The following is a 144,179-nucleotide window of genomic DNA, read 5'->3' on the forward strand; positions in this document are numbered from 1 at the left end:
TTCAAATCGTCATGGTGGCCTACTCAAATCCATTCATGACTTCATCACTATCTCAAATGAGAGTGGTGTCTTACACACCAGCACTGTTGGCTAATTATGTTAATATGGCATTTGTAAATAAAAGGTAGACAACCATCACTTGTTTGTTGTGGTTGGTGTGTGTACATGTCAATGGGGACTTGTGCGTTAGTTTTTATTTTATTTAGCTTTTGGCCCTTTTGGCCGCCCATAATAACGACGATAAACGAACTAATTGTTAATAAAAGTAATTAGTAGGCAAGTTTGGAAGCCGGTCAAATTCCACAATCGTTCTTTGCAAAAACGACCTAAGTATCCGTTATTGGTCAAAAAAGAAATATTAATAACAACTGCATTTCCAATTCTATACGATGTTTATTTTTTATTTTTTTACTGAGAATGTTGCACCAAGTCTCTCTGCGCCCGCCGGTGAGAAAACATTTTTGTTTGAACTAGGGTTGAAATATTTCGTTGAAACAATAATTATGTATGAAGGTCCAAAACCTTACGTCGAGACGAAAAACTTCCAAATAGATTATTTAACTTCGTTAAATCGCATGACATAGCCAACCATACCGACTTTGAATTAGCAATAACCATAGCTTGAGATGATCGCAGGCCAATTTCAACCTTTATCCTAAACCACGAACTACTTAAGCATTATCAATGGGAATGGTTTCAAAAGGATTACATTAAGCATGTAACTTTTTTAAGTTTCTTGCTTCGTCACAACGCATATAAGTACTATTTGTCCCGACGGATACATCCAAAAACTTGCCTCTTTCAGAAATAAAGAGAGTTAATTCTGTTTTACTGTTATCATTCTCATTTTATGCTCGTTCAACCCTTTTCAGGGACCGAGACCCATGAAATTGAATTAATTGTTAAATTTCAAAACTAAGAATAATTCTGGTTGAAATAGAACCAAATAAGTTGTTATGCTCAAAATTGTTTTGATTAATTACCAATAGTGTCCAACATATGTTGTTGGCGTGAATACACATTTCTGTGTGATATTCATTCAAGCGTATCAGCAGTCGCGTACTTCATCATTGTGGCAGCTCCAACCTCTTCATCATACACTCCATAGGTACTCCATAGGTATTCAAGTTATTTGGTGTTCGATGGTGAGACCGCAGCAGACAACAACTCGTACCGCGAATATCAACGGCAATGTCTGAATGTTACAAGAAACATAGAGGATGTCAGGATTTTTAACAGCAAATGGAGACAAAAAATGGTGGGTGAGGTGGTTCAAACAGAGACCATGCACTTCGACATTAACAATGCCAGCACCAACAGCAGCGGTGTTTGTTCGTCAGAGGTAAACAAAATCATTTATTTTGTTTTACATAAGCTACGCAAAAGAAAAAAAAAAAAAAAAACATAAGCTACTTGGGTCATCTACCTTCAAGAAAATGAGTACGAAATTGTTCCTATACATGTGGGAAAACCCATCTAAATATTTGTTTGAGTAAACTATTGTTTCCTGTTGTTCATAGTTATATAGATGGTACTATCACAGCTTTCTTGAAAGAGGCTGAAAGAGGAAATGTTGCAACAAAACACATTGAGCCAATCAAATCAACAATGCTTGGCTTGAATTATATAAAGAATTTGCATTATCCTTAGTTATTAGCCGGATAACTTGCCATATCAACACATTATAGATACTTGGCACTGGGAACTTCATTGATAATGAGGTTTATGTTTTCTCAGACTTCAAGAAATGATTGACACACGAACTGTGCAATAGGCCTACACTCATAACAAGCTAAACGACATCGCTCAATGAACAGTTTTTCCGAGGACACCAACTATTGTACTCGACATCAAATTGCAACGGGCGTGTTTTTTTTTCTTTCTTTTTTTTCTCCAGCTTCTGTGTTTCCCAATCACCATCGGGTACTCACAGAGGCGGCCTTTATGCATACACAAACTAATTGTGAGGGTGCGCTTGCTTCTATTCAGAATATTGTTGTCTCATTCAAAACAAATGTGTGCAACAAAAATGTTCAATCTGAATGTAATAATGTCACTGTGTATTGTGACTGGGTTAGACGGCAATTATGTGCTGAAACCAGACACCAGCATTTGGATCTGGAACGTTCATGGAATTATTTGAACACTCCTGTACACCGTGGCCGAGCGGTTAAGAGCACCAAATTCTAGCTCTGATGTTTGATCAGCAGAGTGTGGGTTCGAATCCCGGTTGTGGCACTTGCTACATAAAATTGGGGAGGTAGAGCTTTGCTCTACCGGCCAGGCTTCGGACTGATGATACCCAAGCCTACATCCGTATGGACTGTAAAAGGGGTAACCCTGTTTCAGCCCTAGGAGTAGGTGGCTTTAGGTCTCTGGACAAAAATAATTGTAGCCCACACCTTGAATTGGCCTTCAGGCCTTGTGTGTATGGCGACTTGAATAAAAAAAGACTGTGAACTATCGATACACTGTATCGATAGTTCAGAGTCCTTTTTTTTAGATTGATATTTTCAGTCTGTTTTATGATAAGTCTGGAGGACGAATTTGAACGGATTAAACTGGACTGTTTCTCCTCATTAGCTTAACAGGAAATCAAGATGTCTATCACAAAAAGACGATCAACAAAAAATATTTGGTTTAGAACAGTTCCTCAATTTGTTTCTCTCCTTTGTTATTTTTTTTTCTTCATTTTATTGGACTGGTAGGGATTTTGAAGTTACTAAACTAACCAATTTTTCATGTGAACTATTGCCCTCTGAAATTAAAATCTGGGAGGGGGGGGAGGGGCACACAATAGTGTTTTGCGGTGTAACAACCGAATCAAGGGCAGTGGGTGTACGTGCTTCCAAAGCATAACAAAAATACAATGTAATATCTATTAGCAAATAAAGGGAAATTAAAGCACGAATCACCAATGTTAACTCAACAGTTTTGTTTTGTTAGTTTGACAAAAATTTACGTGAATTTGAAAAATTTGATCTTCACCTGTACGTTATTAAAAATGAACATTGATTGCTCCTTGTTGCTGTCTATGAAACGACCATTGCTGCTGCTGCTGCTGCTGCTGCTGCTGCTGCTGCTGCTGCTGCTGCTGTTGTTGTTGTTGTTGTTGTTGTTGTTGTTTTTTTACGTTGCCCTTGCTTTTCCGGTACTTTTGTTATACATGCCTACAGTGTTGGGAACTACTCATTGGCTTACACAATCTATTTCTCACATGAGCTTAGGGACTTCCACTTGTTTGTCAGGAAAGTGTGTGGAAGGTATGGTTCTTTTTCAATAATAATTGAGATTTTAGGTCGCTGCTCTGAGCTTTTAGGTTTTCTTTTAATAAAGGAGTATTGTGCAATACTGTGCAATGGAAGCCTGACATGGAAAACCTTGTATATCTGGAGTTTTATTAAGGATACAGAAATTAGTTTAATTCATAAACAATTCAATGTCATATGACATTCAAGTGAAACGAATTCAGTTTACGTTTCATAACTTCCCCTTACAGAAAATATAGTAAAATATTTCAAGTTGTGATTATTATACTTGATTAAGTGATTGGGGCAAAATGCCCCACTTTCGTAGTTTGCCAATTTAAATTTGCGTCTCCGAATCAAGGTTATAAACATCAATCTGTTTTAAATCTGAGCAAGACCATTGAAGGAAACACGCAAAATTAACGATTATACAATAATATTGTTTAAACAATATCTCTTGAAAAAGGCCTAAAATACACCAGGATTTCCTTTTCTAGAAGGAACTATTCAAGTTATTTAACGAAGAAAAAGTAAATTTGGCAGCCAGTCAACTTCTAGTCAATCTTAATTTGAACAAATAGTATTCGCCTTTGGTTCTTTAATGGATTTCGTAAGTTCCTCCTTTTGTTTCGTAGAATGGATCATTATTAAGCAAGGGGGAGCAGCCGAAGTCGACACACAGGCAACCATGGCGAGACAGCTTCATGTGAGCTTCAAGGAGCTTTTCATACTGTTTGGAGTTTTTGGAGGTATGTACTTGAGTCCTAATAGATATGATGCGATGAAACGAGCCCGCTTTAGGGTCCTGGTATAGGGTATATTATGGGCGAAGCCCTCGGCGGCTGTTGTATGGGGTTATATGGGGGTATATCCCCAGAACGTGTTTAGTTTTGGCAATTCTTGAATAACTTAAGGAAAATTCAACTATGTAGAACTATTTGCATAAATTAAACTTGGTAAAAATCTTGGAATTTGTTCTGTTCCCGAAAGCATTTGGATTTCGGCAAACTGTAAATTGTAAGTAAAGGGGGACAAAAAAAGTACTTTGTAAATTTAAGTAAAGGGATGGATTTATATATGTGCCTTGTTCCTCAAACTCAGCCGAAAAGAGGAATTGGTATTTTTTAAATTTCTTGTTCTTCAAGCCTAGCCCAAATGCATAGACTTTGCTTATGTGTATATATGCGAACGAGCTTTGTGCAAATGCACGATTCACGGTGTTGTTCTGCACCACTAAACTTACTAAACTTTAACCGGTTTGATACTTTAAAACGAAATGCTTCAGCTTCCTAACCGTATACCCCCCCCCCCCCCTGTTTAGTTGTTTGACGGTTTTCATTTTTGTCCCCCCCCCCCGCATTGGAACATGTCGCATTTCGCTTTACCGTCTGCAACTATCTACAAGCATGCAGGACATTGATATTGTTGGCCTACATAGTTACTTACGACCTTATTGCGGCATTCACATGTTTATATTTATTCCCACTAACGCATTTTATAAAGCCATTGGAGTCTTTCTGAACAGAACAACAATTAAAAGTTCACATATTTACAAATATCTTACATAGTTTACATAAGGTAACGGTGAAAGACTTCCCGTGAAATATTATTCCATGAAATGCTGTAATTTTCGAGAAAGCATTAAAACAATTATCAATTCTCGATATCGAGAATAACGGATTTATTTTAAACACATGTCATGACACGGCGAAACGTTCGGAAACGAGGGTGTGTTTTCCCGTTATTTTCTCCCGTTGTGATACACGAAGTGTGGGCCTTTGGAAAATACTGTGTACCGATGTTGTGCGATTGCTTTAATAAAAGCTGGCTTCCACAAATAAACATTTTTATTTCATTCATTTTTTTATTATACATCAAAAACCTCATTCAGCCTCCTCGAGTGTCAAAAACAAAAATATATAAGTTCGCCTAGAAGCTGGTTAAAAGTGAATTGACTGAGTTAACATTTTTTAATATTATTTTGCACTAAATATCAGAGTATTTTATCGTATTTTAAAATGTTCAGAAAGACACCACATTCGTAAAAATCTAATGAAATAAATTTAGAAAAGTGCAAGCTGTTCAAATTGGAAGGTCACTGGAAAATATAACCATCAAGGTTCATTAAGAAGTTGTCAGTTAAGGTGTGAGCGAGTTTGTACTAATATATCTCACCATTCCTTTGTTTGGTAGGTGAGTCTGTTTTTTCTTCTTCTAATCAAACAAATCGCTTATTAAATTATGTTCCTCAGTCGTGTTATCAGTGGTAGACTTTACCAGCGTGACAGCTACTGGCTCGCTGCAGGGAACTCAATACGTATTCATTGCAAGTTATTTGGTGACTGGTGATGAGCCCACAGCAACCAACAACGAAGAGCTTGGTTTTACACGATTCATACCGTCTGGTAGAGCTACCGACCTCACTGGGTGGACGAATTTTTCTGATTATTTACCATCGACATTGCCAGACAATGTTAAGAGGAAGATATATAAAGTTCCCAATGCCACTACAGAAAGCGTCGGTGCGTTCAAATGGACGTATGGCTTTAACGAAGTGAAAACGATACGGATGAGGTCCACAGGTTAGTGTTTCAAATGTGAATCGAGCATAATAATGACTAAGTTTTGCATTTTACCAGAAGGAAGAACGTTGCATGTGATATCGATTTTGGCTTTATTTTGTGGTTTTCTAAAAGAAAAACTCATTGAACATTATTTCCATCAAGTAAACCTGTGATCGCTGTCACGCTTTGCAAAAGGCCGAGTTTGAGGTGAAAAAAACTCGGAGCGCCATGCAAATAAAAAAAAACGGCATTGCCATGAAACAAGCACCAAAGGTAAACAACATTCATCTAGTCCTCGATGTGACTAAGTTTACGTCACAGTAAGGACTATTATATTAACACGGAACACAACTGAGTGTGCTTGTTCGGGTACAAATAATTTTGAGCGCACGACATTTAATTTCTTGCTCTTTAAAATGTATTATGTTGTGTCCTTTAAATAATTTTTTTCGGGTTTAACAAAGAACTGACTAGAGTGGGATTCGAACCAACGACCTCCGGATTAACGTTGGTTCGAATCCCACTCTAGTCAATTCTTTGTTCAACCCCAAAAATCATTTCAAAATTTACCCAGTCAGTTTCCCTTGTGGTTTATATTGATATATACAATTATTTTGTGTTTCGAGCACACGAACTTAGTTTAAGTGCACGAAATGAATTCCGAGTTTTGTTTAGTGCTAAAGTGACTGTGTCAGCACGAAATATTTGTGAGCGCACAAAATGAAAAACTAAAAATATACTTGTGTTATTTTTGGTCTTCATCGTGTCCTGTTTGTAAAGGGGCTCATTTGAAACAACCATTTTCCTATGAACAACAATTAAATATGAATAAATATGTGCTTGGCTGGTTTTAAACACTCTGTTTAATACCGGGTGCGGTCTGGATGCGATAACTACCTGAGCCGAAGACGAGGGTAATTATCAGTTCCAGACTGCAACCGGTTTTAAACAGAGTGTTTAATACTGGCCAAGCACAATTTTATTCCCATTCATAAATACCTTTTCGGTCAAAAACATCAAAACTGTTTGGTCCAAAAGTAAAACATAAAGCGCAAAAATTATAATATCGTTCAACGATTGATTTCAACAAAACACCCCTCCAGCTATGAAATGGTAAGGCCCTCTGGTAAACAACTCCTTATTATAAGATTGGCGTGCGCGTCGCGCGTATCGCGTGATGTGGCACAGGTGTCCCAGCCGTTTATAAGATGAATAAATAAACTGTCTTATAAGCACAGGTGCAAGCTCGCATGTCACACCCATGTTTAAACACTTTTTACTGGTATTGTATCATCTGTTTAAACACCTCCACGTGATGGCCTCTCGACCAATCAGAATGGATAAACTGTCTTAGGTATTTATGAATATACCTTCGCGGTACACGCGACGCCCAGAAACATGCTAAAGAAATTGTTTGTGTTGGTTTAACTGGCTTCGTGGATTAAAGGATTCGGGTACTTTTTTCAAAATGTCCACAGACATTAAACTTACAGGGATTGAAGATAATGATAGTGGAAAGCTTCCCTTCAAATATTACTAACTAAGGTTGTGTAGTTTTTGAGAAATGAGTAAAACAAGTCACAAAATAATTTTCGTCTCATGAGACCAAAATTATTTTAGCCTGTAAAATCCCCTTAACCAGTTATGATATTATACCAAAACCATAGCATAACTGGTTAATACATTTTTACATGCTAAAACTAAAACGAAAATTATTACTTTTACTCATTTCTCAAAAACTACAGCACCTCAGTAAGTAAAATTTCAAGGGAAGCTTTCTACTATCATAATCTTCAAACTGTGTAAGTTTAATGTAAATCTGTGGACATTGTGTTTTTTGTTAGGAAAAAGTACATATATATACCCTTTAAGTGACACGGCTGTACTAACAAAGTCACAAACATGGATACCTAACTGCCTGTTGGCGCGTTGTTTTCATGCAACTGCCAGAATCAAGTCTGTGCCTTTACTCGTTTTTGATTCCGCATATTGTTTGCTACAGCCGGGAAGCGTTCTGCTGAATATTATGACAAAGATTAAATTGGAGATGATTTCGCAACTTGTTTAATTTGCACAAGATACGTGCGCTTTAACCCACACCTGTGATGCATGCTATTGTTAAATCGCTCCATTATTTTGCACGAATGGCGCAATGGGTACAACCATAGAGAACTATTCACCCATTGTGCAAACGGGTGAAACTGACCACATTGCGCAAGTCGTGCAAAAATAAAAGAGTTATGGAATAAAGTAAATGACGTAAATGAGTAAATGACGCCATAAACCATATTTTGTTTCCAACACTTAAACACACAACCTTTATAATTTCGTTCGCTTCTGAATCGAAACAATCATCACATCGAATTACGGTATTGCAGGCTTTGTACATAATTATTTTCAAAACTTGATGATGTTGGATCCAAAAGTTTTCCAGAGAATTGGAGTGAATGTCGCCAATCATAATATATACGCTTTAATACAATTGCATGTGTCATTATCAGCTGCACCAACTAAAAGGACTTGTCACTACTGGGTAGAACACCTTCATATTTAAATCCAAATTTCCATTTTCAGCTTTAGTTCAATTTTGTTTAGTCAACATGAAGTTTGAACTTTCCACAACAAAAAAAAAACAAACATAAAAAGTACAAAATAAATGTTTTGTACTTTTCGCGAAAAAGTCTTTAAACTCAAAAGTTTGTGCTAAGTTTCTAAGATTGTGTCATCATCAAAAAAAAATGTTTGTTTAGCTTCCAAATTCAACTCCAGTTATGTGTTTTTGATGCCATCCTTTTTTTCTTTGCCAAAAATGTCTCGGCGGCACCCTGGCATCTGTATAATATGTAGCACTCAATTGAAGTAAACCCTCAAGTAACCCTCAAGTAAAGTAAAACATGTAGCCCTCAAGTACGCAAACTAAACCATCGACCTAAATATAACCAAATAAAATATGCCATTTTTCGTCTAAAACAAAATGGTTTACTAAAGCACTAAATAATCATTATAAGATTTAAATTAATATAAGCCACACAAACAAGTATGAGTCCAATCAATTATAGACACGATGTTTGTTTCTATTGTAGTAACTGGGTAATAGTTATACTTAAAATGTAATCTTTATTATGCCATTAACAACGTGCCGTTAATGACAATGTGAGCTTAATCATTCCGTCTGTTTTGCTAATTTTTCTGTTTATTTTGTGATTAATTTGACATCCACATCAGCATCACTTGTACCAGCCTTCGTAAGCCGTACTGTCAACATCGGCGATGATGTTGCTCTGACCGTTACCAGAAACACAGAGGTTGACGGGATTTCAAACAGCAAATGGAGGAAAGACAACAGTGGAGCGATGAACGCGAACATCCTGGACTTCAACATTAACAATGCTAGTACCAACGAAAGTGGTATTTATGAGTGCCATTATAAACATGAACGTGCCAAAGGAAACCAGGCGCTACTGAGATTGATTGTTAGAGGTAAGCAAACTGATTCATTTATTTATTTATTTGTAATGAAAAAGAATATGTTGCTTCACATCTCTCCCATTTTACAAAATCCCAACTGGATACCCGTTTATTTCATAATACAATATGAGATCATTCTTCTGACATTCAAGGTTCTCCATGGACTAGCCCCTACCTATATACAGAGCATGCTTCAGCCCTGTAGTGTCATCGGGCCGGGTCTGAAGTCACCGGGCAGCATGCTCTATGTTCCTCTGACCTGTTTATCAAGCTATGTATGGCCTTTAGTAACATTTCAACCCATCTCTGGAACTCTCTCTGCCTCAACATCTCAAGGATACACATGACATCTCACGATTCCAACAATCTCTTAAGACCCATGTCTTCAGATTAGCCTATAAACATGAGTGAAATTGTATTCTTGTTTTTGACCAGCGCCGTTGAATGTCATACAGATAAAGTGCGCTTTACAAATTATGTTTTTTTTTATCATATTATTATAACTGTCTATCTTGGAATACTTTCACTTAACTCTGCAATACAATACAGCAGACCAAAACACTGTGCATTAGGCAGGCCATGAAAATAATGGCTAATTAACACATTAATGCTGCATAAAATGGACTCTGGGCATCCCCAACACCTTTGAGATGGCCTAGAGATACTAAAACAATTCCCTCATACCACGCTTACATGCATAGTATCCATCATGTATTCTAAATAGGGCATAGTCCCCACACTAAAGGCATTGGTCAACGCAAGTCAATGGGGAAAATCTCCATCAAACCTTGGACCAGTGCCAGGGTAAACCAGATAAGCTAGGTTACTCAAACTCTCCATTATGTTTATCAATCGTATAATGGAGGAAGTCAAGAAAAAAATAGCTTTCTACTTTATTAATAAGAGGAGTAGATAACAAAAACTGTTGATTTTGTGCCATGAAAACCATGGTTAAACTAGAACCAGACTTCAATGAAAATATGTTAGCAACTACTTCTCTCTAAAACATCAGAGACACAATTAAATAGGTATATGCTCCATCTAACTGCATCCGAAGCCCATTGCGATCACCAGGCCTTGGTCAACATGCCGTTAGCTTGAACTGCGAAGGACGGAATCTTTCAGAAAGTAAATGCGAATGTTTTTATAACTGGGGATTCGTGTTAACGTTTAGTCAGCCGTCACCCAAACAAACCCAAGCTCAAAACACCAAAGGACGACACACCTGATTTTCTAAAGACATGTCGTACATTTCTACTAAAAGGTCCAAGCCAAACTATTTGTTTTACGTTTCGTTTGTTTTATTATTTTTAATAGATAGTGGCCTTGAACTCATCGTTTGTGATTTAATTTGCTAGTAAGCCTATACTTAGTTGCTGCTTATTTATTTATTTATTTTATTTATTTTATTTATTTAAATTCTTCGGACAAAACAATAAAACAAGCACAGGCCGTCCAGGGAAGGGCAAAAGTTCAAAAACTGTCATCAAAAAAGATGTGCTCTCCCAGACCTAGCTCATAAAAAATACACAATATATACTATACATTGAACATTCTAAAATTGCAGTAAAAGTTTAAACAAAAGATTGCTAGATGGCTTACTTTTGTTCGCACTCACTGATTGTTTATAGACACTTATATGGGCGCACGACATTGCAAATCCACACAGGTCGACTGCGAATAAATTTCCGCCTAGTGGAAACACGTTGGCGTAAGAATAGTTTTCGTCCCCCTCTGTTTTCATTTAGAATGGCAACAAGATCGTCTTAACTTCACTGTAGTTATAAGTTATAACTTGAGGCCGGCGACAAACTGTGGCAGAATATTCCCGGCGGTCTAAGAAGCTCAGGCAAATCATCGATTGCTGACTATTCCTGTGTCATCGTAAAGTTGATCGACCAGCTTGCGGCTTAAATATGCGGAATGGAGGGTTAAGTATTGAGAACAATATAAAGAACAAGTATTTGTGTATGCTGGTTTGTATGCTAACGTATGCAATGTTTTTTGTTTTTTGTTTTTTTGTTTTTTGAAAACAGGGTGCCCACAACATAAATATGGCCTAACGGCTTGTAGCAGCGAGTGTCCGAGATGTCTGAATGGTGGTGTTTGTGATGACGTTGGTGGTGACTGCATTTGTCCACCTGGGTTTGGTGGTAGACTTTGTGGAGAAGGTGAGCAGAAAAAAAGATGAACATTTTATAGCAGTTTACTTAAAAAAAAAAAAAAAAAGACTAATACACGCTAGTGAAAGAAAGTTCCGAAAGAAAAATCTTGCAACTTGAAAGGCTGAGCCATATCTATACTATGTTGGCATTTAGGCCTAGGTACCTATATATTAACCTTGGTAAATATACCGTTCATATGTTTCAGACCAAATAAGTCATATTATGGTATTATGCTAATCAACCTGGTTGGACATCACAAAACTGCCTGCTAAAGTTGTGATTTTTGGAAGAGTTGTTGGAGCCACGTGCCACCAATCTGGTTGTTTATTACCACCCCCCAAAAGACCGCGTGATTGCACTGTTCTTAAGAAGTATCATCCATATCAATATACCACAGTAATTAATTAGGTGTTCATCACGTTGCGTTCAACCGATCATCGTGATTTTTGTAATAAACAAAAACTCTACGTCTAGTTGTTGTTGGTATCATGATGCATTAGTAAATGGACCGAACCACTTTGGCAAAAAAGGGAGCCTTCGCTGTGACGCTGTTGGGTTGCCTCACAATGGTTCTACCTGCAAAGGAATGCTGTTCTGTTTACCGGATCCCTACGGATGCAGCTGTGCTGCTGGCTACCAGGGACTTGAGTGCAAGACAGGTACATTTTTAACCAAAACAATCGGAAAACAATATCAAAAATGTGCCGTTGATAAAATAACATATTCTTAAGCTAAACGCAAACAATATTTGAAACTGCTAAGAACAAAATAATATAGCTTCCCAAGAAAACAGAAATGCACAATGAGTACACCTATCCCTTCCCCCCACTGTCTATAGTACGACTATGTTCAGATCAAGATAGTTGCGTGCTTTAGGAGGATATCACTCAGGTGGCACTGAATAAAAACATTGAGTAAACAGTCGCTAGATCCAACAACGCGAAATTTATTACCATGGGTAAAGATCCCCCCTATAAATGTTTTTTTTTTTTTTTTTTTCATTCGGTGTACATTTTCTGGACAAAAAGCTTCAATGTACCAGGCGTCGATAAACAGACAGCCAGCATTCGGTTTGTTTTTTTAGCACTTTTCTTTGGTTCTTTCTTAACTGGTTCAGATTGTGATGATGGAACATACGGTGCCAACTGTGCCCAGATATGTCACTGTGCCGAAGGGGTGTCATGTAATGGAACAACGGGTGAATGTGATGGAGACTGTGCAGCAGGACACAAAGGGGTTAACTGTCAAGGTACGGATTGCAGCTGGAAATTTGTAATTTTGTGATGATGGAACATACGGTGAGAACTGTGCTCACACTTGTCACTGTGCGGACGGGGTGTCATGTGATGGAACAACGGGTCAATGTGATGGAGACTGTACAGAGGGATACAAAGGGGATAACTGCCAAGGTACGGAATAATGCCTTCAACTGAATCTTGAAATGTTAGGGAATTCAATTTTACAATGTTCTCTTTTCTGCTTTTCAGTGTGTATTGACGGCAAATTCGGTGCCAACTGTGACCAGACTTGTCACTGTGAGGACGGGGTGTCATGTGATGTAACAACAGGACAATGTGATGGAGACTGTGCAGAGGGATACAACGGAGACAACTGTCAAGGTACGGATAACAGCTGGAAACTTGTATTTTTGAATTTTGTTTTAATGTCCATCGTGTCTCTCTTCCTAATTTTCAGTAGGGCCTAAATATTTTCATTTTGAGGTTGAACGTTAAGATTTATAGTCAATGATTTTTATTAATGTACATATATATGTTATGTGTATAATGACACTCACATATGAAGATTTCAATTGAAAAAGTGGTGCCATTTTTTAGATAATGCCGATATTATGAAGCAAGTGTAAATGAGAAAACACAATCACAGAAGTTACGCATAAACGCTTCCCAGATTCAAATTGCAGGTCATAGCAACCGAGTCCTTTTAACACAACATCAATACTTTGATGTGAAATGATTCTCAAAATGAGTTATGCTATCCAACGCTGATGTTAAGCTTTTACCGAAAGTTACAATTGCCAGAGTGATTACCAATCGTATGCGTTCCTTTATAAGTTGTTATAATGGTATTTTTTATTCAACAGAGCAATGTCTTCCCTATGGAGATAAGCTATCGTGTAGTACGACTTGTACAATATTAGGTAAGTTGCATTCATCTGCTGAACCAGATATTTAGACTTCTTCCCAACTCGATCTTGTCTATCTGCGATTATTTTAAGACAGTCGTCTTTTGCTCGAAATTATCTCAGAAATGTAGGTATTCAGTTGTAATCTTTCAACCAAAAAAATTGTCTGATATTGTTTTTCTTCCCATTGTGTCTTCCAAATTTTAAACATTTTTTGTTTACATATTAATTTGCTCATGATGTCTTTTGTTAGAGCGAATTATTATGACCCTCCCTTTACTGTATTGCCTTTTGTATATCTTCTTAATGTAGCTCAGTCGTATCTCTCTGCATGAATGTATTAAGTGAGGCGTGGTCTCACAGGCTCATGGATTAGTTCATACTGGCGCATTTTCACTCATTCAGCAGTGACATGTGTGAAGTGAATTGTATACGCTCTTTACGATCTTATACACTCGGAATGTTCCATTTGATTTCAGATCCCAACATGATACCCCAACGTCTTAATGTGTCTCCTTATTCTGCTGATGATTTATTCACTCACACATTATCATGGGAACCGGTAATGTGTCCAGAACTACGCTTTAGTATAGTGAACTACGTGTACATGTATGACGTAATTGGTGGTCATGAGAGCGATGTGGAACCAGTTGAAGTCGAGGGTACGTCTGTCAACCTTAACTTGACACATTGCACAATATATCAAATCAAAGTTGCTGCACAAACGAGTAAAGGCATCGGAACTTACAGTGAAGAAACCTACACGACTAAATCAACGGGTAAATAATCTCTTAAATAAGTCAGTTCGGTATATGTTATAATTATTGTGTGTTTAGTTGTGAGTTTAAGTTTGCATTTAACCATAGTTTCATATTAATCATTGCTGACACAATGGCGTGCAATTAGCCCTCAAGGCTCTGAAAGTTGTTAATGGACAAGTAGTACTATATAGTAGGCCTACTGAGCTACCTTGTGATCTACAAGCCTGATTATGATACGGTACACGGCAAAACACGAGCAGGACGCTTAATGTGCAAATAATTATTGTTTGTGTAAGTTTCGGCATAATTTTCAAAAAAATTCAAAGTGAAATATAAGTGAGCTGCAGTAAACTTAATATTACTACAATTTGCAAATTCCAATTAAGCGCAAAATGTGGCTATAGTTTCATACATCTTCTACTCAGGTCGGTAATAATGTTTCAAAAACAAAGAAGATTAACGTCGTAGCATATAATTGTCATGGGTGTTATTATAGCCTTCTTTTCTTGTACTTGTTTGTTCTTGAAGTTCCCAATCCTGTAGCAAGTGTAACCGTGTCTCCAACAAGCCATAATCAACTTACAGTATCATGGGATACTCCTCTTACCGACAATCAGAGTCCTTGTCCTGCCACTGGATACCTGGTGACCTATGCCCTTATACAACTTGAGCAGTGTGAGGTGGCAAGTAGAGGTATTGAAACATTGACCACAACCAACACTACAATCACACTTGAGAGACTTGAAGCGTTCTCAACATACTGGGTGACTGTTACATCGAAAAACCAAGCTGGAAGTAGTACCCCCGTCCCCAGAACTATGATGACAAAAGAAACAAGTAAGTAAAAGTCACATTTTGCGCTTAACTGCTCAACAAAAAGAGCAAACTAACCATCTTCAAATCAACCGTAGAATCAGTTATATTGTATGGCTCGGATACATGGACAGTCACCCGGGAACTTGAAGAGAAACTGGATGGGTGCTATACCAAACTCATGCGGAAAAGCTTCAACGCTCACTGGAGTCAACACATGACAAATACAGAACTGTATGGTAAGAAACCAAAACTATCCACCAAAGTATAACACCATCGTCTGAGACTATAGCAGGGCATTCATACAGAAGCACAAAATAACCTGTGTCTCAGCTTATCACCTGGTCACCGAAACATGGAAGGAGAAACAAGGGAAGACAAATGGCTCAGCTGTACAGATGTAGTTGCTAGTGACATCGGAGTGCTTCCAGCTGATCTTACCAACCTAATGAGACATAGAGAGGGATGGGCGAGCCTCAACATGATTCCGACCTCGGTCGACTAGAGACAGAGTGACAGAGAGAGAGAGAGAGAGAGAGAGAGAGAGAGACGGGGGGGGGGGAGAAGGGTCGATGTTACTATGGAAAGTTGTGTTTTCCTTTCCTTCCATTGTGCAGAGTTTAGTTATCTATAAGGACTGTACCATTATTCTATAGAACTCCGCTTGTAGAGATTTTTTTTCTTATGATATTTTAAATTAAATCGTTTACTGTGGTTTCATAACAGAACCAGAGGCACCAACTGTAATTGTCGACTCGACATCGACATATTACATCGAGTTCGCATGGGAGCTTCCATGTGGAAGAACGGGTGGCAACATAACAGAGTACCGATACAAGTATAAAAAAGCAACAGACAATGAGTTCATGCAGACTATCACAACAACGGATAAACGTATAAGGATAACTTCCTTGACGCCGTGCACTTCATATGTATTTCAAGTGAGAGCTTTCAACAGCATTGGAAGAGGACCGTGGTCCAATGAGACTAGGCAAAATACAACACAAAACGGTAATACATGGTATATCCAACGTCATAACAGCATAACAACAATTAATAAAGCATTATTGCAATGCAAAACTATTTATTTTGTTACCAATAATGACGTTATTATAAAAAACCGTGTTTATTGTGCGAGCTCTTTACATTCAAAGATTGAGTAGCTGTTTGTTCAAAAAAGTGATGTCATCATTACCGCAAAGGGATGCTAGCATTTTTAAAAGTTATACCTTCTCATTTCCCTCATTCACACAATGCCACAAACAAAACTGTTCGAAAAATTATTTAGTGGAATTCATGTCGTTGAAAATTAACTTTTGTTGCTTAATTAGTAAAACAGGTATACAGGTGTTAACCAATATAAATCTTGTTAATAATAGATTGTTAAAAGTCAGTCTGGATCTTTGGTACTTTTGGTTATTAATTGTGTGTTGCATTGCATTTTATACAGAACCTTTGGGTGTCAAGAATTTAAGCGTTGAACCAGACAGCCAAGGTATACTAGTTGCGTCTTGGGAAGACAGAGGAGTTGGTAATAAAAAAAATCCGTGCCTTGCTTCTAGTTATTATGTGACCTATGAACTCATCAATCTGGATCAATGTGGGGAGGGTGATCAATCCGGTGGCTCATTGAACACTACAGACACAACAACCACTGTCGAGGGTCTTCATCCATACTCTACATACAAGATAAGTGTAACATCGAGAAATGAAGCTGGTGATGGACCCACGAAATCCGAATCAGCGATTACAATGGAAAAAAGTAAGTCAAATACTTAATGCTTGTTGATGTGTCCATGCTTAGTGTATCTATTCCGTCAGCTCGTCGTAAGAGAGACGCAATGACACCTTTGTTGTTGAAAGATCTGCACATTTTCCGACTCCTCCTTATTATAAATGTGTTAATGGTCTCTTCCGACCAGGTCTGGGGATTGCGCCCACATTCAATAGCAGTAGAGTGACATCTAATATCATCAGCATCACCTGGAACCCCATCCCATGCGGTAGCAGAGGAGTTCGCATCGATGGTTACAATGTAAACTTGTATCGACAAGGAGAAAGCCGAGTATTGGAGAATCGGAATAATGTGCAAAACACGTACACTGTACAGTTTGACGACTTATTCCCCTGTACTTCATACAGAATCATTGTGTCTGCTTTAAATACAGGCAAAACGACGTCATCTAACCGGCAGGAAAAAACAAAGCCAGTCGGTACGTATGGGACGGATACAAAAATGATCAATACATTTTATTTAAATAAAGACGTAGTCAGCGGATGTTATTTCCGTGTATTGCATCTATGCAAATAATGTTTTCCCCCTGCTAGGACCATTAAAGATGAATGAAATTTAATTAAATTGAATTTGTAATTTGTTTTAACAAAACCAGGCCCGTGATTTATTAGTTATTAATATTCAATAAAACTTGTTGTGTGGTGTTTTTGATAACTTGACGTGTAAATATATTGATTCCCCCTTTAACCGTTAATCGCAATCCACTCTTTTGTGCATGATCATTCCGTAGCTCCAGAAGCTGTTACTGGCTTGAACATCAGTCGAATACAACATGATCAACTGGAAGTGGCATGGGAAGCCCCTGATACCAACCGTGACAATCCTTGCCTCGCCACCGACTACCTGGTGACCTATGAACTCACCAATCTGGAGCAATGTCGGGAAGTCGACCAGGCCGACATTTCCTCACTGACCACTCCCGAAACTTCAATCATTATAGTAGGATTAAAAGCATACTCTAAATATAGAGTCAATGTTATATCGAGAAATGAAGCTGGAAACGGTGCACTGACAACTACATCAAAAATCACAAGTGAAAGGAGTAAGTATAAATTGTCAGAGTGGATACATTTTGTAATGCATGTGTTACAATTGTTTGATTTACTTGCAACATAAAAATGTAACTATTAATCTTTTACAGATAGTGGAATAAGTTCACTGCATACTCTTTAATTATTTTAGAGCATTGCAATGTACATTAAATGTTGGTGATTCCAGCCACACCATCCAGACCATGCAGAATATAGTGTATCGTCGTCATAATGTGACAGGCGCTTGATTTCAATGCAATTCTTGTGAGTTGGTTGAGCCTCATCCGACCTTTGTGAATTGATAACATTTTAATTTGAGGTCGCTCATTATTTAAGATTGGTTTGTTTTTCTGTACAAAGAAAAATCACAAAGAAATGAACGAAATAATAACAATAATGAACCATAAACGACTGTATTTTTATGTTTTACATTAGGCCCCCAAGCTGCGCCTACATGTAATAGAAGTGAAGTGACTGCCAGTAGCATCAGCATCACCTGGAACCCCATCCCATGTGGTAGCAGAGGAGGCAGCATTACTGGTTACAGAGCTGAGTTGTATCTAACTGGATACGTAACTGGACACGCCTCACATCAACAGAGTGTGGATGTAAGAGGAACGTCTGTACGGTTTGTCAACTTGTCTCCATGTACATCCTACACCATTATAGTAACTACCCGCGGATCAAGCGAAGGCACGTCGTTTGAGCGGGAAGAGACCACAGATATTTTCGGTATGTACATAATATAAACATAGAATTGTTTACCGAAATGAGTCTGAAACAAAAGGGAGTAGAAACATGTGAGAAAAGTATTTAAAAACGCATTCCAAACACAGCTTCACAAAAAGGCATTTGGGAGAATGCCCGAGAATTGTTGGCTGCATTCGAGACAGAGTCAAACAAATATTCACCACCTACAAATTAGGTTGCATGTTATTGTTCTTATAAAAGCACCAGAAAGAAGGACGACAAGTAGGCCTGGAGCTGCTTGATTTCAATAATATTGGAAATGGATTGAAATGGCTGGGTTAATTCGCTGCTTCATTTTGCTCTCAGGGATGCAATATTGTACAAACAAACTTAAAGAAACGAATAACAACATCATATCTGCCTTTATACACTAGCTCCAGGAAGAGTGACCGTCCTACGGGCAAACCCAACCTCAGACGCAACCCAGATCCATGTTACTTGGCAGATCCAAACTGCCAACAACTGTCCAGTCTCTTATTACACAGTAGAATATCAACTCACGAATAGGTATGTATTGTATTATCTCTAAAGACAAGCCAAATTCAATACTAAGGTAATTCGTAAGAATAACTATGCAATTGTTTGTTTCATCTCAGATCTTGATCTTACCCACCGATAGAGTAATACATTAGAAAACATCTTCTACAGAAATATAAAACCTTCCAAAAATAATATAACTTGAATGAAAGTACATTCTTTAAAATGTCACGTGATATCGGTTCTTCACTTAAAAAAAATGCAATGCTGTATCATATTGAAGCGATGGTCAGCCGACCATTGTTTGAATGTGTAAGTTAGTATAATAATAGTAATGTCCGTCCAATAGCTTAAACTCGTCACTGTTCTTTTCTCTTGGTAATCGCATATGCAAAAACTATAAAACAGGTGGAACGATATTTCGGAGTATAATGCCAGCCACTCAGTTTAATGTTTTTTTCGCACAAAATAACCAATGGTGTGATATCCTTTAAAACAATTTACCTTTAGTTGTTGTACGAGGAACAAATCCTTTAAAATAATTGTCGTCTTTAAAGGGACCAGTGTGACAGTGAAGTTTCCCAGAATCGTGAGCAGTGGCTCGATGGCTCCCAGTCACCAACAACCATAACTGGATTATACCCTCACTCTACGTATCGTGTATACGTCACGCCTTCTAACAGTGCTGGAGCGGGGGAAGAGGCATCAGTGACAGTCATCACCAACAATGCTGGTAGGTGTATTAAAACTAAACTGCGCCAATAAAGTATCTAAACACTTACAAATTGTCAGATATATCGGAACCTGAAATAGTATGCCAAAAAATAATTATTCATTTCGAGTCACCGTTAATTTCTGCACATTTTGACGCATCTTGTGTTGCGCTACGATGTTGTTTAGTGGATTTATGGACACTTGAGTGGCTTAAGGTCGAATTTCAAAAGTTGTAAAAGCCTCTATTCAAGCTAAATCGTTGTATTGTGACGAGTAAGATCAGCGTTTCTTTTGCCCACCTTTTATAAACGATTTTTTTTGTCGCTTGTTTGATAAATCGGTTGTGATGAACATCAGCAATAATTGTCAGTAACCAAGCAAAGGGGTCAAAGATGGGAGGCATACAACAAAATGGGTTAAGAGCCAGAATCCCTGATTATGATGAGATAGGGAAAGGTGGTTCAAGACAACAGGAAAGATGGCTCAAATGATCAAACAGGAAAGAGGACGGATCGTTGGTTTGATAGAAGCCGGTATGTCGATGGGAGCTGCAGCTCATGGTTACAACGTCACCAGCGACAGTCAGTAAATGATAAAATGACTACCAAGCTCAGGGAAATGGGGACGATCTGTCAAGGAGTGGCCGTCCGAGGGTGACTTCTGCAGCAGAAGAAAGTGAACAAGTCCATAAAGCCTTACACCACTCTCGAGGGATTGCGACGCTTCCTGATCAGGAAATGGCAGGGGATTGACCAGGTACAGATCAGAGGTCTCATTGGGAGTATGGGAAGACGACTCCTTGGCGTTCAGGACAGTGATGGAGGACACACTAAGAACTGAGGATAGAATATCAGCAGTTTTAGAGTTATAGACACGGTCAATAAATTTCATGGTCAAGTAAACGAAACGAGTTTGTGTCTTTTGTCTTGATTTTGTCTGTGTGTGGTGTTTGTGCGAGTTCCCTTCTGGAATTGGGGTGAATAGGGGCTTTTGCAACTTTTGAAATTCGACCTTAAGCCACTCAAGTGCCCATAAATCCACCCAACAACATCGTAGCGCAACTAAAGATGTGTCAAAATGTTCAGAAGTTAACGGTGAATAGAAATGAATAATTATTTTGTTGTATACTATTTCAGGTTCCGATAAATCTGACCATTTGTAAGTGTTTAGATACTTTATTGGCGCAGTTTAGTTTGTACGCCTTGATTAAAGTCAATGGAGCCGTAACCAAGAAAAAACTCGCTTTCCTTTTATTGAAGAATTGCAATTGTTATTAAAAACAAAACAGCAAAAGGGATGCAAATTTATGCATAGGGCACCTGACCCTGGAGTTGGCGCATTATAAATAATTAATTGTTGTTATTATTATCTTCATTGATCAAGGGAGGAAATTGGTAACGGTACAGTGTGTAAATAAATTAATAAATACGGTTATGAAAGAATGTTTCACGGGATAACAAATGAATTGAACATTTTAAATTATACTTGAATGTATGGTTTGTAAACTTGAATGTCGTTCTGACTGAAGGACAAAAACATTGATGCACTGCTGTATGTATACAATCACGACACTTAGTAATCAGACCATCGTTTGTTTATTTGCGTAAAAATTTGTTCCCGATTTTAGCACCTTCCGGTCCTCCAAGAGATGTGGAGTCTATTGATGTTACCAACCAAACCATAGCATTCTCATGGAAACAACCATCGTGTGGTCAGCGTAATGGCATCATAACCAAGTATCATTACAGACTCATTGACAGTGAAGAGGAAGTACTCGAGGAGGATACAACATCTAGTACAGGGGTAGAGTCCACTGGTCTAGTTCCCTTCATGTCATACACACTGTCAGTATCTGCCAGGAATCAATTCGCTTTAGGACCCGTTGCTCTTTATACGACTCGAACAACAGAAGGAAGTAAGTAGTAGGCCTACACAATCAAATCAATTAAATTCAAACACATTTATTTACATGCTTTACATTATTTACATAACAAATATCGATAACAACAGAATAAAGTAAACTAATATGAAGTAGGCCTAACAGGAGACAGGATAAATGTCAGAACTAGAGTATGGGGATGTTTTGATAAACATAAGCTTGTAAAAAAAACGGACAAAGAAAAAACAAACATACATACATGCACACAGAAGGACATACGCCGACGAACGTAAGACATGACAACTACTCTGACACAAGATAGTCATAGGAATTACAACACGTGCATATTAAATCAATTTGTTCTAAGAAGCCTGTTTGCAACAAAACTACCATTATTGATAATGAGATTATTTGGAGTGACCAACATTTTGAATTTTGTCAAGCAAAAGTGCACACAGCAACACAAATCACTCGATGTGTCTATCATAGCTCATGTATGAAGACACAGAAAGCGACCATAGTATTAAACTAAATCACTGAACAATTCAGCCAATTCGTTGAACTCGCTGCCCTTCCAAAAGGTACAAATGTTTCTCAAAACATTCCCAAATAAAAATAAATATAACCCCCCCCCAAAAAAAAAAAAAAAAAAAAAAAACACACACACACAAACATCACCACAAATAAACAGTGGTTTGCAAACACATGGTTAGAACCCAATAGTTAATGTTGTATAAAACTGCCTCCAAACAAATGAAGAGTACGTATTAGGCTACGCAATTAAACGTTTTTAAACTGATATTAATGGTACTTTTATTCACATCTTACAGTTCCTCCGCCCCCAAGCAAAGTAACTTTTCCAGTTACGAGAAGCGACAGGATCACCGTGGCGTGGAACGCTCCTAGTCCTCCCCATGGCATCATCATCAGCTACGAGATCCGCTATTGGAAGACAGGGTCAGGGAACCAGACATTGGGAGATACAATAACAATCACAAAGCAGCTTGCTAGTCAGTACCAGACGAAAACGATTATGGCCCTGGACAAGAGTATTAGTTACTCAATACAGGTATTTACATTACATCCAACGGTGTCATCGTATTCATTACTGAAGCTTTCCTGTGATGATTCTATGTCTTGCACTTAAGTTGCAAATATTTTTTTCTTTCTTCCTTTTCCATCCCCGTTTTCAGAATGAAAGGGTTGGTTCTTCAGGACTTCGTAATAACTTCAGACCATTTATTGAGAGGGGCTCTCGCAAAGCTGATTTTTTTTTTTTTTTTTGTGCATGATTTAAGTTGTCTCGATAAAGTTTCTCGCCGTGACATATTGAATGAGTGAATAATTTACCTCAAAAGATGACTTTTTAAACCAAAAAGATAACAGATAATCAGTGCAATTTAGTCCACAATTAAATGCATATCAAAAAAAAGGAATATAAATAAACGTGAAACAATTAAAGGCACTGGACAATATTGGTAATTACTCAAAATAATTGTTAGCATAGCAACGTACTTGGTAACGAGCAATGGAGAGCTTTTGATAGTAGCAAAATTATTGAGCGACTTTAGGTTGTGTTATTTTGTCTGGAATTATTCTCTCGCAACTTCGACTACCAATTGGTTTAAATGTTGGCAGTTTTGTTATTTTATGCATTTATTGAGATACACCAAGTGAGAATACCAAACGTAAAAAAAAATGTGTTGACTTTACACAACAACAATCATTTAATGACCACAATTAGGACTGGAAGGGCTGTAGCGATAGTGGTATTAACGGGGGGGGAGGAAGAGGGAAATGTATCGATATTTTAATCCACAAAATACAAGTAGTATTATCCTTCTTTGACATTTAAATATACATTGTAATTCTCTTTCAGATCCGAGCTGAGACAAGTGTTGGACACGGTCCATGGAGTTACATCTCAACAGTCACTACTGTGCCCAAAGGTTACACGCTAATGCCGTTTGTTTTGAATAAAGATATATAAAAACTCTTCAAGACTAAATCAATTCGTTATGTATACAAACAAGGCGTTACTGATGAAGTAAAACAATTTAATAAATACATCAACAATAAAAACAATAAATTTGAAAAAAACGTTCACCAATTAAAATAAAAATGCTAGCGGAAACTTTCCTCGCTGTATATTTTCGTATAATATGCCCAACACTAATTCATACCCGACACTAGTAGGCTGGCGTACGAAGCATGCATGTATATTTTGTAATCATTGTATTTTTTTTATAATTATTTATCCCATATCTCCTCTACAAAGTTCCTACCCCTCCAAGCAACGTGACTTTCCCGGTAATCAGAAGCGACCGCATCACCGTGTCGTGGCTTCGTCCATCTCAAGGCGATAGCATCAATTACGAGATCCGCTACTGGAGAACAGGATCTGGAAACTCATCATCGGCTGAGATAGTTAGAGTCAAAGATAATCAACAGACTGACCTTCAAACTAGAGAGATCACAAACCTGGAAGGAAATGTCAGTTATTCATTCCAGGTATGGTGCCAAGTAAACTACAAGCATTGCTGCGTCCGGGATGGTATACACATTTCTTGCTCCCAAAAAGGGTATTCAAACTGCTATGGTTAATAAACAGCCAATGTCATCAACAGACTGACCTTCAAACGAGAGATATCACCAACCTGTGAAAATGGTTTAACTTATTCATTCCAGGTATGGTGCCAAGTTAACCAAAGGCATTGTTTTACAATACTTTTGAAATGTTAGTGTTTACTGAACTGTTAATGGTTTGGTCCTTTTTAGATACGTGCTGAAACACATTTTGGACTTGGAGGATGGAGCAACGTCTCATTATCTGTAACATTGCCACACAGTAAGTTTATATACTTTTCTTGTGGATACTTAATATGTAATATCTACATCAAGGCAACGGGGTCATTATTTGATACCGTTTACCTAAAAGTATACCCTGATCAGGGTATACGTTTGGGTCATGAAGATGCATGTACTCATGTCATCGAACAAGAACACTCACAAACGACCATTAAATAACTGCATCTTCTTTCTCTTCTGTAGTGAACGCATTAACTCAGACGCCTATCACTAGACTGAGCAGTCTTCTGATTATCGTTATCTGTGTGGTCATTGCTGCTGTTGTGGTTGTAGTTGGTGTAATCGGTTACACCCGAAGACGTCGTAAACGAAGAATACTAAATCCTTTGCAGCTTCAGGGGTTAAATGCTGAACAGGAACTCGTGAGTAAAAAGTTGCATTTTGAGGTACGATTCAAAAGACACAACTAAATAGAGAAAACATCACTCTAGGCTACTACACGCTTGCCGAAACGTTTCACAAACCAACCTCTTCCAACACATAATCACCAGACATTTTGTTTTATGGCTCAAAATATAGTTGAAATACATTAAATGCATTAAATATACAGTGACCAGTTTTTATATTATTTTATTTGCTATACTGCTTCACAACAGGTTTCTTATGAGAATGCCGAACCACGAGAGGAGAAACCAACCAGCGCACCAATCCCAAAAGAAGTTTCACTGGTACAAGAGTCAGTTTATGAACCTGTGGGCCCCGCTTCATCTGCACGAAGGGATGCTCTCCCAGCACCATCACCATCACCTGCACCAGCACCAGAACCAGCACCAGAACCAGCACCAGAATCACAACCTACATACGAAGATGTTGGTTTGCCAACATGGGCTAATCCATGGAGTGTCGCGTGGGAGGATTTGATGGTAGGAAAAAAAGTACTTGGGAAGGGTCACTTTGGTGAAGTACATTATGGCGGAGTAATGTTTGAAGGAGATGTGTGCAGGGCCGCGATCAAAAAGCTCAAAGGTATGTCTTAGTTCACTTCCCATGGTGAAAATATTAAACGAGCATATAGAAGCAGATTTAGACGACCTTCAAACAAAGCAAAATAATTATTACAAACAATAATGTGATTGCATCTGCAACTAGGTTGTTTATATTGGCAATGCTTTGGCTTTTTGTTTATCTAATTTGAGAATTGCCATCCGTTTTTGTTCTCGTTCTGTGTTATTGGGTTTGCGTAGACATAGTGTCATCGAAACTAGGGACTAAAAAACAATAATACGATGTAACCGCAATTTGGGAAGATTTAATGACCAATGCTTCTAAAGTAGTTCCGATGCTTTGAAACGGTTAACTTATTTCAGAAAATGCACTTCCAGCTGATAGACAAAACTTCTTCGAAGAATTGAAAACTATGACTCTTCATGGAAGTCATCCCAATCTCGTCAAGATTCTAGGCGCTTGTCAACGTGAAGGTAAATAAATGTTTGTTCAAAATTGAAAGAAGGGAACGTTCTGTATATTGTCAAGAATACTTGTGTGGTGTTTGACAAGCGTTTTACAAAATAAAACCTCTTGAATCGCCGGATTTTGAGTTGTTTGGTTTTCAAATTTGTTAAGGTATATTGTATGTGGCTATGGAGTACTTATCCAACGGTGATCTCCGTTGCTACCTGAGGAAGGCTCGATCCATGGAGGATGATGGTCAAGCATCGCTGTCTCCTCAGAAGCTGCTCCAGTTTGCTCTGGATGTGGCTAAAGGAATGCAACACCTCGCTGCATCCGGGGCAAGTACATCATTTTCATGTTTTCAAAACAAAATTATTTAACCAGACTACTATGACTAACATACAGGCAGTGCCATCACAGCAATAACTAAGCACATTGATAAAGACTGGAAGGCCGCACAAAACAAGTCTTGATATTACTCTCCACATTAATTAGATTAAAGCCATCCTTTCTTCAGAACTTATACTGCTGTAGTATTCTTACTTTGAAGACAGCATTATGTTACAGCGGGGCTTAGTTATTTGTATGGCACACACTCTTAAGCTGCAAAGTAGGTAGCCCAACAACTTAAAGACTACGTCATTCACAAACAAAAATCTATAAAAGGTAATTAACATGTATTTTGGTTTTACATAAAGAACTCTTTGAACGTTAATGAACAATTCATACTCGCAAAGATTATTCGCATATTATATTGAAAGGACTGGTAAGGACTCTTTGATCACTTGCCTGAGTCTAGATTTTGGTTTAATGCTTGATATGTATTTTGGTTTTTTGTTTTTGTATAGTTGAAGTTGCATAAGGCTCTTATAGTATACACTTTTTAAATGGCTCATGATATTTTTAATATCATGAGCCTTAAAAGTGTGTGTGATTGGTGTACTCTCTTGAACATGCACATTAAGAACAACGGTCGGGGAGTAAGACTAGCGAGTTGATGTTCTCATCTTGGTAATCATTTTAAATTTCATTTTTTTTTTTTTTTTTTTACAGGTGATACATCGTGATTTGGCTGCAAGGAACATTCTCCTTGATGATAATCTGGTCGCCAAGGTTTCTGACTTCGGTTTGTCACGTGGAGAAGACGTTTACGTTCAGACATCAAAGGTATCGTACGCTTTAAAAGCTACACACAGGGACGCATACAACGGATGTAGCGTACGATCAATCTAAAGTGTTACCATTGTCTTTTCAAAACAAATTTCCATTCAGACGTGCTCTTGAAAACTGTTTGGCCATGTCTAAACACACTGGCTGTAAATGAATCTTGCCATGTTCAATTAGATAAATGTTTCAACCAGTCATTTCAAAACATAAACGATTTGCATTTTTGTGAGAGGTTTTTCTCATCCCGGTGTAAACTTTACTGTCTTTGTAGACTCGTGTCCCAACTCGCTGGCTCTCTCTGGAATCACTGATACGCCAGACGTACACCTCGAAGAGTGACGTGTAAGCAAAATTTGTGAAAACAACAGTATTTGCACATAAAAGTATTTTCATGCAAAATTATCGATTGCAGTAAAATATCAATGGACTGTTTTAGTAATTAATTTTTTTACTGAAAATTGTTCCTGAACCAAGTGACTAATTTGATTTAACGTTTGTTTCACACACTAGATGGTCCTTCGGAATCCTGCTATGGGAAATTGCAACCCTCGGTAAGATAATTGTTCCAAAATAGTTTTAGTATTGTCCAACTTAATGTCTAAATGACTGAATGCACTTTTTCATCATTTTGATTGGGTAATCGGTGTATGGGTAAAAAACAAAAATTAATATTCTTCATCCCCGTTGCAAATTTAACATCTAAACTGGTCACAAAAAGTAAGGAGCTAAACTGTTTCTCTTCAAAATGATACCACAATTGCAATGATTACATGTTGCTGGACTTGACCACGTTAATGAGAATGAGACAAAGTCACAAATCAAATGTGCCAAAATTAGCATTTTTGTGTTACCGTGTTTACAATCAAATTGTCACTGTAATTCAAACAAGCAAGACAACTTACTGATCTTAATCCACTTTATTGAGACAAGAAGTTTGGTATAGAGCAAGACAACTTACTGATCTTAATACACTTTGTTGATACAAGAAGTTCAGTAACGATGATCCGAAGGCGTTGATGACAGCCTGGCATCTTCTTCTCATGCTGCACAAAAGTCTTGTGATGCGCTGATGATGAGGGATGGCGTACCATTCTTCATTAAGGAACCTGGTTAGGTCAGCCACAGTTGATGTGTTGGTGGTTCTGGCGCGGACAGCGAGGCCAAGCTGGTCCCACAGATGTTCCATGGGATTCAGGTCTGGACTGTTAGCGGGCCAATCCATCCGGTGCACTCCAACATTGTTCAGGTAGTCAGCCACCAGTCGGGCTCGATGGGGGCGAGCGTTGTCATCTCGACAGATGGCATTTTGGTCTAAGAGTCTGCAAGTATGGGACTGTAATCGGCTGTAGAATATCGTCTAGCAAATACCCATCAAACAAGGTGTTTTTCAAGAGATGAGGGTTGATTGTGTCTGATGAGCTCACTGGTTCAAATCTTTGTGTAAACCATTAATGGTTCTGAAAAGCTTGATCGGTTTGATTTTTGAGCATTACCTATTGACCATTTAGCACAGACAACGGTAATTTTGGCACATTTGATTTGTGACTTTGCCTCATTGTTATTCGTGTAGCCAAGTTCAGCGACATGTAATCATTGCAAATGTGGTATCATTTTAAAGAAGAACAGTTCAGCTTTGCATTGATATATACCATATACAAAGAGAGTCTTAAATAATAACAAATATACTGGATTGAAAAAGGTTTCCTTACTTTTTGTGAGCAGTTTATTATAATTGTGATTGATGTATGTATACAGGCGGGACACCGTACCCTGGTATCAAGACTCCATTCCTGACATCAAGGCTGGAGAATGGATACCGTATGCCCAAACCAGACAACTCCGATGACAAAATGTAAGATAATGTTGTTATAAAATATATATGATAGAGGGCAGAGTTAAATCATATTCATACAAAATTTATGCAAATCATAAGATGAGACCAATTGTAACAACAACAAGTGCATTTGATATGCACCATGGAAGCTTGTTGTATGACATGGATACAAAATTATGCCATGCTTACTATTATGGAAAATTTTAATGTTTAGAGCAAGAACGTGTAGCAATACAATGCGCACTGAATTTTGTCATATTTTTGTTGAATATCATTGCTCTAGTCTGTCACATTACTCCCGAAACGGCCCAAAGAAAGTCATCCTTACAATGATCGGAAAAAAAGATGTTCTTGTAAGACAATAATTTGATACCATCGGTCTTATAGGAGTGATTCAGCTTGTGTTTAATATAAATAAGCATTCAAATGATGGCCAGGGATTTTAAATTATGATTGTCGGTTGATCTGCTTTACTAAAACAGTTACGATGTGATGGTGAAGTGCTGGCAGGAAGATCCGGATGATCGACCATCCTTCAAAAAACTTGTCTCTATCCTGGAAACAATGGCCGACAGCAAGGAGGATCAGGTGAGACTAAAATTAGATGTATAACTTATTGTGTTGTTAAATTCAAATTATTGATGCTTAGACTTAAACACGTCTCTGAAGAAAGCTTGCCGTTTTATGATTAACTTAATGGCCTAAATGAGTGAAGAAAATGGAAATTACATAAACAAAATTATAAGCCCTCATCACAATTTTTGACACTTAACTAGATGTTTAGTAGGCCTAAGTGTTCTGTAAGCTGTTTTGACAAGTAAACTGTAAACTGAACATGTTTCATCTAGAACCAACCCTATTAGACATTTTAGCTGATCAAGGTTTGTGTTTTTATTGTGCCATTTTAAGATCGAAAACAGGTCTTGATTAGTTTCTTTATAGACATTCCGAAGAAGCACTTTTTTTTACAGCAAATTTAATGTTTGAAATAAACTCTTGCCACAATTAATAATAAATGCAGAATAAAAAAAAATGGAATACTCGGTTCTGGTTTCAAGCAACGACCCCAACTTAGAGAAGATAACTTAACAAATAGACGCACTATCATGCCTGATGACGAGGTCTAAGCATTTCGATAATAATGTTTAATGCTGCGTCCAAGCTTGTCCCCAGACACCTGTTAGCGACGGCTTAGTTTCGTATATCCTTACTCATTCCTAAAGAGTATTGAAGTTTTGTTTATTTCTTAACAGATCTACATGCGTCTGTTACCGAGTTCGAAACAGTATTTGTATGAGAACATACACCCGGAGTTGGACGACAACTAACTGGGTGTTTTCAAATCGTATGGGAACCCATCTTGGTACAAGTCGAACCGATATTTTTGTTTTAACGCTGGCGTATAACACGCGAATTTGTGGAGGTACTGATGTGTCGTAACATACTTTTGCTCATACTATTCAATGTAACTGGTTAACCTTGTGTACTTAAAAAAAATACGTAGTTGTATAGGTAAAAGGAAAGGGATCAGACAATGTTTTGGCCATGTTATCCAAACGCCAATGTAATTTAGACAAAAGCACATGGATAATCCTTTTATTGTATCATTGTTATAGAAATAATAACCGTTTCATGGTTATCCGCTTGAATCCACTAGAAGCTTTTTATACAGAAAAAATTAACTGCTTATAAATCAACAAAAAATGTAAACTGTGAACTTAAAAGTGATTTTAAATGTACACATGTTAGGCCTTATGTATGTATGTTATAGCTGGTAGTTTCTTGATCGTTTTTCAGGTGGTAGTTTATCTCGGTAGTTTGATTGTCAGTTCGTGATTTCGCTATACTGTTTTAAATTGGTTTGTGGGTCTTCTTTGCTTTCATCGAATTATAAAATGCGAGTGAGACGTGGACATGAACGCTCGATTTAAAAACACGTGTTCGTGGTCGGGCGGAAAAAGACCGAGTCACTACTATTTATTTCCATTAATGAGTGCCCCCTCGTAATAATGAGCGTTATAATTCTAGCGAAAAATGCATAACCTTTGTCATGATTTCCAATTCGTGTCAAGTCCGGTTCGCGAATGGATTTTGCAGACGTACGCGTATTGATGTGTTGACATTGCGTTGCGTCTAAACAAGTGCCAAGGGTAATAATTGTGCCACCCGTATGTTTAATACACTTTATCTCAGCATCTCAACATGTCGATATCGTACTTTTAGTCATGGCCTCATGAACTCCTCTTTACCAATCAAAATGGTTGAATTGTTCTGTTAGGTCTTTTTGAATTTAATGTGACGTACGGTTTATTACAACAACCATTTTTTTAATAATAAGATTGGAAGTTTAAACATCTAACTCGAAAGTACTTACTAGATCCATTGTTTGTCGTACTAAATCTACTTTTAATTAGGAAACCCCACCAGATCGTTAGAGGCCCACATATCAACATGTACTATAACTTTAAATTGAACATCGGTATGTATCAATCATTTCATCACCAAGAAACCTAATATTAAAGTTATGGTAAACAATTTGCGTTGTCATGTATTCAATCAAGATTACATCGAATCCTGTATGTTTATGTTGAAGTTCGGGATCAAGTAATATCCTATAGGGAGAAAACTTAACGTGGGTAAATATATATTACTGAGCTATATAATGATTCCATATCGTTCATTTTCTTATCATATGTAGTTTGTCATCCTTCTTGTTAATGGTCAATCCTTTCATTGGTATGTTTGTGCATCGCTCGGAGTATTCTCTTATATAATATACTGAACTAGGATTAAAATATTGTGTAAATAATTCCACATTCAAGTATTGCTATTTTTGTCATAGTGACTTTATACATAGACATGAGAACAACCATTGCTGATACTATTGGTTGGTTTCATGTATTTAATTTATGGCTTTTATCAATACACACACTTAATTGAGTCGGGTTGGTGAATACGATGAAGTTCAAATTATGTCCTTGTCAATATTGTTGCATTCAAAAGTTCGTTAATAATAATAACACTTATAATGCGCCGATATCCACCACTGGTGATGCTCATGGCGCAAGGAAGAAAAACAAAATTAATGAAAGCAGCTGTGGAAAAGTGGGTTTTTAGGGCCTGTTTGAACTTATGAATAGAAGACATGTTACGGATATTAAGAGGCAGATTATTCCAAAGAAGAACAACAAGTCGTTCCTTTGCTACGTAACCCATAACGGGACATGTAGCTCAAACGTTGGCAACAAATACTGAAATAAAAAAAATAATGAGAAAACGAAACTATAATCAAAGTATCATGATTTCATAAAGACGAAACAGTATTTCGATATAACGCTTCGTGGTAAAAACATGCAAGGGAATAATGTTCACACCTTGTTTACCATTTCAATTTTATCTGATAACCTCACCCCTTAGGGGGGATACGTACCTGGTGGCTTGTTACTACAAGAAAAGTAAAATATTTAAGACCAAAGCATGAATCAGTGTAGACAATTCATTGGCATTGTAATAGCTAAACATAATTAATTCAAAACAAGTGTACTTTTGAGAATCTACAGCATCTTTAGCCAACGTGTATAACATAAAGTGCTTTAGGCCTGCTTAAACTGTTTGAAGCAAAATAAACAGCAAACAAAACAATAACAAGAAAACAACTTTGGGTATTTTTTAATTGTATTACTTCGGGTCATTATTACGTTCCAGTTGCTTGGTAGCTGTCCAAGCCGTGTATGCCTTGACAAAAGGCTACCTTGTAGGCAGAAAATGTTATTGTCCATATGAATATTGGTCCAATAATAATTTAAGCGATCCCATGACAAACATATTGCAGTATGATTCTGTTTACTTACGAATACACATAAGTTCCCGATGTTAAATACAAATGAGAAAAACCGAAGACCTGAGTATTAGTTCGAGGTTCAATTTGGATGATTTTGAAGATTCTGGTAATAAAGAAACATATGCTTGTTAATTTAAGCTGTGTTTATTTTGGGAAGCAGATCGAGTCCCCTATGAATACTTTGATATTGAAAATGTTCACCTAAGTTTTCTGTAAGGGGTGACCAGAAAATCGTTGACACTGCTGTGACAGGAAAATCTGTCATCCCGGGAATTCTTTCCCCGAAAAATGCGCATAAACTTCTTCCGATAGCGCCCTCTGTTGAACCATATTCAATCAATGCTAAATAAGTTTATATGGGGGACAACATATAGAGGGAAATACTTCTCTAGTACACCGGTGTCAGATGCAATTGTGTCCGCCACGCAATACTGTCCGATTAGGACATTTTTGCATATGCAATTGTGTCCGGGGCTATGAAAAAACCGTCCGGCGGCATGTACGTGACTGTACATGTATGTGCGCGCGTAAGCGAGTGTGCATGCACTGGACCTACGTAATGCAGCATGAACACGCACGTATTTTATGATTGCAGCGAATACCCAACAGCCGAACATTTCCCATGTCATTCAGGACATGAACTTAGCATGTAAAACCAATGGCGAACACGGTTCCGTCGACCAAAGACGTTTAATTGAATGTCAGACAACACCGTCGAGTTGTCCGCGGACGAGTTGTCCGAATGGACGAGTTGTCCGACGGGCGAATTGTCCGACGGACGAATTGTCCGACGGACGAGTTGTCTGGTCTCCGTTTAATTTCTTTCAAGGACAGCTTTGCACGGGGCGGACACTACTGCATATCCAAATGTGTCCCGGCAGACACAATTGCATTATGCAGCAGCGTCCGGACAGACACGATTGCATATGCAAAACCGTCCGGTGGACATTATTGCATATACAATAATGCATCCGGATAGTATTGCATATAATAGGACATAATCGCATGCCCTTTTCGCTTTTAATGAAGAGCGAAAAAACTGTGTTAATATTCACGATCACACAAAATCCAAAGTAGTTGATAACCGTTTCTAATAAAACGCCCAATTTCGATGTCACCTTTTTTGCCAAGTACCACCATAAAAGTTCGGTGGGCATGTGTGTGTTTTTTGCAAAGCCAAGATTCCCAAGCGATTGTGGGTATTATCTCTTTTGACGCGCCAACTTTATATTAGGTCTGACTCTACTCTAAAATTAACGGTCCAATTAAAGACCTTTCAAAACACAAGTTTTCAGTGAACACCAACAACTCTGTTACATCGAGCAAATTATACTCAACAACAAATCACTCCATTCAGAAATTACCCGAATGATCAACCAATCGTGTGTGTGCGTGTATGTGTTTTTCACTGCGTTTAGTCTTTGACTAAATTTGACTGCCGTTTGTGGTCAAACCCAATCGGGTGACCTGATGATGGGTTTCTTCACTACTGATTAAATACATTGGACACTATTTATAACTTTTCAAGACTGGTCTTCACAGTTGGTGTATCTCAACATTTAATGCATAAAAAAGCAAGTCTGTGAATAATTGAGCTCGATCGGTCGTCGAAGTTGCGAGATAATAATAAAAGCAAAACACACCTTTTTCGCACCATGGTCTAAGTCTGAGGTCTCGAAATCAAATTCGTGGAAAATTACTTCTTTCTCGAAAACTACGTCACATCAGAGGGAGCTGTTTCTCACAATGTTTTATACTTTCAACCTCTCCCTATTACTCGTCACCAAGAAAGGTTTTATGATTATAATTATTTTGAGTAATTACCGAAAGTGTTCACTGCCTTTAAACTATTGCATTCAGGATAATTAACTTAATGTACCCCCCCCCCCCCGGATAGCAGCCTTTAAGTTCTTACATCAAAATTTATCACTATATTACGTGATGGTAACTTTCCTTTAAGTTCTCATGACCGTGGTTCCTATCATTGTGCGTGAGGATGCAGGGTCTCTTCAACTCGTTGTTGTTTCAAGACAAATGTTGACAAAAATGGTTTTGCAGTCTGAATATTGTCCGTGTGTATTTTGAATGCGTTCACAGCGACAATAAATTATAAAGTCATATGGGCATCACTTGATATGAAATACTGTCTTGATCGGACAACAATTAGCTTGAGAATTGCATGATCACTTTGATTATTCGACCTTGGTTGTTCGTTGTGATTTTTTAGTGGTCTGGATGAAGATTTGGCATGAATTAAACTGGATAGTTCCTCCTATTAGCTAAACAGGAAACACAGATGTTTATTGCAAAATGATTTGGGGGAAAAATGTTTTACAACGGTTCAAAAAAAAAAAATATTGTATGCAATCATTTTGTGTGTTGTGTTCTTACGTTTCCTTGTACAGTATTGATAAGGGTTTTTTAAGTAAGGATAGTTTATCTGCAACCATAATCGGGTTGGATTCGTTATAAAATAAATCAATTACAAATTACATCACATAATCTTTCAACCCAATAGTTAATTTAATTTTTGTTAAGTAAAAAGCTAAATATAAAAAAAGGCTAGTAAAAAAAAAAAAAAAAAACACCAAACATCGTTATTGATCAGGATAAAACATAAATTGGTTAATTTGAAAGCTTACTCATTATGAAGACTATAAAAGAACTTTTTTTCTGTGATATATTGATATAAAGTTGTATTGCCCTCTGGCAGCTACACATCTTGCCTAACCATTCACGAAGACAATGGGGTAAACTGAAAACATTTCATATATTCTTGTTCTACATTCATTTGTGTTTTGTACCTCCTGACTCACACAATGGATCAATCCAAACCTTTACTGTTTTCCTTATTGAAGTATAGATTTGATCATACGGATAATGACTTTGTCAGAACAGTTTAGAACAGTTTTAACACGTGACACAACAAGTTAAAACAAATGGTCAACGATTTGTTCTTCTTCTTCCCAATAGTTTGCCAAAGGATTCGTATGAATTTAAGATTAATAATAATTATATTATGTTCACCACAATAATATTAATATTGAAAAGTAACAGCATTTCCTGTATTCATCCATAAAGACAGAATGTTATTTTTTTTTTCTCCGCTGCCGGCCCTGCGCTGCGTACTGACTTGTTTGTATTTAATACTCAGCCTTTCTACGTACAAATTATCTGATGGGCTTGGGTCGACGTCCCTTTTAGATAAGGAAGATGATGTCAGGTAAGTCACACAACTTTCGATCTACTAACATCATTGAGATTAGGTCATTCCCTCATTTCATGAATTGGTCAGTATTTGAGACATGGGTGGAGACATGCATTACCAAGTGCAAGTTCTGCGAATTTTTTTAAGGACAAAGCAATAAGTTCAAGTCCAGAAACACTGTCAAGTCATAGGCCTTGTCAAAAGACAAGATGTTTACACATTTGTGTGGTAAATTGTTTTCCCTTATTCCCGGTTCGTTTTACTGTCGATTTTAATTCTGGATATTTAGCAACAAATTGTAACAAAAGTGTACCCCGTTTCATATGCTAATTACACGTTTACATGCGTATCCATGTATAAATCTGGTTCAATGTTTTAGCTAGACTAATTAAGGAAACATGATATTCTAATGATGTGCAATTCAAAAGAAACATCTCCGGAATTGTTGTTTTGATAACATCTTTTAAAAACAGCAACAGACACCAGGATTTCCTGCCCTTTTCTCAAATGAGGAACTATCCTTGTTGTTTAACAACGATTAAGCAAATTTGGCAGCCAGTCAACTTACACAAACTTCTTGTGCAAAAAAAAATAATTATCCTTCATTGGTTAACAATAAATTGCATAAGTTCCTTATTCAAATGTATGAGTTATCGAAATGGTTTTCCTTCTCAGAGTGGATTACAAGGCAAGAGGGAGCAGTCAGTGTCGCATTACAGACAACCATGGCGGGACAACTCCGTGTGAAACTCAAGCTGCTTATCATAGTACTGGGATGTATTGAAGGTTAGTGATAGCCCTTTTCATAAAAGTGTCGGTTACAATGTAGTTTAATTATTAAGGAGCCCAGAACAAAGTAAAATTTCGTATTTTAATCGCAAAAGCTGAAAATCGTCGGCATGTGCACGACCCATTTTGCCGAAAAGTATCTCTAAGCTCTTCAAGAAATGACTTTTGTCACAAGGGATGAACCAATAATTATGAGTAGTGTTCATAGGTTTTGGAGGTACGTCGGCCGGTCGACCACTTCAGAGCCAATGAACAGCTCTCCTTGGGCAGCTCCACCCACAATTTACATACGCGACGAACGCTGCACAAGATTCCTTAATTGTAAGTCATTTAAAGAGTGGAATATTCGTGCATATGCCTCTGCGATGACAAAACACCTGCGTTCCACTCGCGCAAACGACTCGCAACTGTTCGCGCAAACGTTTTTTATCTTTTGAACGATTGGTGCGTATACGAAATGAAGATGGCGCGCACCAAACGTAGTTTTTTGTTTTACTGCAATAGTCCTCTTTTTGACATCATTACATCAACTAATTAACTTTGTTGTTCCAAATCTGCATTATCATCCACCGAAAATACAATGTAATTATGTTTGTGACAAAGAAATAATAATGTATGCTTGTCCACCATTTTAAAAACCACTCGCCAACACCTCAGAAGTATGTTCGCCTAAAGTTGCCAACGTTCGCCAACGGTGGCGGCGAACAACTCGTTCCACTTGAAATGGATCCTTCCCATGAATTATTCTAATCACATTCACGCATGCGTACATACCCTGTTGGTTGGCACACGCCATAGAGTTGTGCACTAAGCAGACGCGCAATCGCGTCTGCGTCACGCACCCATTTAGCCGTGTACTAGTCTGGTTCCCAGACCCAAAAATCTCCGACTAGGCTCTGTCGAATTTAGGGTCCGGTATCACCCAAAATCACGTGACCAAAGAGGAGGAATTCCTCCTCTTTCGAAGTTATCCGAAATGTTCCGAACGTGTTGTCGTCAACATTCGGACAGTATCGTTGATGTTCGGTACGGACTCGTAATGTCAGTCATGTCGGCCGTAGATCCAGGAGTTTTTATGCCAGTTATTGCAAATGCAGGCGTTGTGCCTAAATAAAGCGTTTGCAAAGCAATGCGACAAGTTTAAAATATATAAACCTGGGAAATCGCTCCGGGATCTGGTAAGTTTTTATCCTGTTTCTTCAAAAATATTTTTTTTCCAAAAGTGTTCTGACTTGAGTGTTCATTAGACATTTATTGAGGATTAAGTTTCATGATTTTTAAAAGTGGTAAAAATGGGGCAAAATCTGGTGACTAGCTGTCGACATTATACGTGTTGAACCAGATTGTCATTAATTGACGATCAAAATAATCTCGTAACCCTCCGGCCTGGCGGTCGTTGGGAGGAGGGTTACGTTATCGCTAGTAGTACGTGCAGACATGGTTTCCCTGGAGATGACCCCCGACCCTGACAAGTTGCGTCATGCTCTATGTTTAACCGTGGGTGATACCTGACCTAAGATTTTTAACAAGAGACGTCAAGGAATCTTTGGTCAGGGAACCAGACTAGCCGTGTACAAAACAGCGCGATGTTCCCTCATTTTGCCAACCAAAACGTTAGTGCGCACGCGCTATGTGCAATTTACATATTTCATGGGAAGGGTCTAAGCAACGTTTGCGCGAGTGGAACCACCCCTGGCAAGCTATTCAAAGGTGGATGAACTGACTTGTCCTCCATGCTCTTACATAAGGAGTGAAACAAAGAGTTCAAAACAAGCCAATGTGAGTGGAGACTGTCCTGCACTGGGCTAGGAAGCAAAATATAAAGACTTGCTATGGTCTCATCAGGGGTGCGTTTTTAACAGAGGGAACTCTTTGTGTTATCTTGGTATGTCACAAGCACACTGTCTATTCATTTGCCTTTGAATAGCGCGGCTAAGCTTACCAGGTGTTTCGTCATCACAGAGGCCGACACATGAATATTCACCATGTAAATGACTTGCAATAAAGGAACCTTGTGCAACGTTCGTCGTGTATGTAAATTGTGGGTGGAGCTACCCAGGGAGAGCTGTTCATTGGCTCTGACGTGGTCGACCGGGCGACGACCTCCAAAACCTATAAACACTAAAAGCACTTCGTGTAATCCACCATACACCGCCGTGTAAGTTCTATGTAAATTTTGGATTTTAGCCGAGTTTTGGTCTAATTACTAATTCTGTAAAGTTCCTTTAATTTAACATTGACCGAGGTTGAGATGATCGCGAGACAATTTCAACATTTCAGCAAATAGTTGTCATTTCAGAGCAAATTTATCCGAATGCTCATAGCGGAACGTTTTTTTTTTTTGTTTTTTTTACAGCATGCATCATTCAATAAACTCGAAATATAACACCTCATTATCATACTTGGAAGTGCGCAGATTGACGGTTTTAATAAGCAGACACTTCTTTGCATGATTGGTTTTCCGAAAAAAGTTTCATGGATTGTCAGTTTGACAAATTATTTTTGTGAAAACCGAAGGGTTGTTCTAAAATCCCTCGACCCCCACGACCCACGACCCCCTCGACCCCTCGACTTTTGTGCAATTGTTTTTCTAACAGGTTCACAATTAACTATGATTTTTTATTTTTTGCCTTTTTCGGTAATATATAGCAAATTTTCTTGAGGATGTTTTCAAAGAGTTTAAATTATGCTGTTGTTCTCTATAAAATATTTTTGGGAGAACAAACTCAGTATCAGGTGCACAAACTTAGCAAGAAAAGGGAGGGTTAGATTTGTTTATCCTTTGTTGCTCAAATCAAGCTGAAAAGTGGAAGGGGTAAATTTGTTTATCCTTTGCTGCTCAAAACCAACCAAAAAGTAGGAGGGGTAGATTTGTTTATCACTTGAAACTCAAACACGGCAAAATGTGCGATATATTGTAACAAATAAGTGGAATTTATCTATTTTTAAAACGTTAGCATAGCAACATTAGATTGATTCGTACAATCTACAGCAAAAATAAACAGGTTCACTATTAAACATTTTTTTTTTTAGTTTTGTACTGTTTTTGGTAATATATAGCAACTTTTCTTGAAGATGTTTTCAAAATGTTAAAACTATACTGTTTTTCTCCATAAAATACCTTTGGGAGAACAAAGTCAATATTGGGTGCACAAACTTAGCCAAAAAGAGGAGAGGATAGTTTTGTTTATCCTTTGGTGCTTAAGTCAAGCTGAAAAATGGAAGGGATAGATTTTTTTTGTCCTTTGCTGCTCAAAACCAACCGCAAAAGAGGAAGGGATAGATTGTTGTATCCCTATAAACTAAAACACGACAACGAGTGTGATATAATGCAACAAATACGTGTGATTTATCCATTTTGAAAAAAGTTAGCATAGCAAAATTAGATTGAGTCGTAAAATCTACAGCATATTTTTCACGATTTGGAGAAAAAATTGGTAAAACAAGTTTGTTGCTTTAAAATCCTGTTTCGAGAGCAATTTACAGACCATAATGACAATTTTAAGCTGTAAATTTGAAAAATAACCAAATCTAAACAAATACAGTTAAATATGAACCTGTTTTCTGTACACCGAAATTGCCACAGTTCACAACCTCAGCCAATCACGCACACAATTTTGTTTGCTGACGTCGACTACCATGCCTCGCACATCACAACACAGCATACGAGACAGACCACTGTGCGGCACCTTAATGTAGCCCGAGCCCTAAATGTAGCTTGACCTAAATGTAGGCCCAAACATGTACCTAATTGTAGCCCGGACCTAAGTGTAGCCCCAAACATGTACCTAAATGTAGCTCGGACCTAAATGTAGCCCCAAACATGTACCTAAATGTTACCCGGACCTAAATGTAGCCCCAAACATGTACCTAAATGTAGCATTTAGGGCTCGGGCTACATTTAGGTGCCGCACAGACCATACACACGTAGTATGCAAGACCATGCACACGTATGTATTATGCACGAAGCAAACTTCGCGTGATTGGCTGTTGAGATCGGGCCTGTGGCAATTTGTGATGTACAGATAAAAAAACGCGGCGTTTCCACGCGTATCTCTTGTCCGATCCGAGATTATTATCCCAACTGGGAACCAGCGTTTACCGCCCGAGTACGATTACGGCCAACTCATTACGTGATGATCAGGCGGACCCATTTCCGGCCGATCGCTCCCGTCATGTGGTGTACTATTCCTCCATGGTACTACTAGAAGCGGAGCGCAAGGTTGTAGACCCGACCGACCAAATGGCCCACACGTGTTTTGGGGTCGTGCACGTGACGTGCGGAAGCGGAGAGTAAATACTCCCAATTCTGTGTGGCTGATGCAGATAAATATAACCGCAGTCTCGGACTTAAAATCAAATCTAGTCGTGGAAGTTGCGTCGCAAATCACACACTGAATTCTAAATCGGGGACTTAATTCTCACTCGGCCGTACAGCGACATGTTGTGAATTCGAAATTTGGACATTCTTCGAACACGGGGCGGACGTCGAGGGGTCGTGGGTCGTGGGTCGTGGGTCGAGGGAATCGAGGGGAGTTTTAGAACAACCCAAATCCGAACTTTAACTTAACATGCATGTCATTTCCCCAGAAGTGTCCAGTAATAGTAATGAAATCTTCCTAATTCTAAGCAATTTGTGCATCTAAGTATTATTTTAAATGTTAGGTTGTTATCCTTAACTGTTGCTGTTATCGTTTATTCATAAATACCCCAGACAGTTTCTCTTCTCCTATTGGTGGAGAGCGCGTCACGTGGGGGTGTTTAAACCTTTGATAATGACCAGCTGGGGCTGTTTCTAACAAGCTGGCTTCCGCGTGTCGGGCGCGCAATATTATCACGCGGAATGCAATTCAAAGCTATAGTAACAACGCATATTTTTAGCGCGCGCGTACACACAACCGACGCGCATCGAACAGATTCTTCACAAAGTTTTTGAAAAAATTATTTCAAACTTTGAGTTTTCAATTGTTAAAGTGTCTATAACTGTATTTGTTAACGTTTTTTTAACAAAATGGCATTTATGAATGGAAATAAAAGAGTAGTGACTCGTTCTTAAACGTCCGTTTAAAACCTTGCAGGATCGTTGCCGTGCGATAAAGGCCTTCGCCTTCGGCTCGCGGCGAGGGCCTTCATCACACGGCCGCCGACCCTGCCGCCTTTAACCGGCAGTTGAAGAACTCGTCACTACCCCTTTATTCCCTTAGTTAAAGGAACACGTTGCCTTGGATCGGTCGAGTTGGTCTTTGAAAAGCGCTATGTAACCGTTTGTTATACAATCGGTATATGGTTAGAAAGATGTTGTAAAAGTAGAATACAATGATCTACACAAATATGCCTCGAAATTGCGTGGTTTTCGTTTTACCCTGTCGACAAACACGGTCGGCCATTTATGAGGGTCAAAAATTAGACTCCCATAAATGGCCGGCCGTGTTAGTTCGCGACGTAAAATGAAAACCGTGCAATTTTGAGTGATACTTGTGTGGATCATTATATTCTACATTTAAAACACCTTTCTATCCATATGCATTTCATAACAAACGGTTTAAAACGCTTTTCATAGACCAACTCGTCCGATCCAAGACAACGTGTTCCTTTAAATATTCAGGCGTATTAGCAGATGTAGACTAAATAGTTTGACAGCTTCAGCTTCTCATAAGACACTACAAGCTGTATCCACACTCCCTTTTGATATGCTCAGGCGTGATAGCAGTTGTAGACTTTACCAGTGTGACAGCTCAACACACTTCACACGTATTCATCGCCAGTTACTTGGTGCTTGATGGTAAATCGGCAGTCGACAACGATCAGGAGCTTGTTTTTTCTCGATCCTTAAAGACGGGTGTCGGTAGCGACGTGTCTGACTGGACGAATGATTCTCTTAAGTTATCAAAAGGTTTGCCAAGCACCATAAGGAGAGCAATGTTCAGCATTTCCCGTATCAAGAAACAAAGTGCCGGTGCCTTCAACTGGACGTATGCCCTGAACTCAGTGTCAACGATACAGATGAAAGCCGCAGGTGAGTGAGCTATATCAAACCGTTATCACCTATAAATTGTGAGCACATCAAGGTTAACTGGGTTTTGGCTGAAAACTCTTTCAGAGCCCTTAGTATAGACTTTAACACTAATTTTGCAAGTATGGTGAATCTGAACTACACCAAGGTCATTTCTGCTATTAAAAGTTTAATTGAGCAGTGGTCTAAACGTAACATTACGGTGCTGGGGAGAGTTACTGTAACAAAGTCGCTCCTTTTGTCTAAGCTTACTTTTCTTATTTTAACTCTCCCAACCCGCCTAGCAATGTTATCAAAGAATTAGATTGTATGTTCTATTACTTTATATGGAGAGGGATTGACCGTGTTTAATTGAGCAGTGGTCTAAACGTAACCTTACGGTGCTGGGGAGAGTTACTGTAACAAAGTCGCTCCTTTTGTCTAAGCTTACTTTTCTTATTTTAACTCTCCCAACCCGCCTGGCAATGTTATCAAAGAATTAGACTGTATGTTCTATTACTTTATATGGAGAGGGATTGACCGTGTGTCTAGGAACCAGATGATTCAAGGCTATAGTCATGGAGGAGTTAAAATGATTGACATGCATTCGTATATAAAAGCCTTTAAGGTCACCTGGATCCGCAGATTTCTAAATTCAGATAACTTGGGTTGGGTCACTCTTTTGAAGATTTCGAACATTCATGATCCTTTAGCACTCGAGGGAGGCCACCAGGCATTGCTGATCTATTTAAAAGGGACCGAAAATCAAAACCATTTTTTGGATTGATGTTCTTAATGCTTGGTGCAGCTTTGTTAAATGTCATGTACCTGCCAGTCAAATTGACGCTTTGAAAAATGTGTTATGGCATAATCAGAATATTATGATCGGTAACAAACACATTAACTATAAACACTGGGCCAAAAAGGGTGTTAACTTCGTGTGTGAAAATTTTTGACTCGCAAGGTGTGGCTCTTTCTCTTGTGGCATTCCAAAGGAAATTCAGGGTCAGAACAATTTTTATAAAGTACGGGGGTGTGGTCAATGCAATCAAACATTCCCTCCGTAATGTACTGAATGGAGAAACCTCAGAAACTGCTCGCCCTTTTTTACCATTTAATTTTGAGACTTTGTTGATGGGCATAAAGGGCTCCACCCGTCTGTACAGTGTTTTCACTTCCAGCAAGAAAAGTTGTGCACAAGTTTATTGTTAAATGGGAAGAAAAAATTGGTGTGAATTTTCCGATTCCTAAATGGCACGTTTTTTGTGGTTTACCCTTTAACTGCACATGTGACACCAAGTTTAATTTATACGTTGGTTCCAGTTTAGATTGGTGCATAGGGAATTATAATCTGTGTACTTTTTGTAAAATGGAAGAAGAGACACTAGTCCACTTCTTTTGTAATTGCTAGGTGTCTCTGTATTTTTGGCGTCAGATAAAACACTGGTTGACTAATTCACTGAACATTGATATTATTTTTGACAACACGACCAAGCTGTTTGGAGTCCTTAATAGAAAATGGTCTGCTCTTAATTTGATTCTCATTCTTTGCCGTTTTCATATTTATCGGATGAAGATGAATGACAGAAAGCCGTCGTTTGTTCAAAAAGGAAATAAATCACTAGTTTGTAATGGAAAAAAAATTAATGATCTTTGTTAGGAATAACAACTTAGATAAGTTCAATACCAAATGGGAGCCTTTTGTATTGCTATGTACCAACTAAATGCCTTGCATAATCATCAATCTTCGTGTTTTTGCAATTTGCCATTTATCTCTTAGTATCGTTCTATAAGTTGTTGGTTTTACCAGTAGTTTGTGTTGCTTTGTACATTGAAGAAACTTGAATAAATTTCCCCCTCCAGGGAAAAAAAAAAATGTAATAAAAACCACAAACGTAATAACAACCATACATGTAATATCAACCATAAATGTAATAAAAGTCAACCATAAATGTAATAACCCATCAACCATAAAGGTAATAAAAATCAACCATAAATGTAATAACCCAATCAACCATAAATGTAATTTAAAATCAACCATAAATGTAATAAAAGCCATTACAAAACAAAAATATTCAATAATCATTAAAATAGCCTCAATTTCCGCGGGTTCAAAAACAAAACAAAAACGAAAGCATTAAAATGAGAAGAAAAAAAAAACTGTTTGGAAAAGAAGAGTGAAATCAGCCTGCAGAGAAATGTTGTGAATAGAGAAGACAGTGTAGCCACGAAGACAGTTCGGATTGATATTGTCCCAGGACATGGGTGCATCAAACAACTTTGTTAGTGTATGTAAAGGCCTTAAGACAAACAGAAAAAGTAAAGCCGGTACATACTCACAATATTTCAGTAATCTGTAATAGTTAAGGCGCAATCATGGTAAAATGAAGAGCAATTTTATGGGACAGGCTATTCTGAAACTATTGGAGGCTTGTTTGTGTTTTAAACGAAAATTTGGACTGGAGAGAGGGAAGGGCGTTGGATGAGTGGTGGTGGGGGGGGGGGAATGTGGTGAGGAACAGCATACATCTTCCATGAAGTTTCCCGTATAAATGGTATGCCTAGAAACATTCTAAGTAAGATTTTGTACTTTCTCATAACGTGTGAGATGTCATATCTGTGATAGTAATTATTACGTAAAATGTAATGCCGGCATGTTATATGTATGAGGAGTGCAAGGCATTAGTTCTTACGCAACAATCTGTTGTATGACTTGGGAGGGGGGGGGGGGCAAAAACAGAGTAAATTATTGCCAAGCCACAGGTTTGCTCAAACAGTCTTCGGCCAATTATTGTTGTGTAAACTTGTGTGCGGGAAGTTGAAAGTATTTCCGGCGGCGGCCAAAAGGAGGCTGGGGAGCAAAAAAGTGTATGTAATCGATGGCCAACGGGCATAAGGTATTTAACCATGCCTGGACCACTTCTAATTATTTTAAAGATGGACTATAATGGTACTCCTACATTAAAATCACTATCAGAACTTGTTTATGTTGTGTTCAGCTATCAATTCATTGTTGTGGTCATGTTTTTCTCCAAATAATTTTGCTACAATTTGACCGAAAAAATTTGACCTCGATTCTTCGATTTTGAAATTTCCCGCCCTGTACTGGTTCCCGGCTATTAAACCAACACTGAAATCCAAGCGGATTTGTAAACCAGCGGACGTCATGAACGCGGTCAAAAAATGGTGATGTCATACCCATGAAGCAACGAGAGTAAACAAAGATTACGCCATGTTACTCCGTGTGTTGTGTATGCGTTTTCATCCACACTATAGGCGTGCGTGTGTGCTACGAAGCTTTTTGTTTCTAATGTATCAGCTATAAATACTGCCGATTATTTGGTTGTTTGTGGATGCACTAGAAGTTTCAAAGTTTGTGTAAGAAGCATGGATCGATTCCGAAATTTAAACCTCTAAGCACTGAGAGAATTCAGGGGGATCTTCTACAACCAGGCCCCAGCCAGTGCTGCTTGTGCATGCTACGACGTCGGCGGGGTCCCTCTGCCGTGGCCCTGGTCGCAAGTGGCCGTTGAACAGCAAAAGAATCAAGTGGCATTACAGAAAAGAGAGGGAGAAAAGCCTGGTAAGTACTTGTTAATAATTTTTACAAATCTACTACTGAGAAACTATCTCCATTATTAATTCAGGCCCAATACATGTACATGTAATTGTAATAAGAAAAATAGTAAACAATCTCTACCCTTTTCATGCAAGGAACAATCATCTTGTTGTCAAATGACACGATGTCATGCTCTGAATCTGACCCGACTACCATAAAATAGCTACATAGTGTATTGACTCTGTTGAGTGATGAATCCATGTAGCCACCCAAGAGCTTTAGGCATGTTTATGCCCTGGTTTACACTTTCTGGCATGTTCATGCTCAACCATGTGTGAACACTATATTAATCCATTTAAAAAGTTGATTGTTACAGTTAACAGTTTATTGGCCTCGCTGACATGTATTTATATTGGTCTATACTGGATTGCTGGACATGTATTTATATTGGTCTATACTGGATTGCTGGACATGTATTTATATTGGTCGATACTGGATTGCTGGTCATTGTTTTTGCCAAAGCTGCCTAAGAATTGTTCGCTTTTTTTTTTTAAGGCACAGCTCAAAAATATGTTCAAACTCCCATCCATATAATTGCCCATCCATGGTCATTCAGAATTTTTCCCTCCTAATTCAGGAATTACCAATTCCAGAGAAGTTTAGTCTGAAGTTTTCCTATAGCTGTGTTTATTGGCTTGGCACGGTTAATTATGGAGTGTTTACTATATTTGCATTTGTAAAATAAGGCCAGTTCTTTTTCAGCACTAGTTTTTTTATTTATTTATTTATTTTTTGTTTTTATATTTTTTTGTACAGAAATAACTCGCAGCTCTACACTACAATGAGAATGCAGGACGAAGACAATGCAGTACGGAGACATGCTAGCCAGAACTAGAAATGGAGACCTAAGATTCTCAATAGCACTTTAGGTAAGTAGTAGGCCTATGCATGCAAATTTTCAGAGGATCAGATGATTTCTTCATTTTTAGTTTTTCAGCTGCCCCTTTGAAAACTGTTCACGGTGGAGGGGGGGGGAGGGGATGGGGTGTTGAATCGCAAGAACAACCCCCCCCCCCCGATCTGTACCTGAACAGTTTTGTACTAGGTGTAGATCTGGGGGAGGGGGTGGTTGGAGGTCATGTTTTCTATCTGACATAAAGAAAACCTGCCCCCTTGGTTTTGTTGCATGTGGACTCCTTTTGTACTGGTTTTGCGTTAACTCCTGTAAGGTTCTTTTTAAAACTACGCCAACTCAAAGAGAGATTGTCAGTACATGGTGTTACGTCAAACCTTCCGAGATTGTATTTCTGCCTTGTAAATTTTCAAGAAATCCCACATAACGATTATTTGGTTTTGTTTTTTATTTTTCGTTAAACAGATGCGCATAGAATGCATGCACAATGCACTTGTTCATTGTCAGCAGGGTGACAAGACATGAAAACAACTCCATCCGCAGCTGATGTGTAACCCCCGTGTCAATGACATCAACCTTCACCAACCGGAAAAGGATGCAACAGCTTTTTTTTTTTTTTGGGGGGGGGGGGGGTTGGGGGTTCAAAGGTAGTGGGTTCAACTTTGTTTGAAGAAAGAATGACCTGTGCCCAATTTCATGGATCTGTTCACCACCAAAATGTGCGCTATGATCACGGTTCTCTGCTTACGTCCAAAGGCTAAATTTCTGCGCTTAATACTTTGTAAGCGTAGAATGCCTGGTATAAACCAAGTATGCACCCATGACCCGCAAAAGGCAAAATTTGCTGGTAACCTGTGAAACACGCTTGACATAAGCACAGAATTTCCTGCTTCCGCAAGTGTCGATTCTTTGTTTACAGTAAGCAGATCCATAAAATTGGGCCCTAGCTTGTACACATTGATGTGGGTTTTTATTTTATTTTTTATATTTATATATTTTTTTTTGGGGGGGGGTAACCAGGGTAGTACAATCAACTTTGTTTAAAAACAGAATGACATGGTCTGTACACAATGATTTTATTATATTCTTTTAATGTACAACTTAATTTACAATTTACAAAGAGAACCACAGCTAACTAGGTACATAACATGGCTTAGGTTTTCTTTTTTTTTTGGGGGGGAAGGGCGTTGACAGGGTTGTATAGTTAACTTTTTTTGATGATGGAATGTTCAGATGATTTCGCTATCACTAGGCAACCTTTTTTCAATTTTGATATTTTAAACTCAAAAATAAACTATTGTCGTTTGGAAATACATACAGTTTTAGTGTTGTCGTTATTATGGAGGTGTACATGGCTTCTGTTTTTTTGTTTTGTTTTTATATTTCTGCTAACCAAGTTGAATGTTGTTACCGTGTTAATCATAGTGTATTGTTGACAACAGGGGACAAGTTTATTGCACATAAGTGCTAAATTAATCAATTTGAACCACACACCTAATTTTATAAGTCATAGTAATTTACATTTTGTGTCTTTCAGAGGGGTGGGTGGTTCAAATTAAATTAATCAATTTGAACCACCCACCCATCTGAAAGGAACAAAATGAAATAATATACATGTACATTTATACGTAAATTATTATGGCTTATCAAATTATTTCTCACTCCCTCTGGATCATTATAACTTGGAAAATTGTTACGACTGAAGACAAATAAACCAAAGCAAAGCTGCCTAATCCGTTGGTGGATACGAAAATCCTTCCACTGTACTGTACACGAGGGTTTGGAAACGTCCTTCGTGTTGCTGCCATCAAACATGATGTCAGTGGCAGCGGTTGAACGGACAAGATAGTCCTAAGCTCACCACTTGCTGATAATCATCACTGCAGTGTTTTCTGTAAAACAAAACAAAGAATTCATACAAAATTATTAACAAAAGAATTCATACAAAATTATTAACAACAGATTTGTGGGTTGCATGGTGAAGTGTTAATATTGCATGTGTGTACCTGAATTGCTTTAAAACTATACCCATGCCAGAAGGCAATCATAATCCAAAATAGCAGTTACATACATGTACATGAGATATTTGTGTAGATGCACATGTGTCAACCACCACGCAGTTACTTTGTGGAGAAAAACAACAACACAGGTTATCTACAATATCAGTTTAAATTGATAATGTATGAATTTTGCCAACAAAGTATAAAACGCAAGACAAAAATTACCCCTCCCCTCACATTTCTACTGCCCAAGTCAGTGCATGTGTTGTTCACATACATGTATTATAACGTGAATGGAGGTAAACAATAAACCTTGTCCATCATGTTCGTTCATGTTTTAATTTAGTCAAGGAAAGCCTTCAACTATTTTTGGGAGCAGAAATAAACTGATCAAACGAAGCATCATTCAGTATAATTCATGAAACGTTTTGTGGCCTTACCAGTCTGTCTTTAGCCGTCGATCATCAGGGTTTGGCTCATCGTCTTCGGCCTGACGATCATCGTCTCCGGGCTGGTTAACTACATGTACTCATAACACGTCTTCGGCTTCTCTCTCGTCCGGTGAGCTCCCCTTATTGCTAGAGCCCTCACTTTCCTCTGAAGTGCCTCCCTGAAATGCCTTTTCCTCATCTATACTGTGGTTTTCCCAAGACCCGCTGCCATCGGACAGTTTCGCTGTTTTTTGTGTCAAAAAAATGCAGCCTATAGTGTCCGATGTTATTCCACATTCAATGTACATGTAAAATGCACGCACACGATCGACCTGACACACTGTGTACAGAGCTTCGGTACGTGGTGTGACGTCACACACTGTGTATGAATGGTTCGTGGGTCACCGGCTTTTGCCGAAACTGAGTTTTCTGGGTCGGAGTACGCCGCGCGAATTTGTGTTTTTTTTTGCATGAAGGTAAAGGTTTTATTGAATACTACTAAAATATCAGTCCTTATTTTACATTTCTTGTACAAAAATAGTAATATTGGCTATATCAATAATCTGTTATAGTCCACCTTTAAAATGATATTACAAGATCTCTGTGTCGGAAGTGCCTTTTATGGGAGGGTGTCAGAGCATATTTTCTGTGCGTTTATATACGCTTCGTCAGTCACCCTTTTGTTTTGTTTTGTATAAACTGTAAGTTTTTTTTAACTTAGTGCATCCAGTGTGATCCTATTCTCATTCTTCCGTGAGTGTTGGACTCAAGGTGAAAGTTGATGAACATTATTGTTTTTATGTTGGGCTATGTCTCACCCGTTTCACTTGAGTAACGGTGTTTATTACATTTATGGTTGATTGGGTTATTACATTTAGGGTTGACTTTTATTACATTTTATGGTTGATGGGTTTATTACATTTATGGTTGATTTTTATTACATTTATAGTTGTTATTACATTCATGGTTTTTATTAAAGGCACCTGGAAATAGGATTTTGTTTCTTTGAAACATAACAGTATATGTTTATCAACAATAAAACAATTTTTGGAGTAATTGTTTGTCACGATTTATATGTTAAAAACATTAATTAAGTGCTTGGGGGTTGACTCCGCCTACCCCTTTTGTGACGTAGGAAAAGGAAGACTTTGCCTCGATCAAACATAGACCCCCCCCCCCCCCTCCCCTCGATGCGTAGATAAACACACGTGCAAAAAAGTCGCATAGTTAAATAAAAATAGCAGCAATAGCTTTTGTAAAAACCACTAGGCGTTCAACATGTTCAAGTTTCAATGTAGTATGTGTGTAAAATCGTGTCTAAATTTGTTTTGATGTGCCATGTTCCCAGACGTAATGTACGGGGGCCTGACTAATAATAATAATAATAATAAGACTTGTAATGCGCACATATCCACCCTGCTGGGTGTTCAAGGCGCAGTAAAACCAAAAACAAAACAAAAACAAAACACAACACAAAGAAAAACAGACACAACAAAATTAGTCGTTGAAAACCTGTGACATAAGATAAGTTTTGAGAAGAGACTTGAATTTTGCGGTACAAACACAAGATCGGAGATTAAGTGGTAGAGAGTTCCAGATGCGTGGCGCGGCTGAAGAAAAAGACCTGTCACCCCATGAGTGTCGAGACTTGGGTTCAATGAGGAGAAGCATGGAACTTGATCGAAGATTCCTTGATGGAGTGTAAACTTGAAGCAGTTCAGAAATATAGTGGGGAGCCTTGCCATTTAGAGCTTTGTGGACAATGAGCATCAGCTTGAAGATGATTCGTTGAGAGATAGGGAGCCAGTGTAGTTGTTTCAGAATGGGGGTGATAGAACAGGATTTTCTAGACAGTGTCACAATGCGGGCAGCAGTATTTTGGAGCCGTTGAAGTCGGGAAATCTGGTTGTTTGGAAGACTGTATAGAAGAGCATTGCCGTTGTCAAGACGAGAAGTAACAAATGCGTGAATGACTTTTTCAGTGGCACTTTTGTCCAAGTACTTGCGAATCTTACCTATATTCCTGATGTGATATGATGATAAACGAACAATATTGTTGATGTGTGGCTGAAGTGTCATCGATGAATCAAAAATAACCCCCAAGTTTCGAGCTTTCAGCGAGGGAGCTATCCGAGCATCACCGATGGAGATGTATGGCACTGAAACCTTAGTTAACTGTTGACGTGACCCAAATAAAAGGAACTCTGTCTTATCATCATTTAACTTCAGGAAGTTTTGTTGTGTCCAACGTCGAATCTCTTGGATGCATTTCTCAAGTCTTGCAATAGATGCATTGGCGTTTTCTTGAGAAGATTTAAACGTGATGTATAGTTGAGTGTCGTCTGCGTACACATGGTAATTCAGATTAAATTTCAGGATGATGTCACGAATCGGTAAAGTGTACAGCGTAAACCACTGCGGGCCGAGTACCGACCCCTGTGGCACAGAGTAGTTCAAAACAACAGGGTCGGATATCGCAGTGCCAATACATACATGCTGAGTTCTATTGTGGAGATACGATTTGCACCATGCTAGGGCTGTGTCCTCTATGCCAAGGTGATTCTGGAGCCGAGAGAGAAGGATGTTATGATCAACAGTGTCAAAAGCAGCACTCAAGTCTAGCAGGACTAGTGCCGTAAGGTTACCATTGTCCATAGAAGAAAGAATATCGTTGCTCACGCGGACTAGTGCAGCCTCGGTCCCATGGAAAGGCTTGTATGCTGACTGGAACACGTCGGACAGGTTGAAAGTATGAATGTGATCAGAAATACGTGATGACACTACTCGTTCGATGACTTTTCCAAGATATTTTAAGTTTGCAACAGGTCTGTAGTTTTTGAATATCTCCTTGTCCAGGTTTGGTTTCTTGATGAGCGGCCTGATGTAGGAAACTTTGAGGCTATCGGGGAAACAACCGGAACTGAGAGATTCGTTTACAAGCTTAGTGATGTAGGGTACAAATATATCAATGTTTTGCTTTATCATGGATGTTGATACTGGATCCAGCTCACAGGATTTTGAAGGAGATTTCATAATAACCCTTTGAATTTCAGCAACAGTGGCAGGCTCAAACACAGATAGTCTACACTCTGGTTGAAGATGTGGCAATGTCTGCGGCACGTTGTAAGGGACTGATGAAAATGATGAGCGGATGTCTGAAATCTTGGTGACAAAGAATTTCTGGAACTCATTTGCTAAGTCCTGGTTATTGTAGGTGGATGGGAGGACAGGGGTTTTGGGTTTGAGCAACAACTTACCAATTATCTTGAAGAGCTTCTTTTGATCTCCTGAGGATTCTTGTACTTGAGATGAATAATGGATGATCTTTGCCTGGTTGATCAAATTCCTAACTACTTTTCATTGGTTGCGATATTCTTGTCGTTGTATTGCCAATTTGCCATTTTTCCGCCACTTCCGCTCCAGTTGACGACAGATCTTTCTCGCTGTACGAATATCATCATTGAACCAGGAGACTTCAGTTCGGACCTTGACTGATCTCGTTTTCCAAGGTGCGTATTTATCCAAGATGTCACTGACTGTACTCTCATATTGGTTGACATAGGAATCCAAGCAGTCATGATCAGCTTCTAGATTTGCTAAATGAGTGCCTATGTCGTGGAACACTTCGGGAGAATTCACATGTTTCCATTGTCGGCTCTTTATAGTGACGGTTGGGACTTTGGGCTTGCACAGACTCAAGTTACACATGACTGCATAATGGTCAGATAATCCAGGTAGAATAACAAAGTTTGAGACAATTGGTGGGGAGATTTCACGAGTTATGACAAGGTCCAGGCAATGACCGAGACGATGAGTCGGCTCCTTGATATGCTGGGTAAGACCAAAAGCTTGAAGTAGATGCTTAAACTGGTTTGCATTGGTGTTGTGGACGTCATCAACATGAATGTTAAAGTCGCCGGTGATGATGATTTCCGATGGATGAAGCAGATATTCCAAAATCAAATTCTCAAACTCCCTTAGAAAACTTGAGAAAGTCACATGTTGGCCGTTTGAATCCCTATCAGGTCTGTATACAATGACAAGTCGAACAGATTTAGAGTTTCCGGAAACTTCAGCATGAAGAGATTCAAAAGTTGTGTACTGGACGTCATTACTTTTCACAGAGACAGATAAAGTAGATCTGTACAGTATTGCAACTCCTCCACCAGTCTTGTGAGGTCTTGGGATGTGATGAAAGTAGTAGCCAGCAGGGGTACACTGACGACATGTTAAGTTGTCTGGTCTCAGCCATGTTTCTGAAACGGCAACAAGGTCCAGATCTTTTTGCAGAACAAAATCAGCAAAATCGTCATACTTGTTACAGATGGACTGTGTGTTTAGAACACAAAGGCTGAGTTGAGATTTGGCTGTAGTACAAATTGAATTACGTCACGAACAGCGCCCTCTCGGGTCGGGGCCTACTCGTAAATTTGTAAATACAATCAAAACGATTACTTTAAACCTTTAGTTAACTGTTTATTCACATTCCTCTCATAAAACACACACATTTTAGTGACAAAGGCTTTATTTAAAAAAAATACAACTTCCAGGTTACTTTAAAATTTATAGGTGATACAGCTTCATGCCACTTAGTGTATTTTTTTACCTCCACAGCAACTCTTTCACCCACATTCGTTACCCGTACCGTAAGCCTCCATGACGATGTCAGTCTGACAGTTACAAGAAAAACACAGGACGATCAGATTTCTAACATAAAATGGAGAAAAAATGGCGGCGAGGTGATAAAAACAGGCACTCTGCAGTTCGACATAACCAATGCCAGTTCAAATGACAACGGTATTTATGAGTGTCACTTTCTGCATCAACGTGCTAAAGGAAACCAAGCGCTAATGAGACTAGTCGTTAGAGGTAATCCGAACGATTTTCTTGTCTATTGGGCAATTCGTTGTAGGTTTTAGCTTCTCTGTTTAGTTTACTCACCCAATGAATGATTAAAGGTATTCAATTTATGGGGTCGTCCACCATCATAACTTAAAACAAAACTACAAGCCATACCACTGGGGATATGGCTCACCTTGGAAGTCCCATTTCAAATTAAGATGTTAAGATCACTGTTTTGCACTTTTACATGCACTGTCGATGTTTTTGCACAACTTTTGGTCAAGGCAAGAGTGGTGATGTGGCCAAAATTGCCAACCTGGTTTTAACAAACATCAATCATCCTCTTTATGGGTAGCTTTCGCCAGGGTTTTTTGTGTTAAGTTTATTTTCATACTATTGCACGAATAAAAAACACATACAAAAATAAACTTGACAATTGTCAATTTGTTTGAAAACACACCAAACCATAACGTAATGTTCTGTACAAGAATGCTTTCTCAAAGTTATTGATGACGGGCGAGCGTGCAATGGAAAACAATCGTATGGAAAATGTACGGTGAAAGGAAGAAAAATGCACGTACGAAAATTGTACTGTGTATGACCTAGCGTGCAATTGTACATGCTTTCTATCACGTACAGACATTCATCCAATCAAATGGCAATGATCTGTTTAGGTTTTATATACAATTGTCTAGATCTCACGTCGAGTTGCCGTGACTATATCTGAACCGGATCATCTCGATTAAACATTGCTTCACGTTCATACAAGAGTATTTGCAATCATTTTCCTCTCAAACAGACCAAAACCAAGCGCTATGCAATTGATGTGAACCGCTGTCAAACAAGTCCCATGAAATTCAAAGTGAAACTACTTTATTTTTCAAAGGGAAGCGGGTTTTTTTTTTTTGAGACATTAAATATGTTGAACATTGCTGAGTACAAAAAGTATTGTCAGATATGTTTTTTTTTCTGTGACAGGATGCCCGAAAAATAAATATAGTCCACCAGTCTGTAGCACAACGTGTCCGAGATGTCTTAATGGTGGTGTTTGTGATGACGTTGGTGGTGAATGCATTTGTCCACCTGGATTTGGTGGTCAACGTTGTGGAAGAAGTAAGTATTTAAAAAAAGGACGATATTGTACAGCGGATGATTTGAAACAAACCCAAAACACAACACAAAGTCAGTTTACTATCGAGTGTAATTGCAGAAGCATATCATAAACTAAAGATCTTGACACAACCGTAACGTAGCCAGCTATATGTTACTGATGAGCCAGTGAAGTATTTCTTTTTCAATGACAGTAAAGTTAACTTGATATTGGACATTTCCATTCAACTAGGACTGCACAGCGAATATCAATGTTGCTTTTTCGATATTGGATTTGACCCGATATTTCTTGAGTGACAATGATTCGACGTAATGAACACCGTGTGCTGCTCGTGTCAAACAAATATACAAGCATGTGCATATAAATGTAATACGACCAGTAATTATAATTGAAGTTGATTTCATGTGAACTATACTTAGTAAAAGGACCAAACACCTTTGGCCAAAAAGGGAGCCTTCGCTGCAATGCTGTTGGATTGCCATCAACTGATTCTACCTGCAGAGGAATGCTGTTCTGTTTACCAGATCCATACGGTTGTAGCTGTGCCGCTGGGTACCAGGGACTTGAGTGCAATACAGGTACACTTCCTTTTAACTCATACAGTCAGTAAGCATCTTCAAAGAATGTGCCGTGGCTAAACTAAAGGTGTTCTTGGGCTAAAAACACCAATGTTTTGAATTGCTAAGACTTTCCATGAAACAAAAATACACGCTGCTGAGTACACCCTTCTCTTTCCCGTGTTGCGCGTCTATTACCTGTTGAGGCAGGTGTAATAAGGATTTCACCTTTAAATGAGATAATGGTAAACAAATACTTACTTACACTTTATCATTGATATACAACAAGACCGACTTAATGTTGAGCATCCCCGATAGGCAACAAAAAGTTCGTCCTGTGTACACTACTTTTCATAAAATAGTTGATGTATCATGATAGCCAATGCAGCAGTGCAACAGACTCATTGACAAAAAAGTGATTAGATTTATAAAATAGTGCTCAGGCGTATCATAGCACTATTACTTATTTATTCCAAGACTTAGGGAGTCAAATGTTCAGTGTTTTAGCGCTTTCTCTCTGGTTCTTTCTTAACTGGTTCAGATTGTAATGATGGAACATACGGTGCCAACTGTGCCCAGATATGTCACTGTGCCGAAGGGGCGTCATGTGATGGAACAACGGGTCGGTGTAATGGAGATTGTGCAGCGGGATACAAAGGAGTTAACTGTCAAGGTAAGTACTACAGCTTTCAAGTTGTAATTTAAGAAGTACCGAATTTGATATGTTATGTTAATATCCACCACATCTCTCTTGCTGTTTTTGCAGTACAATGTACTGCTGGCAAATTCGGTAACAACTGTACAAAAACTTGTAACTGTGCCGACGGGATTGTGTGCAATGGAACAACAGGTGAATGTCATGGAGACTGTGCAACGGGATACATAGGAAATAGCTGTCAAGGTAAAGACATAAGGCCTTTTCACAATACAACAATTCTTCGATTCTCATTTCTGGCATACAAATCTGTTTGCATTAAACCACATTAATGTGAACAATAATTTTCACTATCGAAAGCTGTGGCTAGGTTTATGACAAAGTTTTGTATCGTCATTATTTGTTTAAGTGATTACCAAACACATACTTTCCTTCAAGCTGTTCTGCGTTCCTGTTTTTTTTTTTCAACAGAGCAATGTCTTCACTTTGACAATAAACGATCGTGCAATACAACATGCACAGCATTAGGTAGGTTGCTTTCATCTCATTTGCCAGTATAAGCAATGCTGCTTTCTCACTACAACTAAACTCTTCAACTTAGTGGTTCAATAAGACAATCGTATTTTGCTCAAAATTAACTAAAATAAATAGATATTCAAATTGCAAATTAAATTCTTATAAGTGAAAGTGGTAAGGTATGTTATTTCCCAAAACTAATATGGTAGGCGTTGTTCATGTGCCTTTCCGAGAATGTCCGTGTGAGTTTTTGTACCCATGCTTTAAAGGAACACGTTGCCTTGGATCGGACGAGTTGGTCTATAAAAAGCGTTTGAAAACGTTTGTTATGAAATGTGTATGATTAGAAAGATGTTTTAAAACTAGAATATAATGATCAACAAAATGGCACGGTTTTGATTATACGTCGCGAACTAAAACGGTCGGCCATTTATGCGAAGAAAAAAATGGCCGACCGTGCTAGTCGACGAGGTAAAAGGAAAACCACGCAATTTCGAGTGATACTTGTGTGGATCATTATCATTCTACTTTTAAAATCATAACAAACGGTTGAAAACGCCTTTTAAAGACCAACTCGACCAATCCAAGGCAACGCATTCCTTTAATTCTGTTCATTCTGTTTTATTAGCTACTATCTCGCTCCTTTTTGCTCATTGAGCAGTGACAATGCGTCGTTGGTCTCCATTTCAGATCCCGATATGGAACCGAAACGTTTCAGCGTGTCTTCTTATTCTGCTAATGATTCATTCACTCACACATTATCTTGGGAACCGGTAATTTGCCCAGCAAAAGGTTTCAGTATTGTGAACTACGTATATAAGGTCCTTGATGGACGTGGGAGTGAAGTGGAACCTGTTGAAATCGAGGGTATTTCTGTCAACCTCAACTTGAATCATTGCACAAGATATCAACTCGAAGTAGCTGCACAAACGAGTAAAGGCATCGGAAATTACAGTATGGTACCTTACTTAACAACTAAATCAAACGGTAAATTGTAATTAAAAGAAGCAAATTCTACATAATGTTAAAGTAATATGTTTGTGTTATTAATTTGGTTTCAGGTGCCAATTAACCATAGCTACTTATTGAAACACGCTGATACAATGGCTTGCGTTGTCCTCTTTTTCAATGTGCTAAAAGTCAGAAGTAATGTTCAGGAACAAGTAACTATAGATCACCTTGTGTTTTGCAAGCTTGGGAATAATTAAGGTACCTGACAACACACGAGGACGAGGCGTCAAACATTTTATATTCAAGTTCCGGCTAGAATTATACAAAATTTGTGTTGAGCAGTTAACAAAGTTCTACAATTTACATCAGTGACTCAAGTCCGTAATCAACTAATGAATAATGATAAACAAACAAGTTTTACTAGCATGGAAATGTCGGGATGGTAATTGTAGTTTTTTCTTTCTTGTATCTGTTTCTTCTTAAAGTTCCCAATCCTGTAACAAACGTAACCATCTTAGACATCACTGATACTCAACTGTCGCTATCGTGGCTTGCTTTTGTTACCGACAAGCCTTGTCCAGCCATTGACTACATGGTGACCTATGACCTCATACACATAGAGCAGTGTCAAATGGTCAATAGACGTATTGACACATTGTATACAACGTCCACTTCAATCACCATCGACAGACTTGAAGCATACTCAACATACATGGTGAATATTACATCCAGAAATCAAGTTGGAAGTGCATTCATCACTGGTACCATAACAACAAAACCATCAAGTTAGTATTAAGATTTGGTGTGATATATCCAGGAGAGTTATGTTTTGCTTCTTCAACTGTGCTGTTCTTATTAATCCCATGAAGACTGAAGTCTGTATACAACTCCATTGTGTAAAGGAATTGTTTCCTAATTACTGTATTTTTTTTTTTTACAGGACCAAAAGCACCAATTGTAATTGTAAACTCAACATCTACAGATTACATCGAGGTCGCCTGTGAGCTTCCTTGTGGAAGTAAAGGTGGAAGTAATATAACGGAGTACGAATACAGGTATCGAACAGAACATGAAAAAGACTTCATCCAGCCTATCGCAACAGCGAATAAACTTATCAGGATTACTTCCCTGACACCATGTACTTCATATATATTTCAAGTGAGAGCTTGGAATAGCATTGGAAAAGGTCCATGGTCAAATGAGACTTGGCAAGAAACAAACAAACAAGGTAATAATAATAATACAAATAAAAGCAAGGGTCATGCTGTAAATACTTGCCCCCAAAAACATGACTCGCATTTAACGAATAGTTGTCACGACGATACCATCTCTGCACCGTGAAAAGAGACAAAACTAATGCTTGTTATTAAACAAATAATTTTTTTAGGGATACTTGGGGAAATTAATGGACACTATTTGTGATTGTCAAAGACCAGTGCTCTCACTTGGTGTATCTCAATATATGCTTAAAATAACAAAGCTGTGAAAACTTGGGCTCAATTGGTTGTCGAAGTTGCGAGCCAATAATGAAAGAAAAAATCACCCTTGTCACACGAAGTTGTGTGCTTTCTGATGCTTGATTTGGAGACCTCAACTTCTAAATCTGAGGTCTCGAAATCAAATTCGTGGAAAATTACTCCTTTCTCTAAAACTACAATACTTCTAACCTCTCCCCATTGCTTGTTACCAAGTAAGTTTTTTGGATAATAATTATTTTGAGCAATTACCAATAGTGTCCACTGCTTTTAAAGAGAACTCAAATCATCAAAAATATAGCCTTCTTTTTCAGTCATATGCACATGTTCTGGGTTAAACCTTTTCGGGATGGTTTCAAAACCTTTGTCAAATCTGTCTTAATCTTTGGAAGTCATGCTTACTTACTATGTTTTTTTGTTTTTTTAATTATGCAATATTGTTGTGATTTATTTTTGTACAGCCCCTCGGACAATTAAGTTATTGGATATCAAACCAGACGGCCATGGTAATCTGAATGTGTCTTGGCAGGCAAGAAACACAAATCATTGCCTTGCCAATGGATACATGGTGACCTATGATCTTATTAACCTTGAGCAGTGTCTGATGGTCAATAGACGTATTGACACATTGAATACAACGTCCACTTCAATCACTATCGACAGACTTGAAGCATACTCAACATACATGGTGAATATTACATCCAGAAATCAAGTTGGATATAGTACAGCCGTCAGCGGTACCGCGACAACAGAACAATCAAGTTAGTATAAAAGTTTGCCTTTTCTTCCACTGTGTGAGCCTCGTAGACCTATGGAGACTGTACACATTTGTAAACAACTCCATTTGTGAAGGTGTTTTCTTAATAATTATATATTTTGTTTAATGTGGCTTTCCTAAACAGGACCAGAAGCACCAACTGTAACTGTCGCTTCAACATCTAAAGATTACATCGAGTTTGCCTGGGAGCTTCCCTGTGGAAAAACAGGTGGACATATAACAGAGTATGAGTACAGGTATCGAAAAGAAGATGATACCAACTTCATCGGCTCTAACACAGCAGTGAATGAACTTATAAGTTTGACTTCCCTGACGCCATGCACTGTATATATCATTCAAGTGAGAGCCTCGACCAGCATTGGAAAAGGACCATGGTCAAATAAGATTAGGCAAAGTACAGCAATAAAAAGTAATTCATTATTATATTCAACGTCATGGTAGCCATATTATTGAGGCATTCACGCAGTCCAAATTATTATTTATTTTTTTATGAAAATGATATTATAACAAACAACCTGTTGTTTCGTTTTGCGCGAGAGGGTCTACATTATTGCAATCAAGTTTGTGTATTAGTTGTTCAAAGTAGTGAAGTGGTGTCATAATTACCGCAATGTGATGCTAGTGTTTTGACAAGTTTTTACTTCTCAAGGTCTGCCATTCACCCAATGCCACCAACAAAATTGTAAGAATCATTACTTAGGGGAATTCAAATCGTAGAAATGTTTAATTTTTGTTTCGTAAGCAGGCCTAGTTGCTAATAATAATGTAATTTGTGTTCATAGATTTTTGAAAATCTTGATCTTTGGAAGTTATTGTGCCTTAGTTTTGATGATATGCATTTTATACAGAACCTTTGGGTGTCAAGAATGTTCAAATCGAAGCTGACAGCCAAGGTAGACTGGTTGTGTTTTGGGAAAACAGAGATGTCAATCACAACAATCCGTGCTTTGCTACTGGCTACTTTGTGACCTATGAACTCATCAATCTGGAGCAATGTCAGGAGGTGGACCATGTCGGTGTTTCATCACTGAACACTTCCGATACAACCATCACTGTCGATGGTCTTCATCCATACTCCACATACAGGATAAATGTCACATCGAGCATTGAAGCTGGTGATGGACCCACGCAATCCAAATCAGCGATTACAACAGAAAGAAGTAGGTGAAATTCATCAATGCTTTATAGATCTACCATTTATTATATCTATTCTGTCAGCCTCGGAGTGAGATAGGCATTAGGTCAATGTAATTTTTATTGAGAGATCTGCAGATTGTCTGACTCCCCCTTGAAATATGTTAACATTGTCTCCCGATTAGGTCTCGGCGTTGCGCCCACATTAAATAGCAGTAGAGTGACATCTAGTAGCATCTACATCACATGGAACCCCATCCCATGTGGCAGTAGAGGAGGTAGTATTATTGGTTACAACGTGATCTTGTCTCCACAGAGCCAAGCCAGTAAACCTGTTCAAGTGCCAAACACGCATGCACAGTTTGACAACTTATCCCCATGCACATCGTACACAATCAATGTCACTACTATTAGTACTGGCGGAACGACATCGTTTAACCAACAGGAAACAACTGAGTCAGTCGGTACGTATGGGTCAGATAACAAAATAGTAATCAATTTAATTTTCGATTTTTGGGGTTGAACCAAGGATTGACCGTTAACTGCCGTGTTGCCAGGGATCACACCCAAATTACGAGAAAAAAAAAATAGAAAACAAATTATGACAACTTTGTCAACTAATGTTTAATACAGATATATATCAATAAAACCGGGCCTCTGGTTAATAATGTTTTTATTCACTAAATCTTGTTGTGTGGTGTTTTTGATATCATGAACGTGTAAGTATATTGATTTCCCCTTAACCGTTGATCGCAATCTACTATTTCGTGCATGGCATTTCCATAGCTCCAGAAGCTGTTACTGACTTTACTATCAGTCGAAAACGCCATGATCAACTGCGAGTATCATGGACAGCACCTGGTACCAACTCTGGCAATCCTTGCCTCGCTTCTAGCTACCTGGTGACCTATGAACTCATCAACCTGGAGCAATGTCAGGAGGTTGACAATGCCGGTATTTCATCACTAAACACTTCCGATACTTCAGTCTTAATAGAAGGATTGAAAGCACACTCTAAATATAGGGTCAGTGTTATCGCGCGAAATGAAGCTGGGGACGGAACAGCGACAACTAAATCAAAAATCACAGGTGAAAGAAGTAAGTATTAATTGTCAAAATGCATGTGTTATAATTGTTTGATTTACGTCCAACACAAACGCGCAAAAGATGTAATTATTTATCTTTTGCAGATAGTGGAACAAATTAACTGCTGCATACTCTTTAATTATTTTAGAGCATTGCAATTTACATTAAATGTTGGTGCTTTCAGCCACACCATCTAGACCATGCAGATTATAGTGTATCATCGTCAAAATGTGACAGGCGCTTGATTTCAAAGCAATTCGTGTGAGTTGGTTGAGCATCACGACCCTTGTGAATTGATAACAACAACAAGGCGTTTACATCCCAAAGGTCATTTTGAACATTTCAATTATTTGAGCTCACTCATTATTTAAAGCCATTGGACCCTTTCGGTACAGGAAAAAAAAAAAAGTTCACAGATTTACAAATAATTTACAGGGTTTACAGAAGGTAATGGTGAAAGACTTCTCTTGAAATATTAGTCCATGAAATGCTTTACTTTTTGAGAAACCGGTAAAACAATATAAATTCTCGTTAACGAGAATTACGGATTTGTTATAAACACATGTCATGACAAGGCGAAACGCGCGAAAACAGGAGTGGGTTTTCCCGTTATTTTCTCCCGACTCCGATGTCCGATTGAGCCTAAATTTCCACAGGATTGTTATTTTATATATAAGTTGTGATACACGAAGTGTGGGACTTGGACAATACTGTTTACCGAAAGTGTATAATGGCTTTAAGATCGGTATGTTTTAAGTACAACCACATAAAAAAAGGGATTGCTATGAACCATAAACGACTGTATTATTTGATGATTTACATGAGGCCCCCAAGCTGCGCCTACGTTTAATGAACGTGAAGTGACTGCCAGTAGCATCAGCATCACCTGGAACCCCATCCCGTGTGGTAGCAGAGGAGGCAACATTGCTGGTTACAGAGCTGAGTTGCATCTAACTGGATACGTAACTGGACACGCCCAACATACACAGAGTGTGGATGTAAGGGGAACGTCTGTACGGTTTGTCAACTTGTCTCCATGTACATCCTACACCATCGCTGTAACTACACTCGGGACAAGCGAAGGCACATCATTTGAGCAGGAAGAGACCACATATACTGTCGGTATGTACATAACATGGAACTGTTTACCAACATTAGTCTGACGGTAAAAACGCATTACAAACACAGCTTCGCGGGGGAGAATGTCCGAGACACGTGCTTACCAAGAAGTAAAGTACCTTTGTGGGCTGCATGTCGAGTTTTGACTACAAAATAAGTTGCATATTATTGTTCTTATAAAAGCACCAAGAAGAAGGACGACAAGTAGGCCTAGAGCTGCTTGATTATTTCAATAATATTGGAAATTGCTTTAAATGGCTGGGTTAATTCGCTGCTTCATTTTGCTCTCAGGGATGCAATATTGGACAAACAAACTTAAAGAAACGAATAACAACATCACATCTGTCTTTATAAACTAGCTCCAGGACGAGTGACCATGCTACGGGCAAACCCAACCTCAGACGCAACTCAGATCCATGTTGTTTGGCAGAACCCCAACGCCAACAACTGTCCGGTCTCTAAATACACAGTAGAATATCAACTCACGAACAGGTACGTGTTTTATAATCACCAAATAGCAGGCAAATTCAATGCTTAACCCTGAGGAGCCCCATGTGACACCGGTGTCACATTTTAAAAAAAAACATTAAAAAATTGAAAAATTAACAAACCCTCATCAAAACACCCACCAAAGCCCAAAGTGAACTCTGTGTCACATAATAGCCCCCCTTTTTTACGGATATATAAATTTTTGACCAGGTCATGACCTCTTGAAGGTTGACGAAGAAGCCATACCTACTTGCACGATATACTTGACATTTTGACGTTTTTTTTCTCCAGAAATTATGTTACAATGCAATAATTAGTACATATAATAATGATCAGTATATAGGAGAGATTATGTAGAAAAAAGATTACGGGAAAATAACTTTTATTTCTATAGATATGGGTGATTTACTAATTATGTACACCGGTGTCACATTGGGCTACATTGGGCATGAAATACATGCCTAAAATAGCGTCTGTGTGGCAAATCAGTAACCAACCGTGCAATGAGTTTTGCGATTGGGTGCGTTCTAACTTGTACGCTCTCAAGTGTAACGCAGGACTTATTCCAAATTAGGCGATTTTGGACCTATAAATGTCAAACAGACCATATCACACCTTGAGTATTACGATATTGCGCTTTTCTAACTCTGCGTATTGCGCTAATGTACTTTTGCGTAAATCGCGTTTGTGTGATACCTTATAATTATTGTTATCTTCAAGTACGCGCTTATCCTCCAATCAGATTTGCAGAATGGAATGGTGATAAAGACCGTATTGAATATGACGTCACCGTACATATATCTGACCTACAACATGACGTCTGTGCGCGTTTGCGCGCAAGTTGCGTAGAAACAAAGCCAGGAATGTTGCATGCTGCGTGCTTCATTGATGTGTGCGTTTGGACGCGCATATGGTTTGCCGTACAAAATGGCGACTTTCGAATAGCGGAGAAGCGGTTATTCAATACGGTCTATGCACGCGCCCATATCACTACCTGCGTATTGTGTGTTCTATGTCACACGCCAAGTGTGCTTGAAGATAAATGCGTTATAACACACGCGCTCTCATGGAATATGAACAAAATCTAGCGCGTCTGCGTCCCATATCCAACGAGGCCAAAGGTAGAGTTCGATATGTGACGCAATTCCGCTATATTTTTTCGTATTTCCGTGAGCGCGCGTGTGATAACATAATGAGCAACATTGATTGTAAACTGTTTGTAAATAGTACCCTTGTAACATACAGCTAAGGTTTTTCAAAATGTGTGCACTCAATCACCCAATGTGACATATGTGTCACATTCCGTAACTATGGTCAAATGAGGTCAAATTGAAAAAAAAAACATTGACACCCTAACTACTTGATTTGTACCTTAAAATAATTTTTTTTTCATTGCCAGTTTTCCTTGGGTTCCCTAGGGTTAAGTATTTCGTATAATATAAACTGTTTAGTATAACTATGCAATTGTTTGTTTCATCTCAGATCTTGATCTTATCCACCGATAAAGTCATTAATTAGAAAACATCTACAGACATATAAAACCTTAAAAAAATACTATAACTTGAATGAGAGTACATTTTTTTCAAATATCATGTGATATCGGTTCTTCACTTAAAAAAGAAATGAAATGATGTATCATATTGAAGCGATGGTCAGCCGACCACTGTTTGAATGTGTAAGTTAGTATAATAAACAGGTTCAGAATTAACTACGATTTTTTATTTTTTGCCTTTTTCGGTAATAAATAGCAAATTTTCTTGAAGATGTTTTCAAAGTGTTGAAATTATGCTGTTTTTCCCCATAAAATATTTTTGGGAGAACAAATTCAGTATCGGGTGCACAAACTTAGCAAGAAAAAGGAGGTGTAGATTTGTTTATCCCTTGAAACTCAAATCAAGCTGAAAAGCGGAAGGTATAGATTTGTTTATCCTTTGTTGCTCAAATCAAGCTGAAAAGCGGAAGGTATAGATTTGTTTATCCTTTGCTGCTCAAAACCAACCAAGAAAAAGGAGGTGTAGATTTGTTTACCCCTTGAAACTCAAATACGTCAAAATGTGCGATATATTGTAACAAATAAGTGGAATTTATCTAGTTTTAAAACGTTAGCATAGCAACATTAGATTGATTCGTAAAATCTACAGCATGTTTTTCACGAGTTGGAGGATAAAATGGTAAAACAAAAACTTATTGCTTTAAAATCTTGTTTCGAGAGCAATTCTCAGACCATAATGAAAATTTTAAGGTATGAACTTGACAAATAACCAAAAATAAACAGGTTCACAATTCAATAAAAAAAAATTAGTTTTGTACTTTTGTTGGTAATATATAGCAACTTTTCTTGAAGATGTTTTCAAAGTGTTGAAATTATGCTGTTTTTTTCTCCATAAAATATATTTGGGAGAACAAAGTCAATATCGGGTGCACAAACTTAGCCAAAAAGAGGAGGGGATAGATGTGTTTATCCTTTGGTGCTCAAATCAAGCTGAAAAGTGGAAGGGATAAATTTGTTTATCCTTTGCTGCTCACAACCAACCGAAAAAGAGGAAGGGATAGATGGTTGTATCCCTTGAAACTAAAACACGACAATGAGTGTGATATAATGCAACAAATACGTGTGATTTATCCATTTTGAAAACGTTAGCATAGCAAAATTAGATTGAGTCGTAAATTTTACAGCATATTTTTCACGACTTGGAGGAAAAAATGGTAAAACAAAAATTTGTTGCTTTAAAATCCTGTTTCGAGAGCAATTTACAGATCATAATGACAATTTTAAGCTGTAAATTTGAAAAATAACCAAATCTAAAAAAAATACAGTTAAATATGAACCTGTTAATAATAGTAATGTCCGTCCAATAGCTTAAACTCGTCACTGTTCTTTTATCTCGGTAATCGCAGACGCAAACACTCTAAACAGGCGCAGGAACGATATTTCAGATTAATGCCAGCCACTCAGATTTATGTGTTTTTTCGCACAAAATAACCGATGGTGTGATATCCTTTATAACAATTTTCCTTTAGTTGTTGTACTAGGAATAAATCCTTTAAAATAATTGTCATATTTAAAGGGACCAGTGTGACAGTGAAGTTTCCCAGAATCGTGAGCAGTGGCTCGATGGCTCCCAGTCACCAACAACCATAGCTGGATTATACCCTCACTCTACATACATCGTGTACGTCACGCCTTCTAATAGTGCAGGAGCAGGGGGAAAAGAATCAGCGATGGTCATCACCAACGACACTGGTAGGTATATTAAAACTGGTTTGTACGCCTTGATTAAAGTCAAGATGTGGGTTAATGGAGCTTTTACCAATAAAACAAATCGCTTTCCTTTATTGAAGGATTGCAATTGTTAGTCAAAACAAAATAGCAAAATGGATGCAAAGGTATGCATAGGGCACGTGACCCTGGAGTTTGCGCATTATAAATATTTTGTTTTTTCTTATTATCATCTTCATTGATCAAGGGAGGAAATTGGTAATGGTATAGTGTGTAAATAAATTATAACAAATGAATTGAACATGTTCAATGTTTACTTGAATGTATTGTTGGTAAACTCAAATGTCGTTCTGACTGAAGGATGAAATCGTTGATGCACTGCTGTATGTATACAATCACGACACTTAGTAAACAGACCATCGTTTGTTTGTTTGTGTAAAAAATTGTTCCCAATTTTAGCACCTTCCGGTCCTCCAAGAGATGTGGAATCTACTGATATTACCAACCAAACCATAGCATTCTCATGGAAACAACCAGCGTGTGGTCAGCGTAACGGAATCATAACCCAGCATCATTGCAGACTCATTGACAGTGAAAAAGGAGTATTCGAGGAAGATACAACCTCTAGTACGGGGGTAGAGTTCACTGGTCTAGTTCCCTTCACGTCGTACACACTGTCAGTATCTGCAGAGAATCAGTTTGGTTCAGGACCAGTTGCTTCATATACGACTCAAACAGAAGAAGGAAGTAAGTAGTGTAATATCGTTTAATGTCTACACGCCTATAATGCACTACATCAAGACAATGATTGTTTTACTAGTTTCAGTCACCAACATGTATAATACAACTTTTATACATAGATTACTATGTTTTCTCTTATAAGAGTAGATGTAACAACAAATAACATCTCACCCGACTGCCCCTTCCCAAACATTCAAGCCACCTGGAAATACATATTTGTTTTCAAACATTAGAGTATGTTCCTGAACAACAAAATAATTGTTTTTAGTAATTGTTTTAACGACTTATTATATGTTGAAAACAAATAAATAAAGTTGTGTGGGGGTGACTCCGCCTACCCCTTTTGTGACGTCAATCGAGGCAGACTTTGCCTCGATCGAACATCGAACATCGAACACACGTACGTGCAAGTACATTCAAGTCTTAGTCGTGAGTTTGTACGTTTCGAAAAAAGTTTTTTTCTTGCATTTTTTCCGGCAATGTCGACCCGGTGTATTGCTGCTGGATGCAGCAAAACAACTAAAGCTGGGGTCAGTTTGTAAAGTGGTCCGGTCCGACGTCTTTTCCAGTGCTGTGCAGCAGATACTTCGAGCCGTCGTGCTTCAAGAATCCGGAATACACTACACATTTTGACATTAAGATAAAGGTTATTTTCTAAAACATAACGCCATCCCAATAATTTGTCCAGCTAGTTGGGTAGTCGAAGAAGGTACCTGAAAGACGTAACGAACCTAAAAGAGCATTTGCCTAACATGAAAAAAAACATGTATTGTTTCAATTTTGAGGGCATGTTTTTAGCTTGCGCGAAGCGTCACTATGTTGTGTTGTCACTGCGCCTCGATTTACGTCACAAACAGCGCGCTCTCGGGTCGGGCTTATTTTCAAATTTGTAAATAACATGGAAACTAATTTTGTAAAACCTTAGTTAATTGTTTATTCATATTCCACTCATCAAAACACATATTATAGTAACAAAAGCTTTATTTTGACAAAATACCACTTGCAGGTGACTTTCAGCTGAATGTGAACAACATGAGTTCCCCCAACATACCTGACCCCAAGAAACACACAAACACTATTTAGTTACAAAACGATGGTGGCTCTGTCTTAATAGTTGAACCATCCTGGTGTACTTCATGTTTGCTTGGATATTTCTCTCACATATTATTATAGTGTGTGTTTTGTTTTAGTATAGAAGTACTGGAAGTGTTGTTAACATATTATTTCAGTTCCTCCGCCCCCAAGCAAAGTAACTTTTCCAGTTACGAGGAGCGACAGGATCACCGTAGCGTGGAACGCTCCTAGTCCTCCTCATGGCATCATCATTAGCTACGAGATCCGCTATTGGAAGACAGGGTCAGGTAACCAGACATTGGGAGATACAATACGAATCACAAAGCAGCTTGCTAGTCGGTACCAGACGAAAACGATTATGGCCCTGGACAAGAGTACTAGTTACTCAATACAGGTATTTACATTACATCCAACGGTGTCATCGTAATCATTACCGAAGCTTTCCTGCGATGATTCTATTTTCTTGCACTTAAGTTGCAAGTATTATTTTCTTTCTTCATTTTCCATCCCCGTTTTCAGAATGAAAGGGTTGGTTCTTTAGGACTTCGTAATAACTTCAAACCATTTATTGAGAGGGGCTCTCGCAAAGCTGGTTATTTTTTGGGGGGCATGATTTAAGTTGTCTCGATAAAGTTTCTTGCCGTGACATATTGAACCCTGTATAGTGAATAATTTACCTCAGAAGATGACATTTTAACCCAATTTTTTTTGACATACCGCCCGATGCCAGTAGGCTTACATCTTCTTGATGAGCCCTTGGTTGTTATTATCAGGAGGAACAGATAATCAGTGCAATTTATTCCACAATTAAATGCATATCAAAAAAAAAGGAATATAAATAAACGTGAAACAATTAAAGGCACTGGACAATATTGGTAAATTACTCAAAATAATTGTTAGCATAGCAACGTACTTGGTAACGAGCAATGGAGAGCTTTTGATAGTAGCAAAATTATTGTGCGACTAGGGTTTTTTTTCTGGAATTATTCTCTCGCAACTTCGACGACCAATATTGGTTTAAATTTTGGCAGTTTTGTTATTGTATGCATTTATTGAGATACACCAAGTGATAATACAATTACCAAGCGTAAACAATAATGTGTTGACTCTACACAACAACAGTCATTTAGTGACCACAATTAGGCTAGGTCTGGAAGGGCTGTAACGATAGTGGTATTAACGGGGACAAAGGGGAGAGAAAAATGTATCGATATTTTAATCCACAAAATACAAGTAGTATTATCCTTCTTTGACATTTAAATATACATTGTAATTCTCTTTCAGATCCGAGCTGAGACAAGTGTTGGACACGGTCCATGGAGTGACATCTCAACAGTCACTACTGTGCCCAAAGGTTACACGCTAATGCCGTTTGTTTTGAATAAAGATCTATAATAAAACTCTTCAAGACTAAATCAATTCGTTATGTATACATACAAGGCGTTACTGATGAAGTAAAACAATTTAATAAATACATCAACAATAAAAACAATAAATTTGAAAAAACGTTCACCAACTAAAATAAAAATGCAGCGGAAACTTTCCTCACTGTATATTTTCGTATAATATGCCCAACACTAATTCATACCTGACACTAGTAGGCTGGCGTACGAAGCATGCATGTATATTTTTTAATCATTGTATTTTTTATTTTATTTTTTTATTTATTATTTATCCAATTTGTTCCTTTACAAAGTTCCTACACCTCCAAGCAACGTGACTTTCCCAGTAATCAGAAGCGACCGCATCACCGTGTCGTGGCTTCGTCCATCTCAAGGCGATAGCATCAATTACGAGATCCGCTACTGGAGAACAGGATCTGGAAACTCATCATCGGCTGAGATAGTTAGAGTCAAAGATAATCAACAGACTGACCTTCAAACAAGAGAGATCACGAACCTGGAAGGAAATGTCAGTTATTCATTCCAGGTATGGTGCCAAGTAAACCACAGGCAATGCTGCATCAGAGAAAGAATTAAAAAAAATGCTCCCAAAAGGGTGTTCAAACTGCTATGGTTAATAAACAGTCAATGTCATCAGCAGACTGACCTTCAAACGAGAGAGATAACCAACATGTGAAAATGGTTTAACCTATTCATTCCAGGTATGGTGCCAAGTTAACCAAAGGCATTGTTTTACAATACTTTTGAAATGTCAATGTCATTGAATTGTTTATGGTTTGGTCCTCTTTAGATACGTGCTGAAACACATTTTGGACTTGGAGGATGGAGCAACGTCTCATTATCTGTAACATTGCCACACAGTAAGTTTATATACTTTTCCCGTGGATACTTAATATGTAATATCTACATCAAGGCAACAGGGTCATTATTTGATACCGTTTACCCAAACGTATACCCTGATCAGTGTATACGTTTGGGTCATGAAGATGCATGTACACATGTCATCGCACAAGAACACTCACAAACGACCATTAAATAACTGCATCTTCTTTCTCTTCTGTAGTGAACGCATTAACTCAGAAGCCTATCACTAGACTGAGCAGTCTTCTGATTATCGTTATCTGTGTCGTCATTGCTGCTGTTGTGATTGTAGTTGGTGTAATCGGTTACACCCGAAGACGTCGTAAACGAAGAAGACTAAATCCTTTGCAGCTTCAGGGGTTAAATGCTGACCAGGAACTCGTGAGTAAAAAGTTGCATTTTCAGGTACGATTCAAAAGACACAACTAAATAGAGAAAACATCACGCTAGGCTACTACACGCCTGCCGAAACGTTTCCCAAACAAACTCCTTCCAACACATAATCACCAGACATTTTGTTTTCTGGCTCAGAATATAATTTAAATACATTAAATATTATACAGTAACCAGTTTCTATATATTTTTAATTTGCTATACTGCTTCACAACAGGTTTCTTATGAGAATGCCGAACCACGAGAGGAGAAACCCAGCAGTGCACTAATCCTAAAAGAAGTTTCACTGGTACAAGAGTCAGTTTATGAACCTGTGGGCCCCGGTCCATCTGCACGAAGAGATGCTCTCCCAGCACCACCACCATCACCATCACCATCACCATCACCATCACCAGCACCAGCACCAGAATCACAACCTACATACGAAGATGTTGGTTTGCCAACATGGGCTAATCCATGGAGTGTCTTGTGGGATGATTTGATGGTAGGAAATAAAGTACTTGGGAAGGGACACTTTGGTGAAGTCCATTATGGCGGTGTGACGGTTAACGGAGATCTGTCCAAGGCTGCTATCAAAAAGCTCAAAGGTATGTCCTTAGTTCAATTCCCATGGTGACTCTCTTAAACAAAGATTAGCAGGTTTTACGTGATTTTGAAAGCAGCTTAACATGAAATGAAAAAACAAAATATGTATCTGCAAGTACTCCCTTTCCTAGTGGCAATGTTATAGCATTTATACACTTAAATCTCGTTAGTGAATAGTTTTTTGTTCTCCTATTGTTTGTTTGGGCTTGCGTACACAATGGTTTTCAAGCTGGTGAGTGTTTGAAGTGACAGTACGCATCTATACTTTTACGAAAACCAATTTATTGGCGAGATATCATCACTAATGCTTTTTTCTTTGACATGGATTTGAAATTGTTTCAGAAAATGCACCTTCAGCCGACAGAGAAAATTTCTTAGAAGAACTGAAAACCATGACTCTTCACGGCAGTCATCCAAATCTCGTCAAGATTCTAGGAGCTTGTCAACATGAAGGTAAATGATGCATCGTTAATGATGTTCTACTCTACACTCATTTTGAAATTACACTCTAAAACAGTGTTAAGAGTTTAAACACAAACGTACCCACTTTTTAAACATGTTTAGCATTTTGACACCTGTTAACATGGTGTCTTTGATTCAAACACACACAAATGCTTAACATGGGTTAAACATGTGAAAAGGTGGGTAAGCTCTACAGAACTCATGCTTAAATGTGTGTTTAAAGGGATGCTGCAGTGAATTCAAATAAAACAGTTAATTTTGCTTGTAGTCATTTATTTCTTGTATTGAACATCAATCAAATGTGTTTTGTTTATTCCCGACATATCTGACTTGCGTAATTAGCGACTAAGTCATGCCCCCCTTTTGTTGATTGTTACCGCCCCCTACCATCGACGGCACGTCGGGAAATCAAACATATCGTCGGCAAAAAGAGTCTGGTCCCTAACCACACGCGCCTAGGTACCAGGCCACACAGTGCACACGTCTCTATATGCACACAGCCAGGGGGCCCGACGGCTCGGGTTACCGACATGACGTCACGTTTATGCAATTGAAGGCTCCCTTTTAGGGGCGGGGTGGGTTCCCCTAATCTCTTGAAAGCCATTTTAAAAATACCCTGCATTTTTACAGCGACTGTTTTAACTTCGTGAAGTTTGACAAACAATGGGAAAGTTCCTTACCTGCCTTTCATTAAGCGTTTAAATAAATAAAACATTTGGATTTTCATTTTGTTTTAAATATTATTGTTTCAAGGTATATTGTACGTAGCTATGGAGTACTTATCCAACGGTGACCTCCGTTGCTACCTGAGGAAGGCTCGATCCATGGAGGATGATGGTCAAGCATCGCTGTCTCCTCAGAAGCTGCTCCAGTTTGCTCTGGATGTGGCTAAAGGAATGCAACACCTCGCTGCTTCCGGGGCAAGTATAATATGTTCATCTTAAAAAAAGGGTATTCAAGTCGTGATATTACTTCTTCACAACAATCATCAGACTACTTCTGTAATAATTTAACTTTTACTTGGCAATATGTTACGATTAGACCATTGGGTTAATTATCTTATTTATCAGCTACTTATGGACAATGTCGTTAAAAAAAAAATAAAAATAAAGTAATACATGTATTCTCTGAATAAAGTAAATAATACTTATTTGAACTTTATTACACCTTTTACTCGCCAATCTTAATCTCATCTGAATTTCATCGGACCTTAAGGGGCTCAGTTGATTGAATGTTTTTCATGTAACAACGCTTTATGCTTTGATTTCGTTTTTTATTTTTATGTGTGCTCTTTGAATGTCTCGTAATATTGTTATTATTGGTTTACGCACTTGAAATAACGTACTGCACGTAAGACAAAATAGCTTTCATTTTCATTTTTCCTTATATTTCATTTTAATATACAGGTGATACATCGTGATTTGGCTGCAAGGAACATTCTCCTTGATGATAATCTGGTTGCCAAGGTTTCTGACTTCGGTTTGTCACGTGGAGAAGACGTTTACGTGCAGACATCCAAGGTACTAACATTTATAAGCTTTTAATTTATATACAAAGACTATACACTTTACAAACCAAGTGGCTATCGAACTGTTCAAAATGTTATCACATGTCTCCTCTCAAATGCAAAACGAAATTCTTCTAAGACGTGTTCTTAAAGTTGTCCGTCATTTTTGAACGAACTGGCTGTAAAGACATATTTCAATTGTTTTATTTCAGACCTCAAAAATTATGTATTATTAAATGCCAGAGGTTTCCATCTGTGTAAACTTTACTGTCTTTGTAGACTCGTGTCCCTACTCGCTGGCTCTCTCTGGAATCACTGACTCACCAGACGTACACCTCGAAGAGTGATGTGTAAGTGAACTTTGCAAACTCAAAGTACAAAATAAATTGTGCAAACTTATCGATTCCAGTACAAACATAAGTGCGATTGTTATAACTATTGGTTTTGGTAAATTTTACTGGAAACGTTTACTGAACCAAGTGACTAATTTAACCTATAAATGTTTGTTCTACGCACTAGGTGGTCCTTCGGAATCCTGCTCTGGGAAATTGCCACACTCGGTAAGATAACTGTTTCAAAACGATTTTGTTTTAGTAATGGCCCAATTGATGTTTTTTGTTTTACAACATTCTGATCAATGTGTAATTACAGGCGGGACACCGTACCCTGGTATCAAGACTCCATTCCTGACATCAAGGCTGGAGAATGGATACCGTATGCCTAAACCAGACAACTCCGATGGCAAAATGTAAGATAATTGTTAAAAAAGAATACATGATAGGGGGAAGAGCTAAATCATATGTACCAGTTTAAGCAAATCATAAGATGAGACTAAGTGTAACATCAACAATTTGTTAGTGTATTCGATCATGAAAACTTGTTTTAGGGCAAAGATAATCTATAAACAGGATTACAGAGAGCTCAATACGATTCGCTAAAAAATACGCCATGCTTACCATTATAAGCTTGGTGTTTAGAGCAAGAAATTGAAGAAATACCATGCGCACTGAAACTGGTAAGGTTTTTTTTTTTTTTTTTTTTTTTTTTTTAATACCATTGCTCTGTCACATTACATAATCATTACAATGATGGGAAAGAGATGTTCCTTTGGGACAATAACTTTATACCATCAGTCGTATAGAAGTGGTTCAGCATTTGTTCGGTATAAACAAGATTCGCATTGTGGCCAGGGGTTTTCTTTTAAGAGTTTTGGTTGATCTGCTTATTAAAACAGTTACGATGTGATGCTCCAGTGCTGGCAGGAGGATCCGGATGATCGACCATCCTTCAAGAAACTTGTCTCTGTCCTGAAAACAATGGCCGACAGCAAGGAGGATCAGGTAAGACTAAAACATTAGATGCAGGCCCTATAACTAACTGTGCACGAGTTCAAAATTGATGCTGAAACTAAAAACACGTCTCCGAAGAAAGCGTGCCGTGTTATGATTAACTTAATTGCCTACCTGACTGAAGACATTGGAAATTACATAAAAATTATAAACCCTCATCACAATTGTTGACACTTAACTGGATGTATAGTAGGCCTAAGTGTTTTGTAAGCTGTTTTGACAAGTAAACTATACAAGTTTTAACTAGTACCAACCCCATTATACATTTTAGCTGATCAAGGTTGGTGTTCTTATTGTTTCATTTTATGATCGAAAAACAGGTCTTGATTAGTCTTTATAGACATTCCGAAAACGCACTTTTTTAACAACAAATTTAATGTTTGAAAGAAACTCTTGCCGCCATTGACAATAAATGCAGAATTACAAAAAAAATAAACTCGGTGGTGGTTTCAAGCAACGACCCCAAGTTGGAGCAGATAGTTTAACAAAATAGACGAACTGTTGGCGACGGCTTAGTTTCGTATATCCTTACTATTCCTAAGAGTGTTGAAGTTTTGTTTATTTCTTAACAGATCTACATGCGTCTGTTACCGAGTTCGAAACAGTATTTGTATGAGAACATACTCCCGGAGTTTGACGACAACTAACTGGGTGTTTTCAAATCGTATGGGAACCCATCTTGGTACAAGTCGAACCGATATTTTTGTTTTAACGCTTGCGTATAACACTCGAATTTGTGGAGGTACTGATGTGTCGTAACATAGTTTTGCTCATACTATTCAATGTAACTTGTTAACCTCGTGTACTTAAAAAAAATACATAGCTGTGTAGGTAAAAGGAAAGAGTGGATCAGATAATGTTTTGGCCATGTTATTCAAACGCCAATGTAATTTACACAAAAGCATTTAATCACTGTTATTGTACCATTGTTCTAGAAATGTGACCGTTTCATGGTTATCCGCTTAAATCCACGAGAAGCTTTTATACAGAAAATTTTAACTGCTTATAAATCTACAAAAAAAAAAATAAAAAAAACAACTGTGAACTTAAAAATTATCTTAAATGTACACATGTTAGTCCTAATGTACGTATGTTATAGCTGGTAGTCTCTTGATCGTTTTTCAGGTGGTAGTTTATCTCGGTAGTTTGATTGTCAGTTCGTGATTTCGCTATACTGTTTTAAATTGGTTTATTGGTCTTCTTTGCTTTCATCGATTTATGAATGCTGTTAAGGACACAATCGAGTGAGACGTGGACATGAACGCTCGATTTAAAAACACGTGGTCGTGGTCGGGCGGAAAAAAGACCGAGTCACCATTCTAGCGAAAAATGCATAACCTTCGTCATGATTTCCCATTCGTGTCAAGTCAGGTTCGCGAACAGCACGCGACGCTCAATGGATTTGTAGACGTGCGCGTACTGATGTGTTTACATTGCGTTGTGTCTAAACAAGTGCCAAGCGATAATCAATGTTCCATCTGGATGTGTATTATACCTAATCTCAACATATCGATATCGCAGTTTCAAGCAAGGCCTCGTGAACTCCTCTTTACCAATCAACATGGTTAAACTGTCCTGCTAGGTCTTTTTGAATGTAATGTGACGCAAGGTTAATAAAACAAAAACGAAAAACACTATTTTAATAATACGATTGGAAGTTTAAACATCTAAACTCGAAAGTACTTACTAGATCCATTGTTTGTCGTACTTTATCTACTTTTAATTGGGAAACCCCACCAGATCGTTAGAGGCCCACACATCAACATGTACTATAACTTTAAATTGAACATCGGTATGTTTCAATCATGTTATCACCAAGAAACCTAATATTAAAGTTATGGTAAACACTTTTTGTTGTTGTGATGTATTTAATCAAGATTACATCTAATCCTGTATGTTTATGTTGAAGTTCGGGATCAAGGAATATCCTATAGGAAGAAACTTAACGTGGGTAAATTTATATTACTGAGCTATATAATGGTTCCATATCGTTCATTTTCTTATCATATGTAGTTTGTCATCCTTCTTGTTAATGGTCAATCCTTTCATTGGTATGTTTGGTATGTTCCTCGTGTTCCTATATTCTACATGGACATGTAATTAACTAGTTTTTTTTTTTTGTGCATCGCTCGGAGTATTCTCTTATATAAGATACTGAACTAGGATTGAAATATTGTGTAAATAATTCAACATTCAAGTATTGCTATTTTTGTCATAGTGACTTTATACATAGACATGAGAACAACCATTGCTGATACTATTGGTTGGTTTCATATATTTAATTCATGGCTTTTATCAATACACACACTTAATTGAGTCGGGTTGGTGAATACGATGAAGTTCAAATTATGTCCTTGTCAATATTGTTGCATTCAAAAGTTCGTTAATAATAATAACACTTATAATGCGCCGGTATCCACCACTGGTGATGCTCATGGCGCAAGAAAGAAACACATGAAATTAATGAAAAGCAGGATTTTGAGGGCCTCTTTCAACTTATGAATAGAAGACATGTTACGGATACTAAGAGGCAGATTATTCCAAAGTAGAGGACCAGCATGGTATTTGAACAAGTCGTTCCTTTGCTACGGAACCCATAACGGGACATGTAGCTCAAACGTTGGCAACAAATACTGAAATAAAAAAAATAATGAGAAAACGAAACTATAATCAAAGTATCATGATTTCATAAAGACGAAACAGTATTTCGAGATAACGCTTCGTGGTAAAAACATGCAAGGGAATAATGTTTACACCTTGTTTACCATTCCAATTTTATCTGATTACCTTACCCCTTAGGGGGGATACGTACCTGGTGGCTTGTTACTACAAGAAAAGTAAAATATTTAAGACCAAAGCATGAATCAGTGTAGACAATTCATTGGCATTGTAATAGTTTAACATCATTAATTCAAAACAAGTGTACTTTTGAGAAACTACAGCATCATAAGCCAACGTGTATTATATAAAGTGTTTTAGGCCTGCTTAAACTGTTAGAAGCAAAATAAACAACAAACAAAACCATAAAAAGAAAACAACTTTGGGTATTTTCAATTGTATTACTTCGGGTCATTATTACATTCCTGTTGCTTGGTAGCTGTCCAAGCCATGTATGCCTTGACAAAAGGCTACCTTGTAGGCAGAAAATGTTAATGTCCATATGAATATTGGTCCAATAATAATTTAAGCGATCCCATGACAAACATATTGCAGTATGATTATGTTTACTTACGAATACACATAAGTTCCCGATGTTAAATACAAATGAGAAAAACAGAGGACCTGAGTATTAGTTCGAGGTTCAATTTGGATGATTTGGAATATTCTGGTAATAAAGAAACATATGCTTGTTAATTTAAGCTGTGTTTATTTTGGGAAGCAGATCGAGTCCCCTATGAATACTTTGATATTGAAAATGTTGACCTAAGTTTTCTGTTGGGACACAAAGTCCCAAAGGGGTGACCAGAAAACCGTTGACACTGGTGTGACAGGAAAATCTGTCATCCCGGGAATTCTGTCCCCGAAAAGTGCGCATAAACGTCTTCCGATAGCGCCCTCTGTTGAACCATATTCAATCAATGCTAAATAAGTTTATATGGGGGACAACATTATAGAGGGAAATACTTCTCTAGTACACCGGTGTCAGATGCAATTGTGTCCGCCACGCAATACTGTCCGATTAGGACATTTTTGCATATGCAATTGTGTCCGGGGCTATGCAAAAACCGTCCGGTGGCATGTACATGACTGTACATGTATGTGCGCGCGTAAGCGAGTGTGCATGCACTGGACCTACGTGATGCAGCATGAACACGCACGTATTTTATGATTGCAGCGAATACCCAACAGCCGAACATTTCCCATGTCATTCATGACATGCACTTAGCATGTAAAACAAATGGCGAACACTGTTCCGTCGACCAAGAACGTTTAATTGAATGTCAGACAACACCGTCGAGTTGTCCGCGGACGAGTTGTCCGAAGGGACGAGTTGTCCGACGGACGAATTGTCCGACGGACGAGTTGTCTGGTCTCCGTTTAATTTATTTCAAGGACAGCTTTGCACGGGGCGGACACAACTGCATATGCAAATGTGTCCGGGCAGACACAATTGCATTATGCAGCAGCGTCCGGACGGACACGATTGCATATGCAAAACCGTCCGGTGGACATTATTGCATATACAATAATGCATCCGGATAGTATTGCATATAATAGGACATAATCGCATGCCCTTTTCGCTTTTAATGAAGAGCGAAAAAACTGTGTTAATATTCACGATCACACAAAATCCAAAGTAGTTGATAACCGTTTATACTAAAACGCCAATTTCGATGTCACTTTTTTTGCCAAGTACCGCCATAAAAATTCAGTGGGCATTTGTGTGTGTTTTTTGCAAAGCCAAGATTCCCAAGCGATTGTGGGTATTATTTTCTTTTCACGCGCCAACTTTACATTAGGCCTGACTATACTCTAAAATTAACGGTCCAATTAAAGACCTTTCAAAACACAATTTTTCAGTGAACACCAACAACTCTGTTACATCGAGCAAATTGTACTCAACAACAAATCACTCCATTCAGAAATTACCCGAATGATCAACCAATCGTGTGTGCGTGTATGTGTTTTTCACTGTGTTTAGTCTTTGACTAAATTTGACTGCCGTTTGTGGTCAAACCCAATCGGGTGACCTTATGATGGGTTTCTTCACTAGTGATTAAATACATTGGACGCTATTTATAACTTTTCAAGACTAGTCTTCACAGTTGGTGTATCTCAACATTTAATGCATAAAAAAGCAAGTCTGTGAATAATTGAGCTCGATCGGTCGTCGAAGTTGCGAGATAATAATAAAAGCAAAACACACCTTTTTCGCACCATGGTCTAAGTCTGAGGTCTCGAAATCAAATTCGTGGAAAATTACTTCTTTCTCGAAAACTACGTCACATCAGAGGGAGCTGTTTCTCACAATGTTTTATACTATCAACCTCTCCCTATTACTCGTCACCAAGAAAAGTTTTATGATTATAATTATTTTGAGTAATTACCGAAAGTGTTCACTGCCTTTAAACTATTGCATTCAGGATAATTAACTTAATGTACCCCCCCCCCCCCCCTCCCCGGATAGCAGCCTTTAAGTTCTTACATCAAAATATATCACTATATTACGTGATGGTAACTTTCCCTTAAGTTCTCATGACCGTGGTTCCTATCATTGTGCGTGAGGATGCAGGGTCTCTTCAACTCGTTGTTGTTTCAAGACAAATGTTGACAAAAAGGGTTTTGCAGTCTGAATATTGTCCGTGTGTATTTTGAATGCGTTCACAGCGACAATAAATTATAAAGTCATATGGGCATCACTTGATATGAAATACTGTCTTGATCGGACAACAATTAGCTTGAGAATTGCATGACCACTTTGATTATTCGACCTTGGTTGTTCGTTGTGATTTTTTAGTGGTCTGGATGAAGATTTGGCATGAATTAAACTGGATAGTTCCTCCTATTAGCTAAACAGGAAACACAGATGTTTATTGCAAAATGATTTGGGGGAAAAATGTTTTACAACGGTTCAAAAAAAAAAAATATTGTATGCAATAACTTTGTGTGTTGTGTTCTTACGTTTCCTTGTACAGTATTGATAAGGGTTTTGAAAGTAAGGATCATTTATCTGCAACCATAATCGGGTTGGATTCGTTATAAAACAAATCAATTACAAATTAAATCACATAATCTTTCAAACCAATAGTTAATTGAATTTTTGTTAAGTAAAAAGCTAAATATAAAAAAAGGCTAATAAAAAAAAAAAAAAAAAAACCACCAAACATCGTTATTGATCAGGATAAAACATAAATTGGTTAATTTGAAAGCTTACTCATTATGAAGACTATAAAAGAACTTTTTTTCTGTGATATATTGATATAAAGTTGTATTGCCCTCTGGCAGCTACACATCTTGCCTAACCATTCACGAAGACAATGGGGAAAACTGAAAACATTTCATATATTCTTGTTCTACATTCATTTGTGTTTTGTACCTCCTGACTCACACAATGGATCAATCCAAACCTTTACTGTTTTCCTTATTGAAGTATAGATTTGATCATACGGATAATGACTTTGTCAGAACAGTTTAGAACAGTTTTAACACGTGACACAACAAGTTAAAACAAATGGTCAACGATTTGTTCTTCTTCTTCCCAATAGTTTGCCAAAGGATTCGTATGAATTTAAGATTAATAATAATTATATTATGTTCACCACAATAATATTAATATTGAAAAGTAACAGCATTTCCTGTATTCATCCATGAAGACAGAATGTTATTTTTTTTTTCTCCGCTGCCGGCCCTGCGCTGCGTACTGACTTGTTTGTATTTAATACTCAGCCTTTCTAAGTACAAATTATCTGATGGGCTTGGGTCGACGTCCCTTTTAGATAAGGAAGATGATGTCAGGTAAGTCACACAACTTTCGATCTACTAACATCATTGAGATTAGGTCATTCCCTCATTTCATGAATTGGTCAGTATTTGAGACATGGGTGGAGACATGCATTACCAAGTGCAAGTTCTGCGATTTTTTTTAAGGACAAAGCAATAAGTTCAAGTCCAGAAACACTGTCAAGTCATAGGCCTTGTCAAAAGACAAGATGTTTACACATTTGTGTGGTAAATTGTTTTCCCTTATTCCCGGTTCGTTTTACTGTCGATTTTAATTCTGGATATTTAGCAACAAATTGTAACAAAAGTGTACCCCGTTTCATATGCTAATTACACGTTTACATGCGTATCCATGTATAAATCTGGTTCAATGTTTTAGCTAGACTAATTAAGGAAACATGATATTCTAATGATGTGCAATTCAAAAGAAACATCTCCGGAATTGTTGTTTTGATAACATCTTTTAAAAACAGCAACAGACACCAGGATTTCCTGCCCTTTTCTCAAATGAGGAACTATCCTTGTTGTTTAACAACGATTAAGCAAATTTGGCAGCCAGTCAACTTACACAAACTTCTTGTGCAAAAAACAATAATTATCCTTCATTGGTTAACAATAAATTGCATAAGTTCCTTATTCAAATGTATGAGTAATCGAAATGGTTTTCCTTCTCAGAGTGGATTACAATAGGCAAGAGGGAGCAGTCAGTGTCGCATTACAGACAACCATGGCGGGACAACTCCGTGTGAAACTCAAGCTGCTTATCATAGTACTGGGATGTATTGAAGGTTAGTGATAGCCCTTTTCATAAAAGTGTCGGTTACAATGTAGTTTAATTATTAAGGAGCCCAGAACAAAGTAAAATTTCGTATTTTAATCGCAAAAGCTGAAAATCGTCGGCATGTGCACGCCCATTTTGCCGAAAAGTATCTCTAAGCTCTTCAAGAAATGACTTTTGTCACAAGGGATGAACCAATACTTATGAGTAGTGTTCATAGGTTTTGGAGGTACGTCGGCCGGTCGACCACTTCAGAGCCAATGAACAGCTCTCCTTGGGCAGCTCCACCCACAATTTACATAAGCGACGAACGTTGCACAAGATTCCTTAATTGTAAGTCATTTAAAGAGTGGAATATTCGTGCATATGCCTCTGCGATGACAAAACACCTGCGTTCCACTCGCGCAAACGACTCGCAACTGTTCGCGCAAACGTTTTTTATCTTTTGAACGATTGGTGCGTATACGAAATGAAGATGGCGCGCACCAAACGTAGTTTTTTGTTTTACTGCAATAGTCCTCTTTTTGACATCATTACATCAACTAATTAACTTTGTTGTTCCAAATCTGCATTATCATCCACCGAAAATACAATGTAATTATGTTTGTGACAAAGAAATAATACTGTATGCTTGTCCACCATTTTAAAAACCACTCGCCAACACCTCAGAAGTATGTTCGCCTAAAGTTGCCAACGTTCGCCAACGGTGGCGGCGAACAACTCGTTCCACTTGAAATGGATCCTTCCCATGAATTATTCTAATCACATTCACGCATGCGTACATACCCTGTTGGTTGGCACACGCCATAGAGTTGTGCACTAAGCAGACGCGCAATCGCGTCTGCGTCACGCACCCATTTAGCCGTGTACTAGTCTGGTTCCCAGACCCAAAAATCTCCGACTAGGCTCTGTCGAATTTAGGGTCCGGTATCACCCAAAATCACGTGACCAAAGAGGAGGAATTCCTCCTCTTTCGAAGTTATCCGAAATGTTCCGAACGTGTTGTCGTCAACATTCGGACAGTATCGTTGATGTTCGGTACGGACTCGTAATGTCAGTCATGTCGGCCGTAGATCCAGGAGTTTTTATGCCAGTTATTGCAAATGCAGGCGTTGTGCCTAAATAAAGCGTTTGCAAAGCAATGCGACAAGTTTAAAATATATAAACCTGGGAAATCGCTCCGGGATCTGGTAAGTTTTTATCCTGTTTCTTCAAAAATATTTTTTTTCCAAAAGTGTTCTGACTTGAGTGTTCATTAGACATTTATTGAGGATTAAGTTTCATGATTTTTAAAAGTGGTAAAAATGGGGCAAAATCTGGTGACTAGCTGTCGACATTATACGTGTTGAACCAGATTGTCATTAATTGACGATCAAAATAATCTCGTAACCCTCCGGCCTGGCGGTCGTTGGGAGGAGGGTTACGTTATCGCTAGTAGTACGTGCAGACATGGTTTCCCTGGAGATGACCCCCGACCCTGACAAGTTGCGTCATGCTCTATGTTTAACCGTGGGTGATACCTGACCTAAGATTTTTAACAAGAGACGTCAAGGAATCTTTGGTCAGGGAACCAGACTAGCCGTGTACAAAACAGCGCGATGTTCCCTCATTTTGCCAACCAAAACGTTAGTGCGCACGCGCTATGTGCAATTTACATATTTCATGGGAAGGGTCTAAGCAACGTTTGCGCGAGTGGAACCACCCCTGGCAAGCTATTCAAAGGTGGATGAACTGACTTGTCCTCCATGCTCTTACATAAGGAGTGAAACAAAGAGTTCAAAACAAGCCAATGTGAGTGGAGACTGTCCTGCACTGGGCTAGGAAGCAAAATATAAAGACTTGCTATGGTCTCATCAGGGGTGCGTTTTTAACAGAGGGAACTCTTTGTGTTATCTTGGTATGTCACAAGCACACTGTCTATTCATTTGCCTTTGAATAGCGCGGCTAAGCTTACCAGGTGTTTCGTCATCACAGAGGCCGACACATGAATATTCACCATGTAAATGACTTGCAATAAAGGAACCTTGTGCAACGTTCGTCGTGTATGTAAATTGTGGGTGGAGCTACCCAGGGAGAGCTGTTCATTGGCTCTGACGTGGTCGACCGGGCGACGACCTCCAAAACCTATAAACACTAAAAGCACTTCGTGTAATCCACCATACACCGCCGTGTAAGTTCTATGTAAATTTTGGATTTTAGCCGAGTTTTGGTCTAATTACTAATTCTGTAAAGTTCCTTTAATTTAACATTGACCGAGGTTGAGATGATCGCGAGACAATTTCAACATTTCAGCAAATAGTTGTCATTTCAGAGCAAATTTATCCGAATGCTCATAGCGGAACGTTTTTTTTTTTTGTTTTTTTTACAGCATGCATCATTCAATAAACTCGAAATATAACACCTCATTATCATACTTGGAAGTGCGCAGATTGACGGTTTTAATAAGCAGACACTTCTTTGCATGATTGGTTTTCCGAAAAAAGTTTCATGGATTGTCAGTTTGACAAATTATTTTTGTGAAAACCGAAGGGTTGTTCTAAAATCCCTCGACCCCCACGACCCACGACCCCCTCGACCCCTCGACTTTTGTGCAATTGTTTTTCTAACAGGTTCACAATTAACTATGATTTTTTATTTTTTGCCTTTTTCGGTAATATATAGCAAATTTTCTTGAGGATGTTTTCAAAGAGTTTAAATTATGCTGTTGTTCTCTATAAAATATTTTTGGGAGAACAAACTCAGTATCAGGTGCACAAACTTAGCAAGAAAAGGGAGGGTTAGATTTGTTTATCCTTTGTTGCTCAAATCAAGCTGAAAAGTGGAAGGGGTAAATTTGTTTATCCTTTGCTGCTCAAAACCAACCAAAAAGTAGGAGGGGTAGATTTGTTTATCACTTGAAACTCAAACACGGCAAAATGTGCGATATATTGTAACAAATAAGTGGAATTTATCTATTTTTAAAACGTTAGCATAGCAACATTAGATTGATTCGTACAATCTACAGCAAAAATAAACAGGTTCACTATTAAACATTTTTTTTTTTAGTTTTGTACTGTTTTTGGTAATATATAGCAACTTTTCTTGAAGATGTTTTCAAAATGTTAAAACTATACTGTTTTTCTCCATAAAATACCTTTGGGAGAACAAAGTCAATATTGGGTGCACAAACTTAGCCAAAAAGAGGAGAGGATAGTTTTGTTTATCCTTTGGTGCTTAAATCAAGCTGAAAAATGGAAGGGATAGATTTTTTTTGTCCTTTGCTGCTCAAAACCAACCGCAAAAGAGGAAGGGATAGATTGTTGTATCCCTATAAACTAAAACACGACAACGAGTGTGATATAATGCAACAAATACGTGTGATTTATCCATTTTGAAAAAAGTTAGCATAGCAAAATTAGATTGAGTCGTAAAATCTACAGCATATTTTTCACGATTTGGAGAAAAAATTGGTAAAACAAGTTTGTTGCTTTAAAATCCTGTTTCGAGAGCAATTTACAGACCATAATGACAATTTTAAGCTGTAAATTTGAAAAATAACCAAATCTAAACAAATACAGTTAAATATGAACCTGTTTTCTGTACACCGAAATTGCCACAGTTCACAACCTCAGCCAATCACGCACACAATTTTGTTTGCTGACGTCGACTACCATGCCTCGCACATCACAACACAGCATACGAGACAGACCACTGTGCGGCACCTTAATGTAGCCCGAGCCCTAAATGTAGCTTGACCTAAATGTAGGCCCAAACATGTACCTAATTGTAGCCCGGACCTAAGTGTAGCCCCAAACATGTACCTAAATGTAGCTCGGACCTAAATGTAGCCCCAAACATGTACCTAAATGTTACCCGGACCTAAATGTAGCCCCAAACATGTACCTAAATGTAGCATTTAGGGCTCGGGCTACATTTAGGTGCCGCACAGACCATACACACGTAGTATGCAAGACCATGCACACGTATGTATTATGCACGAAGCAAACTTCGCGTGATTGGCTGTTGAGATCGGGCCTGTGGCAATTTGTGATGTACAGATAAAAAAACGCGGCGTTTCCACGCGTATCTCTTGTCCGATCCGAGATTATTATCCCAACTGGGAACCAGCGTTTACCGCCCGAGTACGATTACGGCCAACTCATTACGTGATGATCAGGCGGACCCATTTCCGGCCGATCGCTCCCGTCATGTGGTGTACTATTCCTCCATGGTACTACTAGAAGCGGAGCGCAAGGTTGTAGACCCGACCGACCAAATGGCCCACACGTGTTTTGGGGTCGTGCACGTGACGTGCGGAAGCGGAGAGTAAATACTCCCAATTCTGTGTGGCTGATGCAGATAAATATAACCGCAGTCTCGGACTTAAAATCAAATCTAGTCGTGGAAGTTGCGTCGCAAATCACACACTGAATTCTAAATCGGGGACTTAATTCTCACTCGGCCGTACAGCGACATGTTGTGAATTCGAAATTTGGACATTCTTCGAACACGGGGCGGACGTCGAGGGGTCGTGGGTCGTGGGTCGTGGGTCGAGGGAATCGAGGGGAGTTTTAGAACAACCCAAATCCCAACTTTAACTTAACATGCATGTCATTTCCCCAGAAGTGTCCAGTAATAGTAATGAAATCTTCCTAATTCTAAGCAGTTTGTGCATCTAAGTATTATTTTAAATGTTAGGTTGTTATCCTTAACTGTTGCTGTTATCGTTTATTCATAAATACCCCAGACAGTTTCTCTTCTCCTATTGGTGGAGAGCGCGTCACGTGGGGGTGTTTAAACCTTTGATAATGACCAGCTGGGGCTGTTTCTAACAAGCTGGCTTCCGCGTGTCGGGCGCGCAATATTATCACGCGGAATGCAATTCAAAGCTATAGTAACAACGCATATTTTTAGCGCGCGCGTACACACAACCCACGCGCATCGAACAGATTCTTCACAAAGTTTTTGAAAAAAATATTTCAAACTTTGAGTTTTCAATTGTTAAAGTGTCTATAACTGTATTTGTTAACGTTTTTTTAACAAAATGGCATTTATGAATGGAAATAAAAGAGTAGTGACTCGTTCTTAAACGTCCGTTTAAAACCTTGCAGGATCGTTGCCGTGCGATAAAGGCCTTCGCCTTCGGCTCGCGGCGAGGGCCTTCATCACACGGCCGCCGACCCTGCCGCCTTTAACCGGCAGTTGAAGAACTCGTCACTACCCCTTTATTCCCTTAGTTAAAGGAACACGTTGCCTTGGATCGGTCGAGTTGGTCTTTGAAAAGCGCTATGTAACCGTTTGTTATACAATCGGTATATGGTTAGAAAGATGTTGTAAAAGTAGAATACAATGATCTACACAAATATGCCTCGAAATTGCGTGGTTTTCGTTTTACCCTGTCGACAAACACGGTCGGCCATTTATGAGGGTCAAAAATTAGACTCCCATAAATGGCCGGCCGTGTTAGTTCGCGACGTAAAATGAAAACCGTGCAATTTTGAGTGATACTTGTGTGGATCATTATATTCTACATTTAAAACACCTTTCTATCCATATGCATTTCATAACAAACGGTTTAAAACGCTTTTCATAGACCAACTCGTCCGATCCAAGACAACGTGTTCCTTTAAATATTCAGGCGTATTAGCAGATGTAGACTAAATAGTTTGACAGCTTCAGCTTCTCATAAGACACTACAAGCTGTATCCACACTCCCTTTTGATATGCTCAGGCGTGATAGCAGTTGTAGACTTTACCAGTGTGACAGCTCAACACACTTCACACGTATTCATCGCCAGTTACTTGGTGCTTGATGGTAAATCGGCAGTCGACAACGATCAGGAGCTTGTTTTTTCTCGATCCTTAAAGACGGGTGTCGGTAGCGACGTGTCTGACTGGACGAATGATTCTCTTAAGTTATCAAAAGGTTTGCCAAGCACCATAAGGAGAGCAATGTTCAACATTTCCCGTATCAAGAAACAAAGTGCCGGTGCCTTCAATTGGACGTATGCCCTGAACTCAGTGTCAACGATACAGATGAAAGCCGCAGGTGAGTGAGCTATATCAAACCGTTATCACCTATAAATTGTGAGCACATCAAGGTTAACTGGGTTTTGGCTGAAAACTCTTTCAGAGCCCTTAGTATAGACTTTAACACTAATTTTGCAAGTATGGTGAATCTGAACTACACCAAGGTCATTTCTGCTATTAAAAGTTTAATTGAGCAGTGGTCTAAACGTAACCTTACGGTGCTGGGGAGAGTTACTGTAACAAAGTCGCTCCTTTTGTCTAAGCTTACTTTTCTTATTTTAACTCTCCCAACCCGCCTAGCAATGTTATCAAAGAATTAGATTGTATGTTCTATTACTTTATATGGAGAGGGATTGACCGTGTTTAATTGAGCAGTGGTCTAAACGTAACCTTACGGTGCTGGGGAGAGTTACTGTAACAAAGTCGCTCCTTTTGTCTAAGCTTACTTTTCTTATTTTAACTCTCCCAACCCGCCTAGCAATGTTATCAAAGAATTAGACTGTATGTTCTATTACTTTATATGGAGAGGGATTGACCGTGTGTCTAGGAACCAGATGATTCAAGGCTATAGTCATGGAGGAGTTAAAATGATTGACATGCATTCGTATATAAAAGCCTTTAAGGTCACCTGGATCCGCAGATTTCTAAATTCAGATAACTTGGGTTGGGTCACTCTTTTGAAGATTTCGAACATTCATGATCCTTTAGCACTCGAGGGAGGCCACCAGGCATTGCTGATCTATTTAAAAGGGACCGCAAATCAAAACCATTTTTTGGATTGATGTTCTTAATGCTTGGTGCAGCTTTGTTAAATGTCATGTACCTGCCAGTCAAATTGACGCTTTGAAAAATGTGTTATGGCATAATCAGAATATTATGATCGGTAACAAACACATTAACTATAAACACTGGACCAAAAAGGGTGTTAACTTCGTGTGTGAAAATTTTTGACTCGCAAGGTGTGGCTCTTTCTCTTGTGGCATTCCAAAGGAAATTCAGGGTCAGAACAATTTTTATAAAGTACGGGGGTGTGGTCAATGCAATCAAACATTCCCTCCGTAATGTACTGAATGGAGAAACCTCAGAAACTGCTCGCCCTTTTTTACCATTTAATTTTGAGACTTTGTTGATGGGCATAAAGGGCTCCACCCGTCTGTACAGTGTTTTCACTTCCAGCAAGAAAAGTTGTGCACAAGTTTATTGTTAAATGGGGAGAAAAAATTGGTGTGAATTTTCCGATTCCTAAATGGCACGTTTTTTGTGGTTTACCCTTTAACTGCACATGTGACACCAAGTTTAATTTATACGTTGGTTCCAGTTTAGATTGGTGCATAGGGAATTATGGGTGTAAATTCCTTGCTTTCTAAAATTGGTCGGAAGAATTCTAATCTGTGTACTTTTTGTAAAATGGAAGAAGAGACACTAGTCCACTTCTTTTGTAATTGCTAGGTGTCTCTGTATTTTTGGCGTCAGATAAAACACTGGTTGACTAATTCACTGAACATTGATATTATTTTTGACAACACGACCAAGCTGTTTGGAGTCCTTAATAGAAAATGGTCTGCTCTTAATTTGATTCTCATTCTTTGCCGTTTTCATATTTATCGGATGAAGATGAATGACAGAAAGCCGTCGTTTGTTCAAAAAGGAAATAAATCACTAGTTTGTAATGGAAAAAAATTAATGATCTTTGTTAGGAATAACAACTTAGATAAGTTCAATACCAAATGGGAGCCTTTTGTATTGCTATGTACCAACTAAATGCCTTGCATAATCATCAATCTTCGTGTTTTTGCAATTTGCCATTTATCTCTTAGTATCGTTCTATAAGTTGTTGGTTTTACCAGTAGTTTGTGTTGCTTTGTACATTGAAGAAACTTGAATAAATTTCCCCCTCCAGGGAAAGAAAAAAATGTAATAAAAACCACAAACGTAATAACAACCATACATGTAATATCAACCATAAATGTAATAAAAGTCAACCATAAATGTAATAACCCATCAACCATAAAGGTAATAAAAATCAACCATAAATGTAATAACCCAATCAACCATAAATGTAATTTAAAATCAACCATAAATGTAATAAAAGCCATTACAAAACAAAAATATTCAATAATCATTAAAATAGCCTCAATTTCCGCGGGTTCAAAAACAAAACAAAAACGAAAGCATTAAAATGAGAAGAAAAAAAAACTGTTTGGAAAAGAAGAGTGAAATCATACATGTAGCCTGCAGAGAAATGTTGTGAATAGAGAAGACAGTGTAGCCACGAAGACAGTTCGGATTGATATTGTCCCAGGACATGGGTGCATCAAACAACTTTGTTAGTGTATGTAAAGGCCTTAAGACAAACAGAAAAAGTAAAGCCGGTACATACTCACAATATTTCAGTAATCTGTAATAGTTAAGGCGCAATCATGGTAAAATGAAGAGCAATTTTATGGGACAGGCTATTCTGAAACTATTGGAGGCTTGTTTGTGTTTTAAACGAAAATTTGGACTGGAGAGAGGGAAGGGCGTTGGATGAGTGGTGGTGGGGGGGGGGGGAATGTGGTGAGGAACAGCATACATCTTCCATGAAGTTTCCCGTATAAATGGTATGCCTAGAAACATTCTAAGTAAGATTTTGTACTTTCTCATAACGTGTGAGATGTCATATCTGTGATAGTAATTATTACGTAAAATGTAATGCCGGCATGTTATATGTATGAGGAGTGCAAGGCATTAGTTCTTACGCAACAATCTGTTGTATGACTTGGGAGGGGGGGGGCAAAAACAGAGTAAATTATTGCCAAGCCACAGGTTTGCTCAAACAGTCTTCGGCCAATTATTGTTGTGTAAACTTGTGTGCGGGAAGTTGAAAGTATTTCCGGCGGCGGCCAAAAGGAGGCTGGGGAGCAAAAAAAGTGTATGTAATCGATGGCCAACGGGCATAAGGTATTTAACCATGCCTGGACCACTTCTAATTATTTTAAAGATGGACTATAATGGTACTCCTACATTAAAATCACTATCAGAACTTGTTTATGTTGTGTTCAGCTATCAATTCATTGTTGTGGTCATGTTTTTCTCCAAATAATTTTGCTACAATTTGACCGAAAAAATTTGACCTCGATTCTTCGATTTTGAAATTTCCCGCCCTGTACTGGTTCCCGGCTATTAAACCAACACTGAAATCCAAGCGGATTTGTAAACCAGCGGACGTCATGAACGCGGTCAAAAAATGGTGATGTCATACCCATGAAGCAACGAGAGTAAACAAAGATTACGCCATGTTACTCCGTGTGTTGTGTATGCGTTTTCATCCACACTATAGGCGTGCGTGTGTGCTACGAAGCTTTTTGTTTCTAATGTATCAGCTATAAATACTGCCGATTATTTGGTTGTTTGTGGATGCACTAGAAGTTTCAAAGTTTGTGTAAGAAGCATGGATCGATTCCGAAATTTAAACCTCTAAGCACTGAGAGAATTCAGGGGGATCTTCTACAACCAGGCCCCAGCCAGTGCTGCTTGTGCATGCTACGACGTCGGCGGGGTCCCTCTGCCGTGGCCCTGGTCGCAATGGCCGTTGAACGCAAAAGAATCAAGTGGCATTACAGAAAAGAGAGGGAGAAAAGCCTGGTAAGTACTTGTTAATAATTTTTACAAATCTACTACTGAGAAACTTTCTCCATTATTAATTCAGGCCCAATACATGTACATGTAATTGTAATAAGAAAAATAGTAAACAATCTCTACCCTTTTCATGCAAGGAACAATCATCTTGTTGTCAAATGACACGATGTCATGCTCTGAATCTGACCCGACTACCATAAAATAGCTACATAGTGTATTGACTCTGTTGAGTGATGAATCCATGTAGCCACCCAAGAGCTTTAGGCATGTTTATGCCCTGGTTTACACTTTCTGGCATGTTCATGCTCAACCATGTGTGAACACTATATTAATCCATTTAAAAAGTTGATTGTTACAGTTAACAGTTTATTGGCCTCGCTGACATGTATTTATATTGGTCTATACTGGATTGCTGGACATGTATTTATATTGGTCTATACTGGATTGCTGGACATGTATTTATATTGGTCGATACTGGATTGCTGGTCATTGTTTTTGCCAAAGCTGCCTAAGAATTGTTCGCTTTTTTTTTTTAAGGCACAGCTCAAAAATATGTTCAAACTCCCATCCATATAATTGCCCATCCATGGTCATTCAGAATTGTTCCCTCCTAATTCAGGAATTACCAATTCCAGAGAAGTTTAGTCTGAAGTTTTCCTATAGCTGTGTTTATTGGCTTGGCACGGTTAATTATGGAGTGTTTACTATATTTGCATTTGTAAAATAAGGCCAGTTCTTTTTCAGCACTAGTTTTTTTATTTATTTATTTATTTTTTGTTTTTATATTTTTTTGTACAGAAATAACTCGCAGCTCTACACTACAATGAGAATGCAGGACGAAGACAATGCAGTACGGAGACATGCTAGCCAGAACTAGAAATGGAGACCTAAGATTCTCAATAGCACTTTAGGTAAGTAGTAGGCCTATGCATGCAAATTTTCAGAGGATCAGATGATTTCTTCATTTTTAGTTTTTCAGCTGCCCCTTTGAAAACTGTTCACGGTGGAGGGGGGGGGGGAGGGGATGGGGTGTTGAATCGCAAGAACAACCCCCCCCCCCCCCCCGATCTGTACCTGAACAGTTTTGTACTAGGTGTAGATCTGGGGGAGGGGGTGGTTGGAGGTCATAAAGAAAACCTGCCCCCTTGGTTTTGTTGCATGTGGACTCCTTTTGTACTGGTTTTGCGTTAACTCCTGTAAGGTTCTTTTTAAAACTACGCCAACTCAAAGAGAGATTGTCAGTACATGGTGTTACGTCAAACCTTCCGAGATTGTATTTCTGCCTTGTAAATTTTCAAGAAATCCCACATAACGATTATTTGGTTTTGTTTTTTATTTTTCATTAAACAGATGCGCATAGAATGCATGCACAATGCACTTGTTCATTGTCAGCAGGGTGACAAGACATGAAAACAACTCCATCCGCAGCTGATGTGTAACCCCCGTGTCATTGACATCAACCTTCACCAACCGGAAAAGGATGCAACAGCTTTTTTTTTTTTTTTGGGGGGGGGGGTTGGGGGTTCAAAGGTAGTGGGTTCAACTTTGTTTGAAGAAAGAATGACCTGTGCCCAATTTCATGGATCTGTTCACCACCAAAATGTGCGCTATGATCACGGTTCTCTGCTTACGTCCAAAGGCTAAATTTCTGCGCTTAATACTTTGTAAGCGTAGAATGCCTGGTATAAACCAAGTATGCACCCATGACCCGCAAAAGGCAAAATTTGCTGGTAACCTGTGAAACACGCTTGACATAAGCACAGAATTTCCTGCTTCCGCAAGTGTCGATTCTTTGTTTACAGTAAGCAGATCCATAAAATTGGGCCCTAGCTTGTACACATTGATGTGGGTTTTTATTTTATTTTTTATATATATATATTTTTTTTTGGGGGGGGGGGGGGTAACCAGGGTAGTACAATCAACTTTGTTTAAAAACAGAATGACATGGTCTGTACACAATGATTTTATTATATTCTTTTAATGTACAACTTAATTTACAATTTACAAAGAGAACCACAGCTAACTAGGTACATAACATGGCTTAGGTTTTCTTTTTTTTTTTGGGGGGGAAGGGCGTTGACAGGGTTGTATAGTTAACTTTTTTTGATGATGGAATGTTCAGATGATTTCGCTATCACTAGGCAACCTTTTTTCAATTTTGATATTTTAAACTCAAAAATAAACTATTGTCGTTTGGAAATACATACAGTTTTAGTGTTGTCGTTATTATGGAGGTGTACATGGCTTCTGTTTTTTTGTTTTGTTTTTATATTTCTGCTAACCAAGTTGAATGTTGTTACCGTGTTAATCATAGTGTATTGTTGACAACAGGGGACAAGTTTATTGCACATAAGTGCTAAATTAATCAATTTGAACCACACACCTAATTTTATAAGTCATAGTAATTTACATTTTGTGTCTTTCAGAGGGGTGGGTGGTTCAAATTAAATTAATCAATTTGAACCACCCACCCATCTGAAAGGAACAAAATGAAATAATATACATGTACATTTATACGTAAATTATTATGGCTTATCAAATTATTTCTCACTCCCTCTGGATCATTATAACTTGGAAAATTGTTACGACTGAAGACAAATAAACCAAAGCAAAGCTGCCTAATCCGTTGGTGGATACGAAAATCCTTCCACTGTACTGTACACGAGGGTTTGGAAACGTCCTTCGTGTTGCTGCCATCAAACATGATGTCAGTGGCAGCGGTTGAACGGACAAGATAGTCCTAAGCTCACCACTTGCTGATAATCATCACTGCAGTGTTTTCTGTAAAACAAAACAAAGAATTCATACAAAATTATTAACAAAAGAATTCATACAAAATTATTAACAACAGATTTGTGGGTTGCATGGTGAAGTGTTAATATTGCATGTGTGTACCTGAATTGCTTTAAAACTATACCCATGCCAGAAGGCAATCATAATCCAAAATAGCAGTTACATACATGTACATGAGATATTTGTGTAGATGCACATGTGTCAACCACCACGCAGTTACTTTGTGGAGAAAAACAACAACACAGGTTATCTACAATATCAGTTTAAATTGATAATGTATGAATTTTGCCAACAAAGTATAAAACGCAAGACAAAAATTACCCCTCCCCTCACATTTCTACTGCCCAAGTCAGTGCATGTGTTGTTCACATACATGTATTATAACGTGAATGGAGGTAAACAATAAACCTTGTCCATCATGTTCGTTCATGTTTTAATTTAGTCAAGGAAAGCCTTCAACTATTTTTGGGAGCAGAAATAAACTGATCAAACGAAGCATCATTCAGTATAATTCATGAAACGTTTTGTGGCCTTACCAGTCTGTCTTTAGCCGTCGATCATCAGGGTTTGGCTCATCGTCTTCGGCCTGACGATCATCGTCTCCGGGCTGGTTAACTACATGTACTCATAACACGTCTTCGGCTTCTCTCTCGTCCGGTGAGCTCCCCTTATCGCTAGAGCCCTCACTTTCCTCTGAAGTGCCTCCCTGAAATGCCTTTTCCTCATCTATACTGTGGTTTTCCCAAGACCCGCTGCCATCGGACAGTTTCGCTGTTTTTTGTGTCAAAAAAATGCAGCCTATAGTGTCCGATGTTATTCCACATTCAATGTACATGTAAAATGCACGCACACGATCGACCTGACACACTGTGTACAGAGCTTCGGTACGTGGTGTGACGTCACACACTGTGTATGAATGGTTCGTGGGTCACCGGCTTTTGCCGAAACTGAGTTTTCTGGGTCGGAGTACGCCGCGCGAATTTGTGTTTTTTTTGCATGAAGGTAAAGGTTTTATTGAATACTACTAAAATATCAGTCCTTATTTTACATTTCTTGTACAAAAATAGTAATATTGGCTATATCAATAATCTGTTATAGTCCACCTTTAAAATGATATTACAAGATCTCTGTGTCGGAAGTGCCTTTTATGGGAGGGTGTCAGAGCATATTTTCTGTGCGTTTATATACGCTTCGTCAGTCACCCTTTTGTTTTGTTTTGTATAAACTGTAAGTTTTTTTTAACTTAGTGCATCCAGTGTGATCCTATTCTCATTCTTCCGTGAGTGTTGGACTCAAGGTGAAAGTTGATGAACATTATTGTTTTTATGTTGGGCTATGTCTCACCCGTTTCACTTGAGTAACGGTGTTTATTACATTTATGGTTGATTGGGTTATTACATTTAGGGTTGACTTTTATTACATTTTATGGTTGATGGGTTTATTACATTTATGGTTGATTTTTATTACATTTATAGTTGTTATTACATTCATGGTTTTTATTAAAGGCACCTGGAAATAGGATTTTGTTTCTTTGAAACATAACAGTATATGTTTATCAACAATAAAACAATTTTTGTAGTAATTGTTTGTCACGATTTATATGTTAAAAACATTAATTAAGTGCTTGGGGGTTGACTCCGCCTACCCCTTTTGTGACGTAGGAAAAGGAAGACTTTGCCTCGATCAAACATAGACCCCCCCCCCTCCCCTCGATGCGTAGATAAACACACGTGCAAAAAAGTCGCATAGTTAAATAAAAATAGCAGCAATAGCTTTTGTAAAAACCACTAGGCGTTCAACATGTTCAAGTTTCAATGTAGTATGTGTGTAAAATCGTGTCTAAATTTGTTTTGATGTGCCATGTTCCCAGACGTAATGTACGGGGGCCTGACTAATAATAATAATAATAATAAGACTTGTAATGCGCACATATCCACCCTGCTGGGTGTTCAAGGCGCAGTAAAACCAAAAACAAAACAAAAACAAAACACAACACAAAGAAAAACAGACACAACAAAATTAGTCGTTGAAAACCTGTGACATAAGATAAGTTTTGAGAAGAGACTTGAATTTTGCGGTACAAACACAAGATCGGAGATTAAGTGGTAGAGAGTTCCAGATGCGTGGCGCGGCTGAAGAAAAAGACCTGTCACCCCATGAGTGTCGAGACTTGGGTTCAATGAGGAGAAGCATGGAACTTGATCGAAGATTCCTTGATGGAGTGTAAACTTGAAGCAGTTCAGAAATATAGTGGGGAGCCTTGCCATTTAGAGCTTTGTGGACAATGAGCATCAGCTTGAAGATGATTCGTTGAGAGATAGGGAGCCAGTGTAGTTGTTTCAGAATGGGGGTGATAGAACAGGATTTTCTAGACAGTGTCACAATGCGGGCAGCAGTATTTTGGAGCCGTTGAAGTCGGGAAATCTGGTTGTTTGGAAGACTGTATAGAAGAGCATTGCCGTTGTCAAGACGAGAAGTAACAAATGCGTGAATGACTTTTTCAGTGGCACTTTTGTCCAAGTACTTGCGAATCTTACCTATATTCCTGATGTGATATGATGATAAACGAACAATATTGTTGATGTGTGGCTGAAGTGTCATCGATGAATCAAAAATAACCCCCAAGTTTCGAGCTTTCAGCGAGGGAGCTATCCGAGCATCACCGATGGAGATGTATGGCACTGAAACCTTAGTTAACTGTTGACGTGACCCAAATAAAAGGAACTCTGTCTTATCATCATTTAACTTCAGGAAGTTTTGTTGTGTCCAACGTCGAATCTCTTGGATGCATTTCTCAAGTCTTGCAATAGATGCATTGGCGTTTTCTTGAGAAGATTTAAACGTGATGTATAGTTGAGTGTCGTCTGCGTACACATGGTAATTCAGATTAAATTTCAGGATGATGTCACGAATCGGTAAAGTGTACAGCGTAAACCACTGCGGGCCGAGTACCGATCCCTGTGGCACAGAGTAGTTCAAAACAACAGGGTCGGATATCGCAGTGCCAATACATACATGCTGAGTTCTATTGTGGAGATACGATTTGCACCATGCTAGGGCTGTGTCCTCTATGCCAAGGTGATTCTGGAGCCGAGAGAGAAGGATGTTATGATCAACAGTGTCAAAAGCAGCACTCAAGTCTAGCAGGACTAGTGCCGTAAGGTTACCATTGTCCATAGAAGAAAGAATATCGTTGCTCACGCGGACTAGTGCAGCCTCGGTCCCATGGAAAGGCTTGTATGCTGACTGGAACACGTCGGACAGGTTGAAAGTATGAATGTGATCAGAAATACGTGATGACACTACTCGTTCGATGACTTTTCCAAGATATTTTAAGTTTGCAACAGGTCTGTAGTTTTTGAATATCTCCTTGTCCAGGTTTGGTTTCTTGATGAGCGGCCTGATGTAGGAAACTTTGAGGCTATCGGGGAAACAACCGGAACTGAGAGATTCGTTTACAAGCTTAGTGATGTAGGGTACAAATATATCAATGTTTTGCTTTATCATGGATGTTGATACTGGATCCAGCTCACAGGATTTTGAAGGAGATTTCATAATAACCCTTTGAATTTCAGCAACAGTGGCAGGCTCAAACACAGATAGTCTACACTCTGGTTGAAGATGTGGCAATGTCTGCGGCACGTTGTAAGGGACTGATGAAAATGATGAGCGGATGTCTGAAATCTTGGTGACAAAGAATTTCTGGAACTCATTTGCTAAGTCCTGGTTATTGTAGGTGGATGGGAGGACAGGGGTTTTGGGTTTGAGCAACAACTTACCAATTATCTTGAAGAGCTTCTTTTGATCTCCTGAGGATTCTTGTACTTGAGATGAATAATGGATGATCTTTGCCTGGTTGATCAAATTCCTAACTACTTTTCATTGGTTGCGATATTCTTGTCGTTGTATTGCCAATTTGCCATTTTTCCGCCACTTCCGCTCCAGTTGACGACAGATCTTTCTCGCTGTACGAATATCATCATTGAACCAGGAGACTTCAGTTCGGACCTTGACTGATCTCGTTTTCCAAGGTGCGTATTTATCCAAGATGTCACTGACTGTACTCTCATATTGGTTGACATAGGAATCCAAGCAGTCATGATCAGCTTCTAGATTTGCTAAATGAGTGCCTATGTCGTGGAACACTTCGGGAGAATTCACATGTTTCCATTGTCGGCTCTTTATAGTGACGGTTGGGACTTTGGGCTTGCACAGACTCAAGTTACACATGACTGCATAATGGTCAGATAATCCAGGTAGAATAACAAAGTTTGAGACAATTGGTGGGGAGATTTCACGAGTTATGACAAGGTCCAGGCAATGACCGAGACGATGAGTCGGCTCCTTGATATGCTGGGTAAGACCAAAAGCTTGAAGTAGATGCTTAAACTGGTTTGCATTGGTGTTGTGGACGTCATCAACATGAATGTTAAAGTCGCCGGTGATGATGATTTCCGATGGATGAAGCAGATATTCCAAAATCAAATTCTCAAACTCCCTTAGAAAACTTGAGAAAGTCACATGTTGGCCGTTTGAATCCCTATCAGGTCTGTATACAATGACAAGTCGAACAGATTTAGAGTTTCCGGAAACTTCAGCATGAAGAGATTCAAAAGTTGTGTACTGGACGTCATTACTTTTCACAGAGACAGATAAAGTAGATCTGTACAGTATTGCAACTCCTCCACCAGTCTTGTGAGGTCTTGGGATGTGATGAAAGTAGTAGCCAGCAGGGGTACACTGACGACATGTTAAGTTGTCTGGTCTCAGCCATGTTTCTGAAACGGCAACAAGGTCCAGATCTTTTTGCAGAACAAAATCAGCAAAATCGTCATACTTGTTACAGATGGACTGTGTGTTTAGAACACAAAGGCTGAGTTGAGATTTGGCTGTAGTACAACTTGAATTACGTCACGAACAGCGCCCTCTCGGGTCGGGGCCTACTCGTAAATTTGTAAATACAATCAAAACGATTACTTTAAACCTTTAGTTAACTGTTTATTCACATTCCTCTCATAAAACACACACGTTTTAGTGACAAAGGCTTTATTTAAAAAAAATACAACTTCCAGGTTACTTTAAAATTTATAGGTGATACAGCTTCATGCCACTTAGTGTATTTTTTTACCTCCACAGCAACTCTTTCACCCACATTCATTACCCGTACCGTAAGCCTCCATGACGATGTCAGTCTGACAGTTACAAGAAAAAAACAGGACGATCAGATTTCTGACATAAAATGGAGAAAAAATGGCGGCGAGGTGATAAAAACAGGCACTCTGCAGTTCGACATAACCAATGCCAGTTCAAATGACAACGGTATTTATGAGTGTCACTTTCTGCATCAACGTGCTAAAGGAAACCAAGCGCTAATGAGACTAGTCGTTAGAGGTAATCCGAACGATTTTCTTGTCTATTGGGCAATTCGTTGTAGGTTTTAGCTTCTCTGTTTAGTTTACTCACCCAATGAATGATTAAAGGTATTCAATTTATGGGGTCGTCCACCATCATAACTTAAAACAAAACTACAAGCCATACCACTGGGGATATGGCTCACCTTGGAAGTCCCATTTCAAATTAAGATGTTAAGATCACTGTTTTGCACTTTTACATGCACTGTCGATGTTTTTGCACAACTTTTGGTCAAGGCAAGAGTGGTGATGTGGCCAAAATTGCCAACCTGGTTTTAACAAACATCAATCATCCTCTTTATGGGTAGCTTTCGCCAGGGTTTTTTGTGTTAAGTTTATTTTCATACTATTGCACGAATAAAAAACACATACAAAAATAAACTTGACAATTGTCAATTTGTTTGAAAACACACCAAACCATAACGTAATGTTCTGTACAAGAATGCTTTCTCAAAGTTATTGATGACGGGCGAGCGTGCAATGGAAAACAATCGTATGGAAAATGTACGGTGAAAGGAAGAAAAATGCACGTACGAAAATTGTACTGTGTATGACCTAGCGTGCAATTGTACATGCTTTCTATCACGTACAGACATTCATCCAATCAAATGGCAATGATCTGTTTAGGTTTTATATACAATTGTCTAGATCTCACGTCGAGTTGCCGTGACTATATCTGAACCGGATCATCTCGATTAAACATTGCTTCACGTTCATACAAGAGTATTTGCAATCATTTTCCTCTCAAACAGACCAAAACCAAGCGCTATGCAATTGATGTGAACCGCTGTCAAACAAGTCCCATGAAATTCAAAGTGAAACTACTTTATTTTTCAAAGGGAAGCGGGTTTTTTTTTTTTGAGACATTAAATATGTTGAACATTGCTGAGTACAAAAAGTATTGTCAGATATGTTTTTTTTTCTGTGACAGGATGCCCGAAAAATAAATATAGTCCACCAGTCTGTAGCACAACGTGTCCGAGATGTCTTAATGGTGGTGTTTGTGATGACGTTGGTGGTGAATGCATTTGTCCACCTGGATTTGGTGGTCAACGTTGTGGAAGAAGTAAGTATTTAAAAAAAGGACGATATTGTACAGCGGATGATTTGAAACAAACCCAAAACACAACACAAAGTCAGTTTACTATCGAGTGTAATTGCAGAAGCATATCATAAACTAAAGATCTTGACACAACCGTAACGTAGCCAGCTATATGTTACTGATGAGCCAGTGAAGTATTTCTTTTTCAATGACAGTAAAGTTAACTTGATATTGGACATTTCCATTCAACTAGGACTGCACAGCGAATATCAATGTTGCTTTTTCGATATTGGATTTGACCCGATATTTCTTGAGTGACAATGATTCGACGTAATGAACACCGTGTGCTGCTCGTGTCAAACAAATATACAAGCATGTGCATATAAATGTAATACGACCAGTAATTATAATTGAAGTTGATTTCATGTGAACTATACTTAGTAAAAGGACCAAACACCTTTGGCCAAAAAGGGAGCCTTCGCTGCAATGCTGTTGGATTGCCATCAACTGATTCTACCTGCAGAGGAATGCTGTTCTGTTTACCAGATCCATACGGTTGTAGCTGTGCCGCTGGGTACCAGGGACTTGAGTGCAATACAGGTACACTTCCTTTTAACTCATACAGTCAGTAAGCATCTTCAAAGAATGTGCCGTGGCTAAACTAAAGGTGTTCTTGGGCTAAAAACACCAATGTTTTGAATTGCTAAGACTTTCCATGAAACAAAAATACACGCTGCTGAGTACACCCTTCTCTTTCCCGTGTTGCGCGTCTATTACCTGTTGAGGCAGGTGTAATAAGGATTTCACCTTTAAATGAGATAATGGTAAACAAATACTTACTTACACTTTATCATTGATATACAACAAGACCGACTTAATGTTGAGCATCCCCGATAGGCAACAAAAAGTTCGTCCTGTGTACACTACTTTTCATAAAATAGTTGATGTATCATGATAGCCAATGCAGCAGTGCAACAGACTCATTGACAAAAAAGTGATTAGATTTATAAAATAGTGCTCAGGCGTATCATAGCACTATTACTTATTTATTCCAAGACTTAGGGAGTCAAATGTTCAGTGTTTTAGCGCTTTCTCTCTGGTTCTTTCTTAACTGGTTCAGATTGTAATGATGGAACATACGGTGCCAACTGTGCCCAGATATGTCACTGTGCCGAAGGGGCGTCATGTGATGGAACAACGGGTCGGTGTAATGGAGATTGTGCAGCGGGATACAAAGGAGTTAACTGTCAAGGTAAGTACTACAGCTTTCAAGTTGTAATTTAAGAAGTACCGAATTTGATATGTTATGTTAATATCCACCACATCTCTCTTGCTGTTTTTGCAGTACAATGTACTGCTGGCAAATTCGGTAACAACTGTACAAAAACTTGTAACTGTGCCGACGGGATTGTGTGCAATGGAACAACAGGTGAATGTCATGGAGACTGTGCAACGGGATACATAGGAAATAGCTGTCAAGGTAAAGACATAAGGCCTTTTCACAATACAACAATTCTTCGATTCTCATTTCTGGCATACAAATCTGTTTGCATTAAACCACATTAATGTGAACAATAATTTTCACTATCGAAAGCTGTGGCTAGGTTTATGACAAAGTTTTGTATCGTCATTATTTGTTTAAGTGATTACCAAACACATACTTTCCTTCAAGCTGTTCTGCGTTCCTGTTTTTTTTTTTCAACAGAGCAATGTCTTCACTTTGACAATAAACGATCGTGCAATACAACATGCACAGCATTAGGTAGGTTGCTTTCATCTCATTTGCCAGTATAAGCAATGCTGCTTTCTCACTACAACTAAACTCTTCAACTTAGTGGTTCAATAAGACAATCGTATTTTGCTCAAAATTAACTAAAATAAATAGATATTCAAATTGCAAATTAAATTCTTATAAGTGAAAGTGGTAAGGTATGTTATTTCCCAAAACTAATATGGTAGGCGTTGTTCATGTGCCTTTCCGAGAATGTCCGTGTGAGTTTTTGTACCCATGCTTTAAAGGAACACGTTGCCTTGGATCGGACGAGTTGGTCTATAAAAAGCGTTTGAAAACGTTTGTTATGAAATGTGTATGATTAGAAAGATGTTTTAAAACTAGAATATAATGATCAACAAAATGGCACGGTTTTGATTATACGTCGCGAACTAAAACGGTCGGCCATTTATGCGAAGAAAAAAATGGCCGACCGTGCTAGTCGACGAGGTAAAAGGAAAACCACGCAATTTCGAGTGATACTTGTGTGGATCATTATCATTCTACTTTTAAAATCATAACAAACGGTTGAAAACGCCTTTTAAAGACCAACTCGACCAATCCAAGGCAACGCATTCCTTTAATTCTGTTCATTCTGTTTTATTAGCTACTATCTCGCTCCTTTTTGCTCATTGAGCAGTGACAATGCGTCGTTGGTCTCCATTTCAGATCCCGATATGGAACCGAAACGTTTCAGCGTGTCTTCTTATTCTGCTAATGATTCATTCACTCACACATTATCTTGGGAACCGGTAATTTGCCCAGCAAAAGGTTTCAGTATTGTGAACTACGTATATAAGGTCCTTGATGGACGTGGGAGTGAAGTGGAACCTGTTGAAATCGAGGGTATTTCTGTCAACCTCAACTTGAATCATTGCACAAGATATCAACTCGAAGTAGCTGCACAAACGAGTAAAGGCATCGGAAATTACAGTATGGTACCTTACTTAACAACTAAATCAAACGGTAAATTGTAATTAAAAGAAGCAAATTCTACATAATGTTAAAGTAATATGTTTGTGTTATTAATTTGGTTTCAGGTGCCAATTAACCATAGCTACTTATTGAAACACGCTGATACAATGGCTTGCGTTGTCCTCTTTTTCAATGTGCTAAAAGTCAGAAGTAATGTTCAGGAACAAGTAACTATAGATCACCTTGTGTTTTGCAAGCTTGGGAATAATTAAGGTACCTGACAACACACGAGGACGAGGCGTCAAACATTTTATATTCAAGTTCCGGCTAGAATTATACAAAATTTGTGTTGAGCAGTTAACAAAGTTCTACAATTTACATCAGTGACTCAAGTCCGTAATCAACTAATGAATAATGATAAACAAACAAGTTTTACTAGCATGGAAATGTCGGGATGGTAATTGTAGTTTTTTCTTTCTTGTATCTGTTTCTTCTTAAAGTTCCCAATCCTGTAACAAACGTAACCATCTTAGACATCACTGATACTCAACTGTCGCTATCGTGGCTTGCTTTTGTTACCGACAAGCCTTGTCCAGCCATTGACTACATGGTGACCTATGACCTCATACACATAGAGCAGTGTCAAATGGTCAATAGACGTATTGACACATTGTATACAACGTCCACTTCAATCACCATCGACAGACTTGAAGCATACTCAACATACATGGTGAATATTACATCCAGAAATCAAGTTGGAAGTGCATTCATCACTGGTACCATAACAACAAAACCATCAAGTTAGTATTAAGATTTGGTGTGATATATCCAGGAGAGTTATGTTTTGCTTCTTCAACTGTGCTGTTCTTATTAATCCCATGAAGACTGAAGTCTGTATACAACTCCATTGTGTAAAGGAATTGTTTCCTAATTACTGTATTTTTTTTTTTTACAGGACCAAAAGCACCAATTGTAATTGTAAACTCAACATCTACAGATTACATCGAGGTCGCCTGTGAGCTTCCTTGTGGAAGTAAAGGTGGAAGTAATATAACGGAGTACGAATACAGGTATCGAACAGAACATGAAAAAGACTTCATCCAGCCTATCGCAACAGCGAATAAACTTATCAGGATTACTTCCCTGACACCATGTACTTCATATATATTTCAAGTGAGAGCTTGGAATAGCATTGGAGAAGGTCCATGGTCAAATGAGACTTGGCAAGAAACAAACAAACAAGGTAATAATAATAATACAAATAAAAGCAAGGGTCATGCTGTAAATACTTGCCCCAAAAAACATGACTCGCATTTAACGAATAGTTGTCACGACGATACCATCTCTGCACCGTGAAAAGAGACAAAACTAATGCTTGTTATTAAACAAATAATTTTTTTAGGGAAACTTGGGGAAATTAATGGACACTATTTGTGATTGTCAAAGACCAGTGCTCTCACTTGGTGTATCTCAATATATGCTTAAAATAACAAAGCTGTGAAAACTTGGGCTCAATTGGTTGTCGAAGTTGCGAGCCAATAATGAAAGAAAAAATCACCCTTGTCACACGAAGTTGTGTGCTTTCTGATGCTTGATTTGGAGACCTCAACTTCTAAATCTGAGGTCTCGAAATCAAATTCGTGGAAAATTACTCCTTTCTCTAAAACTACAATACTTCTAACCTCTCCCCATTGCTTGTTACCAAGTAAGTTTTTTGGATAATAATTATTTTGAGCAATTACCAATAGTGTCCACTGCTTTTAAAGAGAACTCAAATCATCAAAAATATAGCCTTCTTTTTCAGTCATATGCACATGTTCTGGGTTAAACCTTTTCGGGATGGTTTCAAAACCTTTGTCAAATCTGTCTTAATCTTTGGAAGTCATGTTTACTTACTATGTTTTTTTGTTTTTTTAATTATGCAATATTGTTGTGATTTATTTTTGTACAGCCCCTCGGACAATTAAGTTATTGGATATCAAACCAGACGGCCATGGTAATCTGAATGTGTCTTGGCAGGCAAGAAACACAAATCATTGCCCTGCCAATGGATACATGGTGACCTATGATCTTATTAACCTTGAGCAGTGTCTGATGGTCAATAGACGTATTGACACATTGAATACAACGTCCACTTCAATCACTATCGACAGACTTGAAGCATACTCAACATACATGGTGAATATTACATCCAGAAATCAAGTTGGATATAGTACAGCCGTCAGCGGTACCGCGACAACAGAACAATCAAGTTAGTATAAAAGTTTGCCTTTTCTTCCACTGTGTGAGCCTCGTAGACCTATGGAGACTGTACACATTTGTAAACAACTCCATTTGTGAAGGTGTTTTCTTAATAATTATATATTTTGTTTAATGTGGCTTTCCTAAACAGGACCAGAAGCACCAACTGTAACTGTCGCTTCAACATCTAAAGATTACATCGAGTTTGCCTGGGAGCTTCCCTGTGGAAAAACAGGTGGACATATAACAGAGTATGAGTACAGGTATCGAACAGAACATGAAAAAGACTTCATCCAGCCTATCGCAACAGCGAATAAACTTATCAGGATTACTTCCCTGACACCATGTACTTCATATATATTTCAAGTGAGAGCTTGGAATAGCATTGGAGAAGGTCCATGGTCAAATGAGACTTGGCAAGAAACAAACAAACAAGGTAATAATAATAATACAAATAAAAGCAAGGGTCATGCTGTAAATACTTGCCCCAAAAAACATGACTCGCATTTAACGAATAGTTGTCACGACGATACCATCTCTGCACCGTGAAAAGAGACAAAACTAATGCTTGTTATTAAACAAATAATTTTTTTAGGGAAACTTGGGGAAATTAATGGACACTATTTGTGATTGTCAAAGACCAGTGCTCTCACTTGGTGTATCTCAATATATGCTTAAAATAACAAAGCTGTGAAAACTTGGGCTCAATTGGTTGTCGAAGTTGCGAGCCAATAATGAAAGAAAAAATCACCCTTGTCACACGAAGTTGTGTGCTTTCTGATGCTTGATTTGGAGACCTCAACTTCTAAATCTGAGGTCTCGAAATCAAATTCGTGGAAAATTACTCCTTTCTCTAAAACTACAATACTTCTAACCTCTCCCCATTGCTTGTTACCAAGTAAGTTTTTTGGATAATAATTATTTTGAGCAATTACCAATAGTGTCCACTGCTTTTAAAGAGAACTCAAATCATCAAAAATATAGCCTTCTTTTTCAGTCATATGCACATGTTCTGGGTTAAACCTTTTCGGGATGGTTTCAAAACCTTTGTCAAATCTGTCTTAATCTTTGGAAGTCATGCTTACTTACTATGTTTTTTTGTTTTTTTAATTATGCAATATTGTTGTGATTTATTTTTGTACAGCCCCTCGGACAATTAAGTTATTGGATATCAAACCAGACGGCCATGGTAATCTGAATGTGTCTTGGCAGGCAAGAAACACACATCATTGCCCTGCCAATGGATACATGGTGACCTATGATCTTATTAACCTTGAGCAGTGTCTGATGGTCAATAGACGTATTGACACATTGAATACAACGTCCACTTCAATCACTATCGACAGACTTGAAGCATACTCAACATACATGGTGAATATTACATCCAGAAATCAAGTTGGATATAGTACAGCCGTCAGCGGTACCGCGACAACAGAACAATCAAGTTAGTATAAAAGTTTGCCTTTTCTTCCACTGTGTGAGCCTCGTAGACCTATGGAGACTGTACACATTTGTAAACAACTCCATTTGTGAAGGTGTTTTCTTAATAATTATATATTTTGTTTAATGTGGCTTTCCTAAACAGGACCAGAAGCACCAACTGTAACTGTCGCTTCAACATCTAAAGATTACATCGAGTTTGCCTGGGAGCTTCCCTGTGGAAAAACAGGTGGACATATAACAGAGTATGAGTACAGGTATCGAAAAGAAGATGATACCAACTTCATCGGCTCTAACACAGCAGTGAATGAACTTATAAGTATGACTTCCCTGACGCCATGCACTGTATATATCATTCAAGTGAGAGCCTCGACCAGCATTGGAAAAGGACCATGGTCAAATAAGATTAGGCAAAGTACAGCAATAAAAAGTAATTCATTATTATATTCAACGTCATGATAGCCATATTATTGAAGCATTCACGCAGTCCAAATTATTATTTATTTGTTTATGAAAATGATATTATAACAAACAACCTGTTGTTTCGTTTTGCGCGAGAGGGTCTACATTATTGTGCAAATTCATTACAATCAAGTTTGTGTATTAGTTGTTCAAAGTAGTGAAGTGGTGTCATAATTACCGCAATGTGATGCTAGTGTTTTGACAAGTTTTTACTTCTCAAGGTCTGCCATTCACCCAATGCCACCAACAAAATTGTAAGAATCATTACTTAGGGGAATTCAAATCGTAGAAATGTTTAATTTTTGTTTCGTAAGCAGGCCTAGTTGCTAATAATAATGTAATTTGTGTTCATAGATTTTTGAAAATCTTGATCTTTGGAAGTTATTGTGCCTTAGTTTTGATGATATGCATTTTATACAGAACCTTTGGGTGTCAAGAATGTTCAAATCGAAGCTGACAGCCAAGGTAGACTGGTTGTGTTTTGGGAAAACAGAGATGTCAATCACAACAATCCGTGCTTTGCTACTGGCTACTTTGTGACCTATGAACTCATCAATCTGGAGCAATGTCAGGAGGTGGACCATGTCGGTGTTTCATCACTGAACACTTCCGATACAACCATCACTGTCGATGGTCTTCATCCATACTCCACATACAGGATAAATGTCACATCGAGCAATGAAGCTGGTGATGGACCCACGAAATCCAAATCAGCGATTACAACAGAAAGAAGTAGGTGAAATTCATCAATGCTTTATTGATCTACCATTTATTATATCTATTCTGTCAGCCTCGGAGTGAGATAGGCATTAGGTCAATGTAATTTTTATTGAGAGATCTGCAGATTGTCTGACTCCCCCTTGAAATATGTTAACATTGTCTCCCGATTAGGTCTCGGCGTTGCGCCCACATTAAATAGCAGTAGAGTGACATCTAGTAGCATCTACATCACATGGAACCCCATCCCATGTGGCAGTAGAGGAGGTAGTATTATTGGTTACAACGTGACCTTGTCTCCACAGAGCCAAGCCAGTAAACCTGTTCAAGTGCCAAACACGCATGCACAGTTTGACAACTTATCCCCATGCACATCGTACACAATCAATGTCACTACTATTAGTACTGGCGGAACGACATCGTTTAACCAACAGGAAACAACTGAGTCAGTCGGTACGTATGGGTCAGATAACAAAATAGTAATCAATTTAATTTTCGATTTTTGGGGTTGAACCAAGGATTGACCGTTAACTGCCGTGTTGCTAGGGATCACACCCAAATTACGAGAAAAAAAAATAGAAAACAAATTATGACAACTTTGTCAACTAATGTTTAATACAGATATTTACCAATAAAACCGGGCCTCTGGTTAATAATGTTTTTATTCACTAAATCTTGTTGTGTGGTGTTTTTGATATCATGAACGTGTAAGTATATTGATTTCCCCTTAACCGTTGATCGCAATCTACTATTTCGTGCATGGCATTTCCATAGCTCCAGAAGCTGTTACTGACTTTACTATCAGTCGAAAACGCCATGATCAACTGCGAGTATCATGGACAGCACCTGGTACCAACTCTGGCAATCCTTGCCTCGCTTCTAGCTACCTGGTGACCTATGAACTCATCAACCTGGAGCAATGTCAGGAGGTTGACCATGCCGGTATTTCATCACTAAACACTTCCGATACTTCAGTCTTAATAGAAGGATTGAAAGCACACTCTAAATATAGGGTCAGTGTTATCTCGCGAAATGAAGCTGGGGACGGAACAGCGACAGCTAAATCAAAAATCACGAGTGAAAGAAGTAAGTATTTACTGTAAAAATGCATGTGTTATAATTGTTTGATTTACGTCCAACACAAATGCGCAAAAGATGTAATTATTTATCTTTTGCAGATAGTGGAACAAATTAACTGCGGCATACTCTTTAATTATTTTAGAGCATTGCAATTTACATTAAATGTCGGTGATTCCAGCCACACCATCTAGACCATGCAGATTATAGTGTATCATCGTCATAATGTGACAGGCGCTTGATTTCAAAGCAATTCTTGTGAGTTGGTTGAGCATCACGACCCTTGTGAATTGATAACAACAACGCGGCGTTTACATTCCAAAGGTCATTTTGAACATTTCAATTATTTGAGCTCACTCATTATTTAAGATCGGTATGTTTTATGTACAACCACATAAAAAAGGGATTGCTATGAACCATAAACGACTGTATTATTTTATGATTTACATTAGGCCCCCAAGCTGCGCCTACGTTTAATGAAAGTGAAGTGACTGCCAGTAGCATCAGCATCACCTGGAACCCCATCCCGTGTGGTAGCAGAGGAGGCAACATCACAGGTTACAGAGCTGAGTTGTATCTAACAGGACATGCCCAACATCAACAGAGTGTGGATGTAAGAGGAACGTCTGTACGGTTTGTCAACTTGTCTCCATGTACATCATACACCATTGTAGTAGCTACCCTCGGACCAAGCGAAGGCACATCATTTGAGCAGGAAGAGACCACAGATACTGTCGGTATGTACATAACATGGAACTGTTTACCAACATTAGTCTGACGGTAAAAACGCATTACAAACACAGCTTCGCGGGGGAGAATGTCCGAGACACGTGCTTACCAAGAAGTAAAGTACCTTTGTGGGCTGCATGTCGAGTTTTGACTACAAAATAAGTTGCATATTATTGTTCTTATAAAAGCACCAAGAAGAAGGACGACAAGTAGGCCTAGAGCTGCTTGATTATTTCAATAATATTGGAAATTGCTTTAAATGGCTGGGTTTAATTCGCTGCTTCATTTTGCTCTCATGGATGCAATATTGGACAAACAAACTTAAAGAAACGAATAACAACATAACATCTGTCTTTATAAACTAGCTCCAGGACGAGTGACCACGCAACGGGCAAACCCAACCTCAGACGCAACTCAGATCCATGTTGTTTGGCAGAACCCCAACGCCAACAACTGTCCGGTCTCTAAATACACAGTAGAATATCAACTCACGAACAGGTACGTGTTTTATAATCACCAAATAGCAGGCAAATTCAATGCTTAAGTATTTCGTATAATATAAACTGTTTAGTATAACTATGCAATTGTTTGTTTCATCTCAGATCTTGATCTTATCCACCGATAAAGTCATTAATTAGAAAACATCTACAGACATATAAAACCTTAAAAAATACTATAACTTGAATGAGAGTACATTTTTTCAAATATCATGTGATATCGGTTCTTCACTTAAAAAAGAAATGAAATGCTGTATCATATTGAAGCGATGGTCAGCCGACCATTGTTTGAATGTGTAAGTTATTTTAATAAACAGGTTCAGAATTAACTACCATTTTTTTTTTTTTTTGCCTTTTTCGGTAATATATAGCAAATTTTCTTGAAGATGTTTTCAAAGTGTTGAAATTATGTTGTTTTTCCCCATAAAATATTTTTGGGAGCACAAATTCAGTATCGGGTGCACAAACTTAGCAAGAAAAAGGAGGTGTAGATTTGTTTATCCCTTGAAACTCAAATACGTCAAAATGTGCGATATATTGTAATAAATAAGTGGAATTTATCTAGTTTTAAAACGTTAGCATAGCAACATTAGATTGATTCGTAAAATCTACAGCATGTTTTTCTCGAGTTGGAGGATAAAATGGTAAAACAAAAACTTATTGCTTTAAAATCTTGTTTCGAGAGCAATTCTCAGACCATAATGAAAATTTTAAGGTATGAATTTGACAAATAACCAAAAATAAACAGGTTCACAATTCAATAAAAAAAAATTTGATTTGTACTTTTGTTGGTAATATATAGCAACTTTTCTTGAAGATGTTTTCAAAGTGTTGAAATTATGCTGTTTTTTCTCCATAAAATATATTTGGGAGAACAAAGTCAACATCGGGTGCACAAACTTAGCCAAAAAGAGGAGGGGGTAGATGTGTTTATCCTTTGGTGCTCAAATCAAGCTGAAAAGTGGAAGGGATAAATTTGTTTATCCTTTGCTGCTCACAACCAACCGAAAAAGAGGAAGGGATAGATTGTTGTATCCCTTGAAACTAAAACACGACAATGAGTGTGATATAATGCAACAAATACGTGTGATTTATCCATTTTGAAAAAGTTAGCATAGCAAAATTAGATTGAGTCGTAAATTTTACAGCATATTTTTCACGACTTGGAGGAAAAAATGGTAAAACAAAAATTTGTTGCTTTAAAATCCTGTTTCGAGAGCAATTTACAGATCATAATGACAATTTTAAGCTGTAAATTTGAAAAATAACCAAATCTAAAAAAAATACAGTTAAATATGAACCTGTTAATAATAGTAATGTCCGTCCAATAGCTTAAACTCGTCACTGTTCTTTTATCTCGGTAATCGCAGACGCAAACACTCTAAACAGGCGCAGGAACGATATTTCAGATTAATGCCAGCCACTCAGATTTATGTGTTTTTTTCGCACAAAATAACCGATGGTGTGATATCCTTTATAACAATTTTCCTTTAGTTGTTGTACTAGGAATAAATCCTTTAAAATAATTTTCATATTTAAAGGGACCAGTGTGACAGTGAAGTTTCCCAGAATCGTGAGCAGTGGCTCGATGGCTCCCAGTCACCAACAACCATAGCTGGATTATACCCTCACTCTACATACATCGTGTACGTCACGCCTTCTAATAGTGCAGGAGCAGGGGGAAAAGCATCAGCGATAGTCATCACCAACGACACTGGTAGGTATATTAAAACTGGTTTGTACGCCTTGATTAAAGTCAAGATGTGGGTTAATGGAGCTTTTACCAATAAAACAAATCGCTTTCCTTTATTGAAGGATTGCAATTGTTAGTCAAAACAAAATAGCAAAATGGATGCAAAGGTATGCATAGGGCACGTGACCCTGGAGTTTGCGCATTATAAATATTTTGTTTTTTCTTATTATCATCTTCATTGATCAAGGGAGGAAATTGGTAATGGTATAGTGTGTAAATAAATTATAACAAATGAATTGAACATGTTCAATGTTTACTTGAATGTATTGTTGGTAAACTCAAATGTCGTTCTGACTGAAGGATGAAATCGTTGATGCACTGCTGTATGTATACAATCACGACACTTAGTAAACAGACCATCGTTTGTTTATTTGTGTAAAAAATTGTTCCCAATTTTAGCACCTTCCGGTCCTCCAAGAGATGTGGAGTCTACTGATATTACCAACCAAACCATAGCATTCTCATGGAAACAACCAGCGTGTGGTCAGCGTAACGGAATCATAACCCAGTATCATTGCAGACTCATTGACAGTAAAGAAGGAGTATTCGAGGAAGATACAACCTCTGGTACGGGGGTAGAGTTCACTGGTCTAGTTCCCTTCACGTCATACACACTGTCAGTATCTGCAGAGAATCAGTTTGGTTCAGGACCAGTTGCTTCATATACGACTCAAACAAAAGAAGGAAGTAAGTAGTGTAATATCGTTTAATGTCTACAGGCCTATAATGCACTACATAAAGACAATGATTGTTTTTACTAGTTTCAGTCACCAACATGTATAATACAACTTTTAAACATAGATTACTATGTTTTCTCTTATAAGACTAGATGTAACAACAAATAACATCTCACCCGACTGCCCCTTCCCAAACATTCAAGCCACCTGGAAATATATATTTGTTTTCAAACATTAGAGTATATGTTCCTGAACAACAAAATAATTGTTTTGAGTAATTGTTTTAACGACTTATTATATGTTGAAAACAAATAAATAAAGTTGTGTGGGGGTGACTCCGCCTACCCCTTTTGTGACGTCAATCGAGGCAGACTTTGCCTCGATCGAACATCGAACACACGTACGTGCAAGTACATTCAAGTCTTAGTCGTGAGTTTGTACGTTTCGAAAAAGTTTGTTTCTTGCATTTTTCCGGCAATGTCGATCCGGTGTATTGCTGCTGGATGCAGCAAAACAACTAAAGATGGGGGTCAGTTTGTAAAGTGGTCCGGTCCGAAGTCTTTTCCAGTGCTGTGCAGCAGATACTTCGAGCCGTCGTGCTTCGAGAATCCGGAATACACTACACATTTTGACATTAAGAGAAAAGTTCTTTTCTAAAACATAACGCCATCCCAATAATTTGTCCAGCTAGTTGGGTAGTCGAAGAAGGTACCTGAAAGACGTAACGAACCTAAAGGAGCATTTGCCTAACATGAAAAAAATCATGTATTGTTCAATTTTGAGGGCATGTTTTTAGCTTGCGCGAAGCGTCACTATATTGTGTTGTCATCGCGCCTCGATTGACGTCACAAACATCGCCCTCTCGGGTCGGGCTTATTTTCAAATTTGTAAATAACATGGAAACTAATTTTGTAAAACCTTAGTTAATTGTTTATTCATATTCCACTCATCAAAACAAATTTTATAGTGACAAAAGCTTTATTTTGACAAAATACCACTTCCAGGTAACTTTCAGCTGAATGTGAACAAAATGAGTTCCCCCAACATACCTGACCACAAGAAACACACAAACACTAATTAGTTACAAAACGATGGTGGCTCTGTCTTAATAGTTGAACCATCCTGGTGTACTTCATGTTTGCTTGGATATTTCTCTCACGTATTATTATAGTGTGTGTTTTATATTAGTATAGAAGTACTGGAAGTATTGTTAACATATTATTTCAGTTCCTCCGCCCCCAAGCAAAGTCACTTTTCCAGTTACGAGGAGCGACAGGATCACCGTAGCGTGGAACACTCCTAGTCCTCCTCATGGCATCATCATTAGCTACGAGATCCGCTATTGGAAGACGGGGAACCAGGCATTGGGAGATACAGTGAGAATCACTAAGCAGCTTGCTAGTCAGTACCAGACGAGGAAGATCTCGAATTTGGAAGGAAGTATAAGCTACTCATTCCAGGTAATACATTGTAAAATTATTAAAAACACAAAACACGATATTATTTTTGGATCCTGTTGAATATATATTTTTTTGTAAATGCAAGTGCAGATTTTGCTATGTCAGATTTTTGGCCGATTTGACACACAAAATTTGATTTAAAATTCAATAGGTATTTTGATGGGGGTCGAAAAAGTCCGCCTATTATTAGTAGCAGTGAAATAAAGTGCTCAAAATTAGTTTTTGTCGGGATCCCGACAATATATCACGTGACGAATTCTTATGTGTTTTATAAGAAACGTTTTAAATTTTTGTCATTTAAATTTCTGACCATTAAAAGTAAAAGTTACACTTTTTTTCGATAGAGCGGGTGATACTCTTTGAAATACCATTCACTCAAAACAATCTATTTTTAATGTTTGGGGCCAAAAAACTGACATAGCATCTTTACCTCTGCGGAGTGCCAGAAGTTTCGTAGCATTTTCACGAGTAAACATTAACCTCAGCAATCAACTTGTCGTGTTTGTCGTGGCGATAAGTCGACTTTGAGAAGCAACATTTTCATGAAAAACCGTCTTTGAGATACAAATTGTCTGGACAAGTTGACATCTTAGTGTCAGTAAGTTGACTTTGAGAGTTAAATTATCAACCCAAGTCGACATCATAGTATTCATGTAAGTCAATTTGCAGATTTAAATCATCTCTTAAGCTTAATATTACTCTTCTGCAAAGACACCTGTTAAATTATAACTTATCCAAGTTTAATATCAACTGCATTCAAACTGAAAAAAAAAAAAAAATCGAAAATACATAGAAGACAAAAGAAGAAGAAGAAGAAAACAAAAATTATTCCTCCACAAAACAACCGTCAACAATTTAACAACCACAGCAAGACATGGACCTGTAAGACATATCTTCAATATGTATTACGAAATTTAAGCCCATAGACCAGAAGAATGGACACAATCAAAACATGCCCTCATCACCAAATGAATACTGCCATGTCCAAGATTCAAGAAATATCATCTTGTATTTTATTTAAATTTTCACGTTTTGATAATTATCTTCCAGGTCCGAGCTGAGACAAGTGTTGGACATGGTCCATGGAGTGACATCGCAACCGTTACTACTGATCCTGGAGGTAATACTATTACTATTAATTTTGTTTTCGAATAATTTTTTTATTTAAACCCTACGAAATTAAATCGCGCAAAGTAGTTAGGTCTTTGAAAACAATTTAATTGCTCTATCATGTTCCATAAATACACAAGTTTACCGAACCAACCATGGCCACACAGCATCAGAAAGCCCTAATAAATATGAGACTGTCGGTCAAAAAAGTGCAAGCAAAACAACCCATCACAATACAGTTAATGGGCCTAAAAACAAAGCGGGTCTATACTGACGTAAACGTATCATGCATATTGTTCAAATGGAAATGTATGAAATTACGGGCTCGATGGTGTTTCGTTGGATCATGTGGTCCCTACTCATCCGGGTTATGTTCACCAACAACGAACGTATCGCACAGTGAGTTCACCACCCAGTGTTAAGGGTCTATGTACTTTTTGTAGGAAAAAAACACATTGTCTACAGATTTACATTAAACTAACACAGTTTGAAGATAATTATAGTAGAAAGCTTCCCTGAAAATATTACTTACTGAGGTGCTGTAGTTTTTGAGAAATTAGTAAAACAATGTCATAAAAATAATTTTCGTCTCGGTGCACCGATCATGAGACGAAAATTATTTTAGCATGTAAAAACGTACTTCCATAACATTGTTTTACTCATCTCAGCAACTAACATTTTAAGGTACGCTTTCTACTATCATTATCTTCAAACGGTGTAAGTTTAATAATGTAAATCTGTGGACATTGTGTTTTGTGTAACAAAAAGTACCCAAATCCTTTAAGAACAGAAACGGTTTGGAACATCTACATTGTATGGAACACAGACTTTATTAACGTATCCACAACCGGTTTGGTGCAGTTAACTTCCTTGTTTATACGGCTATATCCAATCATGACACAATGCCGACGTGTACAAACATTTGGAAACGAGGAACAAAGTAAAACAATTATCATCTTGACATGCGTTTCCTTTCCACACAGAGCCAAGTCAACCGCGATCTCTGATCGCTACAGAGATAACCCAGACGAGCATCACCCTCAGTTGGGAAAAGCCACAATATCCGAATGGGAAGATCGTACATTATATTGTATGTATACGGTGTTTTACTGTTTTTAGAACCCTCAGACACTGTCCAAATAATACAAATGATCACAGCAGCAGTGGAGGTTGGCGACTAAAGTATATAGTTTAAACGGAATATTTGTCTCGACGCAGTGCTTCATCTCGAAATTAAGTCCTATAAATGCACGCTTAAGAAGACATTATGAGGAACCCCCTTAATATTGCTGTTTTAGATCCTGGTTTGTACTAGACTTGATTCAAGTCCCGTCCTCGTGCGAGAGGCCTCTAAAAGCATACATGCCGCCGTAAAAATGTAGCTACTGGGGTCCCGAGAACAGGTTGGGAATGCAGAACATCAAAAAAATATTAGTTTTATGAGATTGGCACGGGATTGGGTCTTGAGTCAAGTCTGGTTTGTACCTAATTTAACATCGTTGCTGCTTACCTTTGCATACGTTTGATGGAAACCAGATTTCAATGTCAACACCCTGTTTTACACTTATTATGGAATGTCAAATAGATTTTGTGGATAGTTAATATTTTATTTCAAATAATGATTTTGAAAACCCAAAATCGTTTTATGATAAAAAAGGACCCGATCTTCACTTTCGTTCGTTTGTACTCACACAGTCTACTCATTAAACCACAGGTTGAGCACCGTGTATATGCCCGCCCATACGACCGTAGCTTCAACTTCTACAGTGACTCAGAATTTTGGAGTTCAAAAGTATTGGCTGCGCCTTTAATTACAGTTATCGGCGATTTAGAGCCTTCCACACAGTATGAGGTTCGGGTTCAGGCAGTGAACAATGCCAATATAACTGGAAATATTACACAACTGGAAGTCTTCACTGAATTACCAACAGGTAAATAGTATGGTAGATATTGTTATGTAATGTTTTCACGTTAGAATATTATGAGCATAACATTTTTACACTGTTTGTTTAGTGTTTTGTCTGTGTGTTGTTGCTGTTGCTGTTGCTGTTGCTGTTGCTGTTGCTGTTGCTGTTGCTGTTGCTGTTGCTGTTGCTCTTGCTGTTGCTGTTGCTGTTGCTGTTGCTGTTGCTGTTGCTGTTGCTGTTGCTGTTGCTGTTGCTGTTGTTGGTGTTGTGTTGTTGTTGATGTTGGTGTTGTTGCTGTTGCTGTTGCTGTTGCTGTTGCTGTTGCTGTTGCTGTTGCTGTTGCTGTTGCTGTTGCTGTTGCTGTTGCTGTTGCTGTTGCTGTTGCTGTTGCTGTTGCTGTTGCTGTTGCTGTTGCTGTTGCTGTTGCTGTTGTTGGTGTTGTGTTGTTGTTGATGTTGGTGTTGTGTTGTTGTTGATGTTGATGTTGATGTTGCTGTTGCTGTTGTTGTTGTTGCTGTTGCTGTTGCTGTTGCTGTTGCTGTTGCTGTTGCTGTTGCTGTTGCTGTTGCTGTTGCTGTTGCTGTTGCTGTTGTTGTTGTTGCTGTTGCTGTTGATGTTGTTGTTTCTGTTGCTGTTGTTGTTTTTGGTTATTGTTGGTTTGTTTGTTTGTTGTTGTTTGTGGTTTGTTTGTTGTTGTTATTGTTGTTGTTTTTTCGTTTTTTTTAAGGGGGGGGGGGTGGTTGGGTTGTGAGGGGCCATACAAAAGTCTTCGAGCTGAACACGATTGTTTTGTATTTCTGCCTATTTCTCGATCCTAGATCTTACTCCACCTGATAAGCCGGCTCTCATCGGGGCGGAGTCAAGTGTCACACATCTGACCCTCCGACTAGCTAGTACCAACGCCTCTAAATATACCAGGTAAATTGCTTATAATTGTTATGTCATGAGAGGGGTAAGTTTAAAGGTATCATCATCATTGAAATCTGCGAAAAATGCCGGGAGCTCTACCGATGCTTTAAAATGTTTTGCAGGGAATGTGTACTTATCCATGCAGTGACTCAAAGGAGGCCAATGATCAGAACACACTGACATTATTCCACTATAAATAAGGGAATAACAGTTTAGCGACGAGTTCTTAAACGGCCGTTTAAAGCCGACAGGGTCGTTGCCGTGTGAAATGTCTAAACGGACGTGTTTAAACGGACGTTTAAGAACGAGCCACTACTCTTTCATTCCCATTCATAAATGCCCTTTTGTTAAAAAACGTTGAACAACAAAATTACAGACACTTTGACAGTTGAAAATTTGAAGATTGAACACGCGGAAGCCAGCCGGTTATAAACACTGGTCATTATCAACCGTTTAAACACCCCCACGTGACGCGCTCTCCACCAATAGGAGTAGAGAAACTGTCTGGGGTATTTATGAATGTTGTTTTATACACACTTGCTGGCTCATATGCTACGATATCCTAAGCTGGACCACGGCATTCGTCATTTAGGGGTGACACTCAACGTGCGCGTCCGTGATTTGGTAAAGAGGGGGCACAACAAATCTGTGTACACATCCTTTGTTTTCAAAACTCGTATGTCAAAATGACAATGGTGGATGAAACAAGATTATGCGAGGTTGTATTACCTAAAGATGTAAACAGCACAAACAATTCGTTTAAAAATGGCAAAACGAACCATCTTAAACAGAAAAGGCACAATCGTGGACCCATATGCCTGATCTCGAACCGGCCCAGGGTATGTCATCATTGTTTCAAACTATTCTTCATGCTCATGTTTTTTATTTTTATTTAAAGTTCTTACCAGATTGGTGTGAAGAGCATTGCTGGTGATTCGACCTTGACTGGCAAAATATCCAAACGATCTGCGCCTGAATTTCTGCACCACGACAACAATCCATCTGCTTATGTTGCTGCTGAATTACCTGGAAGACTCCCAGAAAAGTTTGTCGTTGGTGACAACAAAACCTACGGCGGTTACTGGAACCCACCGCTGCAAGAGGGCGCTGTGTACGAGATCTACGTCGGTGCTGTCAGCAGAATAAATGAAACGGTATGCCAAAGCAAGTTACTATACTATCGAAAAAACAAGATATAGCATCGTGTCTAGCTTTTAAAAAATAGAATAATATTAATAAAAATAATAATACCTGTTAAGTACTGTTATTACATGTATTTTAACTTGCATACTTTGTTTTCAACCCAAACCAATTGACAATGTGTACTGACCTTTTTTTATTTTATTTATACTGTTAACCGTTTATTTTGTTAAATTAACTGTTTATTTATTGTATTTATTCTGCCACAGAAAGCGAGCGTGGTTTGGAATGACGAACCATTGACAGTGGAAGGTGAGTTTGATTTTAATTTAGTTTAAAACAGTGTAAGATTGATCTCTGGTCAAGACAGTTGCTGCAAACACTTTCCCATTATCTCGCCAATAAGTCGCCACCCTTCCTAAATAAGATCGTGCGTTGCACAATCACCACGTTTTAAGAAAACAAGATTATGTAACTACTGGTGACTCTACCTGGCTGAATAAATCACATTCCGTGATGGTAATTCTTAATATATCGTTCATTCCTAAAGTGGATTTAACACGTAAATATTAAATATATTGTAATCGGAAACTGTTAGCACCCGGGAAAACCATGTTGGTATGCCATTATAGGGGCAAGTGGTACCCCAAATGTTTCCATACTTTATTATACATTACTCGACCAACCCCTAAAAGTCGTTAAAAGTTTGTGTAAGATATTCAAAGGCCACACTGAAGACACCATCTTGCTCCATATCGAGCACAACATGGAGTAAAAAGAAAGATGTCCTCTATAACAAAGATACAGTATAATCCGAACGAAGGTGCAATAAGCATGTCATCTGCTATTCTTCGTAATGAATTATCATGCTCGTATTATTATCTATCGTAGTGGATGGAGATTACTCGGAGCCTAACGCTGCTGGATCGGTTGTTGCCGTTATACTCATTATTCTGATATTAGTCATCATGGTTTTGCTCGCCGCTGTTTTCTTGTAAGTTTTGTTGTGGTTGTCTTCAAGCAAAAGTCAAAGTGTGTAAGAAAAAGATTGTTACGAATAAATATTCTTACCCTACTGTGTCGTCGGTGAAAACTGGCCTCCTTTGTGTTGATGGTCTTTATTACTACAGTCGGATAAAATGTAATGCTGCCTATAAGTGAGGGCAAAACCAAAAATGAATGCTATTTAGTTTCACGACAACTAAATGTGACGTCCTCTAGCTAGAATGTTGTTGTCTTTAGGAGTTGTATAACTTTCAATTTAGTTCCCATCCAGCCTTTGTACGACATTTTACTAAGTGCTAATCCTTAGTAGAACAACTATAGTCACAATATCAGATTAAGACGTGTCTCTGTTGGAATGTACAACAAATGATTATGGTGTAGGCCTATTCCGGGCGTGCACAAAAGAAGTTAACTAAATGCTAAATTCCATTATATATTAAGTTATTTGGCTCTCCGTGTAATATATAAAGTGACTATTCACAGTTGACATTCCATAACAGTTACACAAAGGGGAAAGGCAACAGCCTCTTAATGTAAATTCTTATGAATAAGTTTGACAGCTGTTAAAGGAGCTTCGCTACTTGTATCGTGAGGTCATCAGTTGTTTAAGCCTACGATAAATATGTTAAAGTGAGGTTTGCGCAGACTCCGTGTAATTAAAATTTCCTTTGAGAAGATGGAATAAGCTTTTGTAAACTGTTTACCACAATAGGACCTAAGGCATGAATGCAAAACAAATAGTTAAACTATTTGTCTGACTTTTGGACCCTATACTAGCAGCGTCTTTCTCGAAGAGTAAATAAAATAGTAGCAAATAATTTAATTTCACAAAATATATAAGTTATCAAACAACAACTTGTTTGGCATAAACATTCTTGAGAGTCTCAAGTAAGTCATTAAATCTTTTAATTATTTTGATTTCGTCAACTAAGCTTTGTATTTTACAAATTTAGATTCAGGCCTCTTTATGTGTACGAGTAGGCCGCCTACTCTCCACATTGCTATTTCATAAGCTCCTAGATGTCCCGCCAAATGTATTATTTAAATTATGTGCTCAATTAACTCGTTGTATACTTGTTTTCATTTGAAGACGCAAGTGGAAAGAAGGAAAGGCAGTGGATGGACATAATGGTGTGAATGCAGCTTCTCTCAACCCACCAGACTATGAAGGTATGACGTAAACACAAATATACCGATTAATTGTTGATTTTTGTCGAGGCAAAGTTTCGGTGGCATATATGCCTACACAATTTTGCCACAGTTATCTTTAAAGATAATTACTCCCACCGAAAGGCTTTATGATGAGTATAGAGAGAAAACTCGGAAAAGTATGAGAATGATCGAACAAATATTGTTCGTAATTTGGTTTTGTTGACTTATAGGCACGTATACAAACCACTTAATCTGAAGAAGAAAACAAATGTTATGTTATTTGTTACTCTTAAGTAAAAAAAATAAATAAAAATAACTCAAAGAGTAACTTTACTTCTTCAGACATTGAGCTTTCAAACCGTGGCTGTGATGCATCCGCTGACAAAGTCTCCCGTTCATCTACCGACCATTCCTCCAGACAGTCGGCCAGTATCCCCGGCCCATATGCACCGAAATCACCCACTAAGGATCAGTCTGGTGCCGGTCCGTCAACATCAACCAAGCCGGCTATCAAACAGAAGCCGAATATTAGGTCCAGACCCAAGTCAAAGAGTGCTGTTAAGGGTGCATCTGGCTCATCAACTGCGGGAGCAGTGAGCATGACTGATCTAGCACGGTTCATCAAAGCGAGAAAGTCTGGAAAGATCAATGCATTTCAGCAAGATTTTGAGGTACATTCTTAACCAGTGTCTAACAGTCTCTGCTTCTTAAAAGGGGTCGCTAAGTTGAAATTCAGTTCTATTACGAACAAACTTTCCACTAGATAGATTCCTTTAGAAGGTGGGGAAATTACGCAGGTCTCTATACAAACCTTATGTTAAAAGCCATCGTATTTAATTTTGTGTCCCAAGACTGCCAAATTTGTTATCATCCAAAACCACCAAACGACGTCACACTTCGAAAATATATTTGCTTTGTTGATTAACATTGGATCAAAACAACAAGTGACTAAGACATTTTGACTCTTACAAACTTCTTATAAAATTAATGAATGTAAGAACCCATTTGTTTGTACCAAACAATTAATGCTTTGAATTGCGCTCTGAAAGAACGAGGTTGAACAAAAATACGTATACATTCCCTCAAAATATTACAATTTGTTCTGTTACTATTCGTTTTTATAAGACGCTCCCACCTGCACCCAACCATCCCCAGACGGTCGCATTGGATGATGCGAACAAGAAGAAGAACAGATACAAAAATATCTCTGCATGTAAGTCAAATATTTAATCCAGAGGTCGTTGGTTCAAATCAATCTTTAGGTCGTTGTTCAACCCACCCAAAGTTATGTAAAATATACGCAATCAGTTTTCATTGCAGTATATATTAGTTATTATGTTTGAACATAAATAAATGTTGTTACAGATCCTAACAAGCAATTAAAATCAAATCGAAGCAAAATATAATGCACGTATTATGTTAAAAGGATCTAAAAGTATTGATCAATTGCAGTAAATAGAAAGGCCAGTGGCCTTTTTATAGTGGATTAAACAATATGAAAATTTCCATTTGAGTGCCCATTTGGCCACGTATTCTTTAAAATGCTACCGGGGAGACGGTAAAAAAAAAATCTGCTTCACCATTAGGCACAGATTACAACGTTTTCTGTCACAGGTTACCAACAAAAATGAATGCATTTTCAAATAACTAACGGCATAGGTACCTTTGTAAAAATGTTTGATTGACACGAATGCCCTACAACACCTTAATTATATACTATATAATGGCCACTGTTTTATTTTTATTATCAGATGACCACTCACGTGTTGTGCTCGAGCCACTCGAAGGACATCCACATTCGGACTACATCAACGCATGTTACATTGACGTATGTGTTAAGTTATTTACGTTTCCATGGCAAATAGTTATGATAATTTATATTCCTAAACTAGAACTCAATTGATGTATATTATTTAATTCTTGACAGGGATACAAGTACGATGCCAAGTATATTGCATGCCAAGGTGAGTACACAACATTTGATTTCCAAAGTACGATTTGTCGATTTGTTGTATATTATTTTGTTTTTATAAAAGAACCATACAACTCATCAAATCGTGCCTTTTCGTTTTTATTACTGTAAAATGCCCATTCAGACCCACCAACTTTTGTGTTAAAAATTAATGGAACTTGGTGTCAATTCATTTTTAGCCAAAATCCGTCAAAAGGATAACGATCCTTGTACATTCTGTCAGTTGGAGAGTGAGAAGCTGGTTCATTTATTTTGCAGATGCAAGTTTTCAACTTTGTTTTGGACACAATTTGGAGACTGGATAAAGAGTACTCTTTAGTATAAACATTCGTTTAGACAACGAAGCTATTCTTTTTGGTATTACACAAAAATCGTGGAGTGGTCTTAAACTGATCCTTCGTTTGTGTCGTTTCCATATTTATAAAATAAAGATGAGTCATAATGGACTTTCCCTTGCATTATTGAAACTGGATTTAAAGCTTTATTATACTTTGAATAAATACATCTCTAACACCAATTATTCCACTGTTAATTTCCACCCAAAAATGGGACTCTTTCAAATGATCGGTTCAAGGTTAACTTTGCATTTTGTGTTTTATTTTGTTGTTGCTGGATTTTCAGCGTGTTTGGTATAATATGAGGAGTTGTCTAAAGTGTTGATAAATAATTTCCTCCGGTAAAAATAAAAAATAAAAATAATAATTGAACAAAGCCAAGCAAATCTGGCATGCGCATTTTTCATCACATCCGGTCATTTATTTGTGAAAACCTGAATCACCAAGAGTAGTCAGAGTTGGTTGATACGTGTTCACTAAAAGATGAGTATGAACGGATTACTCATTAAGGCTATATTGCTATTTTGTTCAAGAAATGTAAAATAAGGACTGATATTTTAGTAGTATTAAATAAAACCTTGTCCTTCATGCAAAAAACAAAAACAAATTCGAACGGCGTACTCCGACCCAGAACAACTCAGTTTCGGCAAAAGCCGGTGACCCACGAACCGTTCATACTATGTGTGTGACGTCACACCACGTACCGAAGCTCTGTACATAGTGTATCGGATCGATCGTACATACATTGTATGCGGAATAACATCGGACACTATAGGCTGCATTTTTCGACCCCCCCCCAAAAAAAAACAAAAAAAAAACGGCGAAAATGTCCGATAGCAACGAGTATTGGGAAGACCATAGATGGTTTACAAATCCGCTTTGATTCCAGTGTTGGTTTCTATAGCCGGGAACCAGTACAGGGCGGGAAATTTCAAAATCGAAGAATCGAGGTCAATTTTTTTCAGTCAAATTGTAGCAAATTTATAAGGAGAAAAACATGACCACAACAATGAAATGATAGCTGAACAAAACATAAACAAGTTCCGATAGTGATTTTAATGTGGGAGTACCGTTCTCATCCATCTTGAATTGCCTTCCACTTATCTGAAACGGTTGGATCTGAAACTTCAACAATGGTCGTAAGTAATTGAACAACGTCTTAATACATTCATACTTAGTAAGCACAGCACACGCGGTTTTACTGTTAAAGATGCAAAATTAACGGTGATATAGCTTAGACTCTGCTCATTTTTTATTTTCAACTGCATTTTGTTATAGGCCCCAATCAGACGACTGTGAACGACATGTGGCGCATGGTATGGCAGGAACGTGTTGGAAAGATCATCATGCTCACAAACCTCGTGGAGAATGGAAAGGTGACAAAATTGTCTGTTTTTCATAACATAGCTTAGTCCCACCAATACAAAATTGGTTGCAGTTGAGAACAAAAATACCTAACCATAACAAGACCTAACCTAACCATAACAAGAGATGTCACAAGTAAGTGCTTTACTAAGTGAGTATTTTTGTCATTTAGTCGCAGCTCATGGTCAATCTTTGTGACAGACAGTTGATAATCTTAAAGACACATGCACCATTTCATTCTTTTCTACGGTAAAACATCCATCGGTATGTGTTGTTCATCATATTATTATCATTTCTACAATGCAGGATAAATGCGAGAAATACTGGCCAGACGACGAGTCGTTCACGTATGGTGACATTTTCGTCCGAATTGTTGAAGAGAAGGCAAATGCGACCTTCATCTTGAGGACTTTTCACTTGTCAAAGGTAATTTAATGTGGTTTTACCCCCAAAAGTGCCTATCAGCAGAACTCCTTATCAGCATTAAACCGTTTCTTGCCACTATGAAAAAAAACAGTTTGTGAGTTAAAGTTGTCCTTAATTTATTTGTTTTCCTCCTTTTTTAGACAGGAGTTTAACGACAGTTTTACTGAAAAGCTTTATGTGTCTTTGATGTTTGAAGCTTCTTGTAGTCATTAGAATAACAAGTAACCTCTTCCTTTTTTTCTTTTTTTTTTACAGAGCAGCGAGCCCGAGGGTGAGTACCGCGAGGTTCTGCAGTATCATTACATCACGTGGCCTGATATGAAGCCACCCGAGTCATCGTCACTTTTACAGTTTATTGGACGAGTACACGCCTCAGAAACGATCCAACATGGTCCTACTGTCGTGCACTGCAGGTATGCTCAAATAATTAGACCTTTATCATGATGCTACCATCTTCGTCATGTTCTCTCTATTAAATAACAGTAATGGATGTCAATATTCATTGTACAAAAAGGAACCAGACTATATCTTCATCCAGCCTCGGTTTGGTTACATTGATTTGAATTTGAGGAAACCAAGATGGCCTCCCGTGACAAAGGTATATTGTTTCGTGCCTGCTGCCGTATCAACAAAGTGAATGAAAATGTTATAACTGACATACAGATCCTTGTCATTTGATTGGTGGAACTTACTTCACGTGACATTCACTATTATATTACTCCCATCCGCACCGGCGATCAGAAAGACCTATTCGCCCATGGTAAAAAGCATTTCCCATTCAACAGTTAGGATCATCCTTGTTCCCAATGTTTTTGAGCAGTACAGCGCCGCCGCGCCACTGTTAAAACAAAGGAGCACCTGTGCAAAAGGTTTTGATCCAATTTATGCATTGATATGATTTTTAGGTTGTCAGTAATTTGTGTGATTTTTCATAATGTATTTTATGATTTTTCATAAAATACATCAAATGACAAGGATCTATAACATGTCAGGTAGATAAAACAAATATTGGATGGCTTTAATTCGTGGAATGGAAAGAATATTATCGCTCGGTAAAATTTGGACTGTTCCATTTCACTCGGCTTCGCCTCGTGAAATGGAACAGTCCAAATTTTACCTTGCGATAATATTCCTCCCATTCCACTCTAAGCCACTCAATATTTGTATACTATTTGCCTCTTCTGAGTGTTAAACCTACTGCTGCAAACTGTTTGTGTTGTCTTTCTTATTTAGTGCTGGGGTTGGCCGAACTGGAACCTACATAGCATTGGACGCCATGATGGAACAGGCTCAGGCAGAAGGACAGGTCGATGTACTCAGCTTTGTGCGGAACATGAGGGACAAGCGCTACTTGATGGTTCAAACTGTGGTATGGGAACAAACTTTAACAATTTCTAAGTTACCTCAACATGGAAGTTTTTAGGGTCTTTTTAATAATGCTTTGACATTATTGCTATTTTAAAGTTATACACTTTCAACTTCCTTGAATGGAACATCTAACTGACTGGCACATCAAGCAGCAAACATTTTATTAAATTGAACTGCAACTGTCATGCGGTCAGTGGCAATGTTCATTCTGAACCAGAACTTCTTTCCCAAGCTGACAATTAGGAAACAAATATCTGTTGATCCTTTTCTTGATTAATGATAGCCCCATAAGTGGTCAAGCCCTATCTGTGAGAATGATTGACACTCCTTTTGGGAGTCTGTTACTTACTTTCTTAATCCTCAGCAGTTTGGTATACATGTTTCCCACTTGTAATACAATTACCGCAATCAACCGACAACTCGCCCTGTAATTACCTTGTTGATCCTTTCTTTATGACAAATGATTGACACTCCCATTGACTGGTGCAATTACGTTTGATCTCAATCATGTCCAGTTTGTTATACATTCTTTCGACTTGAAATTGCCGCAATCAAAATACAAGTCGCCCTGTGCTCAAATGGTTGATCCTTGCTCTATGAGATATGATTGACACTCTTATTGAGGTGCAATGACTTCTTATCCTAATCCGCTGCAGTTCGTTATACAAATTTCGTTCAACTTGTAATACAATTGCTGCACTTAAAAGACCAGGTTTCATGACCTGGTTTTGTGACCCCTTAGGAGTAGAGTAGAGAGTTCCATTAAACTTTAAAAGAATGAGTTATGTTATTTTAATTATACAATTTTCATTTGTACAGGGTCAGTTCAAGTTCATCTACGAGGCTTTGTTGGAGTCCAGTCTGTCCGAGAACACCGCTATCTCAGTGGATCGATTCCCACAAGATCTTATCAAACTGAAAAAGCGTGATAAGAAAACTGGAACAAACGGCATGGAAGACCAATTCCAGGTATAATAGAAGTTTCAACGTATGCATTAAGTATTACATCCGAAACCAGACATTAAGTGTTTGTGAACAAACACGAAGCTGTTCCGTGACGTTTTGCTTGGATTATGTGCTTCATTGCCCAAGGAATCTATAACTGAAAAAAAAGTTTCAAAAAAGTTGTGTAACTCTTGATATTACGTCACACTTCCCGGTTGACCAGCAAGTAAAGGTGAAAATGGGCCCACAGCTACCAAAGACTAATCTGCAATGCTAAGAAGTCTATAATTGAAAAAGTTAAAAAACCGGTTGTGAAGATCTTGATATATAGTCCCACTTCCGGTTGACCCAGAAGTAGAGGTCAACATAGGGTCACAGTTTTCCAAAGTTAATAAGTATTGCCTTAGAGTCTATAACTGAAGTTTGAACATTGGCTTTATACTTCTTGAGATATGGGCCCACTTCCGGTCGACCCGGAAGTAAAGGTCAACATGGGGTCAAATGTGTTTCAAACTAATCTTGAATGCCCAAGGAGTCTATAACTGAAAAAAGTTTGAAAATCGTTTGTATATTTCTTAAGATATGGTCTCACTTCCGGTTGACCCGGAAGTAGAGGTCAACTTGAGGTCACGGTTTGTCAAAAGTAATATTTTTTGCCTAAGGAGTTTATAACTGAAAAAAAGTTGTAAAATCTGTTGTATAGTTCTTGAGATATGGCCCCACTTCCGGTCGACCCGGAAGTAGGGGTCAACTTGAGGTCACGGTTTTTCAAAATTAATCTCCAATCTACACAGAGTCTTTAGCCACAAACTGTTTTAAAATCGGCCGTATACTTCTTAAGATATGGTGTTTCAAAGATTTTCTAATTTAATATGCAAATGAGGGTCATGTGGTTAATTAGTTACTAGTTGACTTTTTTTCTAAAAACAAATAAAAGATGCCAACATCACGACATCATCTTGTTAGATTCTCCCCAGAGTCCTCAACCCATATAGGTCCACAGTGTGTTGCAAGAGCCATAGAGAAGTTCAAACATTGCAAAGAAAGTGACTGCACCCAATTTATGAAGTACTACGTTGTACCCATGATGCCAAGATTCTAATTGATTAATTAGTTAATAAACGAACATTGATTGCTTTTATGGACTGAAACAAATCTTATTAGAATCAGTGTATTTTTCTACACAAAATATGATATTTAGGAAACTAACAGATAAATAATTTTGAAGTTATTGTGTTTTTGACCAGTTCAAAGTATAGATTTGAAGAGCCATTGCTTTTGTGCACAGACACAAAACGTGCATTAAATGACGTCATGGTGACGTCCTCCGAAATGTTATGTCAGAAATCACCTGAACAGGACCTGACTAGTGTATAGCTGAAAAAAGTTTCAGGATCGGCGGTCTATATTTTGAGATATGGTGTTAACTAGGTTTGCTAATTAAATATTCATAAGCTTAATTAAGGCTTATTAATTAACAATTTTAGCATTTTTTTACGATAAGAATTAAGCTTATGTTCTAAACTTCAATTTGGTATAATAAACTCACTCTTTCGTATTATGGTTTAGGAGATTAGGCTGCCACAAAAACGTGTACAAACGCTATGGGTTTTTAGGAGAAACAAAGAATAATAATAATAACTAGACATTAAGTGTTTGTGAACAAACACGAAGCTGTTCCGTGTTGTTTTGCTTGGATTATGTGCTTCATTGCCCAAGGAATATATAACTGAAAAGAGGTTTCAAAAAAGTTGTGTAGCTCTTGTTATAAAGTCTTACTTCCCGGTTGACACGTTACTAAAGGTCAACATGGGCCTACAGCTACCAAAGATTAATCTGCAATGCCAAGGATTCTATAAAATCGGTTGTGTAGATCTTGATATATAGTCCCACTTCCGGTTGACCCAGAAGTTGGTATCATCTTGGGGTCACAGTTTTCCAAAGCTATTATTTATTGCCTTAGAGTCTATAACTGAAGTTTGAACATTAGCTTTTTACTTTTTTAGATATGGGCTCACTTCCGGTTGACCCGGATATAAAGGTCAACATGGGGTCAAAGTTGTTCCAAACTAATCGTGAATGCCCAAGGAGTCTATAACTGAACAAAAATTGATAATCTGTTGAATAATTCTTGAGATATGGTCCCACTTCCGGTTGACCAGGAAGTAGGGGTCAACTTGAGGTCACGGTTTTTTAAAGTTAATATTTTATGCCTAAGGAGTTTAAAACTGAAAATATTTTGAAAATCTGCTGTATAGTTCTTGAGATATGGTGACACTTCCGGTTGACGCGGAAGTAGAGGTCAACTTGAGGTCACAGTTTTTTCAAATTAATCTCCAACCCCCAAGCAGTCTTTAAGAACAAACAGTTGAAATGTCGGCCGTGAAGTTCTTGAGATATGATGCTGCAAAGATTTCCTAATTAACATGCAAATGAGGGTCACTGGTGGTTAATTAATAAAGAATTTTAATATGTTTAATGATAGGATTTAAGCTAAACATCCTAAAGCTTCCATTTGATATTATTTGACGTGTTTAAAAACACATAATTAATTTGTAGGATACTCCTTTATTTTCCTACTCCTGCCGATAGGAGGCGCTGTTATGAGACATTTCAATTGCACGATTTCTGCACGGTAATGTCTCTATCTGACTCTGTATTTGTATGTGTATGTCGCAGAGCCCAACACTGTCATAAAATGTCAAGTTATAATTTCCCCTATAGAACACGGCCCAGTTTTATGGCTCTGTCTGCTTCAACCAAACTCTGCCCATTTATTATACAACCATCCATTCTATTACTGTGCAGGCGCTGAAATATCTGTGCAATTAGTTCAAAGCAACGATTACATATGATAAGTTTCCCCGCGCACAAGCAAAAATATCCCTGCTAAGCTGTGAAATATGCGAGCTTAGAAAAGCACACAAACAAAAAAGATCCCTGCTATAAGCAGTCTATTTCGCTTGACGTAAGCGCAGAATTCAATTCTTCTGCAGAGCACTGAATCTTTTTCATTAAGCAAATTCCCATCATGACTCGACTAGTCGCACCTCAAACCTAACTACGACACTTGTCGAGATAAAATACAGATTCTCAAGATTTGTGCCGCTATGTGCCGCAAAGGCAATATTAATTATGTTGCGAATGGGTGTGACTAGTAAATTTACTACTCGACTAGTCGCACCTCAAACCTGACTACGACACTTGTCGAGATAAAATACGGATTGTCAACATTTGTGCCGCTATGTGCCGCAAAGGCAATATTAATTATGTTGCGAATGGGTGTGACTAGTGAATTTTACTACTCGACTAGTCGCACCTCAAACCTGACTACGACACTTGTCGAGAAAAAATACGGATTGTCAAGATTTGTGCCGCTATGTGCCGCAAAGGCAATATTAATTCTGTTGCGAATGGGTGTGACTAGTAAATTTTACTACTCGACTAGTCGCACCTCAACCCTGACTACGACACTTGTCGAGATAAAATACGGATTGTCAATATTTGTGCCGCTATGTGCCGCAAAGGCAATATTAATTATGTTGCGAATGGGTGTGACTAGTGAATTTTACTACTCGACTAGTCGCACCTCAAACCTGACTACGACACTTGTCGAGATAAAATACGGATTGTCAAGATTTGTGCCGCTATGTGCCGCAAAGGCAATTTTAATTATGTTGCGAATGGGTGTGACTAGTGAATTTTACTACTCGACTAGTCACACCTCAAACCTGACTACGACACTTGTCGAGATAAAATACGGATTGTCAAGCTTTGTGCCGCTATGTGCCGCAAAGGCAATATTAATTATGTTGCGAATGGGTGTGACTAGTGAATTTTACTACTCGACTAGTCGCACCTCAAACCTGACTACAACACTTGTCGTGATATAGTACGGATTCTCAAGATTTGTGCCGCTATGCCGCAAGGGCAATATGGGCAGTATAAATTATGTTGCGAATAGTAGTAAGCAACAGAACTAGTTCACCAAACAGGTAGTCGGGACAAATTTTTAATTATGGTGCGAATGGGTGTGACTAGTGAAATTTACTACTCGACTAGTCGCACTTCAAACCTAACTATGACACTTGCCGAGATAAAGTACAGATTCTAAAGATTTGTGCAGCTATGCCGCAAGGGCAATATTAATTTGAGCAACACAACTGGTTCACCAAACAGGTAGTCGGGACAAATTTTGTAGTCGATGTGTGGACACGATTATAACGGGAGTAGAGAAAATTAGTAGTCGCGACTCAAACAATAATTTGTAGTTGCGACTTTAACACTAAGCACACTAGTCGCCCCTGCCTACTTTTGTCTCAAGTAAAGCACGGTTTTTCCTGCGAATGCAAATCAAATTTTTAAGTCACTGTTTTCGCAGTGAAAGTTTCGCAGGATCGAGTTGGGCACAATTAGTCAACTGTAGCAAATTTTTGTATGCGAATTGTGACGTGAAGAACACATTCCCCGCTAAGCTGTAAAACACGCTTAACACACAGTTCCCTGATTACGTAAGCGCTGCGATTTTTTCCTTCAAAAGCCATTGGCCCAGGACCAAACTACATAATAGCTTTTTTAACACAAAAGCAGCTTAACCATGCCTCATGTTCAAGTTGTGAATCCAGATGTTCTGCTCAATTTCTGCAATTTTTGTAAAGCAAAGTGTTTTCCCTGTTTATTATAAGCAGCTCTATAAAACTGAGCCACTCAACCACCAGAGAAACATCACCATAATAAAATCTCTGCTTTTGTATTCCTGTCAAAGAGTTTTTGTTTGTCATGGTCTAATTTCCGAACGTAACGCGAAATATTGGAATTAGTTTAGGCAAATGGTCCCCGGCGCGAACAAGGTGACTTTACCCGTAAATAAATCCAAATCCCGCGCGGTCTATTTTCGTCGTCCACGCTCGTCGCCTGAAATGAACCCGGTCCACGACGCACCATGCTCAGGCTTGTCAAATTTTGGGAACAAGTTTAGACTTGTGCTAGTCGGTGACCGTAAGAAATCTTTGTATATTGAACAAAAAAAACGCAATAACACCGGTCGAAAATGGGATAAGGACTTGGTCAAGTCAACAATTTACAATTTTGACTATTCAAATCAAGTTTTACGCCGTACCCATGATCTTTGAAAAATCTTCCCCGGAAAAACAGGTTTTTAAAAATAGTTACACTGTTTCTATAAGTTCTGATGCTTTTAAAATGACCATCAATAAAATATATCTTAATCTAAAGCAGTTTTGGGAAGTGTACAACATGTAATTTAATTTTAATCGAATAAATTATGTTTCCGAAAGCTGGGTTTGTTTACAATTCAAGAGCCATTGTGTTTGTGCACAGACACAAAACGTGCAATACATGACGTCATGGTGACGTCGTCCAGATTTTTATGTCGGAAATCACATTAACAGGACCTGACTAGTGTATAGTTGAAAAAAGTTTCAGGATTGGCGGTCTACTTTTTGAGATATGGTGTTAACTTGGTTTGCTAATTAAATATTCACAAGCTTAATTAAGGCTTATTAGTTAACAATTTTACATTTTTTTACGATAAGAATTAAGCTTATGTTCTAAGCTTCAATTTGGTATAATAAACTCACTCTTTCGTATTATGGTTTAGGAGATTAGGCTGCCGCAAAAACGTGTACAAACGCTATGGGATTTAGGGAGAAACAAAGAATAATAATAATAATAATAATAATAATAATAATAATAATAATAATAATAATACAATTAATAAAAATCTCGACGAAAACAATACCTGTTCCGACGGACGGTCGGAACAGCTAGTAAAAATAACAAAAATCTCGACGAAAACAAAACCTGTTCCGACGGACGGTCGGAACAGCTAATAAACACAATGTATTCTGCACATCTCTGTGGAGTGATATTGTTGTTTTCTTTGGTTCCAATACTTATATCTTCAAATATCATTTGCATACTCAAAGTCCCTTGGAGAGGACCCTAGTCTTTACAATGCCCATGTGAAAATTGTTTGGTCACATTTTTGTTACGTCTTCATAACGTAGTTGATAATTAAAGACAAACTCTAGTTTTATGCTTTTTGCTTCCCATTCGCACTTGTTTGTCGTTGTAATGATTAGTATTTTATGTCCAACTGTGGTACTACTTTTATTTTAACAGATGTTAGATACTTTCACTGCATCAATGAGTGACGACCAGTGCTACGGAGGGAGGCAGCCTGACAACGCAGACAAGAACAGATTTGAGGATTGCATTCCAAGTATAACTTTTCTATATAATAATTTGTTTTTCTGTTAGTATAGTGAACCAAGAAACACGAGCCGTCTAAAAAAAGACAAATTTTAGTTTTAAAGGAAGTGGCCACTATTGGTAATTACTCAAAATAATTATTAGCATAAATCCTTTCTTGGTGACGAGTAATGGGGAGAGGTTGATGGTATAAAACCTCTGAAGTGCCATAGTTTTCGAGAAAGAAGTAATTTTCATCGAATTTGATTTCGAGACCTCCGATTTAGAACTTGAGGTCTCGAAATCAACCATCTAAACGCACACACCTTCGTGTGACAAGGGTGTTTTTTTATGTCATCATTATCACGCAAGATCGATGACCGATTGAGCTCAAATTTTCACAGGTTTGTTATTTTATGCATATGTTGAGATACACCATCAATTGTGAAGGCTAGTCTTTGACAATTACCAATAGTGTCCACTGCCTTTAACATTATTGTAGTTTATATCTGGATTCAAAGGTGAAGCTTCACACAACACAGTCACCGTGTTCACCTAAAATAGTATACAATTTAACATTGGTATCCGAGGCAGACGAGGTAAACACTCCAACCTCGCATTTTGTAAATCAAATTGTTCAGAATCATCATCGAGAAGTAAAACAACTTGTGATTAGACTATAATTCATATCCATGGCCAGTCGCGAAACATTATGCCCCGACTTCTTGACAAAGTAACAACAGGTAAGCAGGAAAGTAGCTAATCAAACAACTTCTGAACTTTGATGTCCGTATCACATTTTCTTTGAAAATTATAAAGCTGGGTAATAGAAAGTGAGAAAAAAAGTTACAAAGGAAAAGCTACATTTTGTGAACCCTGTTCTGCTAATTGTTTCCCCATCTACGCAACAACTTTTTCAAATGTCGGTCAAATCAACCCATCATTAAGATGCAATATAAGCTAACGAAAAGTCTGATACCTTGCTAGGGGACAGCACCAGACCATACCTGATGACAACGGGTGACGAAGGTAGTACTAACTACATCAATGCTACGTTCTTAGAGGTAAGTTAAAACCAAAAGGCTCATGACATCGACGATGTCTGGCAAACTGGCTGGAGCAACTCAATGACTGATTGTCTTAAACCAAAAGTGTAATTTTACACCATTGCTTCGTTCTGAGAGTTAAGAACCGTGCAAATTACATCGATGGTATCCAGCCAACCGACTGGAGCAGTTCGATTTGTTTTAACTTATATGATCAGATTGTACTTTGCTGAGTTCTAAGACGATATTTTATAAGGTCCAGTGATGCCAACTTGCTTGCCGTTCCACCTTCCAGGTTGAAAGCTTATATGGGGATAGAAGTTTCTCAGTTGCAGCCCCCCGCCTGTGGAACGGCTTGCCTCTCACCCTTAGATCACAACCGGAAATATCTTAATTCAAATCCAACCTCAAAACTTACTCCTTCAGTAAAGACTACCATTATTTTTTCCATTGGTCATATGAATAGGTTTTTTTCTAGATACCAGCGCTTTATAAGATTTATTATTATTATTTATTATTAAATATTATTCGAATGTTTGATTTTACTTTGGCTATCCAGGGTTCCAGAGGCAAGCACTCCTACCTGGCCACACAAGCTCCTCTACCCAGCACGATGGGTGATATCTGGCGCCTTGTGTTTGACTATAAATCTTCCTGCATTATTATGCTCAACTCCCTGGACAATGACCCAGTGTGTGAACAAACATAAAGTTTTCTTATAAATGTATTCTTTAAATTTAATTTATTTCAAACAGTAGTACTTCATAAACTAATATCACTCCGTTGACAAGATGACACATAACTTACTATTATTTCTTTTTCAACACAATAACCTCGTTCTGGAAACAAACTGGAACAAATGTTATCTTTGAATAGCTTTGCCACATAATGCAATAAAATAAATAAGCGTAATTTAAGTTGACTTTGAAGTTTATTATTGCATTATTATTCCGAAAATCTATGCGTATACTTACACTAAAAGAAACGTTACAGAATTTGTATAAAAAAAAATCGTGAAGATCACAGATTTACTCAAAACTTATTGATGATGATAGTAGAAAACATCACTTGAAATATATCTGTATGAAATGTAATATTTGATGATAAATAAATAATCTAACTTCGCGTTTGAAGTTTATCGCTCAGTGAGCGTTTTATTCATTTTTATTTTGGCATCGATGCAATGCAAAATTTGTAATCGTTTTTTACTATTTTCTCGTGACCCAGATGGCCGATCGATCTTAAACTTCTACAGGTTTTTCAGTTTATGTATATGGTGGATTACATAGAGTGCTTACACTGCCAGCAACTGATTTGTTAGCAAAACCAATTATGTAATGTTCCTTTAAGATAATGTGGGCTAGAATTTAATACCAGGTTGAAGTTATTATTGTATTATAAAAGTCGTTTTTTACTTATGAAATAAGTAAACAGAAATGACTCAACTATTGTTTTTATTTGCCCCACTCACCAGCAGACCATCCCACAGTACTGGCCGGACGAGGGCAGCTTGAGCTTCGGACCACTGACTGTCAAGTTACTGAGTGTGGATCAACGTGACGAGGACATGGTCGTGCGACAATTCGGCATCACGTACCCACTAAGAAATGTCAGTATTTGTTGCAACAAACAATTGTAGCTATGTTACTGTTGTTTGTCTATTTTTTGTAAACCTCTGTTTATACTATTTCCGTGTGCTGTGTGAACGCACGTAAAAGAACCCAGTGCACTTTCATTTATTCATTCATTTATTTTATTTTTACCACACACAAAGAAACGGTTATCGAAATGATTGGCAGCATAATGCGCCATTGTTAACCATTACATTGTGCTATGTAAAAGGAATACGTAGGATTTGAAACTTTGCATAGTGGAAATAAAATATAGCAGAGTTTGCGGTAACACCATGTAAGGACTATCTCTAAATGAGTTGGGGTGGTTCTGAAAAGAATCATTAGCTTAACTCGACGTTTCGAGAGAAAGGAATACGTATCACAATCCAGTTCCATCATTGCATGAAAATACTGTATGACTTAAAAATGTAAACCCAGTGACAGATGTGCACGCTATGTTATAAGAAGCCACTCTTACTCAAACTATTTAAAATGAAAACCCCCCATTTGGCTGGAAAAATTTATATACACTTATGAGAAATAGTTATGTTGGAAAAAATATTTCTCCTATTTGTGTAAAAACATAAAATAAAACTTAAATTGTAAGTAGGCCTACATTTGTTTTGACCTAATCTTGCACAAAAGTCCTCGTGTAATTAATTTGTTTCATTCTAATTGAAAACATTAATTAGCAGAAAGAGGTGCAGACTGTATGCCATATCCAGTTCCTGCAGTGGCCCCAAAAGAAGGACCTCCCAAGCTCGCCGTCTAGTCTCCTTAAATTGATTGAGGCTGTCAACACGTGGACGGAGGAGCATCCTGATGGACCACTCACAGTCCACTGCATGTAAGTCTCGCTTAAAGGCAGTGGAAACTATTGGTAGCTATAGTTACTAAAAACAGTTATTAGCATGAAACCTTACTTGGTAACGAGTAATGGGGAGAGGTTGGTAGGATCAAAAAACATTGTGAGAAATGGCTCTCTCTGCAGTGAGATAGTTACCGAAAAAGAAGTAGTTTTCCACGAATTTGATTTCGAGACCTCAGAATAAGATTTTGAGGTCTCGAAATCAAGCATCTGAAAGCACACAACTTCGTGTGACAAGGGTGTTTTTTCTTTCATAGTTGTCTAGCAACTTCCACGACCAATTTAGCTCCAATTTTCACAGGTTGTTGTTACTATATACATATGTTGAGATACAGCAGGTGAGAAGACTGGTCTTTGACAGTTACCAATAGTGTCTGTTGTCTTTAACACCAGATTGGTTTAAAGTGTTTGACTGGTGGCAAATGTGAACGATAAAACCAAAATACCTTTTGGGTAGCAACAAAAATCACGTATAAACCCAAAGGGAAACGGAATGAGTAATTTTAATAAGTAAATATTTTGTTTAATACATGTTCAAAAAATGAAAATGTACTAAAATTGTATCGTCAATTTGGGTGTGACCCCTGGCTACAGCAGCTAAGGGTCTCAGGCTTCTGAATGTCACACAGAACAAAGTAATTTACAACAGGTAAAACCCCATCTATATGGCAAGATAGCTCAGTTACTTAAACCTGAGGTCGTTGGTTCTAATTCCGTATTTGTCTTAGTTCAATCTTAAATCATGTTTTAACAAGGTATTGTCAGTTGCCGAGTAACCAAACACTTGTTCTAGAGTTGTTCGATTAATTGTTACTATATTATTCTCTTTATCAGTGACGGAGAGGGTTGCAGTGGGACATTCTGCACCCTGGTCACCCTCTTAGATCGACTAGAGCAGGATGGGGTCATTGACGTCTTCCAGGCAGTTAAGAAACTCCGCTCAACTCGAGCTGGAATGGTCAAGACATTGGTAAGAATATTCAAAATATTACGGTCCTGCATAAAACAGTACAACAACAGCATTTGACATAGCTGAAGAAAATCAGTAACTCTCAAATTTTGTTCGACTGTATTTTTTTGAGAAAACAAAAAGAGGTTGCTGTTGCAAAGAAGTAAAATTTGTAAAATAACTGCACAAAAGACATTATACACTTTCGGTACAGACAACAAAAAAGTTCACAGATTTACAAATAATTTACAGGGTTTGCAGAAGGTAATGGTGAAAGACTTCTCTTAAAATATTGTTCCATGAAATGCTTTACTTTTTGAGAAAACATTAAAACAATATCAATTCTCGCTAGCGAGAATTACGGATTTATAGTAAACACATGTCATGACACGGCGTAACGCGCGGAAACAAGGGTGGGTTTCCCCGTTTTTTTTCTCCCGACTCCGATAACCGATTGAGCCTAAATTTTGACAGGTTTGTTATTTTATATACAAGTTGTGATACACAAAGTGTGGGACTTGGACAATACTGTTTACCGAAAATGTATAATGGCTTTAAGTTGTCTTTTTTAATTGAACTGGGTCAAGAGTGGTACTGGCTAAAGAGCCAGACGGATTGCCAACAACAAACATTGTTCACCACATTCTGTTTATACTAAAAAATAATGTTTGCCTTGAAATTACTGGAAGGCGTGAGAATAATCTAACCGTCAAAATTTGTTGTTGAAATGCATTTTCATGTTAAGTTAGTTATTTTGTTTTTCTGTGGTTCTTTATTTTAGGCTCAGTACCAGCTGTGCTATCAAGTGGTCAAGTCGTATCTGGATGAAGCTTCATCGTCAACTATCTATGAGAACGTACACCGTTAAACGGGATCACATTGCATGCATTAAAGTATCGGTTTGGCTGCGTAAATTGCTCATATCCTTATCAAGTATTGTCTATGCATATAGCAAGTTTTTTTATATAATTAAGTGTATTGATTGAAAAGTATACACATTTGCATATTCAAGATTGGTTAGTTACTATAAGTTAAAGTCATGTGCTTAATTGCTATAATAACCATGACATCTTTCTATGTTGACCATTACACAAATAATTACCAAGGAATTGTTCTGAATCATGAGGAGTCAGTCCATTTCCCCTACCGAAAAACCGAAATGGTTGTGCCAAGGCAAAACAGTGTATGCCAGTCTATGGTATGCATTGATAAGCTGAAATGTCAAGTATCAGCAGTGTGAACAATTTTCATAGAAAAGTAATTTGTCTCAATACTGAAAACTAAGGTCACAACTGTGTTATACTCATAGACTTATTGTCGTCACAGCGCTGCAATTATTCAAGTTTCCAGGGGGAATAGAACCGCGTGTGTATACAACCAACGGAGGAATCTTTAGTCAATCTAAAATGACAGTCCAACAAAATCACAATGAAATGATTGTTTATTCGTAGACGATTGTTGCTTGGCGGTTCTTAGTGATAGTACACACAAAAAATGATTCAAATGATTTGAGCAAAATCACATAAGGTTAGACTACGATGATGACATTATGACCTAGGCATAATTTCGAATTTTGAATGTACTCTCGTTTAATTACGAACACATAAGATTAAAGTCACCTGGAAGTGGTATTTTTTCAAAATAAAGCTTTTGTCACTAATATATGTGTTTTGATGAGTGGAATGTGAATAAACGGTTAACTAAGGTTTAAAAAAGTTATGTTATTTACAAATTTAAGAGTAGGTTCCGATCAGAGAGGGCGCTGTTCGTGACGTCAATCGAGGCAGACTTTGCCTGCAATGCGTAGAGTAAACACACTTGCAAAGTACATGAACGGTTCAAGTCGTGAGTTTGTACGTTTCAATTTTATTTATTTTTTTTGCATTTTTTCGGCAATGCCGACCAGGTGTATTGCTGCTGAATGCAAAAAAAACCACTCATTGAAACGTACAAACTCACGACCTGGACCGTACATGCACTTTGCAAGTGTGTTTACTCTACGCATGGCAGGCAAAGTCTGCCTCGATTGACGTCACAAAAGGGGTAGGCGGAGTCAGCCCCCATAAAACATTTTTTTTTTTTTTACATATAAATCGGGACAAACAATTACTAAAACAAATGTTGTTATTGTTCATAAGCATATACTCTTATGTTTGAAAGAAAAAAATATATATATTTCCAGGTGACTTTAAAGAATTCAATTGCATGTAAATGCCGTGCACAATCACAGCTAAACAACTTTAAAGATTGAGTTGAGTGATTGTGTTAAACACAAACAAGACAATTGAGGGCGGTATGCTTACGGGGAGTTTCGCAAAACAAAAGGGGAAGATGAACATATTTTCGGGGTGATTTAAAATTTATAATAGTGGATATGACATACTTGCATGAACAACTTTATTTCATATGCTTTAAGACATGTTTGAATGTATAATACGCAGACGCATTGTCATATTATGTAAATCATAACTCGGCTTTAAATTGTTTCTTTCTTAGCAATACTTCTTGGATTGTTCTTGAGCGTTTTACTTATTTTATTTAACTATTATTATTATTTTTATTTTATTTTTCTCTTGATGTGGAGTTATATTTCTCCGTTTATTCAACATTCATCAGCAAAGGCATACATCAAATAAACACACTATCAAAAGACACTCCAGTAAATACTTCTAATATATAACAGGCACAGTAAGTAACAGAAGCTCAGAACTCAGAAAATAACAAAAATAATAACAATAAACAAAATAATTAAATAGTTAAATGAATACCTCTATTATATATACAAATATCTACAGTTAAGCGTGACTCTGGAATCACGTGGTTCGGGAAAAAACAATACTGACAACAACAAAAACAAAAACTAGAAAAACCTGATACATATGGGACAAAGGAAATAACTTGGCCCTTGGTAAAACAGGCAATTAGTAATTAAAACTGACTTCGTCCTTAGTGGTGAAACACAAAGCATTGTTCCTAGTATAGCAATTTTCGAATGATTCTGGTTTTAACCTGTTCTTTTCCATTCGAAGAAAATATTTCAAAGATAACTTTAACTGTGAGATGATGTCGATTTCTGCTGGTCTGAAATAACTATTAAACACCTTTTTGCATCGAATATTCCAGATCAGCCTAAGCAATTTAGCAACAACGATGGCCTGAACCGGTTTTAGAGCATATCCAAGAATTATGTTAGAGTCGTTTAAATAAAAATGTTTGTTACCTGTATATTTGCTAAGCAATCTTTCTACAAAAAATCCAAGCATCCAATGTGTGCGAACAGTAAATGAAAATATGCTCATGAGTTTCTCTTTCTACATTACAGAGCGGGCAAGATTCTTCTCTAACAATACCAATTTTAAGCAAAACATCTTTAGTAGGTAAAATTCTGTGTCTAAGGTTGTACATGAATTGTTTATCATCAGGATCCATATAAGTAGTTCTTAAAATCGCTGATCCATATCGCAGACCAATCAAGATCTTGACTAATACTGAATATATTTTTGCCAAATTATAGTTGGCTGAAAGGCTGAATCAAAATGCTATTTGTAAGCACATGTACTGTTTTTCTTTCCAAAAACGCCATTGTAAGTTTACTTAGATAATTAATGTCAAATCATTTATAAAATGTTTTAGTTGATATTACTTTTCTAGAAATGATACCGTTTCATGGATGTTAGCCATACACAGTTGAGTGTTCCTTCGATGTTTTTACTTGATCTGCTCTTATTTGGAAAAAGAAAGTTTATTTGAAGTTCGAACACTGTAATACATTATAGAGAAAAAAATATACACATAATTCGTTAAAATTATACACAGAATTCGTCAAATGCTTATTTAAAAACATCTTACAATTTACTCAATAATTTTAAACTACACCTGTAAAATTTACCAAAGACGTGAGTAACGATATATTAA

General features: G+C 38.0%; 3 protein-coding genes and 2 long non-coding RNA genes across 5 annotated transcripts; all 5 read left to right on the forward strand.

Moving 5' to 3' along the window:
- The first annotated feature begins 3,936 nt into the window (after positions 1-3,936).
- Positions 3,937-30,397, forward strand: LOC139946272 (uncharacterized). Its single transcript, XM_071943893.1, is given in 32 exon segments — positions 3,937-3,997; positions 5,501-5,830; positions 9,038-9,292; positions 11,317-11,451; positions 11,946-12,104; positions 12,563-12,707; positions 12,709-13,064; positions 13,547-13,603; positions 14,068-14,367; positions 14,878-15,186; positions 15,889-16,173; positions 16,613-16,924; positions 17,085-17,375; positions 17,688-17,999; positions 18,424-18,720; positions 19,113-19,245; positions 19,773-19,948; positions 21,557-21,844; positions 22,639-22,877; positions 23,688-23,757; positions 24,087-24,319; positions 24,587-24,656; positions 24,860-25,038; positions 25,273-25,642; positions 25,984-26,094; positions 26,240-26,406; positions 27,122-27,235; positions 27,507-27,577; positions 27,746-27,786; positions 28,991-29,087; positions 29,552-29,657; positions 30,323-30,397. Coding segments are annotated over 32 exon segments (6,144 nt in total).
- A 15,434-nt stretch (positions 30,398-45,831) lies between these two features.
- Positions 45,832-47,969, forward strand: LOC139945895 (uncharacterized). Its single transcript, XR_011787187.1, has 3 exons — positions 45,832-46,482; positions 47,275-47,387; positions 47,837-47,969. It is a non-coding gene; the product is annotated as an uncharacterized lncRNA (long non-coding RNA).
- Positions 47,970-54,565: 6,596 nt separating this feature from the next.
- LOC139946273 (uncharacterized) lies at positions 54,566-77,560 on the forward strand. Its single transcript, XM_071943894.1, has 32 exons — positions 54,566-54,671; positions 55,623-55,757; positions 56,175-56,333; positions 56,854-56,985; positions 57,079-57,213; positions 57,439-57,495; positions 58,174-58,470; positions 58,920-59,219; positions 59,375-59,662; positions 60,371-60,670; positions 60,812-61,096; positions 61,536-61,847; positions 62,007-62,285; positions 62,608-62,919; positions 63,733-64,029; positions 64,386-64,518; positions 67,584-67,759; positions 68,195-68,482; positions 69,706-69,944; positions 70,835-70,904; positions 71,247-71,479; positions 71,744-71,813; positions 72,017-72,195; positions 72,425-72,794; positions 73,135-73,245; positions 74,008-74,174; positions 74,661-74,774; positions 75,041-75,111; positions 75,281-75,321; positions 75,413-75,509; positions 75,996-76,101; positions 76,683-77,560. The coding sequence occupies exons 1-32, from the start codon at positions 54,653-54,655 to the stop codon at positions 76,755-76,757; spliced, it is 5,847 nt and encodes a 1,948-aa protein (XP_071799995.1). The 5' UTR covers positions 54,566-54,652; the 3' UTR covers positions 76,758-77,560.
- Positions 66,213-66,592, forward strand: LOC139945897 (uncharacterized). Its single transcript, XR_011787189.1, has 2 exons — positions 66,213-66,377; positions 66,528-66,592. It is a non-coding gene; the product is annotated as an uncharacterized lncRNA (long non-coding RNA).
- Positions 77,561-101,034: 23,474 nt separating the features above from the next.
- LOC139946275 (receptor-type tyrosine-protein phosphatase F-like) lies at positions 101,035-142,012 on the forward strand. Its single transcript, XM_071943899.1, has 45 exons — positions 101,035-101,140; positions 102,092-102,226; positions 102,644-102,802; positions 103,323-103,454; positions 103,548-103,682; positions 103,908-103,964; positions 104,643-104,939; positions 105,389-105,688; positions 105,844-106,131; positions 106,840-107,139; positions 107,281-107,565; positions 108,274-108,573; positions 108,715-108,999; positions 109,452-109,763; positions 109,923-110,201; positions 110,523-110,834; positions 111,278-111,562; positions 111,920-112,052; positions 113,593-113,768; positions 114,204-114,491; positions 115,709-115,941; positions 116,992-117,061; positions 118,035-118,141; positions 118,766-118,982; positions 119,777-119,876; positions 120,766-121,021; positions 121,277-121,319; positions 121,899-122,001; positions 123,103-123,182; positions 123,507-123,835; positions 124,290-124,377; positions 124,916-124,992; positions 125,092-125,128; positions 126,750-126,847; positions 127,143-127,262; positions 127,518-127,675; positions 128,496-128,631; positions 129,450-129,599; positions 135,720-135,819; positions 136,776-136,852; positions 137,394-137,525; positions 138,312-138,443; positions 139,140-139,294; positions 140,150-140,285; positions 141,046-142,012. The coding sequence occupies exons 1-45, from the start codon at positions 101,122-101,124 to the stop codon at positions 141,130-141,132; spliced, it is 7,698 nt and encodes a 2,565-aa protein (XP_071800000.1). The 5' UTR covers positions 101,035-101,121; the 3' UTR covers positions 141,133-142,012.
- Positions 142,013-144,179: the final 2,167 nt, after the last annotated feature.

This window comes from Asterias amurensis, chromosome 13 (assembly GCF_032118995.1).
Source record: "Asterias amurensis chromosome 13, ASM3211899v1".
Taxonomy (NCBI): Eukaryota; Metazoa; Echinodermata; class Asteroidea; order Forcipulatida; family Asteriidae; genus Asterias; species Asterias amurensis.

Excerpts from the sequence above, each read along its gene's own strand:
- LOC139946273 (XM_071943894.1), top strand. Across the intron at positions 69,945-70,834 it reads GTACTAGTTACTCAATACAG|ATCCGAGCTGAGACAAGTGT; the intron begins GTATTTACATTA and ends ATTCTCTTTCAG. Across the intron at positions 72,795-73,134 it reads TGCTATCAAAAAGCTCAAAG|AAAATGCACCTTCAGCCGAC; the intron begins GTATGTCCTTAG and ends AAATTGTTTCAG.
- LOC139946275 (XM_071943899.1), top strand. Across the intron at positions 103,965-104,642 it reads TACAACATGCACAGCATTAG|ATCCCGATATGGAACCGAAA; the intron begins GTAGGTTGCTTT and ends TCTCCATTTCAG. Across the intron at positions 108,574-108,714 it reads CGCGACAACAGAACAATCAA|GACCAGAAGCACCAACTGTA; the intron begins GTTAGTATAAAA and ends TTTCCTAAACAG.